This window comes from Ranitomeya variabilis, chromosome 6, assembly GCF_051348905.1.
Source record: "Ranitomeya variabilis isolate aRanVar5 chromosome 6, aRanVar5.hap1, whole genome shotgun sequence".
NCBI lineage: Eukaryota > Metazoa > Chordata > Amphibia > Anura > Dendrobatidae > Ranitomeya > Ranitomeya variabilis.
The window spans coordinates 130,619,844-130,764,022 of record NC_135237.1 but is presented as its reverse complement, the minus strand read 5'-3'; the positions used below and the strand labels follow the sequence as shown (position 1 = coordinate 130,764,022).

The following is a 144,179-nucleotide window of genomic DNA, read 5'->3' as shown; positions in this document are numbered from 1 at the left end:
TCAATGTTTAGGCACATCAAGGGCTCTCTAAATGCAACATGGCGTCCCATCTCAATTCCAGTCAATTTTGCATTGAAAAGTCAAATGGCGCTCCTTCCCTTCCGAGCTCTGCCCTGCGCCCAAACAATGGTTTACACCCACATATGGGGTATCAGCGTACTCAGGACAAATTGCACAACAATTTTTGGGGTCCAATTTCTTCTCTCACCCTTGGGAAAATTAAAAAATTGGGGGTGAAAAGATCATTTTTGTGAAAAAATATGATTTTTTATTTTTACGGCTCTGCATTATAAACTTCTGTAAAGCACTTGTTGGGTCAAAGTGCTCACCACACATCTAGATAAGTTCCTTAGGGGGTCTACTTTCCAAAATGGTGTCACTTGTTAGGGGTTTCAATGTTTAGGCACATCAGGGGCTCTCCAAATGCAACATGGCGTCCCATCTCAATTCCAGTCAATTTTGCATTGAAAAGTCAAATGGCGCTCCTTTGCTTCCAAGCTCTGCCATGCGCCCAAACTGTGGTTTACCCCCACATATGGGGTATCAGCGTACTCAGGACAAATTGTACAACAACTTTTGGGGTCTATTTTCTCCTGTTACCCTTGGTAAAATAAAACAAATTGGAGCTGAAATAAATTTTGTGTGAAAAAAAGTTAAATGTTCATTTTTATTTAAACATTCCAAAAATTCCTGTGAAACACCTGAAGGGTTAATAAACTTCTTGAAAGTGGTTTTGAGTACCTTGAGGGGTGCAGTTTTTAGAATGGTGTCACACTTGGGTATTTTCTATCATATAGACCCGTCAAAATGACTTCAAATGAGATGTGGTCCCTAAAAAAAAATGGTGTTGTAAAAATGAGAAATTGCTGGTCAACTTTTAACCCTTATAACTCCGTCACAAAAAAAAATTTTGGTTCCAAAATTGTGCTGATGTAAAGTAGACATGTGGGAAATGTTATTTATTAAGTATTTTGCGTGACATATGTCTGTGATTTAAGGGCATAAAAATTCAAAGTTGGAAAATTGCGAAATTTTCAAAATTTTCGCCAAATATTCGTTTTTTTCACAAATAAACGCAAGTTATATCGAAGAAATTTTACCACTAACATGAAGTACAATATGTCACGAGAAAACAATGTCAGAATCGCCAAGATCCGTTGAAGCGTTCCAGAGTTATAACCTCATAAAGGGACAGTGGTCAGAATTGTAAAAATTGGCCCGGTCATTAACGTGCAAACCACCCTTGGGGGTGAAGGGGTTAATCTCTGGGTGGTTTTGTGTTCAGCTGCAGACATGGATATTCAGAGTCTGACTTCTAGTGTGGATCATCTTGCTGCAAGGGTGCAAAGCATTCAGGATTTTGTTGTTCATAGCCCTATGTCAGAGCCAAAAATACCTATTCCTGAGTTGTTTTCTGGAGATAGATCTAGGTTTCTGAATTTTAAGAATAATTGTAAATTATTTCTATCTTTGAGACCTCGTTCCTCTGGTGATTCCGCTCAGCAAGTTAAAATTGTTATCTCCTTGTTACGTGGCGACCCTCAAGATTGGGCCTTCTCTCTGGTGCCAGGAGATCCTGCATTGCTGAATGTGGATGCGTTTTTCCTGGCGCTTGGACTGCTTTATGAGGAACCTAATCTTGAGAACCAGGCAGAGAAGGCCTTGCTGGCTCTTTCTCAGGGCCAGGATGAAGCTGAGGTGTATTGTCAAAAATTTCGGAAAGGTCGGTGCTTACTCAATGGAATGAGTGTGCCCTGGCTGCAAATTTCAGAGAAGGTCTTTCTGAAGCCATTAAGAATGTTATGGTGGGGTTCCCCACACCTGCAAGTCTGAATGACTCAATGGCTTTGGCCATTCAGATTGATCGGCGTTTGCGGGAGCGCAAATCTGCGCACCATCTGGCGGTGTTTTCTGAACAGAGACCTGAGTCTATGCAGTGTGACCGAGTTCTGACCAGAATTGAGCGGCAAAATCATAGACGTCAAAATGGGTTGTGCTTTTACTGTGGTGATTCAACTCATGTTATCTCAGCATCCTCTAAGCGCGTTAAAAAAAATCACGGTCAAATTTCAGTATCCTTTGCCATTGTTGTCTGATCTGTTTGCTTGGATTAAGGGGTCCAGTTGGTTCACCAAGATAGATCTTCGTGGTGCGTATAACCTTGTGCGCATTAAGCAGGGGGATGAATGGAAAACAGCATTTAATACGCCCGAAGGCCATTTTGAGTACTTGGTGATGCCTTTTGGACTCTCTAATGCTCCTTCTGTGTTCCAGTCCTTCATGAATGACATCTTCCGAGAATATCTGGATAAATTTATGATTGTGTATCTGGATGACATTTTGGTCTTTTCTGAGGACTGGGAGTCCCATGTCAAGCAGGTCAGGATGGTATTTCAGGTCCTGCGTGCTAATGCCTTATTTGTGAAGGGCTCAAAATGTCTCTTCGGAGTACAGAAGGTTTCCTTTTTGGGTTTTATTTTTTCTCCTTCTACTATTGAGATGGACCCAGTCAAGGTCCAGGCTATTCATGACTGGACTCAGCCTACATCTGTTAAGAGTCTTCAGAAGTTCTTGGGTTTTGCTAATTTTTACCGCCGCTTCATTGCTAATTTTTCTGGCGTGGTTAAACCCTTGATGGATTTGACCAAGAAGGGTTCTGATGTGACTAATTGGTCTCCTGCGGCCGTGGAAGCCTTTCGGGAGCTGAAGCGCCGGTTTTCTTCGGCTCCAGTTTTGTGTCAGCCTGATGTCTCTCTTCCTTTTCAGGTCGAGGTTGATGCTTCTGAGATTGGAGCAGGAGCTGTTTTGTCGCAGAGAAGCTCTGATTGCTCTGTGATGAAGCCTTGTGCTTTCTTTTCAAGAAAGTTTTCGCCTGCCGAGCGAAATTATGATGTTGGTAATGTTGAGGAGAGCCATAAGATCAAATACTTAATTAACCTCAACACATAAGGTAATTGAGAGAAGTAACCCATAACATGTATTGTTTAACCTTACATAAGTTTTCCTCAGACAAAGTAAGACACTTAAGATGGCTGCCATCTCCTATACCAGAGCCATGCGGTCTGGTATCCAAGATGAACAATGAAGACACTGAAGATGGCTGCCATTTCCTGTTTTAGCAGACCATGCGGTCTGGTATCCAAGATGACGCCCACTCTGATGACCTCATGGATCCACCCACAGCGACGCCCACTCTGATGACCTCACGGACCAACCCACCTTGATGACCTCATGGATCCGCCCATGGACTTGCTCATGCCCAACCCACTAACCAATGGAATACATCCGATCACTCCCATTTTAGAGCTAACCGAGCCCCCTTACAGGAGATATATAACATTGTGTTTGACTAATAAACTTCCCTTCTTGGAGCTGAGCCACACATTGATCAAGAAGAGTTACAGCTGACTGTGTCTGGTGTATTTCTTTAGTGCACATGATCAATATCCATTAGGCCAGGAGTAGGCAACTAGAGAATTGAACATTTATATTAATTGTTCAACCCTAATATTTGGCCGCCCAACCTGGGGCCAGCAGAGGAAGAGCCCTGAACCCTGTAAAACCGGCGAGTGGAACGGCTGGATGCACTGAGTACCCCGAACAATGGAGACTGATCACCTCCTTAACAGAACACGGTAAGTCTGCTGATTTTTTATAATCTGTAGTCTTTACCTGTGTCCTTCGGGGTATCCTGTGCAGATTGCCTGACCGTGTCCGGTTTTCTTGGTATCTGTAAGACGGCAGAAAGGGTATCTCCGCTGCTGGTCATTTAATTGCAAGAACCGTCACGTTTTAGTTGCCTACTGCCTGTTACATGTTGTGGAGAGGGGAGATGACAAATAGAAGTGTTTACAGAGGGCTAGAGGCAAGTGATAAAACAGGAAAAACAGGGTATGACTGGTAGTTAAAGAAAAGCATTGTGTTTGGAACAAAGCAGGTTACTAGGAAAGAATAAACAGGTTTGTTTACAGAAAGAAAAGCATGTGGTAGGACGAGAAAAACAGGTTTTGTTTTTAAAGAAGGAAAGAAAGCAAGTGTAGAAAAAAAAAAATAATAATAATTTTTGTCTGTGGTATACGGTTGTCGCCTGTGATAAGATTTTCAGTTCTGTACATGAGGACTAGGACCTGGAGTAATTGACTCGGCCTAGGGGGACCCGGTAAATCTTGGAGCAATTGGCTCAGTTCGGGCATAAGAAATTGTGTAGCGGCTCATTGAAACTTGGAGCAATTGGCTCAGTTTGGGCCAATTAAATTTATAGTTTTTCTTTTTTTGCCCCGTGACATCGAGTAATTGACTCTGCACGGGGACCGGTAAGTTAGGGAGCAATTTGACAAAGTAGGGAATAATTGGTTTGTAAAGTACGGAGCACGGAAGTCAGACAGGGACCACGTGACAAGAAGCAATAGGAACTGGGTACTGCAGACTCAGTTCCCTTTAGAATCTCAGGTTTGAGTAATCTCCCCCGTCTTATTGTTTGTTTGGTGTTTGTTATCTTGATAGATAGATATATATACTGTGTATCTATAGAAAGATGGAGAAAGTAATGCAGTTCTGCCGAATGGGCACTAAGCCAAATTCAGATGGCAAGTTAGACTCATGCACATTAGTGGAAATTGTGTGGAATGCCAGACGGGGGAGGTTACAGCCCCTGGAGTGTAAGCTTGTCTTGAATAAAAGAAAAGGTACCCTAGAAGATAATGGATTGTTGTCTATTGCTAGGGCAGGAGAAAGAGTCTCTGAAAGTCTGTATATAAAAAAAAAAAAAAAAGGAAAAATTGGAAATTGGGTAGAAGAGAAAAGGAATAGAAAGAATAGAGTTTTGAGTTGTGTATTACAAAAATATATCCTGTGAGCGGCCACCACCGTATAATGGTGGCCCAGAGCCATGTGGTAAATGTAATGGTGGCCATTTTGTTAATGGCCAATGTGTTAAATGTGATAGCAGCCAAAATGGTGGCTCAGAGCCATGTGGTAAATGTAATGGTCGCCATTTTGTTAATGGCCAATGTGTTAAATGTGATAGCAGCCAAAATGGTGGCTCAGAGCCATGTGGTAAATGTAATGGTTGCCACTTTGTTAATGGCCAATGTGTTAAATGTGATAGCAGCCAAAATGGTGGCCCAGAGCCAGGTGCTAAATGTAATGGCGGCCATTTTAGTGGTGGTAAATATAATGCTGACGGTGGCCATCTTGGTGGTGGTAAATATAATTCTGACGGCAGCCATTTTGTTGGTGGTAAATACAACTCTGACGGCAGCCATCTTGTGGATGGAAAAGGTGTTAATTCTGACGGCAGCCATGTTGTGGATGGCGAATGTGCTGGTTCTGGTGGTGAATATCTCAGATTAAGGCTACACGCCACATCACCAAATCCTTGTTACCCAGTAATGACCACTAACGGCCAATACTATATTCCTTCGGGAAGTGAACAGGCTTTACCCATGTTTCCTGTCTCAGTCGTTTCCAATGGGGCACCAACCCTTTCCCCTATCACTCCTGTTGTGAATCCAGCAGTCCTCCCACCTGGATCGTCCCCAGCACCTACCCTTTCTACTGTCACTTCCACTGCCAATTTAGCCGCACACCCACATGAGATGCTCCAAGCAGCGGCCTCTCCTCCCAATGCTTCCACAACAGCACTCTCACGCAGCCTACATAACCCTATGCCCAGTACCTCACAGGCTGTCTCGCAGCCAAGCGCACACCTGTATGGGACGGTGGCGACTGTATCAAGGGGGGGGCTCAATGTGGGAGGGGGATACCAATAGCACAGGAAGCACAAAGGGGAGGGAATGTTGGCAACCTATTTTTGAAAAAGAACTTCCTGAGGGACCCTTGTTAGTGGTGGGAAAGGGTGACATAACAACAATGGAGACAGACGCTATTGTTAATGCTGCCAATTCTCGGTTAGAGCACAATGGAGGTGTAGCTAGAGCTATAGTGGAAGCAGGAGGGGCGACTATTCAAGCTGACAGCCAAATCATTGTTGAGTCACGTGGTCAGATAGCTGTTGGGGACATAGCGGTGACTAAAGCTGGCAATCTTCCATGTAGAATGATCATACATGCTGTGACCCCTACTTATGACCCTATTCATCCAGACGTTAGTGCTCAACAACTTCGTGCAGCAATAACTCGCATTTTAGAGTATGCAAATATTAGTGAGCACATTGAGACCTTGACAATTCCCGCCATTGGTGTTGGCATTTTCGGTTTCCCTGTTCATGCATGTACAAGGGAAATTGTTGAAATTATAATAAACAAGTGTAGCCCCCCAAGCATTTGCTGCCTCTCTGAAATCAGGCTAATTAGTAATGAGGACAGGACTGTTAAAGCTTTTAAGACTGCCTGCATCACCTGGAGCCCACACCATGATACTGGAGCTGCCCAAATAGAGGTCCTCATTCCAAGACTGTTACCTCCTCCGGCTCCTCATACACAAGGGACTACATCTGCACTGCCGGTGCCATCTCTACTCCCGCCTCAGGTGCCGCCACCAACAGTGCCGATGCTCATGTCTGAAGAGCCCACCATCTGTGTCAAGTTTACACCCCGGCACGCTGCTACTCTGTTGAACCAAGTTCTAGATCCAGAAAAACAGCCAATGCCTTTCTACAGGAGCATGACGAGGCATGGGACACTGGTGTTGAGTTCTGCCAAGAACCTAAGACAAGGGCCTCAGATGAGTTGGCTGACCTATCAATTATTATTGTTGCCAAAGGTTTCCAGATGCCTCAAAGCTGATGCAGCCATTGTACGATGACCTCAAGACGTCAGCGTTTCCACTATGTACTAAATCCGTGGAAGCTTTCTACGCTCTTAAACAGGCCATACAGTCTGCACCAGCTCTTGGAATCCCAAATTATCAACTACCTTTTTACTTGTTTGTCAGTAAAGTAGCAGGACATGCTTCCGGAGTCCTAGCACAAAAACATGGGGGAAGAACAAGACCAATCGGCTACTACTCTGCCCGCCTGGACTCTGTGTCTCAAGCTTCCCCGACTTGCCTCAGAGCTGTTCATGCTGCACATATGCTTCTGGACAAAACTTCTGATATCATCTGAGGACATCCAGTTCTCTTAATGGCTCCACACGACATAATTGCTTTGTTGGAACCTAAACATCTGTTGGTGCAGCATCATATGAGACTCCAATGTTCGCTCTTGGTTCCGGATAATGTCACTCTTGTCCGCTGCAGCATCTTCAAACTGTCCACGCTGCTTCCTCTTTCCAGGGGGGATGTGGATGATACTGATGCTCTCGGAGAAGATGCCTCTACACACTCAGAGGATCATGACTGTCTCGAACAAATGCATGAAGAAGTAGCCTCCCAGAAAAGCGTGTCTGAAGACCCACTCCCACATGCTGACCTGACGTTCTTCACTGATGGTTCCAGATTTGCAGATGAAACAGGAAGATTCCATACGGGATATGCCGTGGTTACACATGACCAGGTCATCTCAGCTGGATCGCTACCACCGCACATGTCTGCACAAGAAGCGGAACTTAAAGCTTTGACGTTGGCTTGTCAGGAAGCGACGGAGAAGGTGGTCAACATCTACACGGATTCAAGATACGCTTTTGGAGTGGCTCATGACTTCGGCAGTATCTGGGCAGCCAGAGGATACCTAACGTCCAGTGGAACTCCTGTAAAACATGCTGCTATCATACAAGAACTTGTGGTCGCTCTGAATCTACCTTCAGAGGTTGCAGTGATCAAGATCAAAGCTCACGGGAGATTGGATTCTCCAGAAGCAAGGGGGAACTTCTTTGCTGACAAAACAGAAAAAACCTATGCTGTGGATCCATTTAGGAAAGAGAAAGCAGCGATGTACGTGTCACAAGACACTGAAGAAGGGACTAAAGCCTCTCTTATGAGGATTATCCATCTACATCAAGACAAGACATCAGATGATGAAAAGAAGTCATGGCAAGAAGGAGGAACTAAAAAAAGATGAAGATGGAGTCTGGAGGGTGAACACAAAGGTCTACCCCGTAATCTGTACCCTTCAGTGACAGAATGGGCACACGGTATCACCCACAGAGGCAAGAATCAGATGAATGACCTGATTTGGAAGACCTACATGGCACCTGGGATTTCTACTGTCACCCAAAAATATTGCAAGTCCTGCCTTGTGTGTGCAACATGCAATCCAGCACCGCCTCAGAAACATTTGGCTAAACCACTATCCCTTTCAGAGAGTTCAGATCGATCGTATTCAAATGCCAAAAGTAGGGAAGTGCGAGTACGTACTGGTAGTGACTGACATGTTCTCAGGATGGCCCGAAGCCTATCCAGTAACCAACATGACTGCCAGAGTGACTGTTAAGAGACTGATGACTGAAGTAGTCTGCAGATATGGGGTCCCAGAGGTAATTGAGAGTGACCAAGGACCTGCGTTTACTGCAGCACTGACTAAGGAACTATGGACACTGGTGGGAGCTGATTTGGGTTTACATACTCCATATCACCTACATAGCAGTGGGAAAGTAGAAACACTGAATGGCACCTTCAAAAATAAAATACTGAAAGCCAGTTAGGAGGTCAGACTTGGACAGACATTTTGCACGTTGCCTTATACTCAGTCAGAAACACTCCAAGGGGTCCCATTAAACTCACACCATACGAGATTCTTTTTGGGGGGCCTCCAAGATTGGGTCAATATTTTCCACAACAGCTAGCCTTGGGAAGTGATACTCTGGTAAATTCTGTAATTGTTGTTAATTGTTGTTACTAAAGAACTGTCAGTAACACATGTACGAGTTTTATCATCCATTCCAGGTCCAGATTCCAGTGAAGGTACCCATGCTTTCCAACCTGGTGACTACGTGCTTGTAAAGAAGTTCATCAGAAAAGACATTCCTGGAGTCGAGATTTAAGGGTCCCTACCAAGTGCTCCTGACTACTCCTACTTCGGTCAGGATTGCTGAGCGCCTCCTGGATCCATCTCTCACATTATAAACTTGTTAGACAGTTAGGGACAGAGTAGGATCTGACCTGCTTGTCAAAGTCCAGCTACAAAGGGAGGTTTTCCACAAGGGAAAACTTGTCTCAAACTGGTGAAGACTCCAATTCCCCCTCCCGGGCAAGACGGTCGGATCTAGGATGTGTACAACAGGGTTAGTCGCACATGTGTATTTTACTCTAAGTAACCATGGAGATGGGAGATTGGAGAGTAATAGATCCAGCAGGTTGGGAAGTCCCGAGGACACTGGTAACACGCTCCGATATACCTCCTCAGTATACCCATAATTAGTCACACATTCTCTGGTGTCTATAGCATCCATATTGTCATGAAGCCTCTGATGTCATAATAACACTTAACATCGATGGGTTAGGGAACCACGGTGGGATCAAGATAAAAGAAAAGGTTAATAAAGTATTTAGGGGGGACTGTTGAGGAGAGCCATAAGATCAAATACTTAATTAACCTCAACACATAAGGTAATTGAGAGAAGTAACCCATAACATGTATTGTTTAACCTTACATAAGTTTTCCTCAGACAAAGTAAGACACTTAAGATGGCTGCCATCTCCTATACCAGAGCCATGCGGTCTGGTATCCAAGATGAACAATGAAGACACTGAAGATGGCTGCCATTTCCTGTTTTAGCAGACCATGCGGTCTGGTATCCAAGATGACGCCCACTCTGATGACCTCATGGATCCACCCACAGCGACGCCCACTCTGATGACCTCACGGACCAACCCACCTTGATGACCTCATGGATCCGCCCATGGACTTGCTCATGCCCAACCCACTAACCAATGGAATACATCCGATCACTCCCATTTTAGAGCTAACCGAGCCCCCTTACAGGAGATATATAACATTGTGTTTGACTAATAAACTTCCCTTCTTGGAGCTGAGCCACACATTGATCAAGAAGAGTTACAGCTGACTGTGTCTGGTGTATTTCTTTAGTGCACATGATCAATATCCATTAGGCCAGGAGTAGGCAACTAGAGAATTGAACATTTATATTAATTGTTCAACCCTAATAGTAATCGGGAGTTGTTGGCTATGAAGTGGGCATTTGAGGAGTGGCGACATTGGCTTGAGGGAGCTAAGCATCGTTTAGTGGTCTTAACTGATCACAAAAATCTGATTTATCTCGAGTCTGCCAAGCGGCTGAATCCTAGACAGACTCGTTGGTCGTTGTTTTTCTCCCGTTTCGATTTCGTGGTCTCGTACCTGCCTGGTTCGAAGAACGTGAAAGCTGATGCTCTTTCTAGGAGTTTTGTGCCTGACTCTCCGGGAGTTTCAGAGCCGGCTGGTATCCTCAGAGAGGGAGTGATTTTGTCTGCCATTTCCCCAGATTTGCGACGAGTGCTGCAGAAATTTCAGGCAGATAGCCCGGACCGTTGCCCACCAGAGAGACTGTTTGTCCCAGATAGATGGACCAGCAGAGACATTTCCGAGGTTCATTCTTCGGTGTTGGCAGGACATCCTGGGATTTTTGGTACCAGAGATTTGGTGGCTAGGTCCTTCTGGTGGCCTTCCTTGTCGCGGGATGTGCGTTCCTTTGTGCAGTCCTGTGGGATTTGTGCTCGGGCTAAGCCTTGCTGTTCTCGTGCCAGCGGTTTGCTTTTGCCTTTGCCTGTCCCGAAGAGGCCTTGGACGCACATTTCCATGGATTTTATTTCGGATCTTCCAGTCTCTCAGAGAATGTCTGTCATCTGGGTGGTGTGTGATCGTTTTTCCAAAATGGTCCATTTGGTGCCCTTGCCTAAGTTGCCTTCCTCCTCCGATTTGGTTCCTCTATTTTTTCAGAATGTGGTTCGCTTGCACGGCATCCCTGAAAATATTGTGTCTGACAGAGGATCCCAGTTTGTGTCCAGATTTTGGCGGATCTTTTGTGCTAAGATGGGCATTGATTTGTCTTTTTCGTCGGCCTTCCATCCTCAGACGAATGGTCAAACTGAGCGAACTAATCAGACCTTGGAAACTTATTTAAGATGTTTTGTTTCTGCTGATCAGGATGATTGGGTGACTTTTTTGCCATTGGCCGAGTTTGCCCTTAATAATCGGGCTAGTTCTGCTACTTTGGTTTCGCCTTTTTTCTGCAATTCTGGTTTTCATCCTCGTTTTTCCTCGGGTCAGGTTGAGCCTTCTGACTGTCCTGGGGTGGATTCTGTGGTGGATAGGTTGCAGCAGATTTGGAACCATGTGGTGGACAATTTGAAGTTGTCACAGGAGAAGGCTCAGCGCTTTGCCAACCGCCGTCGTGGTGTGGGTCCCCGACTTCTTGTTGGGGATTTGGTATGGCTGTCTTCTCGGTATGTTCCTATGAAGGTTTCCTCTCCTAAATTCAAGCCTCGCTTCATCGGTCCTTATAAGATTTTGGAAATCCTTAAACCGGGGTCATTTCGTTTGGACCTCCCAGCGTCGTTTTCCATTCATAACGTGTTCCATAGGTCTTTGTTGCGGAGGTATGTGGTGCCTGTGGTTCCTTCTGTTGAACCCCCTGCTCCGGTGCTGGTTGAGGGCGAATTGGAGTACGTGGTGGAGAAGATCTTGGATTCTCGTATTTCTAGACGGAGGCTTCAGTATTTGGTTAAGTGGAAGGGCTATGGTCAGGAGGATAATTCCTGGGTTGTCGCCTCTGATGTTCATGCGGCCGATTTGGTTCATGCCTTCCATGTGGCTCATCCTGATCGCCCTGGGGGTTTTGATGAGGGTTCGGTGACCCCTCCTCAAGGGGGGGGTACTGTTGTGAACTCTGTTTTTGGGCTCCCTCTTGTGGTCACAACTGGTACTGTGTGAGTGCTGTCTTTGGGCTCCCTCTGGTGGTTCTTTGTGTCATTCTGCAGGTCTGAGGCAGGATCAGCTGTCTCATTATCTCTTAGCTGGTTTCCTATTTAGTTCACCTGGACTCTCAGTTGTTGCCTGCTGTCAATGTCTTCAGTGCTATTTTGGAGCTCTCCTGCAGTCCTTTGTTATCAGTCTCTTCAAGAGAAGCTAAGTTTTGCTTGGTTCATTTTTTTGACCATCAGTGGTCATATGTTTCTTGGTTTATTTTTGTTTTCTTGTCCAGCTTGCTAATATGTGATTTCCTTGCTTGCTGGTAGCTCTAGTGGGCTGAGTTTCTCCCCTCACACCGTTAGTTGGTGTGGGGGTTCTTGTATTCTCAGCGTGGATATTTAGCATAGGGTTTTTTACTGTCTGCACAGTTCCCTATCTGTCTTCTGCTATCTAGTATTAGCGGGCCTCATTTGCTTAATCTGTTTTCATTTCTACGTTTGTGTTTTCCCCTTACCTCACCGTTATTATTTGTTGGGGGCTTCCTATATCTTTGGGGTGATTTCTCTTGAGGCAAGTGAGGTCTTACTTTCCCTCCAGGAGTAGATAGTTTCTCAGGCTGCGTCGAGACGTCCAGGATTTTAGGCACGTTAACCGGCTTCCTTTAGTGTGTTGGTTAGGATCAGGTTTGCGGTCAGTCCAGTTACCACCTCCCTAGAGCTCGTGTCTATGTTCATAAACTTAGCTAGTCCGTTTTGTGATCCTCAGCCACTAGGATCATAACAGCCATAACTGCATGGAGCATTATATGGGACATCTATGGGGCCATAACTGCATGGAGCATTATATGGAGCATCTATGGGGCCATAACTGCATGGAGCATTATATGTGGCATCTATGGGGCCTGTCATGATTCCCAATGGCAGGGAATTAGTCAACATAACACGGGCAAAAACAGGACGAGCTCTAGGGTGATGGAACCTGAGCTGACCGCGATCCTGAACCTCAACACTCAACTAACAGTAGCCGGGGGACGTTCCTGGGGGGCCCCTAGACGTCTCGCGCCAGCCGGAGATCTAGCTTCCCCTATCAGAAGAATAACAGACCTCACTTGCCTCCAGATATATTCCCACAGAAATAGCAGCCTCCCACATATAATGACGGTGAAATGAGAGGAAGGCACAAACGTAGTTATGAAAACAGACTCAGCAAAATGAGGCCCGCTTAAGCTAGATAGCAGAGGATACAAAAGGTGAACTACGCGGTCAGCTGAAAAACCCTTCAAAATACCATCCTGAAATTACTTGAACTCATGTGCCAACTCATGGTACATGAGTGGTAATTTCAGCCCACTAGAGCAACCAACAGCAGAGAATTACATATCTGCAAGCTGGACTAAAAAACATGAAAGCAATCATGAAACAGGGAAATACAGACTTAGCTTGTCTTGAAGGCCTAGGAGCAGGTAGCAGAGACACACACTGATACATTGATAGCCGGCAAGGGAATGACAGGAAAGCCAGGTTAAATAGGAAACACCCAGCCTCTGATGGACAGGTGGAAACCAGAGAGCGCAACCCACCAAAGTCACCCAGTACCAGTTGTAACCACCAGAGGGAGCCCAAAAACAGAATCCACAACAGTACCCCCCCTTGAGGAGGGGTCACCGAACCCTCACGAGAACCCCCAGGGCGATCAGGATGAGCTCTATGGAAGGCGCGGACCAAATCAGTCGCATGAACATCAGAGGCGACCACCCAGGAATTATCCTCCTGACCATAACCCTTCCACTTAACCAAATACTGGAGTTTACGTCTGGAAACACGAGAATCCAAGATTTTCTCAACAACATACTCCAATTCTCCCTCCACCAGCACCGGAGCAGGAGGCTCAACCGAAGGAACAACGGGCACCTCATACCTCCGCAATAACGACCGATGGAACACATTATGAATAGCAAACGATGCTGGGAGATCCAAACGAAAAGATACAGGGTTAAGAATCTCCAAGATCTTATAAGGACCGATGAACCGAGGCTTAAACTTGGGAGAAGAGACCTTCATAGGGACAAAACGAGAAGACAACCACACCAAGTCCCCAACACGAAGTCGGGGACCCACGCGGCGACGACGATTAGCAAACTGCTGAGCCTTCTCCTGAGACAACTTCAAATTGTCCACCACCTGATTCCAAATCTGATGTAGCCTATCCACCACCACGTCCACTCCAGGACAATCCGAAGGCTCCACCTGACCAGAGGAAAAACGAGGATGAAACCCCGAATTACAAAAGAAAGGAGAAACCAAAGTAGCAGAACTAGCCCGATTATTAAGGGCAAATTCGGCCAGTGGCAAAAAGGCAACCCAGTCATCTTGATCAGCAGAAACAAAACACCTTAAATAAGTTTCCAAGGTCTGATTAGTTCGCTCCGTCTGGCCATTCGTCTGAGGATGGAATGCAGACGAGAAAGACAAATTAATGCCCATCTTAGCACAAAACGTCCGCCAAAATCTAGACACAAACTGGGATCCCCTGTCCGAAACGATATTCTCCGGAATCCCATGCAAACGAACCATGTTCTGAAAAAACAAAGGGACCAACTCAGAGGAGGAAGGCAACTTAGGCAAGGGTACCAAATGAACCATCTTAGAAAAGCGGTCACACACAACCCAGATAACGGACATTTTCTGTGAGACAGGGAGATCTGAAATAAAATCCATGGAAATGTGCGTCCAAGGCCTCTTCGGGATAGGCAAGGATAACAACAACCCACTGGCCCGAGAACAGCAAGGCTTAGCCCGAGCACACACTTCACAAGACTGCACAAAGGTGCGCACATCCCTTGACAAGGAAGGCCACCAAAAAGACCTGGCCACCAAGTCTCTAGTACCAAATATTCCAGGATGACCAGCCAACACAGAAGAATGGACCTCGGAGATGACTCTACTGGTCCAATCATCCGGAACAAACAGTCTTTCTGGTGGACACCGATCAGGTTTATCCGCCTGAAACTCCTGCAATGCACGTCGCAAGTCTGGGGAGACGGCGGACAATATTACCCCATCCCTAAGGATGCCAGTAGGCCCAGAGTCTCCAGGAGAGTCAGGCACAAAACTCCTGGAAAGAGCATCTGCCTTCACATTCTTTGAACCTGGCAGGTATGAAACCACAAAATTGAAACGAGAAAAAAACAGCGACCAACGAGCCTGTCTAGGATTCAGACGCCTGGCAGACTCAAGGTAAATCAGATTTTTGTGATCAGTCAAGACCACCACACGATGTCTAGCACCCTCAAGCCAATGACGCCACTCCTCAAATGCCCACTTCATGGCCAAAAGCTCCCGATTACCCACATCATAATTGCGCCCGGCGGGCGAGAATTTTCTAGAAAAGAACGCACATGGCTTCATCACCGAGCCATCGGAACTTCTCTGTGACAAAACCGCCCCCGCTCCAATCTCGGAAGCATCAACCTCAACCTGAAAAGGAAGTGAAACATCTGGTTGACATAACACAGGAGCAGAAGAAAACCGGCGCTTAAGTTCCTGAAAGGCCTCCACAGCCGCAGGAGACCAATTAGCAACATCAGCACCCTTTTTAGTCAAATCAGTCAAAGGTTTAACAACACTGAAAAAATTAGAAATGAACCGACGATAAAAATTAGCAAAACCCAAGAACTTCTGAAGACTCTTAACAGATGTAGGTTGTGTCCAGTCACAAATCGCCTGAACCTTGACGGGATCCATCTCAATAGTAGAAGGAGAAAAAATGTACCCCAAAAAAGAAATCTTCTGGACTCCGAAGAGACATTTTGAGCCCTTCACAAACAGAGAATTGGCCCGCAGGACTTGAAACACCTTCCTGACCTGTAGAACATGAGACTCCCAGTCATCAGAAAACACCAAAATATCATCCAAATACACAATCATAAACTTATCCAGATATTCACGGAAAATATTGTGCATAAAGGACTGAAAGACTGAAGGAGCATTAGAAAGTCCAAAAGGCATTACCAAATACTCAAAATGGCCCTCAGGCGTATTAAATGCGGTTTTCCACTCATCACCCTGCTTTATCCGCACAAGATTATACGCACCGCGAAGATCTATCTTAGTGAACCACCTAGCCCCCTTAATGCGAGCAAACAAATCAGTCAATAATGGCAATGGATACTGATATTTGACAGTAATCTTATTCAGAAGGCGATAATCTATACCAGGCCTCAGGGAACCATCTTTTTTAGCCACGAAAAAAAAACCTGCTCCCAGAGGGGACGAAGATGGACGAATATGTCCCTTTTCCAAGGACTCCTTAATATAATTCCGCATAGCAGTATGCTCTGGCACTGACAGATTAAATAAACGACCCTTAGGGAACTTACTGCCAGGAATTAATTCTATAGCACAGTCACAATCCCTATGAGGAGGGAGCGAATTGAGCTTAGGCTCCTCAAAAACATCCCGATAGTCAGACAAAAACGTAGGGACCTCAGAAGGAGTAGATGAAGCAATTGAAATCAGAGGTGCATCATCATGAACCCCCTGACATCCCCAGCTTAACACAGACATTGTTTTCCAATCCAGGACTGGATTATGAGTTTGTAACCATGGCAGACCAAGCACTAGTACATCATGTAAATTATACAGTACAAGGAAGCGAATCACCTCCTGATGAACGGGAGTCATGCGCATGGTCACTTGTGTCCAGTACTGCGGTTTATTCATAGCCAATGGTGTAGAGTCAATTCCCTTCAAAGGAATAGGAACTTCCAGAGGCTCCAGACTAAAACCGCAGCGTTTGGCAAATGACCAATCCATAAGACTCAGGGCAGCGCCTGAATCCACATAGGCATCGACGGAAATGGATGACAGTGAACAAATCAGAGTTACAGACAAAATGAACTTAGACTGCAGAGTACTAATGGCAAAAGATTTATCAACCTTTTTTGTGCGTTTAGAGCATGCTGATATAACATGAGCTGAATCACCACAATAAAAACACAATCCATTTTTCCGCCTATAATTTTGCCGTTCACTTCTGGACTGAATTCTATCACATTGCATAGTCTCAGGTGCCTGCTCAGAAGACACCGCCAACTGGTGCACAGGTTTGCGCTCCCGTAAACGCCGATCAATCTGAATGGCCATAGTCATAGACTCATTCAGACCTGTAGGCGCAGGGAACCCCACCATAATATCCTTAATGGCCTCAGAAAGACCATCTCTGAAGTTTGCAGCCAGGGCGCACTCATTCCACTGAGTAAGCACCGACCATTTCCGAAATTTTTGACAATATACTTCCGCTTCATCATGCCCCTGAGAGAGGGCCAATAAAGCCTTTTCAGCCTGAATCTCCAGGTTAGGTTCCTCATAGAGCAATCCCAGTGCCAGAAAAAACGCATCCACACTGAGCAATGCAGGATCCCCTGGTGCCAATGCAAATGCCCAATTCTGAGGGTCGCCCCGCAGGAAAGATATTACAATCTTGACCTGCTGAGCAGGGTCTCCAGAGGAGCGAGATTTCAAAGAAAGAAACAATTTGCAATTGTTCCTGAAATTCAGGAAGGTAGATCTATCTCCAGAAAAAAACTCTGGAATAGGAATTCTAGGTTCAGACATAGGAGTGTGAACAACAAAATCCTGTATATTTTGAACTTTTGCAACAAGATTATTCAGGCTGGAAGCCAAACTCTGGACATCCATGTTAAACAGCTAAGGTCAGAGCCATTCAAGGGTTAAGAGGAGGTAAGAAGCAGCTAGACAGCAATTAAGGGCTAGGCAGCAAAACTCTGAGGGAGAAAAAAAAAAAAAAAAATTTCCCTTCAACACTTCTTTTTCTCCTGCTTCAGCCCAAACAATTAACACTTTGTGGGCCGGCTATACTGTCATGATTCCCAATGGCAGGGAATTAGTCAACATAACACGGGCAAAAACAGGACGAGCTCTAGGGTGATGGAACCTGAGCTGACCGCGATCCTGAACCTCAACACTCAACTAACAGTAGCCGGGGGACAATCCTGGGGGCCCCTAGATGTCTCGCGCCAGCCGGAGATCTAGCTTCCCCTATCAGAAGAATAACAGACCTCACTTGCCTCCAGAGAAATATTCCCACAGAAATAGCAGCCTCCCACATATAATGACGGTGAAATGAGAGGAAGGCACAAACGTAGTTATGAAAACAGATTCAGCAAAATGAGGCCCGCTTAAGCTAGATAGCAGAGGATACAAAAGGTGAACTACGCGGTCAGCTGAAAAACCCTTCAAAATACCATCCTGAAATTACTTGAACTCATGTGCCAACTCATGGTACATGAGTGGTAATTTCAGCCCACTAGAGCAACCAACAGCAGAGAATTACATATCTGCAAGCTGGACTAAAAAACATGAAAGCAATCATGAAACAGGGAAATACAGACTTAGCTTGTCTTGAAGGCCTAGGAGCAGGTAACAGAGACACACACTGATACATTGATAGCCGGCAAGGGAATGACAGGAAAGCCAGGTTAAATAGGAAACACCCAGCCTCTGATGGACAGGTGGAAACCAGAGACCACAACCCACCAAAGTCACCCAGTACCAGTTGTAACCACCAGAGGGAGCCCAAAAACAGAATCCACAACAGGGGCCATAAGTGCATGGAGCATTATATGGGGCATCTATGGGGCCATAACTGCATGGAGCATTATATGGGGCATCTGTGGGGCCATAAAGAACTGCATGGAGCCTTATATGGGGCATCTATGGGGCCATAAAGAAGTGCATGGAGCATTATATGGGGCATCTATGGGGCCATAACTGCATGGAGCATTATATGGGGCATCTATGGGGCCATAACTGCATGGAGCATTATATGGGGCATCTATGGGGCCATAACTGCATGGAGCATTATATGGGGCATCTATGGGGCCATAAAGAACTGCATGGAGCATTATATGGGGCATCTATGGGGCCATAAAGAACTGCATGGAGCATTATATGGGGCATCTATGGGGCCATAAAGAACTGCATGGAGCATTATATGGGGCATCTATGGGGCCATAAAGAACTGCATGGAGCATTATATGGGGCATCTATGGGGCCATAACTGCATGGAGCATTATATGGGGCATCTATGGGGCCATAACTGCAAGGAGCATTATATGGGACATCTATGGGGCCATAACTGCATGGAGCATTATATGGGACATCTGTGGGGCCATAACTGCATGGAGCATTATATGGGGCATCTATGGGGCCATAAAGAACTGCATGGAGCATTATATGGGGCATCTATGGGGCCATAAAGAACTGCATGGAGCATTATATGGGGCATCTATGGGGCCATAAAGAACTGCATGGAGCATTATATGGGGCATCTATGGGGCCATAACTGCATGGAGCATTATATGGGGCATCTATGGGGCCATAACTGCATGGAACATTATATGGGGCATCTATGGGGCCATAACGAACTGCATGGAGCATTATATGGGGCATCTATGGGGCCATAACTGCATGGAGCATTATATGGGGCATCTATGGGGCCATAACTGCATGGAACATTATATGGGGCATCTATGGGGCCATAACGAACTGCATGGAGCATTATATGGGGCATCTATGGGGCCATAACTGCATGGAGCATTATATGGGGCATCTATGGGGCCATAACTGCATGGAGCATTATATGGGACATCTATGGGGCCATAACTGCATGGAGCATTATATGGGACATCTACAGGGCCATAACTGCATGGAGCATTATATGGGGCATCTATGGGCCATAAATAACTGCATGGAGCATTATATGGGGCATCTATGGGGCCATAAAGAACTGCATGGAGCTGCAGCTCCCCAGAGTCCTGGTCGTTGCAGTACTGATGCTCTGCCGCTAAGGGGGGCTATGGTACGTCTGATGGCACTGAAGGAGTTCACCTGACCAGGTATCACAGACACCAATACACTTCACAGTCTGGCCTCCAGGGGGAGCTAAGGGTGCTATGTATTAGGCCACTCCTCACAATCTGGTAAAACTGGGGGTTAGATAGGAAGTTTGAGAGAAGCTGACTGGGTTGGAACCAGGCAACATCCTGTGGCAGAGGGTGTTGCAGGGGAAGATTCAGGGGGGTCCCTGCCAGGGGTGGGATCCTGACAGAGGCCTAGCGAACAGGAAAGAACGTTACGGGACTGCGCCTGCACCTCATCGCGGCGGTACCCCAAGAAAGGACAAGAAGCGAGGTTTATTGTGCTGAGTGAGAAACGAGATCAACGCAACAAGGAGAAACACCAGTAGGAGTCGTGCTGTAAGACGAGGCAACATCCTACTGAGGCGCGTAGCCGGTGGCCGGAAATGCCGAGGAAGTATTGAGCTCCAGGCCTTACTTCAAACCTACGGCAGGACAGTCACTTATAGGCGGGCTGTCTCACTCAAATCACCTAAGAAGACATAGGGGGCAACAGTTGGAGAGGGGCGACACTAGGGTCCCAGAAGAGCTCCGAGCCTACCCGTCATACGGGTGAGTCCTAGCCATATCATCTGGGGGGACGAAGAAGAACATCAAAATCGAGTTGTGAGGGAACTTCAGAAACAGACACAACAGTTGTGGGGACTATCCCGTAAGCACAGCAGGGGAGGACCACAACACACAAGCGCTAGGAGGTAGGCACAGATTTCCACCTGCAAAGGGAACTCTGGAGGTGCCATCGGACCGGCCGGACTCCCGCAGCCCGGTTAACCGTATTCCGGACTGAGGATCCTGAAGCCTTCAGTAAAGAGGTAAAGAGACTGCAACCTGGTGTCCTCGTTTTTTACTGCGACCTGCACCGCACCACAACCTTATCACATTCTCAACTTTCACTGGACGCCCCTCAGCAGGGTCACGGACCGGGCCCAGCCACCGTGACAACCCCAGAAACGAGACGTAGCGGTCCGGTACCGGGTGCCCCTCGGCCCTGCGGCAGTGGGGGCGCTCCAGAGCATTATATGGGGCATCTATGGGGCCATAAAGAACTGCATGGAGCATTATATGGGGCATCTATGGGGCCATAAAGAACTGCATGGAGCATTATATGGGGCATCTATGGGGCCTTAAAGAACTGCATGGATCATTATATGGGGCATCTATGGGGCCATAAAGAACAGCATGGAGCATTATATGGGACATCTATGGGGCCGTAACTGCATGGACCATTATATGGGGCATCTATGGGGCCATAACTGCATGGAGCATTATATGGGGCATCTATGGGGCCATAACTGCACGGAGCATTATATGGGGCATCTATGGGGCCATAACTGCATGGAGCATTATATGGGATATCTATGGGGCCATAACTGCGTGGAGCATTACATGGGGCATCTATGGGGCCATAACTGCATGGAGCATTATACTACGTGGCTGGGCAATATACTACATGGCTGGGCAATATACTACGTGACTGGGCAATATACTACGTGGCTGGGCAATATACAACGTGGACATGCATATACTAGAATACCCGATGCGTTAGAATCGGGCCACCATCTAGTCCTGTATAAACAGGAGTCGTGCTGCCAAGAACAATGGCAGCCTACGCACACCAAAAGAACTATTACAGATTGCTCCGTGTGTATCGTTTAGTGTGATCTGCCTGGGTAAATAGGCTATTAATTTACCTGTGATTTGTAAATATTTACCTATCGATGGTCGTCTAGTGCTGCCTTTTGGTTTGTGTTAGAGATTTTTAAGGTCAAGTTCTTATGATGAGAATTTGGTGTATATTTTTTGCTACATAAAAAAAGCATTGTCTTTTAATTGCAGCAAAGTGATTTGTATTTATAGAATTCTTGTGCCCACTGTGTTTTTTTTATATGCTGGAGTCACACTTGCGAGTGCAATGCGAGAAACTCAATGCAATGAAAAAATGCAAGTTTTCTAGATTAGTTAATCAGTGCAGAAGTGGTGCAGAAAATCTGCAACATCATATACTCATTGTGAAAACTTAGCCTAAGGGCTGTCCCACACGTCCAGATAATTCCGGTACCGGAATAAATCGGTACCGGAGTTATCCGTGTCCGTGTGCCTGGGAACTCATGGAGGCCATACGTGCGGCACACGTGTGCCGCCCGTATGGCGAGTGGGTACCACACGGAGCGTGTGGTACCCACTCTGCATGGTGCTGAAGCTGCGATTCATATCTTCCCTGCAGCAGCGTTTGCTGCAGAGAAAATATGAAGAATAGTGTTTAAAATAAAGATCCATGTGTCCGCCGCCCCCCCACCCCCTGTGCGCCCCCCCACCCCCTGTGCGCCCCCCCGCTGGTCAGAAAATACTTACCCGCTCCCTCGCTGCTTCCTGGTCTGGCCGCGGCTTCTCCTGCATGCGGTCACGTGGGCCCGATCATTTACAGTCATGAATATGTGGCTCCACCTCCCATAGGGGCGGAGCCGACTATTCATGATTGTAAATGATCGGCCCCACGTGACCGCATACAGTAGGAGGCGCGGCCAGACCAGGAAGGAGCGAGGGAGCGGGTAAGTATTTTCTGACCAGCGGGGGGGCGCACAGGGGGTGGGGGGGCGGCGGACACCTAAATCTTTATTTTTAACACTATTCTTCATATTTTCTCTACAGCAAACGCTGCTGCAGGGAAGATATGAATACTGGCTTCAGCACCATGTGGGGGGGACAGCGCTTACTGTAGCGCTGTCTCCTGCACGCACACGGACCCCAGACGGAGAATGTCCGTGTGAGGTCCGTGTTTTACGTGGACCCATTGACTCTATTGGGTCCGTGTAAAACGTGCGCTCCCACGAACACTGACATGTCTCCGTGTTTGGCACACGGAGACACGGTCCGCAAAAAATCAATGACATCTGAACAGATGCATTGATTTTTATGGGTCTACGTGTGTCAGTATCTCCGGTACGTGAGGAAACTGTCACCTCACGTACCGGAGCCACTGACGTGTGAAACCGGCCTAAGGGCATGATGACTGTATTTTTGGTCTGAGGCCATGTGCACACGTTCAGTATTTTTCGCGTTTTTTCCGCGTTTTTTCGCTATAAAAACGTGATAAAAACGCGAAAAAAACGCTTACATATGCCTCCTATTATTTACAGTGTATTCCGCATTTCTTGTGCAAATGTTGCGTTTTTTTCCGCGAAAAAATCACATCACGGAAAAAAAAGCAACATGTTCATTAAATTTGCGGAATTGCGGGGATTCCGCTCAACTAGGAATGCATTGATTTGCTTACTTTCCGCATGTGGCTGTGCCCACCATGCAGGAAGTAAGCAGATCATGTGCGGTTGGTACCCAGGGTGGAGTGGAGGAGACTCTCCTCCACGGACTGGGCACCATATAATTGGTAAAAAAAAAAGAATTAAAATAAAAAATAGTCATATACTCACCTTTGATGGCCCCCGCAGTCTTCCCGCCTCTCAGGTGCACTGCTGCTGCTTCGGTTCCTATAGTTGGAGTGTGTGAAGGACCTGCGATGACGTCGCAGTCTTGTGATTGGTCGCGTGACCGCTCATGTGACCGCTCACGTGACCGCGACGTCATGGAAGGTCCTGCACACACACACCATCTATAGGAACGGACGCCGCTGAGGAGATTGGCTGTCTGCAGGTGAGTATAACCATTTTTTTTATTTTTTTTATTATTTTTAAACATTATATCTTTTACTATTGATGCTGCATAGGCTGCATCTATAGTAAAAAGTTGGTCACACTTGTCAAACACTATGTTTGACAAGTGTGACCAACCTGTCAGTCAGTTTTCCAAGCGATGCTACAGACCGCTTGGAAAACTTTAGCATTCTGCAAGCTAATTTCGCTTGCAAAATGCTACAAAAAATGCAAAAAAAACCAGGGAAAAAACGCAAAAAAAAAATGCGGATTTCTTGCAGAAAATTTCTGGTTTTCTTCAGGAAATTTCTGCAAGAAATCCTGACGTGTGCACATACCCCGAGTGTCTGTGAAAAGAACACACACAGAGTACAGCGCTCGGACCACTGTTATCAATGGGGCAGTGCAGACGAGCAATTTTTTCACTTACCAAATCTGCCAGTGAAACAAAAATCGTAGCCTGCACTAGTTTCTTACATAAATCGGATGAGACTCTCCTATTCAAGTCGATGGGCGTACACAAAAAAATCGGATGCCATACGGAGCTGCAGAATAGCATCTGATTTTTCACGGATTCACAGCTATTCTGTAACAGGAGACTATAAACAGCCTTGAAACTCCCCCAATAACTACTAATGGGACAAGTCAGCATTCACACAAGTGGGAATTAGTATATAATTACCAGGAATTTGCTCTGCACCAACATGAAACACCAAGGAACAATGAGGGACAGGATTCCATGTTTGCAGCAAACAGTTCAAGAGGAATTGTAGTGATTACAATCAGGGATACTGTCAGTTTTCTCCATCAATACTAGCACCCATCTACGATAGGCATTCATTTGCAAATTTTACACTACTGTTTCTTTCTACAATCCTATGGCTGTGTTTGCCAACAATGGTTTATACTGCATGGGAGGCAATGGTTTACAAGAAAAAAATTGAGGTTTGAATAGAATTCACTCCATGTAGGGAGTATAAACTTCAGCTTTCTATTTGCCTCCTCCTGAGCTATTCATAAAACTTTACATTGAGTGATGTTCACACAGAAGTTTTTGATGAGTATTTAGGCTGAATGCCCCCCGATGAGATTTTGGTGCGTTGTTGACACTGCACATTTTCTCTATGTCAAAAATTCAGCATATTATAGTTCCAGAGGATGGGATTTACAGACATCTCATGCCCACTGTTCTTTTTTACTCAGCATAATGTGACCTGCAGTGCGCGTTTCAAATCAGCAACATGCCATTTTCTCTTGGGGGCACGCTGAGTTTTACGTGCGGATTTTTCTCATAGAATTGCAGAATATCTGCAGGTAAAAATTCACATTAATTTTTAGTGCCTTCTCGGAAACGCATCAAAAACGCATGTAATCTTCACAAGACTGTATCAATACAGTGTTGTCTAAAGCTAAATACCAGGAAGTATAAAAAAAGTAGCATTGTTTAAAATATGACACCGAAAAGAGGAAAAAAAACACAGATTCAAAAACGTGATAAAAACCAATGTAAAAAACACATAAAAACGCATGTAAAAAAATGCACTGAAAAACACAAGGAAAAAGGCGAGTGACCTAATTTACTTAATAGGTGCTAAAGTGGTCCAGAAAATCTGCAATAACAAAGATGCACCACAAGCTCATTATAGGAACGCAACCTAAGGCCGGGGTCACACGTAGCGTAGGGAAATACGGTCCGTTTTTTACAGGCGTAATACGCAGAAATGTTCCTTGAACAGTGATCCATATGTCATCCGTAGGCAAGGTGTGGCTGTGTGTTTTGTGCATGTAAACCTCCGTATGTAATCCGTATGGCATCCGTACGGCGAGGATTTCTCGCCGGCTTGCAAAATGGACATAGAATGGACTGACCATGGGCTCAAATATTAGTGAAAACATATATACGGTAAAATGATAAAAAAACAGACAATGTGATTTTCTGGATTTTTTTTTCTCAGTTTGTCTCCCATAGTTGAGGTCTACCTATGATGTAAATTACAGACGCCTCTCATCTTTTTAAGTGGTGGAACTTGCACTATTGCTGACTGACTAAATACTTTTTTGCCCCACTGTATATATATATATGTCAGTAAGACACACATATATATATATTTATTTATATTTCATACAGCGCTAGATAGCTTAAAAGCCAGTAATTCAATTGCCGGCTTTTGCTATCTCCTTAGCAAGCCCGACAGGATATGACACATGGTTTACATACAGTAAACCATTTTATATCCCTTATTTTTTTTACATATTCCTCACTACTAAAGTTAGAAGTGTCTGTGTGTAAAATTTGGGATATCTAGGTGTTAAAATAAAGGAAAATAAAGGAAATAGAACAAAGTCCAGCTCACCATAGTTGACATCCTTGAGGACTCGGAGCACAGAACCGCTGTGTCAAGGTGTGGAGGAATCAGGAAAATGATGAGGAATCCAGCTCAACGAGATAGTGAAAAAACTAATGACTAAGGGTGCTTGGTCACCGGAAATGCGTTGATATCGCATTTTATTCTCTGTAATTGCTGATGTTTTTATCCTCCACTGAATACATTTTTTAAGTGAATAGGTCAATAAGACACCTATCCATTATTAATCCAATAGTAGTAAAGGGTTAATAATACACACACACATTATGAATACAGTATTTTAATGAAATAAATACACACATGGGGTTGTAAAATCTTTATTGTATGCTTAACCCACCTGAAGACCCTCGTTCTGTAAAAGAAAAAAAAGAAAAAAGCAAAAATATACCATACCTTTCCAGGGTGCAGTCATGTCCCACGTTGTAAATCCATCTGAAGTGGTTAAATAATTTTACAACTAGGAGCCTGCAAATGCAGCTGCTGCTCCTGGTTGTAAAAACTGCATTTTTTTTGCTCATTCAAGAGTTAAAATACTGAGTCCAAATGCCCATTTTGCAATGTTTTGCAGAATGTCTTGGGTGCGGATTACATATGCAATTCTTCTACAGTACATGTTTAATAAAGTTAGTTTTAATCTCCAAAAACACTTAAAAAATGTTGCCGAAACATTTTTTGCACTGTTTTTTCACTTTCTAATTGATCTGTAAACTACTTAGGTGCTAGAATGACCATTGACTGTGGCATCTAAAGTGTTAAACAGGGGCAAATACAAAGTGTTAAACAGCCTAGATATGAATTTAAAATAATCTCTGGAGGCAGAGTCTCATGCAGATGTGTGTCCGGCCCATAGATCTCAACAGCTCATTTGCATATAAGAAAAATGTGGAAAAAGAAATCAGACCGGAGATATCAAGGTATCATTTTATTCAGCATCCTATGACCTACATGCCCATATAGAAGGATTAGGAGAGCCGATCCTACTGATAGATTCCCCAGGTCACATGCATATAAAGGTGTGGCCTGCCTTTTCCTTGAGCTGGGCATTAGGCCAGTCTCACATGTCCAGATAATTCCAGTACCGGAGAAATCGGTACTGGAGTTATACGTGTTCGTGTGTCCGTGTGCTCACGAGGCACATCAGTGTGGCACACGTGCGTCAGCCGTGTGCCGCACGTGTGCCGACTGAGGACCACACGGACCATGCAGGAGACAGCGCTACAGTTAAGCGCTGTCCCCTGCTTTTGGTGCTGAAGCTGGCATTCATTCTCCCCAGCAGCATTCGCTGGAGAGAAGGAATGAAAAATCAAGGTTTTTTTTTGTTTAAAATAAAGTTTGGGTTCACCTTCTGCCTCCCACCCCCCGTGCACCCGCCTGCTTGCATTGAAATACTCACCCAGCTCCCACGTTGCTTCCTCTCAGCGCCGCAGCTTGTCCTGTGTGAGCGGTCACGTGGTGCCGCTCATTACAGGGATGAATATGCGTCTCCACCCCTATGGGAGGTTGATGTGTCAATCAGCGGCTTTCTTATTCAGAACCCATGAGCACTTACCTGAACAATTAACCCTGCGTATGGGAGAGTTGCCTGAGATGGCCATCAGCCGAATGATCACCTGAAGCATTTTTGGCCAACAGCCATCTCATGTGTATGGTCAGTCTAAGGCCGACGTCACACTAGCGAGTTTTACGGACGTATGAGCGCATAAACTACGTCCGTAAAATACGCATTACACATGGCCCAATGATTCTCTATGGCCCAGCTCCTATCTGCCGTATATTACGCATCCGTAATATACGGTCTTGTACGGCCGTAGAAAATCGCAGCATGCTGCGTTTGTCACCGTACTGCGCAAAAAAAACGCCAATGAAAGTCTATGGGGACGAGAAAAATACAGATTCCACATGGACCAGCAGTGTGACTTACGAGAAATACGCAGCAGTGATAGTGAAAAGCCAGTAATTCAATTGCCGGCTTTTCATTTCTCCTTCACAAACCCGACATGATATGAGACATGGTTTACATACAGTAAACCATCTCATATCCCCTTTTTTTTGCATATTCCACACTACTAATGTTAGTAGTGTGTATGTGCAAAATTTGGGCACTGTAGCTTGTAAAATAAAGGGTTAAATGGCGGAAAAAATTGGCGTGGGCTCCCGCGCAATTTTCTCTGCCAGAGTGGTAAAGCCAGTGACTGAGGGCAGATATTAATAGCCTAGAGAGGGTCCATGGTTATTGGCCCCCCCTGGCTACAAACATCTGCCCCCAGCCACCCCAGAAAAGGCACATCTGGAAGATGCGCCTATTCTGGCACTTGGCCACTCTCTTCCCACTCCCGTGTAGCGTTGGGATATGGGGTAATGAAGGGTTAATGTCACCTGCTATTGTAAGGTGACATTAAGCCAGATTAATAATGGAGAGGCGTCAATTATGACACCTATCCATTATTAATCCAATAGTACTAAATGGTTAATAAAACACACACGTTATTAAAAAGTATTTTAATGAAATAAACACACAGGTTGTTGTAATATTTTATTGCTCTCTCAATCCACCTGAAGACCCTCGCTCTGAAAAATAATAAACCAACAACATACATACCTTCAGATGATCTGTCACGTCCCACGAAGTAAATCCATCTGAAGGGTTTAAATCATTTTACAGCCAGGAACTGTGCTAAAGCACTCGCTCGTGCCTGTAAACCCCGGGTACTGAAAGGAAAGCTGGGTGATCTGTACTTACCTTGAGTTGCGGTGATGCGCCCTCTGCTGGATGTCCTCATGAACTGGAGCCTTGGAAAAGTTCCCACGCTCGAGTTCATATGAGGACATCCAGCAGAGGGCGCATCACTGCAACTCAAGGTAAGTACAGATCACCCAGCTTTCCTTTCAGTACCCGGGGTTTACAGGCACGAGCAAGTGCTATATACAGAATATATATACACTCACCGGCCACTTTATTAGGTACACCTGTCCAACTTCTTGTTAACACTTAATTTCTAATCAGCCAATCACATGGCGGCAACTCAGTGCATTTAGGCATGTAGACATGGTCAAGACAATCTCCTGCAGTTCAAACCGAGCATCAGTTTGGGGAAGAAAGGTGATTTGAGTGCCTTTGAACGTGGCATGGTTGTTGGTGCCAGAAGGGCTGGTCTGAGTATTTCAGAAACTGCTGATCTACTGGGATTTTCACGCACAACCATCTCTAGGGTTTACAGAGAATGGTCCGAAAAAGAAAAAAAATCCAGTGAGCGGCAGTTCTGTGGGCGGAAATGCCTTGTTGATGCCAGAGGTCAGAGGAGAATGGGCAGACTGGTTCGAGCTGATAGAAAGGCAACAGTGACTCAAATCGCCACCCGTTACAACCAAGGTAGGCCTAAGAGCATCTCTGAACGCACAGTGCGTCGAACTTTGAGGCAGATGGGCTACAGCAGCAGAAGACCACACCGGGTACCACTCCTTTCAGCTAAGAACAGGAAACTGAGGCTACAATTTGTACAAGCTCATCGAAATTGGACAGTAGAAGATTGGAAAAACGTTGCTTGGTCTGATGAGTCTCGATTTCTGCTGCGACATTCGGATGGTAGGGTCAGAATTTGGCGTAAACAACATGAAAGCATGGATCCATCCTGCCTTGTATGGAGCATCTTTGGGATGTGCAGCCGACAAATCTGCGGCAACTGTGTGATGCCATCATGTCAATATGGACCAAAATCTCTGAGGAATGCTTCCAGCACCTTGTTGAATCTATGCCACGAAGAATTGAGGCAGTTCTGAAGGCAAAAGGGGGTCCAACCCATTACTAGCATGGTGTACCTAATAAAGTGGCCGGTGAGTGTATATGTGTCTCAATGACATATATATATATATACTGTATATATGTTTTAACGAACATTTGAGCACATAAATCCATTAGATGTCGGTTTTGCAAGCCTGCGAGAAAATATCGCAGTACGGATGCCATACGGATTACATACGGAGGATGCCATGCGCAAAATACGCTGCTACACCCTGCCTACGGAGGACATACGGATCACTATTTTGGGAACAATTCTCCGTATTACGGCCGTATTACGGCCGTAAAAAACGGACCGTATTGTCTTACGCTGAGTGTGACGCCGGCCTTAGGCTGCCGTCACACTAGCAGTATTTGGTCAGTATTTTACATCAGTATTTGTAAGCCAAAACCAGGAGTGGAACAAATAGAGGAAAAGTATAATAGAAACACGTCACCACTTCTGCATTTATCACCCACTGCTGGTTTTGGCTTACAAATACTGATGTAAAATACTGACCAAATACTGCTAGTGTGACAGCAGCCTTACGAACACTAGTTCACGACAACCATGCAGTGTACATGCCACTTTAGGCTGACCGAACACATAAGATAGCTTTTGACCAAACTTTGCATGTGTTCTTAGTTAGAAAATGTAAGTAAACTAGTTCCAGACACTCCTGATGGGGACTTATCTACTGGGAAACAATAGGATCAGACAATTGAAATTCAACTGCCTGTTCTTTATGTCTCTCAAGATCTTCATTTGAGGGAGTCAAAAGAACCCAAATACACCATGGATGGTCACCTGTTCCAAAATCAATGTTCCAGTATAAATCTAATGTGTCTGACCAGCTTTAGGTCGGGGTCACACTTGCGAGTTCAATGTGTGAAACTCGCACATCAAGTCCCGGCACTGCTGCAAACTCCGGTCCTGTGTTCCGGTGGCAGTGCCGGGACTTGATGCGAGAGACTTGCGTGAGTTTCTCGCATTGAACTCGCAAGTGTTAACACTGGCCTCAGGCTTGTTTCACACATATTTGAGTTTTTGTTTGCACTTCTAAAATCATGCAATTTTTACAATTATCTTTTTGTGTTTGAGCACTTTTTATGCATTTGTCTACTATAGAGAAGCCTCCGGTAAAAAAAAAAAAAAAAAGTTGAAAAAAGCCATGCAGCATTTTTAATAAAATAAATAAAAGTAATTAAACAGGAACCCAAAAACTGCAAAATTGTGGAAAAAATGGCAAAAAAAAGTCTTCTTTTTTGTATAGTGTTGCTTATATTTTCTAAATGCCAACATCAGACCACAGCGCATCTTACTGCAAAAAATGGAAATATAATGTTTTAAAAAAAAAATATTCGCTTCTAAGTAAAAATAGTAAAGTATGTTTTGGTCATGTTCAAGAAGTAATGTTTTCCCCTTATTGTGACATTAGAGCAGCCTCGCTGAGGAATGTGTATATGAGGCAGGCTCGCTCTGCCCACCTACTGTGGAACCAATCTCCCCCTTTGCCTCTTTGTAGATTTGTGGCTACTCCCCTGCTGGGGGTGCGGTTAGCATAGCAGCCCTGCCTGTACTACACAATGCTACATCTGCACCCATTCATTTCCACGCTGCTCACTACATCTCTATCTTACTTCTTTGCTTCTGCTCAAAGCCCTGGGACAATACAGCCTTTTCCTATTGCATCTGACTGAGCTGCAGTGTTCTGTGACTGTCAGGTCCAGACTACTTGTTCCCTGAGCTGGAGAGAGCGGTAAGGATTATTTATAACGTGACTTCTGTACTGCATATATAAGGCTTATACGTGGTTTCACATCGCTCGTTAGTCCATAGCTCTGGGCCTCACTTGTAGTAATAGTCCATGAAATATGACCGATGATGAGCCATCGAATTATAATCCGCGCATTTATTCCACAACGATAACGAGATCATAGATGTTTTACATTATGGGAAAATGGATTGGACTTGAATAAAACCTTGTATGGATTGTTGATCCTATCGATGTGATACTTGCATATCTTTGCCTATCTAGAGTCTTAAGATGGCCATTCAGTAGTGGTTTTAGTAATCGGAAAGACTGTGTCAGTTATCAATTCAAGTGCTCAGGTGTAATCGCTGTCATATTTGAGCCATCAATCAAATGAAAGAACGATACAGATAATGCCATTATTATAATAATAATCTTAATAATATTTATTTTTATATAGCGCCAACATATTCCGCAGCGCTTTACAGACATTATCATCACTGTCCCCAGTGGGGCTCACAATGTAAATTCCCTATCAGTATGTCTTTGGAATGTGGGAGGAAACCGGAGTACCTGGAGGAAACCCACGCAAACACGGAGAGAACATACAAACTCTTTGCAGATGTTGTCCAAGGTGGGATTTGAATCCAGGACTCTAGTGCTGCAAGGCTGCTGTGCTAACCACTGAGCCACCGTGCTGCCCATTATTATAGACACCTTACCAATTTTCACACCTAGTCCCAGATCGATGCAGGGGTCTACCGACACTTTATTAATCAGCACCCTCATCTCAACTAGATGTAACCAGACTGATGGAGAACCTGTCGTTTCTAGAATGTCATCTACCCAAATTTCTAATATATTGCCAGTTTTTTCGCTGTCCTCCTGCGTGATGGACTATTATGGGTTCATTGGATTTCCTTCAAAGTGTCAGTCATTTATTATCCATCATAAAATGCACTGGTCAAAATTTAGAAAATGATTTTCAGGGCTTGTGTACATAATCACACCTTCAGTCCGAGTGCTATCTGTTAAAAAAAAAAAAAATGGATTGAACTCGAACCAATGTTATTCAGTGGGGCAATGCGGATTAATGATTTTTTTTTCACTGAACAAATCTGTGTGTGAAAATAAAAATCACAGTATAGGTCTATGGGAGCAAAAAAAAATAAAATTGGATGCCACAGTGTAGCATACATATTTACGGATACAGGATACACTGCAATTCTGTAACGTAGTAAATGGTTAAAAGCTACTGCAAAAATGCGGATGGCACACTGATGACAAGTGAGAAAAATTTGTCACACTTTTCTTGATGAAACTGAATAATTTTTTATATGCTCGTATGAAGCTGCCCTAACTGTATATGGAAAGCCTAATACACTTTGCATTTAGCCTCTGTAAATATGATGAACCAACAGATCTGTTCCTACTTCCAAGGTATTATTCTTGGACATATGTCGACATTGAATTATACCAGATGAGCTATCACACCATCATTTTATAAAACCGCAGCATGAAGCATATCCCTGATGTCTTAGGGTATGTGTCCACGTTCAGGAAACGCAGCATTTTTGACGCAGCACTGAGCCGCAGCGTCAAAAACGCAGCGTCCAGATGTTACAGCATAGTGGAGGGGATTTAATGAAATCCCGTCTCCACTGTGCATTAAAAAACACATGCGTTTTTCCCGCAAAAACGCACATGCGTTGCGTTTTTTCAGAACGCAGCATGTTGCTACAATGAGCAAAACACGCAGGAACACCGCAGGTGACCTGCCAGTGACCTCAGGTGCATTTTTGGTCAGGATTTTACCTGCATAAAATCCTGACCAAAGCCTGAAGCAAACCTGAACGTGGACACATACCCTAAGGGTATGTTTCCACGGTCAGTAAACGCTGCTTGTTTGACGCTGCAGCGTCAAACAAGCAGCGTCCAGATGTTCCAGCATAGTGGAGGGGATTTTATGAAATCCCGTCTCCACTATGCGTGGAAACCCGCACGCGGCGGCCCTGCGACTCCGGACATGCTGCGCGTCTTTTCAGAACGCAGCATGTCCGTACACCTTGCGGGGACGCAGCGTCCCCGCAAGGCATATCACAGGGCCCTATGGCGAGGGGTGCGATGATCCCGGATGTGTACTGTACACATCCGGCACCATCGCGTCCCATTAAGGGGGCGGGGCTTATCGCCGAGCGGCTTCGCCGCTGCGCCGATACCGGCCCCCAGACGGACCGTGGAGACATAGCCTTAGTTTCTGGTTGGGGAAATGGGAGTTTTCATCACATTGGACTTAGGGTACCGTCACACAGTGGCATTTTTATCGCTACGACGGCACGATTCGTGACGTTCTAGCGATATCGTTACGATCTCGCAGTGTCTGACACGCTACTGCGATCAGACACCCTGCTGAGAATCGTACGTCGTAGCACATCGTTTGAAACTTTCTTTCGTCGCTGGATCTCCCGCTGTCATCGCTGGATCGTTGTGTGTGACAGCGATCCAGCGATGCGTTCGCTGGTAACCAGGGTAAACATCGGGTTACTAAGCGCAGGGCCGCGCTTAGTAACCCGATGTTTACCCTGGTTACCAGCGTAAAAGTAAAAAAAAAAAAACCGTACATACTCACCATCTGATGTCCGTCAGGTCCCTTGCCGTCTGCTTCCTGCTCTGACTGTCTGCCGGCCGGAAAGTGAGAGCAGATCACAGCGGTGACGTCACTGCTGCGCTCTGCTCTCACTGTACGGCTGCACTCAGTCAGAGCAGGAAGCAGACGGCAAGGGACCTGACGGACATCAGATGGTCAGTATGTACGGTTTTTTTTTTTTTACTTTTACGCTGGTAACCACGGTAAACATCGGGTAACTAAGCGCGGCCCTGCGCTTAGTAACCCGATGTTTACCCTGGTTACCAGCGAACCTCGGCATCGTTGGTCGCTGGAGAGCGGTCTGTGTGACAGCTCCCCAGCGACCACACAACGACTTACCAACGATCACGGCCAGGTCGTATCGCAGGTCGTGATCGTTGGTAAATCGTATAGTGAGACGGTACCCTTACTTGGATTCTAATTAACAATTCCACTTCCCTGCTGTGAATTGTTATCTCTCATCAGAATTGTCACAGTTCACTAAAGCTGGAGTCACACTAAACGACTTACCAACGATCACGACCAGCGATACGACCTGGCCGTGATCCTTGGTAAGTCGTTGTGTGGTCGCTGGGGAGCTGTCACACAGACAGCTCTCTCCAGCGACCAACGATCAGGGGAACGACTTCGGCATTGTTGAAACTGTCTTCAACGATGCCGAAGTCCCCCTGCAGCACCCGGGTAACCAGGGTAAACATCGGGTTACTAAGCGCAGGGCCGCGCTTAGTAACCCGATATTTACCCTGGTTACCATTGTAAAAGTAAAAAAAAAATTAGCAGCTGTTAATGCACGCGCTGCTGCCAAGAGCTTCCCTGCACTGAATGTGTCAGCGCCGGCAGTAACAGCGGTGACGTCACCACTGTGCTCTGCTTTACGGTCGGCACTGACACAGTCAGTGCAGGGAAGCTCTCGGCAGCAGCGCGTGCATTAGCAGCGCTCCTGCCGAAAGCAGTTTTAACCCTGTGGACGCCGGGGGACGTGACAGACATCAGAATGTGAGTATGTACTGTTTTTTTTTTTACTTTTACAATGGTAACCAGGGTAAATATCGGGTTACTAAGCCCGGCCCTGCGCTTAGTAACCCGATATTTACCCTGGTTACAAGTGAACACATCGCTGGATCGGCGTCACACGCCGATCCAGCGATGACAGCGGGTGATCAGCGACCAAAAAATGGTTGTGATCATTCCCCAACGACCAACGATCTCCCAGCAGGGGCCTGATCGTTGGTCGCTGTCACACATAACGAGATCGTTAGCGGGATCGTTGCTACGTCACCAAAAGTGTGACGTTGCAACGATATCATTAACGATATCGTTATGTGTGACTCAGCCTTAACATAGCTGCAGATTAGAGAAAGGGATCTGATGCAAACTGATCAGCAGAATCCAACCATTAAGGTGGCCACACGTATTAGACGTATGTTGGCCAAACAATCATTTCCCAACTCCCTCATACACAGAAACACTACAAAGCCCCCCCTCATACACATTAGGCTAATGATGGCAGAACCTAGTCATATTGACTGGTTTGGCCGACAGTTTAAACTGTATGGGACCTCGGTTAATTGACTGTTAGAAGAGTAAAGGATCTTGCATGTCTGATTTCAGACTGCTGATCCTTCTGTTATCTAGCGATAAGACATATCTGGGATGGCGCTGTCATAGAAAACACAAGACCACACCACTGAAAGAGTGCATCTGTGCATGGAAGAACCGGGCCAAGATGGCTGCCTAATGCCTTATGGCAGGCTTCAGAGAGACCCGTTGGCAGAATGTTGTGGCAACGGCTGATCCTTTTGCTTGACAAGGAGATAAGCAACTGAATTCCAATCGCATTATAACCCCCAAGATAATATGTTAGGAGACAGCCAGAAGACCTCAATGCAAGATCAGTGGGGTTGGCCTCACTTATCTGTCTTATGGCCTATATATGGTAAATCTGTCTCCAGTAAGAAGCTGAGATTTCATTATATCCTTCTATTTGACATGACTTCTTTGCTAATACATGGTGTACATGGTCCTAATTCGAATACTCAATTCAGAACTGGGCACCTTTTCACTATGTGCCTTTTATAAAACTGGTTTCATTTTTTGTCCGTGTGAAAAAAACTGAGTTTAATTGGTTAACACCCCAGGGTCCTGGTTGTTACGGTGGCATTGCTTTCCTCATGGGGAGAGTGATGTCACGTTGGAAGCGAAGGAAGATCTTCTTTATCAGGTAACCACAAACATACAAAATGTTCACACTCCAGGCCAGAAGGGGGAGCTCTAAACCCAGTTTAAGGGGAACTTCCCTATATATACATTCAGGACTGGAGGGAAAGTCAGAGAGTGCCAGACAGCAGACTGGAACAGTCTGCCAGAGGCAGGAACTGAGTGCAGTCAAAGATTGTCAGAGAGGAGCTGGTCAAGGAACTTCAGCTTAGGCGGAGCTGGTAAGAAAGGAGTGTAGCTCAGCAGACGTGGGAGTCTGCAGCTCCTGGCAAGCAGAGAAGAGCAGTTGGAAAGACTGGAGGGGCCGTGCAGCCACGAGGGTGCTGCAGCTCCTGGAGAAAGAGAGCATAGGAAGACGAACAGATTTGTAGTGAGCGTGCAGGAGAGCGACACCTGGGGAGGACAGCTGCGATTGGGCTACCTCTCTGTAGAGCGCAGATTCCGGTACCCGGAAGACAGAGGTTGTGTCGGACTCTAGGAGGCACAGCAGAAACCGACAGGACAGTTGGACTACACATAGCCTTTCCGCCCTAATACCCAAGAGACACAGTGGCGCATAGAGCCCGGGTCGTGATAGAGACCCTGTGGAAAGGCTCGAGTCACCTGTCATACGGGTTTGTGTCCCACCTTTAAGGAGGAAAGAGAACTGTGAGGACCTTGATAGGAGCCACAGGCAGTAAGGGACTCCTCCTAAGCGCTGGTAGGAAGGCTTCTAACGCCACCTGGTAAAGGGGACTCTGAACTTGCTTCCAAGCTGGCCAGACCCTGCCTGTACCTGTGTTCTGGTGCCCTGGACTGCGGTTGCCTGAAGCCTTCAGTAAACCAGGTAAAGAGACTGCAAACCTGTGTCCTTCGTTTCTTACCACACCATCCACCATCTTCACCTACACATCGGGAGCCCTGGGGACCCAGCTTCACCTGTGGGAAGTTATACCATCTTAATTGCTATGACATCACCCCAGAGGACCCCTTTAAACAGCGTTGGTCCCCACTGACCGAATACCACAGGTGGCGTCACAAACATTTCTTATTTTACAAACTTTATTCCAAATCCCTTAAAAGACCTTTCCCTTTTACTTGAGTGCCCAGGGCCACAGCCCAGGCCGCTGCCACCGTGATCACCCCTTTAATTGCGACCGGACCCGGTACCGAATACCCCACGGCCCTGGCGGGCGACTCAATTGGATCCTTTTTTTAACATTGAAGTCTATGGTAAATAGATCCGTTAAATAGCCATCTGTTTCTCACCCATTTCAGAAGGATCAATTTTTTGCTTACTGGATCAGTTTCAAATAGATAATTACTTGAAAGTTCACATGTCCAGTAATAGTAATAGTATATGTAAAATATTTATTTTTATATCTCCAGTAAGCAAAAAACAGATATTTTTCAAATGAGAGAAAAACGGATGGCTAATTAACGGAACCATTTTCCATAAACTTAAATGTCAAAAATTACGGATCCAGTTGAAATCAGTTTTTTTTTCAGGTGGACAAAGTTGTGTCAAAGTCAGTTGTGTCTACGCAACTTTTTTTGTCAATGGGTTGCTGCTGGATTTATTCTAAAGGATGATTACTGGACATGTGAATTTAGCCTTAAAAGGGTATACTCAAGTTTGAAAGTTACCCCCTATTGATAAGCTGAGCCTATGTGCAGACGTTGCGGATTTTGCTGCAGATCTGCAGCGGATTTGACGCTGCGGATCTGCAGCTGTTTTCCATGCGTTGTACAGTACCATGTAAACATATGGAAAACAAAATCCGCAGTGCCCATGCTGCGGGAAAAAACGCGCGGAAACGCAGCGTTGTTTTTTCCTCAGCATGTCAATTCTTTGTGTGGAATCTGCAGCGGTTTACACCTGCTCCTCAATAGGAATCTGCAGGTGTAAAACCGCAGGTGGAATCCGCACAAAAACCGCTGTAAATTCGTGGTTTACCTGCGGATTTTGCAAAAAACAGTGCAGAAAAATCCGCACACCAATCCGTAACGTGTGCACATAGCCTAAGAAATAACTTCTTAATAGCTGGGGGTCTGATCACTGGGACCCCCACCGATCCCAATTACCAGAACTCTGAAAAGCCCCGTATGACTAGTGCAGGGATTGATCATACGCTCTGCCACTCCGTTCATTCTTAATGAGACCACCGGAGATAGCCAAGCACTTAACTCTGCTGGTCTTTTGCACTCCCATAATAGGGACTGGAGCATCAGTGCACATAATCAACCTCTGCTCCATTCTTGGTATCAGTCTGGTCCCAGAGATCAGACCTCCAGTGATTGGGGAGTTATTTCCTATTTGTCAGGTGATTGCCAGCCTGTTTTCACTAACCTGTTATCGATAAACAAGCATTCCCAGAAATGGTTGTTGCCAATGTAAATGCACCTTATCAGCAGATGCGGGGATTCAGTCTCGTATTATCATTATGCTAAAAATCATTCATTTCCCATAAGTAATGCCAGTGTCTCACTATGGTTGTACAACGGCTTTCGTTACAGATGAGTCTTTGACTTGGACAAACCACATTAAAGGGAACCTGTCAGCAGTTCTGGTTGATTTAAAATACGGCCACTCCCTTTCAGGGCTTATCTACAGCATTCTATTAGGTTGTATATAATCCCCCCCCCCCCCCCCGATCCGACCTGCAAGAAGAGAAAAGTAACTTTTATTATGCTCACCTGCAGGGCGGTCCGGTCCGGTGGGTGTCGCAAGTCTTGGTCCAGTGCCTCCCATTTTCTTGTGATGCCTCCCTTCTGTTTGCTTCACAGGCTCCCCGGCATCGCGCTCCGGCGCAGGCGTACTTATCTGTCCTGTTGAGGGCAGAGCAAAGTACTGCAGTGCGTAGGCACTGGGCCTGTCTGACCTTTCCGGCGCCTGCGCACTGCAGTACTTTGTGCTGCCATCAAAAGGGCAGATAATACACCTGCACAGGAGCGCGATGCCGGGGAGCCATGAAGCAAGCAGGAGGGCGGCATCACAAGAAGATGGGAGGTGGCGGACCAAGACCTGCGACACCCATCAGACCGGGCCGCCCTGAGTGAGTATAATAAAACTTATTTTTCTTCTCTTGTAGGTTCGATCGGGGGCTTATCTACAGCATTATAGAATGCTGTAGATAAGCCCTGAAAGGCGATGTCCGTAGCTCGTATCAGCCAAACTTGGTGACAGGTTCCCTATAAGTTCAAGTACCAGATTCCCTATACAAAATATAGTAGAGGGTGATAGAGGTGCAATTTAAAACATGCAAAAAAAATATGAATGAATGTACATCTCAGTCTTAATAGCCAAAAAGAAACAATCCAAGAGGCTACGACTCCTTCAGCAACTTAGCCTTCTTTTACACTTACCGTGTTTTTTGCAGCCTGTTATTGCGGGCCTTTTTTGCAGGCTGTATTGCCGCAATTTTCACGGTCTGCCGCAATAATGGACTGCAAAAAACTTGCTGATCGATATTTATCTTGTTTCCAATACTGTGGCAAAAGTATTGGGGAAAATAAAACGGCGTTCCGCAAAAAACAGAAGTCAAGGTGCACCGCAACAACAAGCTTCTGTTGTTTTTGCAGCCCCATTGATTTTCAATGGGGCCCTGACCGTAAGTAAATACTCCCTCACGGCCATAAGGCGCTCCGTGGAATTATTGCGGCCCGTTTTTGCGGCCCCATAGAAATCTATTGGGGACGCAAAACCACAGTAAGTGTAAAAGAAGCCTAAGGCACTATTGGATAACTGAGCCCAGAGATTCAGTAATTACATGTGTACTCTGACAGCAAACTATCTGGGGTTCAAGTCCAAAGGGTGGTCTTTCTAGCAATTGGCCACTGTGCATATCTGCACTCTGAAATAAAAATCTGTCAGTCACGGAATGAGAACATACACTGGACTTAAAGCTGTATTCTCATATCCAAGATCCTATCCCAATATCTAGTAGGTGCAATAATAATAATAATATTAGTAAATACCTCCAGTTAGAAATATAGTATAGTTTTTCTGATTCAATATGTCGCTTACCCCATGTGCAGAGCATTGCAGGTATTCATGGTTATGACCATTAGCAACTAGCCAACTGTCACTTCATCAGTGGTTGTAACCATGGTTACCTAAGGTCCTGCAATGCCTGCACATGAGGAAAGAGACATGGTGAATCAGAAAAACTATACTACATTTCTAACTGGAGATATTTGCTAATATTATTATTATTACACCTACCACATATTGGGATAGGATCTTGTAGATGAGAATATCCCTTTAAAAAAATATGGTCCGAAAAAAGGTGGCACTCACCATCCAATTAAAACAGTCCTGAAATTAATCCATAAATATATATACTCGCTGAACTAAATGATTACCCAAGTATTGATAGTATTTTATTTTCAACTCATTCAAGGGCCTTTTGATAAACAACACAGCCTACTTCTTCTGCACCACCACACTGTTCTCCTCGTTCACACGTTATTTGGTCAGTATTTTTACCTCAGTATTTGTAAGTTAAAACTTGGAGTAAAACAATCAGAGGAAAAGTATATTAGAAACACGTCACCATTTCTGTAATTTTCTCCCACTCGTGGTTTTGGCTTATAAATACTGGAGTAAAATACTGACCAAATACTGCTAGTGTGAATGTGGCCTTATACACAGCCACCACCTGTAGCGCCTCACTCTTCTCTATACACAGCCTCATACTGCAGCAGCACCTCACTTCTTTTATTTTCCCCTCACTCCTCTCATTTTCCCCTCACTCCTCTTATTTTCCCCTCTTACACCTGTCATTTTCCGATCAGTCCACTATTTTCCTCTTGCTCCACTATTTTCCCCTCGATCCAGGGCCGGACTGGCCATTTGGCAATTCTGGCAAATGCCAGAAGGGCCTGTCTGGTTGTGGGCTACCTTGTCTGCTACATTGTTAACAGAATCAGTCTGCTCAACTTACCCATACTTGTTAAGAGTTGCGACGAAGCATAAAGTTGCTGACTCCGTCACTCACCCCAGCAGGACATTATATTATCTATATATCATTAGATATATTGGTCTTGTAGTAAATCTTGCTTTCCTCCTTCCGGGGTAATATTAGTATTATATCCCATCTGGTGCTTGGTGACAGTGACAGCATGGGCCTGTGTAATTTCAAATGCCAGGGCTGAATTTCAGTCCCAGTCCGTACCTGCCTCGATCCACTATTTTTCCCTCACTCCTCTCATTTTCACCTCACTCCTGTCTTCCCCTCACACGTGAACAGCAACTTCCTGTTATGAGCACAGCGGTGTAATCCATGTAATCCCTTGACGTCATGCCTCATAGGAGCATCTCCATTCTAGACACGACGGAGCTGGATGTGGTCTGTGCTTGCCATGCACAGATACTCTGAAGGCGGCGGTCCTGATTGTAGCTTGCAGCAGCTGGGACGATATATCTATATTGGATTTATCTGTTTGGTGTGCACCCATATTCCTACAGTTGTCCGGTGTTCAGCTAACACACAGGTAGATTTTCAATCACAGCTGTGATAATCACAGAAGTGCCCGTAGTACACTCCTTATCACAAACACATCCCTTTAAGGAAAACTTATCAGAAATTTATACCCCAAATAATGGCATGTCTGTAAAAATGTTTTTATAGTGAACCTGTCAGCAGGATTTTGCTAAGTAAACTACAAGTGCTGTCATGTTGCTGCTGTTATACTGATTAAAAAGATACGTGGAGTGAAGAAATCCGTCTTGTGGTTCTTGTGTAATCGGTGTTAGAAGTTTTCAGTTAATGAACTGCCCGTACTCCGGGGCGGGACTGTAGGGATAGTCTTATCTTCCTGCTATAGGCCAGAGAAACCAAGGAGAGACCAGCACAAAGTTTGCCCCAAAACACAAACATGTTCCTCATCAGAGAGAGACAGACTGTTTGTGCTTCGAGGCGGCCAGTGGGCAGGTCTGTCCTTGGTTTCTCTGGCCTAGAGCAGGAAGATAAGACTCTGCCTACAGTCCCACCCCAGAGAACAGACACATCATTAACTGAAAACTTCTAATACTGATTGCACAAGAACCACAAGACATATTTCTTCACCCCAGGTATCATTTTAATCCGCAACAGCATGAAAATGTCTGTAGTTTACATTCAAGTGAACCTGTCAGCAGGAAAAGTAAATTCTCACCTTTCTTGTAGAAATCCATTTTACCATTTTAGAGAAATCCATAGATGAAGTTGTATGCTAATGAGTTACAAGTGCAGTGGTTGGCCCTGCACCAACAGTTCTTCTGCCTCTCTCCCTATTCTACACCAACTGCCTGCCTCCTGTCTCCGAGTGATACTTAAATAATTATAGATGATAAAGTGTTGGATAGCTTGTGTGTGGGTCACTGATTTAGAAAGCACAGTTTGGTAACCCAAATAAAGCAAATGAAAAATGACAGATTAGGCTTCTTTCACACTTCCGTCGGCAGTGTCCCGTCATAATGCGTCGGGAAGACGTGCCGACGGAAGTCAATAAAATAGTGATACAACGGAGGCATCCAGTGTTAAGACGGATGCGTCAGCTGAGCTTTTTCAGTGCAGCTATGGGAATTGGCATTCTGGGGACGAGAGAGAGAGAGAAAGATTTTTTTTTTTCCCCTGCCTTGAAAATCTTTCCGGGCATGCTCAGAGGGAAAAAAATGTGATACGTCGCTGGATTCCTGTGTGCGACGGTCAGCGACGGATCCTGCGTCCATAGGCTTCCATTATAGCCGACGATGGACAGTGCAGGACCCGTCGCTGACCGATTTTCCGACGTGCAGAAAAAAACGTTCCTATGAACATTTTCTCTCCACGACGGACCGCTATTTTCCGACGGATCCAGTGCACGACGGATGAAACGGATGGCCATCCGTCACAATCCGTCGCTAATACAAGTGTATGGGAAAATGCAGGATCCTGCAAATTTTTTTGCAGGATCCTGCATTTTCAAAAATCGACGGATTTCGATGTGAGACAAAAGACGGAAGTGTGAAAGAAGCCTTAGGGTGCTTTCACACTAGCGTCGTACGACGCACGTCGCAATGCGTCGTTTTGGAGAAAAAACGCATCCTGCAAAGTTGCCCGCAGGACGCGTTTTTCTCCATAGACTTGCATTAGCGACGCATTCCCACATGTCGCATCCGTCGTGCGATGGATGCGTCGTGTTTTGGCGGACCGTCGGCACAAAAAAAGTTACATGTAACTTTTTTTGTGCGTCGTGTCCGCTATTTCCGACCGCGCATGCGCGGCCGGAACTCCGCCCCCTCCTCCCCGGACATTAAAATGGGGCAGTGGATGCGTTGTAAAACTGCATCCGCTGCCCCCGTTGTGCTTTTTTTTCACAGCATGCGTCGGTACGTCGGCACGACGCATTGCGTCGTGCGTCGTACGATGCTAGTGTGAAAGTAGCCTAAAGGTACCGTTACACTAAGTGACTTACCAACGATCACGACCAGCGATCGTGATCATTGGTAAGTCGTTGTGTGGTCGCTGGGGAGCTGTCACACAGACAGCTCTCTCCAGCGACCAACGATCAGGGGAAAGACTTCGGCATCGTTGAAACTGTCTTCAACGATGCCGAAGTCCCTTGCAGCACCCGGGTAACCAGGGTAAACATCGGGTTACTAAGTGCAGGGCCGCGCTTAGTAACCCGATATTTACCCTGGTTACCATTGTAAAAGTAAAAAAAAAACACTACATACTCACCTTCTGATGTCTGTCACGTCCCCCGGCGTCCACGCGCTGCTGCAGAGAGCTTTACCTGCACTGAATGTGTCAGCGGCGCCGGCAGTAACAGCGGTGACGTCACCGCTGTGCTCTGCTTTACGGCTGACGCTCACACAGTCAGTGCAGGGAAAGCTCCCTGCAGCAGCGCGTGGACGCCGGGGGACGTGACAGACATCAGAAGGTGAGTATGTAGTGTTTTTTGTTTACTTTTACAATGGTAACCAGGGTAAATATCGGGTTACTACGCGCGGCCCTGCGCTTAGTAACCCGATGTTTACCCTGGTTACAAGTGAACACATCGCTGGATCGGTGTCACACACGCTGATCCAGCGATGACAGCGGGTGATCCAGCGACGAAATAAAGTTCTGGACTTCTAGCTCCGACCAGCGATATCACAGCGGGATCCAGATCGCTGCTGCGTGTCAAACACAACGAGATCGCTATCCAGGACGCTGCAACGTCACTGCAAAGTCACGGATCATTGTCGTTCTCGTTGAGTGTGACGGTACCTTTAGCTGACTGCAAAATGCCAACGTGAGGTCCAAGTGGTATGAACCTTACTTGTGTAGGGGCTTCTAGAAAGCATAATTTTCCTGGATTATCTTAATATTTTTAATGATTATGTCAACATTAAACCATATTTATTTGAAAATAAATGAAAAGCCTCCAATGTTAAATGGTGCTTGACACTTTGGAGAACACTAATAAATAAAGACGGATATGCTAAGGATAATCCTAGACTCCAACACTAAATCTTGTTTGTTCTATTGTGTTTTCACACTTCCTTTACTTCGTGTGAAACTGTACTTTTGTACATTTTACCTTATGTTCTTGTGGATGATGATCATCATTATCATAAAAAAAAAATATTGCTATTTATCCATGTTCCAGGGGGAGTCCTGGCCAACTACAGTATATCTCTCTGGCAGCAGGAACCTGGCAGTATTGTAATGATGGCTCTGTGCCTGCACTGATAAAAGAATGTGTGGTTGACAATCTTATGCTATACTGGCGGGCATCTATGTGCGCCTGTGTTGCCACTTATGTACTTGTGCATGACCAGTTCACTTATTGAAGTACTATGCATACTCTACGCGATATTTGTGCTATGGTTGTCAGTGTATTATACCGTAGCACAAATAAAGACTTGCCATTGTCATATACACATTAGTAACCCCTTCTTCACCCTTCAGCCTCTTTCACCTTCCTGACCAGACCAAAATTTTACAATTCTGTCCAACGTCACTTTATGTGGTAATAACTCTGAAACACTTAAACATATGCCAGTGATTCTGAGCTATTTTTTCATTAAATATTATACTTCATGTTAGTGGTAAATTTTGGTTGATAAGATTAGCAATTTTCAAACTTTGAATTTTCATGCCCTTAAAGGGAACCTGTCAGATCCCCCATGCCCTCCAACACAGCATCATTCACCTATGTATGGGAAAATTCCCTGTCTAACCGGCCCTGCATAATGTTATTGAGTGAAAAACAAGGTATAAAAAAAGTCATTTATAATGTCCCAGTTTCTTATGCTTATCAGTGTAATTTGCCCCTAACTATTCAGCTCTCTTTCCATGTTATCACGCCAATGTGGGCATGATAATATAATTTGCACGAGCAGCGTCATAATTTGCCCCGCTAATATGAAGCAAACAGGTAGAACAAGTTTAACATTTCTATTACTTGTATGCCCATATTAATAGGTCTTAATAAGTCATAGGACAACATCTGCAAGGAGTTTGTATTTTCTCCCCGTGTTTGCGTGGGTTTCCTCCGGGTACTCCGGTTTCCTCCCACGCTATAAAGACATACTGATAAGGAATTTAGATTGTGAGCCCCAATGGGGACAGTGTCAATAATGCCTGTAAAGTGCTGTGGAATTAATGGCGCTATATAAGTGAGAAATATAAGTGAGAAAAATAAATAAATATACATCTCGGTGGATGACAGATTCCCTTTCATAATAGGGACATCTCTGGTGTCCAGTGTTTCCATCTGCTTCATTATAGAGAACTTCATTCTGGTAATTCAGTCTGAATCATGTATTTCAGAGATTTACACAGAAACCCCAGTGTAAGCGCTCAGCGTAGAGTGCAGGATAAATGTACACCGAGCTTTACTGCGATTTTTGGGAGGCAGAATAAACAAATCAACAGCAGGTCAAGAATTAGTTTTATTTATTCCTTACACCATTCCAAGTGATAATATAAGTGATTAGACGACTTTATTCTTAGGGTCTGTGCAATTACAGCGATATCAGATTTATATCAGGTTTTTATGTTTGGCTGCTGTCTCACACTGAAAGACGCTTTTTTTGCACATCACCATATTTTGAGAGCTATAATTTTTCTATATTTCTGCCAACAGTCATGTGATGGCTTGTTTTTTGTGTAGCAAGTTGACATTTTTATCGATGCCATTTTCTTTTGGAACATCTACAAGGCTCTTTGTAGAAAGGGATGCCTCCTGGACTCCCAAAAGAGTAGATAAATCTCCCAGGCGCTGCTGAATCATAAAGAAAAGCAGCTCTTCTGGAAGTTTTCCTGAGTGTGGCATTGGAATGCTTGACATTTAGAAGAAGCCATAGTATCCAGGTACAAATTTAGGGGTTGAAAATGGGGCCTTGGAATGACCATTTAAGGAAGGCATAATCATGAAGAAATTTTGACAATGTCTCACGTACACCAGGGGATTTGACTCTTCTGAAAGTTGTCAAGTTTGATTTTAGTTAGAAAAGATTTGTGACTCTTTTCTTACAGAACATACGGCCAAATAAAAAACGTAGAGGTCTCTTTAATTCCGAGTTAAAAGGTAATTTAATATTAAAGAATAGTATATCTGAGAAAGGCAACGGTGTAGACATATGTGTCTACACATATTATATAAGGTGTCAATGATGTCACTTTCTCTTCTCATTATCATGTCACCATAAGTGAAATTTCCTCTAGTTAAATTCAGTACAGACAGATATTGGCAACTACGCAAACTTTCTATTCAATTATGAACTGGGTGGGTGGAAAAGTTTAAAAACACATCAACCATCATATAAAAAAACCAAGGTAAATGACTTGTATTATACAGCTTGTGGCAGCATGTCTAAGTTTTCTGGAATTTTCCTACGCATGAGAAAATATAGTGAAATATACCGTATATTAATGTGAGGAATAAAAAATGTATTCTTTATTAGTGAGTACACATAGTATATCTCCACATGGAAGCTTGAAAGATGTTTATTGTTATCCCCATCTACTCTGCAAATTACAGCCTTGAAGATCTCTCCTGATAAAGATTTTTAAATGGTCATGTCCCCCGTGCCCTCCAATCCAGCACCATTCACCTATGTATGATTAAACTCCCTCTCTATCCAGTCCTGTATAACATAATTCAGTTACATAAATGCTTTAGAAAAAGCATATATAACCTCCGTTTTCCCTAATTAGGGCTTTGACTTAGTCGATGGGGTGTTAGTGCCATAGACTAGTCAGCCCTCTTTCCATGTTATCACGTCCCATGTTATCATGTTGCCGCTCATGCAAATTATGTTATCACGCCCACAGGGGAATGATAAAATAGAAAGAGGACTGACTAGTCTGGGGAACTAACGCCCCATCGTCTACTCCAACCCCTCAATAGGATAGGAGAAGCGGAGGTTATAAAATGTTTAACTGAATTATGTTTTATAGGACTGGCTAGGGACAGGGCCGGCGTCAGCACCCGGCGCACCAAGACAAGTGCCGGGGCTCTGAGCAGATTGGGGACACCAGCACGTTATGGTGGCCCGGTGCCAGTACTGACACGAGCGAGTGGGCCCCCATACACTTGATCTGGGCCCCAACACTTGCAATACTTACCTCGACGCTCCACCGCTGCGGCATCTTCCGCGTCTTCTGACTGTGACGTTTAAGTCAGAGGGTGAAATGACATAACATCTGTGCACCCTCTGCCTGAACAGGCACAGTGCAGAGAGCGACACGGTGGAGTGAGGAGAGTCTGGAGCAGAGCAGCGGCCAGTGAGCAGAGGTATTTCTCTTTTCTTTTCTTTTCTTTTTTTATGGTTGAAGCAAAATATAGGGCCCATCATACATTGGAGCATCATATATGGGGCCATCATACACTGGAGCATCATATATGGGGCCCATCTTACACTGGAGCATCATATATGAAGCCCATCATACACTGAAGCATCATATATGGGGCCCATCATACCCTACAGCATCATATATGGGGCCCATCATACACTGGAGCATCATATATGGGGCCCATCAAACACTGAAGCATCATATATGGGGCCCATCATATACGGAGCATCATATATGTTGTGAATTCTGTTTGTGGGCTCCCCCGGTGGTGTTTTATGGTAGTGCCACTTATTTGCCTTCTTCTATCCTTGATCACCTGTTGACACCCATTAGGGGAGTTTCCTATTTAAGGCTGCTTGGCTGCTGGTCTGATGCCGGCCAACAATGTATCAGTAGCATTCTGTTGCATTCTCCTGCCTCAAGATCCTGTTCAGCTAAGTTGAATTTTGTTTCTAGTTTATTCTATTTTTGTCCAGCTATTTGCAATGTGACTCTCTGTAGCTGGAAGCTCTCGTGGACTGGAATTGCCACTCCAGTGGCATGAGTTGTCACTGGAGTTTTAAAGTAATTTCAGGATGGTGTTTTTGAGTAGTGTTTTGAAGTTGACCGTGAAGTGACTCTTTCCTGTACTTCTGCTATCTAGTAAGCGGACCTCACTGTGCTAAATCTGCTGTTCATCCTACGTATGTCTTTTCCTCTTGACTCACCGTCAATATCTGTGGGGGGCTGCTATCTCCTTTTGGGGTTCATCTCTGGAGGTAAGGCAGGCCTGTATATTCCTCTGATAGGGGTAGTTAGATCTCCGGCTGGCGCGTGGTGTCTAGGGCATCGTAGGAAACACTCCCCGGCTACTTCCAGTGTCGTGTCAGGTTCAGGTCACGGTCACTTTAGTTCCCATCACCCGAGAGCTAGTCCGTTGTTATTTTGATTTCCCTGCCATTGGGAAAATCATAACACATATGGAGCCCATTATATATGGAGCATCCTATGGAGCTCATTGTATATGGAACATCATATGGGGCCCATTATATATGGAGCATTTTATGGAACCTATTCTTTATGGAGCATTATATGTGGCCATTCAGTATGGCTCAAAATATGGGGCCCATCATATACTGTATGGAGCCTTATATGGGACTCATTATAATGGGGCCCATGCAATACTGTATGGAGCATTATATGGGGACCATTACATATGGAGCAATATATGGGGCCCATCTTATACTGCATGGAACATTATATGGGACCCATTATGTATGGAGCAATATATGGGGCTCCTTCTTTATGGAACAATATATGGGGCCCATTATACAGTATGGAGCACTATATGGGGCTCATTATACAGTATGGAGCAATATATGGGGCCTATTATATACTGTATGGGGCAATATATGGAGCTCATCCTATATGGAGCAAAATATGTGGCTTATTATACTGTATGAATCATTTTATGTGGCCCATTAATTTGTATCGTGCAATATATGTGGCTCATTATACTGTGTGGAGCATTATTTGGGGCTCATTATTCTGTGTGGAGCAATATATGGGGCTCATTATTTGATATGGAGCACTATGTGGTGCCCATAATACTGTATGGAGGACTATACTGTCTGGTTGCTGACCTATTGTAGAATTTACAATAGATATCACTCATGTAATGTAAGAAGTAACTGATTTTTTTTGGCATTGTACTATACCTATTTTTCCATGCCGTATCTGTGCATCATGAATTGTGGTATGTGTTAAAAGGGCCCACGAAAACCTGGAGCCGGCCCTTGTTAAGGAGACAGTTTAATCACTCATAGCTTAATGCTGCTGGATTAGAGAGTATGGGGGACCTGACAGGTTCCCTTCAAATACAACCTGAATATGCAAATTTTCTCTTCAAAGCAGAAGAGAATTAGAACTCTAGTGTCAATTATTGCAAGCAGCGATCCTAAAAGTCAATATCAACTCTCTAACGAGCCTTGTGATGAGCTGACTTATTGACTCCAATATTTCACCTGGATGTCCACCTCTTGGCTTTTGAATGGAAGGATAGACTTTATTTTGTATTCTTCAAGCTGTCATGACACTCACATGTTGCAGTTTGGCAATTTTCTTGGCCAAGAGACCGTTATTGATGATCTGGATGATGCTGTTTCTCTTTTCTTGGGAAATCTTCATATCTGCTCCTGGATTCGGACCAGTGACCTTTTGCTTGGGAATCAACCTAATAACACACTGAGCTATTAGGTAATGTGAGAACAGATTGTAATTTGTAGGAAGAAAAAGATTTTTTGACCACCAGGGGAAAAACAATAACAATGCAGTGATATGACAAGAATCTGCATAACTAATCATAAGCTAACTAGTTGCATGTCTATAAAATGATGATAGTCTCACTTTAGAAGCTGTAGTGGATGGTAAGATATTCAGCCGGAAAGTCAAACGTTCAAAACATTGTTACCTTTTTGTTCGTCAGTGTAAGTCTCCTCACTCTGACATGCCAGGCTTGGCTTTTTACTCTCCACAAGGAGTAACGTTACCCTTTAGGCTATGTTCACACGGTGCGTTTTTTGGTGCGGATCCGGAGCGGAATTTCAGCTGCGGATCCGCATCCGTTTTCCATGTAGGTTACAGTACAATGTAACCCAATGGAAAACAAAATCCGCTGTGCCGACGATCCTTTTTTCCCCAGGAAAATCCGCGCGGATTTGCCTGCGGAAAAAAGAAGTACCATGTCAATTCTTTCTCCGGATTCCGCTGCGGGTTTCCAGCAGCACCAATAGGAAACTGCATTTGGAAACCCGCAGTGGAATCCGCAGAAGAAAAAGGATCAAAATCCGCAGCTAAAATCAGCGCTGAATTTTAGCTGCGGATTTTCAAAACAGGACAGGAAAAAAAACTGATGAAAAAACTGAACGTGTGAACGTAGCCTAAGGCTGCCGTCACACTAGCAGTATTTGGTCAGTATTTTACATAAGTATTTGTAAGCCAAAACCAGGAGTTGGTGATAAATGCAGAAGTGGTGAATATGTTTCTATTATACTTTTCCTCTAATTGTTCCACTCCTGGTTTTGGCTTACAAATACTGATGTAAAATACTGACCAAATACTGCTAGTGTGACGGCAGCCTAGACCTAAATGCAACCTGAAAACCTACCTTTTCAGACTATCTTGCAAGCTGCAATATCCCTGTCTCCACTATACAAATGTATAAATAGCTGCTAACCTTTTCGATTTTTTTCCCTTTATCTTGTAGATTGTACACTATCGGCGTTTAACCCTAGGATACCCATTATGGGAAGTGATGGTATAGCGTTAGGATATGTCAGCGTATTATCATCACTAGAAGTCTTAATACCAGCATCTCACCTGTTCCTAAGAATAACGCTTTCCTCCTCCTCCCTTCACAATGACCTTAGCACACACTCTTTATTTGCTTCAATACAATAGATAGGGTCTGAGTCAGTTGATTGCTACTAATGTATAGTTAAATTTCCTGAAAAAAAAAAAAAAACAGGAATCAGTAGTCTAAAATATCCACAGGAGCCAGTGTGAAAATTGCAAGACTTCTATTAACCCCTTCACCCCCGGAGCTTTTTCCGTTTTTCCGTTTTCGTTTTTCGCTCCCCTCCTTCCCAGAGCCATAACTTTTTTATTTTTCCGTCAATTTGGCCGTGTGAGGGCTTATTTTTTGCGGGACGAGTTGTACTTTTGAACGACATCATTGGTTTTAGCATGTCGTGTACTAGAAAACGGGAAAAAAATTCCAAGTGCAGTGAAATTGCAAAAAAAGTGCAATCCCACACTTGTTTTTTGCTTGGCTTTTTTGCTAGGTTCACTAAATGCTAAAACTGACCTGCCATTATGATTCTCCAGGTCACTACGAGTTCATAAACACCTAACATGACTAGGTTATTTTTCACCTAAGTGGTGAAAAAAAATTCCAAACTTTGCAAAAAACAAAACAAAACAAAATTGCGCCATTTTCCGATACTCGTAGCGTCTCCATTTTTCGTGATCTGGGGTCAGGTGAGGGCTTATTTTTTGCGTGCCGAGCTGGCGTTTTTAATGATAGCATTTTGGTGTAGATACGTTCTTTTGATCGCCCGTTATTGCATTTTAATGCAATGTCGTGGCGACCAAAAAAACGTAAATCTGGCGTTTCGAATTTTTTTCTCATTACGCCATTTAGCGATCAGGTTAATGCTTTTTTTTTATTGATAGATCGGGCGATTCTGAACACGGCGATACCAAATATGTGTAGGTTGGGTTTTTTTTTTATTGATTTATTTTGATTGGGGCGAAAGGGGGGTGATTTAAACTTTTATATTTTTTTTATTTTTTTCACATTTTTAAAAACTTTTTTTTTTTACTTTTGCCATGCTTCTATAGCCTCCATGGGAGGCTAGAAGCAGGCACAGCCCGATCGGCTCTGCTATGCAGCAGTGATCATAAGATCGCTGCTACACAGCAGATTTGCAGGTGTGCTGTGAGCGCCGACCACAGGGGGGCGCTCACAGCCACCGGCGATCAGTAACCATAGAGGTCTCCAGGACCTCTATGGTTACCTTCCTGACTCATCGCCGACCCCCGATCATGTGACGGGGGTCGGCGATGCGCTCATATCCGGCCGCACGGCCGGATGCGGTAGTTAAATGCCGCTGTCTGCGTTTGACAGCGGCATTTAACTAGTTAATAGCGGCGGGTGATCGCGATTTCACCCGCCGCTATTGCGCGCACATGTCAGCTGTAAAAAACAGCTGACATGTCGCGACTTTGATGTGCGCTCACCGCCGGAGCGCACATCAAAGCGGGGGTCCCGACATGTGACGTACTATACCGTCACATGTCGGGAAGGGGTTAAAAAAACACACAAATTGTGATATGAAAAAGACCTGGCAAAAATAATTTAAAAAATTACAATTAGCATTAAACACTGATATAAACAGTAGGTTATTTTCTAATAATTCTAGATATTGATGCTACCAGCGTCAGACTGTAGTGCTAAAGGCCCACCAGTGACTGATTCTGGGGTCCCATTGTTCACCGACATGGAATATTTTCGGACTCTTTTGTACAAATTTGCCTATGTTTCTATAAAATTATAAAGTGGGCAGTATTTTTAAATGAATGATGAGATGCTGCTATTATCCGTATGTGTTGCTTCAAAGGGAATCTGTCAGTGGGATCAAGGGTATGTAGGTCAGAAAGTTGAATAAAATTAAACCTTGAAATCTGGGATCTCATGTATTATTCCAGAGAAATCCACATTTTTCTGGCTTTTCACATATGCACATATGCATCTTCCTCATTTATTTTAACCCCTTAATGACAGCCAATACGTCTTTTAACTGACCTGACATATAAGGCTACTTTCACACTAGCGTCGGGAACAACCCGTCGCTGCGCGTCGGGCCGACGTTCCCGACGCTAGTGTGGTCTCCGCCGCACAACGGGGGCAGCGGATGCATATTTCCCACGCATCCGCTGCCCCATTGTGATGTGCGGGGAAGTGCGGGGAGGTGGGGGCGGAGTTCCGACTGCGCATGCGCGGTCGGAAAAAGCGGACCGTCGGGAGCAAAAAACGTTACATGTAACGTTTTTTTCTCCCGACGGACCGCTACCATACGCCCAAACGCCGCCAAACGCATTCACCGTTTGGAAATGCGTCGCAAATGCGTCGCAAATGCGTCGCTAATGTTACTCTATGACGAAACAACGTATCCAGCAAAAACTTTTGCTGGATGCGGCGTTTCGCAAAAACGACGCATTTGCGACGTATTGCAGTTAACGCTAGTGTGAAACTAGCCTTAGAGAATAGCCTCCCCATACGGCCGGAGACACACTGGTGCGAGAGACGGCCGAGTCTCGCTGGTTAAAAGCAAGCTGTGGCGCCTGCATTCCGGAGCGGAGCGTGCGGCTCCATGTATTGCTATGGAGCCGCACGCTCCGCTCCGGAGTGCAGGTGCCACAGCTTGCTTTTAACCAGCGAGACTCGGCCGTCTCTCGCACCAGTGTGTCTCCGGCCTAAAGGTAACAATCCAGCAGCTGTCGGTTTTACACTATAGCTGACAACTTTCTGCATTAGCCACGATCAGTGTTTGTACCATCCAACTCTGTTTAACCCCTTAGATGCTGCTGTAAATAGTGACTACATCATTATAAATGGCTAACAGAGTGTGAGAGCTTCCACTTTATCCAAATTGGTGCCCTCAGATCATGATTGTGTGGTCCTGATGTTTGCCATGGCAATTCACAACCAAATAGTGTCCTAAGAATCTAACGGCAGTAGTAATCTGTTCAGAAGTTAGAAGCATTCAGGTGGTAAAAATTCACATTTTAATTTCTGTCTTACCACTTTGCATTAATTCCTGTAAAGCACCTGAAGGGTTAATAAACTACCTGACAGCAGTTTTCAATATGTCAGGGGGTGCTGTTTTTAAAAAGGTATAACGTTTGGTGGGTTCCCAATATATGAGACCCCTAAAGTCACTTCAAACATGGATAAGTCCCTAAAAAATAAATTTAGTAAATTTCCTTGAAAAAATGAAAAATTGCTGCTACATTTTTAACCCCTTAAGCCCCGAGGGTGGTTTGCACGTTAATGACCAGGCCAATTTTTACAATTCTGACCACTGTCCCTTTATGAGGTTATAACTCTGGAACGCTTCAACGGATCTTGGCGATTCTGACATTGTTTTCTCGTGACATATTGTACTTCATGTTAGTGGTAAAATTTGTTCGATATAACTTGCGTTTATTTGTGAAAAAAAACGAATATTTGGCGAAAATTTGGAAAATTTCGCAATTTTCCAACTTTGAATTTTTATGCCCTTAAATCACAGACATATGTCACACAAAATACTTAATAAATAACATTTTCCACATGTCTACTTTACATCAGCACAATTTTGGAACCAACATTTTTTTTTGTGACGGAGTTATAAGGGTTAAAAGTTGACCAGCAATTTCTCATTTTTACAACACCATTTTTTTTTAGGGACCACATCTCATTTGAAGTCATTTTGACGGGTCTATATGATAGAAAATACCCAAGTGTGACACCATTCTAAAAACTGCACCCCTCAAGGTACTCAAAACCACTTTCAAGAAATTTATTAACCCTTCAGGTGTTTCACAGGAATTTTTGGAATGTTTAAATAAAAATGAACATTTAACTTTTTTTCACACAAAATTTATTTCAGCTCCAATTTGTTTTATTTTACCAAGGGTAACAGGAGAAAATAGACCCCAAAAGTTGTTGTACAATTTGTCCTGAGTACGCTGATACCCCATATGTGGGGGTAAACCACAGTTTGGGCGCATGGCAGAGCTTGGAAGCAAAGGAGCGCCATTTGACTTTTCAATGCAAAATTGACTGGAATTGAGATGGGACGCCATGTTGCATTTGGAGAGCCCCTGATGTGCCTAAACATTGAAACCCCTAACAAGTGACACCATTTTGGAAAGTAGACCCCCTAAGGAACTTATCTAGATGTGTGGTGAGCACTTTGACCCAACAAGTGCTTTACAGAAGTTTATAATGCAAAGCCGTAAAAATAAAAAATCATATTTTTTCACAAAAATGATCTTTTCACCCCCAATTTTTTATTTTCCCAAGGGTGAGAGAAGAAATTGGACCCCAAAAATTGTTGTGCAATTTGTCCTGAGTACGCTGATACCCCATATGTGGGTGTAAACCATTGTTTGGGCGCAGGGCAGAGCTCGGAAGGGAAGGAGCGCCATTTGACTTTTCAATGCAAAATTGACTGGAATTGAGATGGGACGCCATGTTGCATTTAGAGAGCCCTTGATGTGCCTAAACATTGAAACCCCTAACAAGTGACACCATTTTGGAAAGTAGACCCCCTAAGGAACTTATCTAGATGTGTGGTGAGCACTTTGACCCAACAAGTGCTTTACAGAAGTTTATAATGCAGAGCCGTAAAAATAAAAAATCATATTTTTTCACAAAAATGATCTTTTCACCCCCAATTTTTTATTTTCCCAAGGGTAAGAGAAGAAATTGGACCCCAAAAATTGTTGTGCAATTTGTCCTGAGTACACTGATACCCCATATGTGGGTGTAAACCATTGTTTGGGCGCAGGGCAGAGCTCAGAAGGGAAGGAGCGCCATTTGACTTTTCAATGCAAAATTGACTGGAATTGAGATGGGACGCCATGTTGCGTTTGGAGAGCCCCTAATGTGCCTAAACATTGAAACCCCCCACGAGTGACACCATTTTGGAAAGTAGACCCCTTAAGGAACTTATCTAGATGTGTGTTGAGCACTTTGACCCAACAAGTGCTTCACAGAAGTTTATAATGCAGAGCCGTAAAAATAAAAAATCATATTTTTTCACAAAAATGATCTTTTCACCCCCATTTTTTTATTTCCCCAAGGGTAAGAGAAGAAATTAGACCACAAAAGTTGTTGTACAATTTGTCCTGAGTACGCTGATACCCAATATGTGGGTGTAAACCATTGTTTGGGTGCATAGCAGAGCTCAGAAGGGAAGAAGCGCTATTTTACTTTTCAATGCAAAATTGACTGGAATTAAGATGGGATGCCATGTTGCGTTTGGAGAGCCCCTGATGTGCCTAAACATTAAACCCCCCCACAAGTGACACCATTTTGGAAAGTAGACCCCCTAAGGAACTTATCTAGATGTGTTTTGAGAGCTTTGAACCCCCAAGTGTTTCACTACAGTTTATAACGCAGAGCCGTGAAAATAAAAATATTTTTTTTTTTCACAAAAATGATTTTTTAGCCCCCAAGTTTTGTATTTTCACAAGGGTATCAGGATAAATTGGACCCCAAAAGTTGTTGTCCAATTTGTCTGGAGTACGCTGATACCCCATTTGTGGGGGGGGACCACTGTTTGGGCGCATGACAGAGCTCGGAAGTGAAGGAGCGCCATTTGGAATGCAGACTTAAATGGATTGGTCTGCAGGCGTCACGTTGCATTTGCAGAGCCCCTGATGTACCCAAACAGTACAAACCCCCCACAAGTGACCCCATATTGGAAACTAGACCCCCCAAGGAACTTATCTAGATGTGTTGTGAGAACTTTGAACCCCCAAGTGTTTCACTACAGTTTATAACGCAGAGCCGTGAAAATAATATTTTTTTTTTTTCACAAAAATGAAATTTAGCCCCCAGTTTTGTATTTTCACAAGGGTATCAGGATAAATTGGACCCTAAAAGTTGTTGTCCAATTTGTCCTGAGTACGCTGATACCCCCTATGTGGGGGGGAACCACTGTTTGGGCGCATGACAGAGCTCGGAAGGGAAGGAGCGCCATTTGGAATGCAGACTTAAATGGATTGGTCTGCAGGCATCACGTTGCATTTGCAGAGCCCCTGATGTACCCAAACAGTACAAACCCCCCACAAGTGACCCCATATTGGAAACTAGACCCCCCAAGGAACTTATCTAGATGTGTTGTGAGAACTTTGAACCCCCAAGTGTTTCACTACAGTTTATAACGCAGAGCCGTGAAAATATTATTATTTTTTTTTTTCACAAAAATGAAATTTAGCCCCCAGTTTTGTATTTTCACAAGGGTATCAGGATAAATTGGACCCTAAAAGTTGTTGTCCAATTTGTCCTGAGTACGCTGATACCCCCTATGTGGGGGGGAACCACTGTTTGGGCGCATGACAGAGCTCGGAAGGGAAGGAGCGCCATTTGGAATGCAGACTTAAATGGATTGGTCTGCAGGCGTCACGTTGCATTTGCAGAGCCCCTGATGTACCCAAACAGTACAAACCCCCCACAAGTGACCCCATATTGGAAAGTAGACCTCCCAAGGAACTTATCTAGATGTGTTGTGAGAACTTTGAACCCCCAAGTGTTTCACTACAGTTTACAACGCAGAGCCGTGAAAATAAAACATATTTTTTTTCCCACAAAAATGATTTTTAGCCCCCCAAATTTTTATTTTCCCAAGGATAACAAGAGAACTTGGACCCCAGAAGTTGTTGTTCAATTTGTCCCTAGTACGCTGATACCCCATATGTTGGGGTAAACCCCTTTTTGGACGCACGGGAGAGCTCGGAAGGGAAGGAGCACTGTTTTACTTTTTCAACGCAGAATTGGCTGGAATTGAGATTGGACGCCATGTCGCGTTTGGAGAGCCCCTGATGTGCCTGAACAGTGGAAGCTCCCCAATTCTACCTGAAACCCTACCCCTAACCTCACCCCTAACCGTTTACTGAACATTTTCTGACAGTCATAAGTGCCACGTATATAAGTGCCACGTATTTAAGAGCCACGTATTTAAGTGCCACGTATTTCAGTGCCACGTATTTCAGTGCCACGTATTTCAGTGCCACGTATTTCAGTGCCACGTATTTCAGTGCCACGTATTTCAGGCACTGAAAAATACGTGGCACGTAAATACTTCAGTGCCACGATATTTCAGTGCCACGATATTTCAGTGCCACGAATTTCAGTGCCACGAATTTCAGTGCCACGTATTTCAGGCACTGAAAAATACGTGGCACGTAAATACGTGGCACGTAAATACGTGGCACGTAAATACGTGGCACTGAAATACGTGGCACTGAAATACGTGGCACTGAAATACGTGGCACTGAAATACGTGGCACTGAAATACGTGGCACTGAAATACGTGGCACTTATATACGTGGCCACTGAAATATCGTGGCACTTATATACGTATATACGTATATAAACGTATATTTCAGTGCCACGTATTTCAGTGCCACGTATTTCAGGTTAGGGGTAGGGTTAGGGGTAGGGTTAGGGTTTTTTGTTTTTTTCTTGTTTTCTTGTGTTTTTCTATAAAAACGCATGCGTTTTACCGCGTTTACATGCATTTTTTCACACATGCGTTTTTTTTAAAAAACGCATGCAGATAAAAACGCAAGTGTGAAACCAGACTAAAAGACGCTTTTTATAGCAAAAAAGTTTTTGCGTCTCCACATTTTGAGACCTATAATTTTTCCACATTTTGGTCCACAGAGTCATGTGAGGTCTTGTTTTTTGCGGGACGAGTTGACGTTTTTATTGGTAACATTTTCGGACACGTGACAGTTTTTGATCGCTTTTTATTCCGATTTTTGTGAGGCAGAAAGACCAAAAACCAGCTATTCATGAATTTCTTTTGGGGGAGGCGTTTATACCGTTCCGCGTTTGGTAAAATTGATAAAGCAGTTTTATTCTTCGGGTCAGTACGATTACAGCGATACCTCATTTATATCATTTTTTTATGTTTTGACGCTTTTATACGATAAAAACTATTTTATAGAAAAAATAATTATTTTGGCATCGCTTTATTCTGAGGACTATAACTTTTTAATTTTTTTGCTGATGATGCTGTATGGCGGCTCGTTTTTTGCGGGACAAGATGACGTTTTCAGTGGTACCATGGTTATTTATATCCGTCTTTTTGATCGCGTGTTATTCCACTTTTTGTTCGGCGGTATGGTAATAAAGCGTTGTTTTTTGCCTCGTTTTTTTTTTTTTTTTCTTACGGTGTTTACTGAAGGGGTTAACTAGTGGGCCAGTTTTATAGGTTGGGTCGTTACGGACGCGGCGATACTAAATATGTGTACTTTTATTGTTTTTGTTTGTTTTTTTTAGATAAAGAAATGTATTTATGGGAATAATATTTTTTTTTTTATTATTATTTATTTAGGAATTTTTTTTTTTTTTTTTACACATGTGGAAATTTTTTTTTTTACTTTTTTACTTTGTCCCAGGGGGGGGACATCACAGATCGCAGATCTGATAGTGTGCACAGCACTCTATCAGATCCGCGATCATACTTTCATCGGAGCAGGCTGCAGCTTTCATCTGCAGCCTGCTCCGACCCGGAAGTGCTCCCTGCAGGACCCGGATACAGCCCCTCGGCCATTTTGGATCCGGGGCCTGCAGGGAGAAGACGTTCGGTACGAGGTGAGTACATCACCTTGTACCGATCGTCTCAGGGAAGCCCGCAGGGAGCCCCCTCCCTGCGCGATGCTTCCCTGTACCGCCGGTACACCGCGATCATGTTTGATCGCGGTGTGCCGGGGGTTAATGTGCCGGGGGCGGTCCGTGACCGCTCCTGGCACATAGTGCTGGATGTCAGCTGCGATATGCAGCCGACACCCGGCCGCGATCGGCCGCGCTCCCCCCGTGAGCGCGGCCGATCGCGTATGACGTACTATCCCGTCACCGGGAATTAAGGCCCACCCCACCTCGACGGGATAGTACGTCATACGGGCTTAAGGGGTTAAACTTGCTAAAATGCTAACAAAATAAAATAACATTTTACAAATGATGCTGATGTAAAGCCGACATGTGGGAAATGTTATTTATTAATGGTTTGCTGTGGTATGACTATCTGGATTAGGCCGGGTATACACTTAACGTATAAAAAAACGGTCCGTTTTTCACGGCCGAGAATCGCACAAATGTTTCAAAAACAGTGATCCGTGTGCAGTGCGAGGATGCGATTTCCTCGCATCAAATGATCCGTGTGACATCCGTGTGACATCCGTATGGCATCCGTATGCCGAGATTTTCTCGCAGGCTTGCAAAACCGACATCTAATGGATTTATGTGCTCAAATGTTCGGGAAAACATATATACAGTATATACCGTATATATATATATATATATATATATATATATATATATATATATATATGTCATTGAGACACATATATATATATTCTGTATTTATATTTCATTCAGCGCGATATCTGTGAAAAGTCGGTAATTCAATTGCCGGCTTTTCATTTCTCCTGCACAAACCCGACATGATATGAGACATGGTTTTCATACAGTAAACCATCTCATATCCCCTTTTTTTTGAATATTCCACACTACTAATGTTAGTAGTGTGTATGTGCAAAATTTCAGCACTGTAGCTGCTAAAATAAAGGGTTAAATGGCGGAAAAAATTGGCGTGGGCTCCCGCGCAATTTTCTCCGCCAGAATGGTAAAGCCAGTGACTGACGGCAGATATTAATAGCCAGGAGAGGGTCCATGGTTATTGGCCCCCCCGTGGCTAAAAACATCTGCCCCCAGCCACCCCAGAAAAGGCACATCTGGAAGATGCGCCTATTCTGGCACTTGGCCACTCTCTTCCCACTCCCTGTAGCGGTGGGCTATGGGGTAATGAAGGGTTAATGCCACCTTGCTATTGTAAGGTGACATTAAGCCAGATTAATAATGGAGAGGCGTCAATTATGACACCTATCCATTATTAATCCAATTGTTTGAAAGGGTTAAAAAACACACACACACATGATTAAAAAGTATTTTAATGAAATAAACACAGCGGTTGTTTTAATATTTTATTGCTCTCTCATTCCATTTTCAGACCCTCGCTTGGCAAAACAATAAACACACAAGATACATACCCTCTCTGATGAACTGTCACGTCCCACGAAGTAATCCATCTGAAGGGGTTAACTAATATTACAGGCACCAGCTGCGATAAACCACTCGCTCGTGCCTGTAATCCCCCGGGTGCTGAAAGGAAAGCAGTGATCTATACTTACATTCAGTCGCGGTGAGGCGCCCTCTGGTGGATGTCCTCATATGACCTGGAGCGTGGGAAAAAGTTCCCAGGCTGCAGTTCATGAGAACATCCAGCAGGGGCGCATCACCGCGACTGAATGTAAGTATAGATCACTGCTTTCCTTTCAGCACCCGGGGGATTACAGGCACGAGCGAGTGGTTTATCGCAGCTGGTGCCTGTAATATTAGTTAACCCCTTCAGATGGATTACTTCGTGGGACGTGACAGTTCATCAGAGAGGGTATGTATCTTGTGTGTTTATTGTTTTGCCAAGCGAGGGTCTGAAAATGGAATGAGAGAGCAATAAAATATTAAAACAACCGCTGTGTTTATTTCATTAAAATACTTTTTAATCATGTGTGTGTGTGTTTTTTAACCCTTTCAAACAATTGGATTAATAATGGATAGGTGACATAATTGACGCCTCTCCATTATTAATCTGGCTTAATGTCACCTTACAATAGCAAGGTGGCATTAACCCTTCATTACCCCATATCCCACCGCTACAGGGAGTGGGAAGAGAGTGGCCAAGTGCCAGAATAGGCGCATCTTCCAGATGTGCCTTTTCTGGGGTGGCTGGGGGCAGATGTTTTTAGCCACGGGGGGGCCAATAACCATGGACCCTCTCCTGGCTATTAATATCTGCCCTCAGTCACTGGCTTTACCATTCTGGCGGAGAAAATTGCGCGGGAGCCCACGCCAATTTTTTCCGCCATTTAACCCTTTATTTTAGCAGCTACAGTGCTGAAATTTTGCACATACACACTACTAACATTAGTAGTGTGGAATATGCAAAAAAAATGGGGATATGAGATGGTTTACTGTATGTAAACCATGTCTCATATCCTGTCGGGTTTGTGAAGGAGAAATGAGAAGCCGGCAATTGAATTACCGGCTTTTCTATAGAACACCGCTGCGTATTTCTCGCAAGTCACACTGCAGGTCCGTGTGTAATCCGATTTTTTCTCGCACCCATAGACTTTCATTGGCGAGTCTCGGCCGAGATACGCTGACAATCGCAGCCTGCTGCGAGTTCCCTCGGATCCGAAATACGGTGGAGAAAATATCGGATGATGGGAGCTGCACCATAGATTAACATTGGGCCGAGTGCTATGCGATTTTTTATCGCATAGCACTCGTCCGTATTACGGTCTAGTGTGACCCCGGCCTTAAAGGGATAATCATTCAAATTTTGAAAATTGCTAATTTTTTATTTTTTTCTCAAATTTTTGATATTTTTTATAAATAAACACAAAACATATTGACCTAAATTTACCATTATCATAAAGTATAATGTGCCACGAAAAAACAGTCTCAAAATCACTGGGATTTGTTGAAGTGTTGCAGAGTTATTACCACATAAAGTGGCACTGGTCAGATTTCAAAAATTTGGCTCCGTCACTAAGGGGTTAAATTAAAGGGAAAGTTCCCAGAGTGATGTGTAATGGCCACTCTCTGCTCTCCTGATCTCACTGCAGAGCTGTGTGTGATTATACAACCTCTGGCAAAAATTATGGAATCACCGGCCTTGGAGGATGTTCATTCAGTTGTTTAATTTTGCAGACATGGCACAAAACTAAAGTCATTTCAAATGGCATCTTTCTGGCTTTAAGAAACACTAAAAGAAATCAAGAACAAAAAATGTGGTAGTCAGTAATGGTTACTTTCTTTAACCAAGCATAGGGAAAAAATTATGGAATCACTCAATTCTGAGGAAAAAATTATGGAATCATGACATATGAAGAACACAGAGATTGTTGTCACAAAGAGTACACAAGAACTTGCCAGAAACTCCTCAAGCTCTATAATGTTGCTGTAGGCCTCTTGGCCTGTTTGTTAGACAATACCCACAGTCTAACTGCGGCAAAACATGTAGCCGCGGGGACTCAAACATAGAATTCGAGCACCCCGAGATCCTCGAATAACACCCGAGCATGCTCGGACAACATATTAGCATATTAGAGCACGCTCACTACTGGACGTCCAGTCCTAAGTAATATCCTTTTTGTGCCAAATTTAAGCCACTTATTGATGTCCATCTTCAGAGTGTTCCATGGTATATACCATGGTGAGAGATGATCTTGTGGCAATAAATGGGGCAATGTCATTTAAAAATAAAAGTACAGAAAGAAAATGAGACATTATTATAAGCTTTTTGAATAGGACCTGTGCACAATATATATGGGAATAAACACCTTAGAAATTGGAGAAAACTACTAGGTGTAAATAGAGCTGTAAGGGTGTAATGATTGACAAAAAGAAAGCATTTAGAGAGCAAAAGCCGGAGGGTAGTGACGAGACATTAAATAGAGTGAAATAAATTGTTTAAAAAAGCAAACAAACATGCATGCATTACAATAAAAGAGGCATAGATGCTTCTATACAAGTCACTAGTATGGCCACACTTAGGCCGGGTTCACATTTGCATTCGGGGGCTTTGCGGAGGGCTGCATATGTCCTCCGTTAAGCCCCGCCTACTTCCGCATACTTCTGCATGCGTCCTGCATACCTATCTTTAACATTGGGTACGCAGGACATGTGGATGTATGCGGATGAGTCGTTTTGACACGCTCACCGTCCGCACAAAACGCAACTTGTGGCGTTCCTGTGCGGACGGTGGGCACATCAAAACAACGCATCCGCATGTCCTGCGTACCCAATGTTAAAGATAGGCACGCAGGATGCATGCGGAAGTAGGTGGGGCTTAACGGAGGACGTACGCAGTCCTCCGCAAAGCCCCAGAACGCAAATGTGAACTTAGCCTTAGAATGGCCCTGACTTTAGTCTCCAGCATATAAGAGGGATATGGCTGAACTAGAGCGGGTGAGGGAAGAGCGACCGAGGTTATCAAACTTGGGCTTTTACAGTTTGCAAAAACGAAAGCTTAGGGGCAATCTTATTGTAGTGTACAAATATATGGGAGGACAGTACAGAGATTTGTATGATGATCTCTTTAGACCTGCAATGATGACAAAGACAAGAGTTATCCTCTACAGCTAAAGGAAGGAAGGTTTGGTCTTTATCACAGATGGTTATTCTTTACTGTAAGAGCAGAGAGAGTTCTACAGTCTCTCTGCTCTGCTACATGATGTTGCAACAGTCGGATTCACTAAAAAAGTTCAAGGAGGTTCTGAATAACTTGATAAATACAATATTACAGGTTACAGTCACCAGATCTGAACCCAATCGAGATGGTTTGGGGTAAGCTGGACCGCAGAGTGAAGGCAAAAGGGCCAACAAGTGCTAAGCATCTCTGGGAACTCCTTCAAGATTGTTGAAAGACTATTCCTAGTGACTACCTCTTGAAGCTCATCAAGACAATGCCAAGAGTGTGCAAAGCAGCCATCAAAGCAAAAGGTGGCTACTTTGAAGAACCTAGAATATAAGATATAATTTCAGTTGTTTCACACTTTTTTATATAATTCCACATGTGTTAATTCATAGTTTTGATGCCTTCAGTGTGAATGTACAATTTTCATAGACATGAAAATACAGAAAAATCTTTAAATGAGAAGGTGTGTCCAAACTTTTGGTCTGTACTGTATATGTCAGTGACAAATACAATTATTACAGTGTTTGTGCAGCTTACTGAACATGGTTTAATTATTAAAAGATTATTTTTCTTAAAAAAATGGTGTGGGCTCTCGCATAATTTTCGTAACCAGCAGAGGGAAAGACGATGGCTGGGGGCAGATATTTATAGCCTGGGAAGGGGGTAATACTCATGGAGCTTCCCAGGGTATTAATATCAGCTCACAGCTGTATACTTAGCCCTTACTGGCTATTAAAATGAGGGACCCCAAAAAAATGATGTAGGGTCCCCCTAATTAATTATCAGCAAAGGCTATGTAGACAGCTATGGGCTGATACTAATAGCCTAGGAAGGGGCCATAGATACTGCCCCCTTCCCCCGGCTAAAAACATTAGTTTTCAGCCACCCCAGAAAAGGCGCATCTATAAGATGTGCCAATTCTGGCACTTAGCCTTGCTCTTCTCGCTTGCCCTGTAGCGGTGCCCAGTGGGGTAATAGTTGGGGGGGTTTGATGTCACCCTTGTATTGTCAGGTGACATCAAGCCCTGGGGTTAGTAATGGAGAGGTGTCTATAAGAAGCCCCCATTACTAACCCCATAGTCATATTGTTTAAAAACACAAGATTTAAAAAGAGAAAGAACCGAGCGCACCACCATAATAATAATTATAAGGAAGTAGAGGTGCAAGATCAGTGGTAAATGCTATATGACCAACAAAGAAAAAGCACCACTGCAATTATGCACACCACAAGAAAATAATATATATCATATATAGACAAATGTATAGAAGAAAGAGGTTTTTATTGGCACACCACACAATATATTAAAACATACTTAAAAGCAAAAAAACAAGAGACCCAGTCCACTTGAAACAATATACATATTCTCAAGCCCAATGTACATTATAGCACCTGAACAATCAACTTTAAACCTACTGGCTCATGGGGCTAGTGTGCAGCCTTTCTGACAGAATCATAACCCAACACATGAACCCCCCAGATAAGGGAAATCCAGGGTAAGGGTCCCTGAAAAAGCTATGACCAATATACAGGAAGCCATCCCTATAGCAGGGCAAAATAGCCCATAAGACCAGAAAAGCTTAAGGGGTTAGGTTACCCAATGTTCAGCGTCTAAAGGGGAACAAGTCACCATGCACTGGAGTTAAGTGGACAAAAGAATGTGGCCCCAAGCGTATCGCCCTAGCCGATAGGGCTTCATCAGGGGAAGTATCAATGAGCACGCCAACCTCTGTTTAAATATAGCAGGGGTCAGCTGATGGAAGCTGTAGATCTATCAACTGACACCAGTGACCGGAGATAAACTTTATACCTCCGATCACATCTGAGCACTCATGCTGTCTTTTCACAGCGTGGGAACCACGGCTCTCTGGCCAGCAGGGATGGTTTCACCGCCAATCAGAAGCTGTGTTTGCCGCTCTGTCATGCATATGACAGCGTGTCAAACACTGTATTGTCAGGGTTCGGGTCCCCTGTTTAGTGTCTCTGCTGGATGACAAGCTGTATGGACGCAGCATGCAACCATGCAGCCTGCCATCTAGGTGCAGCAGAACTGACTGAGGTCGCATCCGTCTGTCCTTGACTTTTCAGCAGCAAATACACTGCAAAAAAAGCCAACCTGCATATTTGCAACATTTTTTCACCATTCAAGTCAGTGAGAGAAAAACGCTGAAAGAAGTGACACGCTCCATGAAAAAAAAAAATGCAGCAAAGCACAAAATCCTGATGACAAAAAAACCAATGTGTGTGCATGAAATTTCTGAAATTTCATAGGCTTTGCTGGTACTGTAAAAAGCAGCAGAAAATTAGCATTAAAAAACAGCAAAACAGCAAAAACGCCCTGTGTGAACTTACCCTTACAATTTAAAACATATAATAATGCAGGGTGATTCACTCGCTACTTTACCCGGAAAAATACAAAAGTATGTACAGTCCAAATTTCAGGACGGTCGACCATCTCTTTTAGAAGTTTCAGCAATTTTTCCAGGTATATAAACGAGTGACTCACCCTTTATGTGACTTGGCACAATAAAGGCCAAAGTGTGAGAAATGATCACATTACATAAGAATTAAAAGGCGCTCCTTTAGCAAATTTACACATATAGTCCTTATAAGAAAAACAAACTTAAAAAATGGAGAGTGATTAATCTACAGGTGATACTACTGCCCAGTGACATGATTCACACTCACTTTCATATCATCACTTATTTCTCCTTTGCTTATTTTTAGTATTAATGATAAGGTTTGCAAGTTCTAGCCAAGCACAATAAGCCTTGATTCCAGGAATAGCTTTGGCAGGAATTCACTCACAAAATTCTCTTAAAAGAAGGTTATGACCTTGAGTAAAATTATCATAAAATGTTATTTCAGATCATACCAATGATGTTTGTGATCATATAATAAACTATTGTTGCTTCAGATTATTGTGGTATTTTGACACTAAAGGGGTTGTTTGGGCATACAGTATTAACCCTTTTACGACCTTGAACATATAGGTACGGTATGTCATAGGTCTTTTTTTCACACTTTGAATTTTTTTTTTCACCATTTAAATGAAAAAATCTATACATGCTTGGTATCTGCGTACTTGTAACAACTTGGAGAATCCTAATGGCTTTGGGGGTGCCAGTTGCTGGACCTCCACTGACCTAGATCATCAATACCGTATGCATGAACAACCCCTTTAAAGTGTATTTCAGTCTAAAATATGCTTTACCTAGCCAACGAATACTGACAAATATTGGACTGCAGCAGGTCTGACTGATACAATCCTCCTGCTGCATGACCAGTTGTGCAGAATTTATGCATATTCTGGTACATGGCATATAATGTCATTATTTTGAAAGTCGATAGATTTTTCTTTCTTTTATTCTGTATGCATTACCCAAGAATGAGCATTCTGCTTGTTTGTCGGGTGATTGCTCTGGCATTTTTATACAGTCCAGCAAACCGACAATCGAGAAGGAGCATTCTTACAGACTCTTGTTCCCTAAAGGTATGTGTCCACAGTCAGTAAACGCTGTGGATTGGATGCTGCGTACAGCTTCAGCGTCCAATCCGCAGCGGCCAGATGTTACAGCATAGTGGAGGGGAATTTATGAAATCCCATCTCCACTATGTGTGCAGGGACGCCTCCGGCAGACCTGCGTATATGCACATGTGGCGCGTCTTTCCAGACTGCAGCATGTCAATTTATCTTGCGGAGACGCTCAGTCTCCGCAAGATAAATATCACATTCCAATGTATAGGATGCGGTGATTCAAACACATGTGGAATCACCGCGCGTACAAAAGCCGGCAGCGCTTTGGACGGAGGGGACGTGCTGCTCCCAAAGAGCTGCAAATACTGAACATGGAAACATGCCCTAAATGCAACTTATTCATATGACATGGAGATATGGACACGTTTAGTATCTGCAGAAGATTTTTTTTCTGCAACAACCAGAATGTTGGCAGGAAAAATGGTGTAAAGTACACACTTTTGGCTGTGTCTGGTCCCAAGTGCCGGCGGCAGTGCCGGGATTTAATGTGAGAGACTCACGCGAGTTTCTCGTATTGCACTCGCAAGTGTGACACTAGCCTCCTACCATTAGTCATCTTGTTACCATTACAGACATGATGATAATTGATAACACCTCACCTCATGAATATCACATATTCATAATAGGCAGTAATTGCAGCTCTTCTTCACTACGTAATGACCTATGCACACACTATAGAAATATATAGCAGTATGCCAGACTCGTTGACATCTTTAGGAGAGTTTTCTATTGATGGCTACTGTTAATGTGGCTTTGTCAAACGTTTCTGTAAATGTTCAGTGAACACGGATGCATGTCATGTCCAATATACATAATGTACAACCAAGAGCCGTGTCTCATTGGAATATCCTATTCTTGCAGGAGCTGGGATGCCTTCTAAGGTGAAGATTCCTCTCATTATTTCCATTTTGTTTCTCTTGATCAGCGTATCTGTTATCATTGCAATTGCTTACGTTCAGATTCACCAAGAACGGTCACTTTCTCCTGGTTTAAAGGTACATATTATATGGAAATACATAATATCGCCTTATTCTTCTCAGTTTATTTTGGTCTGAATCAGTTTTATTTCAAAATAAATTTGATTTGTTTTTGTGTTCCTAAAAAAAAAAAAATTGTCGAGCAATGAATAATGAAATATGTTTCAAAATAAATCATCATTTACATATTTGGACATTTTTTGAAGATTCTTGTTTGAAGAAGACCTGTCACCTCTCCTTATAGAAATACCATGAGTACATTTATAAATATTTTACATAACTGTATTATTTATGAAATAACAGTCCTGTGGCATCTATTTTAGAAATCTAATTTGTGCAGTTCCACTTTTATTCCTGCAAAATTATGTATAAATTGACAACTGGGTGTTGCCCTTCACAATCTGACATTGTGCAATCAGTGTGGACATTGTCACTTTAAAGGAACATACCCCACTGACAATGGTATTCTACCCCATAAAAAGTGAGCAGTTATGTTTAGATTCTAAATTACATTTACAAAGATTATTCCAGCTATCTAAATTGTAATCCGTAATTGTTCTTTATGCAGATATCTAACCCACAATACATTATTAGCAGGTATTTTATAAATAAAAATAAAATGGGAAACTGCTGCTTAGATTACTATTAAAGGGAATCTGTCACCAGGTTTTTTCTATCTCATCTGAGAGCAGTATGATGTAGGAAAAGAGACCCTGATTTCAACGATGTATCACTTAGTTTGTTAGGTGCAGCAATTTTTACACAAAGTTCTTAGATGAGGCTTGTAGCAGAGCTCAGAAAGCTGCCTCCACCTACACCACAGCTCTCTATGTACACTGTCTATTGACAATAAGCTGCTAATAAGTGGAGGGGGCGTGGTGGGACCAGGGCACATTAAGCATCAATCCTGGTGATGATCTCCTGATGATAAAACGTTCATTGTATGTAAACAATAGCACACGGCCTAATAAGCGACACATCACTAAAATGTGTCTCAACCCCTACATTATGCTGTCCTCAGATTACATAGTAAAAACTTGCTGACAGATTCCCTTTAATCCTCAGTGTGAAAGCTGTCATGACACAGCTGTCGGGTGACCAGGGGCTCCTCCCTTGTCTCTAACACTAGGGGGCGCCCTAGCTCGCCCTACTCCCCGGGACACTTCTGAAGGTGAAGATGCTGGGGCCTCCACCCTTGCCTTATCTCCTGAGTTAACCCTCCATCTGTTCTTTACCCCCACCCAGGGAAGAGGGGTGCTACTATGCACCATAGTACATCTACACAACAACAAAGGCAACACAAACAAGGGTTAACAGAAAACTCCTGGCATACAAAATATTCACTCACATATAACAGAGGAATGCACCAGGGCATGGAAGATGGGAAATAAATCAAAATAGAGAAGGATAGGGAATTACCACACATACAAACTGAGCAACAGTCACTGATAAGTCCTCCAACTCTCCTCATATGAACTCCTCTCCCTCCGTTAGCCATGCAGCAAATGCTAGCTCTGACAATGGTTTGTAATACAGCCCAGATGATAAAAGGGGAAAGGAGTGGCTAACCGAGCTCAGCTGTGAACACAGGGATTTCCAACATGGCCAATTAACCCCTGTTCTGCCAGAAGAAATAAACACATTTAAAATGAAGGAGAAGTGCTTCTTCTCAGTGCCGGAATAGGAGCAATCAGAAGCTGCGGTCTTCTGGCTCTACACTGTCACGGTAACCCTGTGACATCAATTAAGTTTCCCTTAATGTTACGCCGGCAACTCGCACACCTCCTAAGTGCCACCCTACTTACTGCGTGTTTCGCTCTGCTCCACCCTGTACCTGACCATCACTTGGAGATGCTTGATGCCTCTCTTCCAGCTCTGGTGTTGTAGGCCATAGAGAGGCATGCCTGTATTCTTCAGGAATTTGTATCCACTCAGTCCTGCAGATATCGGCGTCCCAACCTATCACCTGCCAGCAGATATTTTCTTTGACTACACCCTCCATTCCTTGCCTGAACTTTGGTTCCTGTTTCTGTCTGTCTCCAAGATTCAGTTAGGCTATGTTCATACGTTGCTTTTTTGCTGCTTTTTTTTCTTCCCCAAAAACTTGATCTCTTGGCAGAAAGAAAAGGTGCAGACAAAAGCAGATTTTGCGGGCTTTTTTGCTGCTTTTCTTGCTGTTTTTTTTTTTTTTTTGAATCCCAAAGTTTAGCTTTGCTTCCACCATACAAGCATGAACCATGCAAGGTTTTAGGCCACCAATGCAAGACATATGTGACACCACGAAACATTTTGAGAGAAAAAAAAGAGCAAATTGATCAAATTATTTAGTGGAAATAGATTTTTATGTCTGAAAAAATAGTGACTATTCTGAACAAAAAAGTTCATGAAAAAAATCCACAATCACAAATGTAAAAACAGCAGGAGGAGTTGAATTGGTCTGGAATATTTTATGGAAGACATTGGCAGAGCATTTTGTAGGGTGGACACTGTTTACTTTCACACATTTGTAGGTCCATTGAGTTGGTCAGGTATTGTTCAATTTCACACATTGTTCAGGAGATGTTTAGTTTTACACATTGGTCACTGAATTGCTCAGGCAATTGTTTACTTTAACACATCACTAATTGAATTACATTGTACTACATTACGTTTGTACTAATCCCTACTGCCATTGTCAGGTGAGGAGACCAAGATATTTTGGTTTAACTTGAGAAAATCACAAAAATAAATATGTTTCGCATCATGCTGTACCTGCTTTTTTACTTATAACGCAGCAAAAACTGACGGCAACATTTTTTGCTGTGTTTCTGCTACTTTTTTGTTTTACGCATTGCTTTATATGGGTGAAAATGAAAAAGCTGCAAAAACGCTGAAAGCATTGACATGCTGCAGTTTTATAAAAGCAGCCGTTTTCCAATTCAGTCAAGAAAAAAGCAAAAACGTGTGCATGAGATTTCTGAAATCTCATAGCTTTTGCTGCTACTGTAAAAAGTAGCTTTTAATTGGCATTTAAAAAAAAGCTGAAAAACGCAGCAAAAATGCAGTGTGTGAACTTAGCCTTAGTGTGTTTTCTCATCTTTTCTTCCCTGCTTCTGACCCAGCTCATTTACCCGTTTTGCCTGACCTCTCCACTCCTAACCTTGACTTTGTTTAGTGATCCTTTGCTGCCTGCCCCAACCTCAGACCATCTGACCACACATTGTCTCACCCACCTGTACTCCATATCCGAGTCTCCGGAGCTCTGGTTAGCTGCTGCAGTACAGGGGACTGCCCTGGAGTGGTACCTGATGTCTACCAGCAGCTCAGCCTATCCTCACCATCTGAGGATCTGGTGAATACCAGGTAGACACTTAGTCACGCCCCTCCACGATTAGCCTTGCCCATGGTGCAGTAGATCCACACTCACTAGCGTTACACTTAAAGGGAACCTGTCACCTGAATTTGGTGGGACCTTTTTTCGGTTCGATGGGCGGTGTTTTGGGGTGTTTTATTCACCCCTTCCTTTCCCGCTGGCTGCATGCTGTCCTCCATAGAACAAGCCTGTGCAAGGCAATCTTGCCTTGCGCACGCGCAGTATGCTTTGCCCAACTGCGGGCAAAGCCGAAAAGCATTGCCTTGTGCAGGCGTGTTCTACGGAGGACAGCGAATCAACTTCAAGCCAATATTGCGGCCAGCGTGCAGCCAGCGGGAAAGGAAGGGGTGAATAAAACACCCGAAAACACCGCCCATCGGACAGAAAAAAGGTCCCACCAAATTCAGGTGACAGGTTCCCTTTAAATTGGTATAGGACTCTTTTATTTCTACTACCCGTCTTCCATACTGGATTATTAGTAGTACAAGAATGTATTGCCCATTGCTTATATAACACTAACATATCACATAATGCTGAACAGAGATTGTCACCTGTGATATTCATTCTTTGCCCCATGGGGCTCACAATATCGATTCCCTAAATATGTGAAACACACACTATGGACAATCCCAATACATTTTGAAAAGTGGACAACCTAGAAAAATATATACAAAACAGCGAGACCTCAATGTACATGTGACATTGCGTCATAGAAACACCGGACCCCAGAGCTAACCAGGCTACAGGCATCATCAATACTGCAGTCCTTTCCATTGCAGTTTCTTGATGTCTTTCTGCCTAAAAATACAATGGCTGTAATCTGTAGGATTGTAGAACGCACGGAAATATTTACCCGTCATTCATCTCTACATGGGCAGGGCCTTTATTTGTGGATGCTTATATACATTTGGAAAACAAACCACAAAAATGCTGTAAAACTTTTGTTTATACAGTGTTTAGAAAGTTGATATTCGAGCAGTCATAGTAACGGGTACTCCCAAAATGAAATGTTTGGATTATTATTACATCATCCAATCACACTGATTTTCTAAATATTGTTTTCATCCAAGATGAAGTTTGGTGAATATAGCAACATAACAGATCGTGACTTGTTTCTTTTCCCATAACATTTGTTCTATTTGAATCCATGTCAGCTTTTAAAAGTCACACAGAAGTCTGAAAAACATTTTAGTGTGACATTATGCTGTAATAATACATTATTTGCAGGGACACAGTTCATAAAAACTGAAATCCATTGGTCCAGGAAGTAGCAACAATGCTTCAGAATAATTTATGTCTGTTGTTGCCAATTGGAAGTGCTCTATAAATATGGCTGTATGCAGCTAGTATTAAAGGTTTATACATTACTTGCTAAAATGAGGCCCAAGTGGTGTTACAATAGCAGAAAACAAATCTATACTCACCAGGTGTCCTGTCTTGATGTTACAATTAGAGATGAGCGAATATGTTCGGAAAACGATTGGCAAACATAAATTCAGCACGAATACGGTACATTCGGATTCATGATCGGTAAAATCGAAAAAAGTTGGTAACATTCGTTAAAAGATAGAATAAAAGCCGGTAATTCATGTGCTGCGTTCAGTAAAATCACAGCATGACATGTTAGAATAGTGTAGATAGAATATATATATATATATATATATATATATATACACTCACCGGCCACTTTATTAGGTACACCTGTCCAACTTCTTGTTAACACTTAATTTCTAATCAGCCAATCACATGGCGGCAACTCAGTGCATTTAGGCATGTAGACATGGTCAAGACAATCTCCTGCAGTTGAAACCGAGCATCAGTATGGGGAAGAAAGGTGATTTGAGTGCCTTTGAACGTGGCATGGTTGTTGGTGCCAGAAGGGCTGGTCTGAGTATTTCAGAAACTGCTGATCTACTGGGATTTTCACGCACAACCATCTCTAGGGTTTACAGAGAATGGTCCGAAAAAGAAAAAAAATCCAGTGAGCGGCAGTTCTGTGGGCGGAAATGCCTTGTTGATGCCAGAGGTCAGAGGAGAATGGGCAGACTGGTTCGAGCTGATAGAAAGGCAACAGTGACTCAAATCGCCACCCGTTACAACCAAGGTAGGCCTAAGAGCATCTCTGAACGCACAGTGCGTCGAACTTTGAGGCAGATGGGCTACAGCAGCAGAAGACCACACCGGGTACCACTCCTTTCAGCTAAGAACAGGAAACTGAGGCTACAATTTGTACAAGCTCATCGAAATTGGACAGTAGAAGATTGGAAAAACGTTGCTTGGTCTGATGAGTCTCGATTTCTGCTGCGACATTCGGATGGTAGGGTCAGAATTTGGCGTAAACAACATGAAAGCATGGATCCATCCTGCCTTGTATGGAGCATCTTTGGGATGTGCAGCCGACAAATCTGCGGCAACTGTGTGATGCCATCATGTCAATATGGACCAAAATCTCTGAGGAATGCTTCCAGCACCTTGTTGAATCTATGCCACGAAGAATTGAGGCAGTTCTGAAGGCAAAAGGGGGTCCAACCCGTTACTAGCATGGTGTACCTAATAAAGTGGCCCGTGAGTGTATATATATATATCTCTATATAGTCACTGAATCAGAAAACAGCTGACCGCACCATCCAATTTCAAGCTTTGTGAACACACCGGCTGTCAGCAGATGCTGGCCAGCTGATCTCGGGTGCCGAGCCCAGAAGACACACTGTTGTAAATCATTAGAAGGAAGAAGTGGCAGCACTCACCGATCTTCAAAGCAGATGAAACTTTATTGCATTAAAATCTTCACGGCTCGGGGGTGCATATACAAAGGAGTGTACAAGCTCAAACGACGGCCGTTTCGCGCTGCTTGAGCGCTTCAACGGGTTTGTGAATGGACGGATGTGACGCCAGAAGGAGTTTATGCAGTAAGCACCCCTCCTCCCAGATCCACTCAGCCCAATCACTGGTACGTAATACTAAAAACAACTAAAAACAATTCATAACAATTCAATGAGTAAACGCTGTATTGAACTTATGTATAGCGTATATTAAACCTGGTATTTAAAGCATTATGAATATAAGCAGTAGCGTTATATATCCCTGAGTCAAATAATTAACAGACATCTGTTCAACTATATCCAACCATGCTTACTCTAATGGCATTTGGTGACTATCTCAAACAAACTATTACAATCCCCTTTAGATATATATATAAAACCAGCATCACTAACATACGTTCGAAACCTTGCAACATAGGCACAATTTTTTAGAAAAACCGGCAGTACATTTATATTAGTGTATTACACGGAGGGAATACAGACGATACCAATCACAAAAATATTGCCATGTCTACCTTATCATTTAAGCCTGCTGGCCCCATGGCTCCTGTTTGCATTATCCATCTTGCTTCCCTTCTCAGTAACAAATTATGGAGGTCACCTCCTCTTCTAGATGGTACTACTCTTTCTATACCAGCGAATGTCATCACCCTGGGGTTCCCACCATGTGCTTCACTTCACGCATATGGCTGATTAACCTTGGGACACCCTTGCCAGATGTTATGGATTTGAAATGTTCCCTAATGTTTCATTGGGAATATTAGGGAACCCATGAAACCACATTGGTACCATGTCCCTAAGATACATAAGGCGACCATAGACCCACCGGGCCGACCCATCATGTCTGGGGTCGGGTCCCTCACAGAACCACTCTCTAAGTATATTGATTGGTTATTGCGACCATTATTGACAAGCATTCCCTCAAACACAAAAGACACTAATTCTTTTTTGATGTATATTAAACAATTTGTTTGGCAACCTGGATTTATGTTGGCCTCAGTGGATGTAGTCAACCTGTATACGCGCATTCCCCAGAGAGAGGGAGTGGAGTCTATACGCCAGATTTTGAATACTACAAATAGGGATCGGAATTTTATTGATTTCATCTATGATGGCCTTATGTTTATTTTGACACACAATGCCTTTACTTTTATGGACCTCTGGTACATACAGATCATCGGAACTGCCATGGGGACTCCGGCAGCTTGTACATTTGCTAACCTATTTTTAGGTCATTTTGAGGAGGTATATATTTATTCAGCGAAATAATGTGTTCCTCAAACATATCAAACTGTACCTCAGATATGTCGATGACATGTTCTTTGTGTGGGATGGACCCGAGGAGAGCTTTGCCCAATTTGTGACCCATCTCAACACTAACACTATGGGAATGCCATTCACGTCTAATTTTGGGGGTACACATCTAGATTTTTTGGACGTGTCTCTACAAATTAAAGAAGGAGAATTATGCACCTCCTTATATCGAAAACCGGTGGCCACTAATTCAGTTATGCATTATAACAGTTATCACCCATACCATACGAAATGCTCGTTACCCTATAGCCAGCTCCTTAGAACACGCAGAGCCAATAACACACGAGGGGTTTGATCAACAATCACGTGAGTTAAGTCACAGGCTGAAGGATAGAGGGTACCCGGACAAGGTTTGGCAAGAAGCAGTGAGTAAAATGAGTGAAAGTAGTACTAATATTACCCAAGGTACATGAAATGCAAAAGATAAACGGTTTACATTTTGGCTTTCAGTATGGTCCCATGGATAAACACATAAGAGCAGCCATTAGGAAAAATTGGCACCTTTTGGGCAAAGATAAAGATTTAACTGGCGTGGTGGCCAGGGGCCCATTAATCTCAAATAGACGTAGTGTTAGGATACGGGACATTCTGGTACGCAATCGTATTACGAATGATAAGACAAACAATTGGCTTGAGTCGAGTACCCCTAAGGGGAATTACCGTTGCGGACATTGCACATATTGCCAGTACCACATAACGGATAAGATTTTGAACATAGGACCTATCACACATAAAGTGACTCAATTAATATCCTGTAAAACCAATTATGTTGTATATGTGGTCTTCTGCCCATGTGGGCGGTACTACATAGGGAAAACAATTAGACACATGTATATACGTTTTAGGGAACATTTCAAATCCATAACATCTGGCAAGGGTGTCCCAAGGTTAATCAGCCATATGCGTGAAGTGAAGCACATGGGGGGAACCCCAGGGTGATGACATTCGCTGGTATAGAAAGAGTAGTACCATCTAGAAGAGGAGGTGACCTCCATAATTTGTTACTGAGTAGGGAAGCAAGATGGATAATGCAAACAGGAGCCATGGGGCCAGCAGGCTTAAATGATAAGGTAGACATGGCAATATTTTTGTGATTGGTATCATCTGTATTCCCTCCGTGTAATACACTAATATAAATGTACTGCCGGTTTTTCAAAAAAATTGTGCCTATGTTGCAAGGTTTCGACCGTTGTAATAGTTCGTTTGAGATAGTCACCAAATGCCATTAGAGTAAGCATGGTTGGATATAGTTGAACAGATGTCTGTTAATTATTTGACTCAGGGATATATAACGTTATTTCTTATATTCATAATGCTTTAACCCCTTTCTGACAGTGGACGTACTATCCCGTCGAGGTGGGGTGGGCCCGTATGACCACCGACGGGAGCGCGGCCGATCGCGGCCGGGTGTCAGCTGACTATCGCAGCTGACATCCGGCACTATGTGCCAGGAGCGGTCACGGACCGCCCCCGGCACATTAACCCCCGGCACACCGCGATCAAACATGATCGCAGTGTACCGGCGGTACAGGGAAGCATCGCGCAGGGAGGGGGCTCCCTGCGGGCTTCCCTGAGACCCCCGGAGCAACGCGATGTGATCGCGTTGCTCCGAGGGTCTCTTACCTCATCTCCCTTGCAGTCCCCGGATCCAAAATGGCCGCAGCATCCGGGTCCTGCAGGGAGGGAGGTGGCTTACCGAGTGCCTGCTCAGAGCAAGAGCTTGGTTAGCCTGCAGCACTGTAAGTCAGATCGCCGATCTGACAGAGTGCTGTGCAAACTGTCAGATCAGCAATCTGTGATGTCCCCCCTGGGACAAAGTAAAAAAAAAATTTCCACATGTGTAAAAAAAAAAAAAAAAAATCCTAAATAAAGAAAAAAAAAATATATATATATATATTATTCCCATAAATATATTTCTTTATCTAAATAATAAAAAAAACACTAAAAGTACAAATATTTAGTATCGCCGCGTCCGTAACGACCCAACCTATAAAACTGTTTCACTAGTTAACTGTTGTGAACTCTATTTTTAGGCTCCCTCTAGTGGTCACAAGCGGTACTGTGTAGTGTTGTCTTCTGCAGGTTGGCTGCATCAGCTGGTTCGTTATCCTTGGTTCATTTCCTATTTAACTCACCTGGATACTCAGTTCCTTGCCTGCTATCAATGTATTCAGTGCTCTTCAGATTCCTTGTGATTACCTTGCTCCCAGCCTCTCCAAGACAAGCTAAGTTTTTGTCCGTTCATTTTTTGATTATCAGCATTCATCATGTTTCTTGTCCAGCTTGCTAAGATGTGATCTCCTCGCTTGCTGGTTGCTCTAGGGGACTGAGTTTCTCCCCCCACACCGTTAGTTGGTGCGGGGGTTCTTGAAATCTCAGTGTGGATATTTTGGTAGGGTTTTTTACTGACCGCACAGACCCCTTACTATTTTCTGCTATCTAGTATTAGTGGGCCTCATTTGCTGAATCTGTTTTCACCCCTGTGTATGTGCCTTCCTCTTACCTCACCGTTATTATTTGTTGGGGGCTTCTATATCTTTGGGGATTATTTCTCTGGAGGCAAGAGAGGTCTTTCTTTCTCTCTAGGGGTAGTTAGTTCCTCAGGCTGGCTCGAGACGTCTAGGATTTTTTAGGCACGTTCACCGGCTACTTCTAGTGTGTTTGGATAGGTTCAGATTTGCGGTCAGTCCAGTTTGCCACCTCCCTAGAGCTTGTCCTATGTTTGTTACTTAGCTGGAGTAATTCGTGATCCTCAACCAATAAGGATCATAACAGGGGAGCCAGTGAAGGGATTGACAGAGGGGAGAGGCCGGAGAATAGTGGGGGGACAGGTGGATTAGTCGGGCAGCAGAGTTTAGAATAGATTGGAGGGGTGCGAGAGTGTTTGAGGGGAGGCCACAGAGCAGGAGGTTGCAGTAGTCAAGGCGAGAGATGATGAGGGCATGGACTAGGGTTTTTGCAGATTCTTGGTTGAGGAATGAACGGATTCGTGAAATATTTTTGAGTTGAAGTCGGCAGGAAGTGGAAAGGGCTTGGATATGTGGTTTGAAGGAGAGATCAGCGTCAAGGATAACCCCGAGGCAGCGAGCTTGTGGGACTGGGGAGAGTGGGCAGCTATTTACTGTAATGGATAGGTTCGTTGGGGTGGATTCTGTGGTGGATTGCAGCAGATTTGGAACCATGTGGTGGACAATTTGAGGTTGTCACAGGAGAAGGCTCAGCGCTTTGCCAACCGCCGCCGCGGTGTGGGTCCCCGACTTCGTGTTGGGGATTTGGTGTGGCTGTCTTCTCGGTATGTTCCTATGAAGGTCTCCTCTCCTAAATTCAAGCCTCGCTTCATCGGTCCTTATAAGATCTTGGAAATCCTTAACCCGGTGTCTTTTCGTTTGGATCTCCCAGCATCGTTTGCCATTCATATTGTGTTCCATAGGTCTTTGTTGCGGAGGTATGTGGTACCTGTGGTTCCTTCTGTTGAGCCTCCTGCTCCGGTGCTGGTCGAGGGCGAATTGGAGTACGTGGTGGAGAAGATTTTGGATTCTCGTATCTCTAGACGGAGGCTTCAGTATTTGGTGAAGTGGAAGGGCTATGGTCAGGAGGATAATTCCTGGGTTGTCGCCTCTGATGTTCATGCGGCCGATTTGGTTTGTGCCTTCCACGCGGCTCACCCTGATCGCCCTGGGGGTCTTGATGAGGGTTCGGTGACCCCTCCTCAAGGAGGGGTACTGTTGTGAACTCTATTTTTAGGCTCCCTCTAGTGGTCACAAGCGGTACTGTGTAGTGTTGTCTTCTGCAGGTTGGCTGCATCAGCTGGTTCGTTATCCTTGGTTCATTTCCTATTTAACTCACCTGGATACTCAGTTCTTTGCCTGCTATCAATGTATTCAGTGCTCTTCAGATTCCTTGTGATTACCTTGCTCCCAGCCTCTCCAAGACAAGCTAAGTTTTTGTCCGTTCATTTTTTGATTATCAGCATTCATCATGTTTCTTGTCCAGCTTGCTAAGATGTGATCTCCTCGCTTGCTGGTTGCTCTAGGGGACTGAGTTTCTCCCCCCACACCGTTAGTTGGTGCGGGGGTTCTTGAAATCTCAGTGTGGATATTTTGTTAGGGTTTTTTACTGACCGCACAGACCCCTTACTATTTTCTGCTATCTAGTATTAGTGGGCCTCATTTGCTGAATCTGCTTTCACCCCTGTGTATGTGCCTTCCTCTTACCTCACCGTTATTATTTGTTGGGGGCTTCTATATCTTTGGGGATTATTTCTCTGGAGGCAAGAGAGGTCTTTCTTTCTCTCTAGGGGTAGTTAGTTCCTCAGGCTGGCTTGAGACGTCTAGGATTTTTTAGGCACGTTCACCGGCTACTTCTAGTGTGTTTGGATAGGTTCAGATTTGCGGTCAGTCCAGTTTGCCACCTCCCTAGAGCTTGTCCTATGTTTGTTACTTAGCTGGAGTAATTCATGATCCTCAACCACTAAGGATCATAACAGTTAACCCCTTCAGTGAACACCGTAGGGAAAAAAAAAGAGGCAAAAAACAACGCTTTATTATCATACCGGCGAACAAAAAGTGGAATAACACGCAATCAAAAAGACGGATATAAATAACCATGGTACCGCTGAAAACATCATCTTATCCCGCAAAAAACGAGCCACCATACAGCGTCATCAAAGAAAAAAGAAAAAAGTTATAGTCCTCAGAATAAAGCGATGCCAAAATAATTATTTATTCTATAAAATAGTTTTTATCGTATAAAAGCGCCAAAACATAAAAAAATAATATAAATGAGGTATCGCTGTAATCGTACTGACCCGAAGAATAAAACTGCTTTATCAATTTTACTAAACGTGGAACGGTATAAACGCCTCCCCCAAAAGAAATTCATGAATAGCTGTTTTTTTGTCATTCTGCCTCACAAAATTCGGAATAAAAGGCGATCAAAAACTGTCACATGTCCAAAAATGTTACCAATAAAAACGTCAACTCGTCCCGCAAACAACAAGACCTCACATATATGGAAAAATTATAGGTCTCAAAATGTGGAGACGCAAAAACTTTTTTGCTATAAAAAGCGTCTTTTAGTGTGTGATGGCTGCCAATCATAAACATCCGCTATAAAAAATGCTATAAAAGTAAATCAAACTCCCCTTCATCACCCCCTTAGTTAGGGAAAAATAATAAAATTAAAAAAATGTATTTATTTCCATTTTCGGGTTAGGGCTAGGGTTAGGGCTAAGGTTAGGGCTAGGGTTAGGGTTGGGGCTAGGGTTGGAGCTAAAGTTAGGGTTAGGGTTTGGATTACATTTATGGTTGGGATTAGGGTTTGGATTAGAGTTAGGGGTGTGTCAGGGTTAGGGGTGTGGTTAGGGTTACCATTGGGATTAGGGTTAGGGGTGCGTTTGGATTAGGGTTTCAGTTAGAATTGGCAGGTTTCCACTGTTTAGGCACATCAGGGGCTCTCCAAACGCGACATGGCGTCCGATCTCAATTCCAGCCAATTCTGCTTTGAAAAAGTAAAACAGTGCTCCTTCCCTTCCGAGCTTTCCTGTGCGCCCAAACAGGGGTTTACCCCAAAATATGGGGCATCAGCGTACTCGGGACAAATTGGACAACAACTTTTGGGGTCCAAGTCCTCTTGTTACCCTTGGGAAAATATAAATTTGGGGGGCTAAAAATCATTTTTGTGGGAAAAAAAAGATTTTTTTATTTAAACGGCTCTGCGTTGTAAACTGTAGTGAAACACTTGGGGATTCAAAGTTCTCACAACACATCTAGATAAGTTCCTTGGGAGGTCTAGTTTCCAATATGGGGTCACTTTTGGGGGTTTCTACTGTTTGGGTACATCAGGGGCTCTGCAAATGCAACGTGACGCCTGCAGACCAATCCATCTAAGTCTGCATTCCAAATGGCGCTCCTTCCCTTCCGAGCTCTGCCATGCGCCCAAACAGTGGTTCCCTCCCACATATGGAGTATCAGCATACTCAGGACAAATTGGACAACAACTTTTGGGGTCCAATTTCTCCTGTTACCCTTGGAAAAATACAAAACTGGGGGCTAAAATATAATTTTTGTGGAAAAAAATATTTTTTATTTTCACGGCTCTGCGATATAAACCGTAGTGAAACACTTGGGGTTCAAAGTTCTCACAACACATCTAGATAAGTTCCTTGGGAGGTCTAGTTTCCAATATGGGGTCACTTGTGGGGGGTTTCTACTGTTTGGGTGCATCAGGGGCTCTGCAAATGCAACGTGACACCTGCAAACCAATCCATCTAAGTCTGCATTCCAAATGGCGCTCCTTCCCTCCCGAGCTCTGCCATGCGCCCAAACAGTGGTTCCCCCCCACATATGGGGTATCAGCGTACTCAGGATAAATTGGACAACAACTTTTGGGGTCCAATTTATTCTGTTACCCTTGTGAAAATACAAAACTGGGGGCTAAAAAATCATTTTTGTGAAAAAAAAAAAAAGAATTTTTATTTTCACGGCTCTGCGTTATAAACTGTAGTGAAACACTTGGGGGATCAAAGCTCTCAAAACACATCTAGATAAGTTCCTTAGGGGGTCTACTTTCCAAAATAGTGTCACTTGTGGGGGGTTTCAGTGTTTAGGCACATCAGGGGCTCTCCAAACGCGACATGGTGTCCCATCTCAATTCCAGTCAATTTTGCATTGAAAAGTCAAATGGCACTCCTTCCCTTCCGAGCTCTGCTGTGCGCCCAAACAGTGGTTTACCCCCACATATGGGGTATCAGCGTACTCAGGACAAATTGCACAACAACTTTTGGGGTCCAATTTCTTCTCTTACCCTTGGGAAAAAAAAATTGGGGGTGAAAAGATAATTTTTGTGAAAAAATATGATTTTTTATTTTTACGGCTCTGCATTATAAACTTCTGTGAAGCACTTGGTGTGTCAAAGTGCTCACCACACATTTAGATAAGTTCCTTAGGGCGTCTACTTTCCAAAATGGTGTCACTTGTGGGGGGTTTCAATGTTTAGGCACATCAGGGGCTCTCCAAACGCAACATGGCGTTCCATCTCAATTCCAGTCAATTTTGCATTGAAAAGTCAAATGGCGCTCCTTCCCTTCCGAGCTCTGCCATGCGCCCAAACAGTGGTTTACCCCCACATATGGGGTATCAGCGTACTCAGCACAAATTGTACAACAACGTTTGGGGTCCATTTTCTCCTGTTACCCTTGGTAAAATAAAACAAATTGGAGCTGAAATACATTTTGTGTAAAAAAAAAAAAAGTTAAATGTTAATTTTTATTTAAACATTCCAAAAATTCCTGTGAAACACCTGAAGAGTTAATAAACTTCTTGAATGTGGTTTTGAGCACCTTGTGGGGTGCAGTTTTTATAATGGTGTCACACTTGGTTATTTTCTATCATATAGACCCCTCAAAATGACTTCAAATGAGATGTGGTCCCTAAAAAAAAAATGGTGTTGTAAAAGTGAGAAATTGCTGGTCAACTTTTAACCCTTATAACTCCCTAACAAAAAAAAAATTGGTTCCTAAATTGTGCTGATGTAAAGTAGACATGTGGGAAATGTTACCTATTAAGTATTTTCTGTGACAACTCTGTGATTTAAGGGCATAAAAATTCAAAGTTGTAAAATTGTGAAATTTTTGCCAAATTTCTGTTTTTTTCACAAATAAACGCAAGTTATATCGAAGAAATTTTACCACGATCATGAAGTACAATATGTCACGAGAAAACAGTGTCAGAATCGCCAAGATCCGTTGAAGCGTTCCAGAGTTATAACCTCATAAAGGGACAGTGGTCAGAATTGTAAAAATTGGCCCGGTCATTAACGTGCAAACCACCCTTGGGGGTATAGGGGTTAAATACCAGGTTTAATATACGCTATACATAAGTTCAATACAGCGTTTACTCATTGAATTGTTATGAATTGTTTTTAGTATTACGTACCAGTGATTGGGCTGAGTGGATCTGGGAGGAGGGGTGCTTACTGCATAAACTCCTTCTGGTGTCACGGCCGTCCATTCACAAACTCTTTGAAGCGCTCAAGCAACGCGAAACGGCCGTCATTTGAGCTTGTACACTCCTTTATATATGCACCCCCGAGCCGTGAAGATTTTAATGCAATAAAGATTCATCTGCTTTGAAGATCGGTGAGTATATATATATATATATATATATATATATATATATATATATATTATATATACTAGATGGAGGCCCGATTGCTATCGCATCAGGAGGGCAGTGATGTCACGATGGGGGCAGGCTTTGCAGCGTTGAGAATCTCCTTTGCTGCTTTCCTCTCATTGTCATTGGGGAACTTTTTAGGAGGAACCATGTTGGCATTGATATTTGCTTTTTAAAGGGGTTTTCCCACTAACAACAGTTAATTTTACAAATTGTCTGTGTCTGACAATCTCCACATGAAATACCACAGCTCCTGGGCAGGGGAGGAAGCAAAAGACAATACTGACATTACAGTAGGAGATCGCAGAGGATACATTTTGTGAGGTAAAATATTGTTTAAAAACAGTCAGTGAAAGATATTACCCGACAAAATAAATCCTCTGTGTTCCCCTGCTGTAATGTCAGTATTGTGTTTTGCTTCCTCCCCTGCCCAGGAGATGTGGCATGTTCGGTACATGGTCAGACACAGACAATTTTTAAAATGAACTTTCGTTCGTGGGAAAACCTTTTTAATGTGACCGGCTTGCTCTACCTGTAGACATGTCGAGCATCTGCCGCCGGGATCAGCCGAATGATTCACTGCGCCTGTGTGGAATTCGTGCAGGCGCAGTAAATGAGACCACCGCCATCTTTTTGCAGACAGATAACGGCAGTCACATTCAAACTGCGCATGCGCTCCTCCTGTACAAAGATGCCGGCGGTCAGTGAATCATTCGGCTGATCCCGGTGGCGGCGTGTTCGCGATTGTGTTCAGCTGGTGTTATCGCGCAAGAGGCTGCGTATGGCGTATACAGTGTGTGTGTGTGTGTGTGTGTTCGCTGTGTACGGCGTATACAGTGTGTGTGTGTGTGAGTGTGTGTGTTTGTGTGTGTGTGCAGCACCCCAGGGTCCTGGTCATTGCAGTAACGTCGTTCTTCCACCAGGGGGAGTGATGTTACGTCTGAAGGCAATAAAGGAGATCTTCTTACCAGGTATCACAAACCACACAACACACTTCACACTGTAGCCCACCAGGAGGAGCTATGCTCCTATCTACTAGGGCACTCCTCACAATTAGGTAAAACTGGTGGTCTGGATAGGAAGTTAGGCAGAAGCTGACTGGGCTTCACCCAGGCAGCACCTGTCAGGCAGACAGAGAGGGAAGGAGGAACATCTAAGAGCTGCAGACAGAGTGGGTCCCTGACAGGGGTGGGATCTTGTCAGAGGCCTAGACAGAAGGCCACGGAGCTGCACCTGCCCGACATGAAAGAAAGAGACATTAGAAGAGAATTGTATTGCGGAGGGTGAGAAACGAAGTCATAGCAAAAGGAGAGGAAACCAGAAGGAGTTCTGCCCTGCAAAAGGCTGCCTCATTTCTGAGGCGCATGATCCGGTAGCTGGAACACCGAGGGAGTATCGTCTCCAAGCTTCGCTCCAGAGACCGGCAGGACAGCTAATTCCATATTAGTTGCCCGACCCATACCCAGGAGGCACGGTGGCAACTTGTGGGGCCGGGGCGTGCTAGAGTCCCTGTAAAAAGCCTCAGGCCACCAGTCATACGGGTTTGTCCTATCCATTCCATCAGGGGGACAGAGAGAAAGAGAAATAACATCTAGAACACCAACATCAGTTGTGAGGACCTTACCGAGATGCTCAGCAGGGAGGTACTACAACACCCAGGCACTAGAGGAAGGCTACTGATTTCCACCTGGATAAGGGGACTCTGGATTTGCCTTCCGACCGGCGGGACCCTGCCTACCCTGTGGTCTGTACCCTGGACTGTGGATGCTGAAGCCTTCAGTAAAAAGGTAAAGAGACTGCAACCTTGTGTCCTCGTTCTTCACTGCGCCTCACAACATCCACCATCTACACCTCTGGGAAGCCCTGGGGATACATTTCTTCTGTGGGAAGGTACACCATCTAGCTGCCATAACATCACCCCAGCGGACTCCTTAAAGCAGCATCGGTTACCCTGACCGAATACCACAGGTGGCGTCACGAACATTATCCCTTTAAAGACCTTTCCCCCATTTACAATGGACGTCCCTAGGGCCACAGACCGGGTCAGCCAACGTGACATCCCCCTTGAGAACCGAAGGGCCCGGTACCGAGTACCCCACTGCCCTATGGGGGTGCTCCATGTGTGTGTGGTGCGATGGGTTCCGCTGGTGGTAGGTACCGCACAAGAGGCTGGTACCACTAGCAGTTGCCATATTGAGACACCCATCACTTGGGTGTCCCAATATGGAAGTCGGTGAACTTCCGCCGCTTGGAATTCTAGGATCTGGACACATCTGGATGGAACAGGATGTGAAGACATTACAAGGTAAGTATATATTACTAGATATATAATAAATATATATATATATATATATATATATATATATATATATATATATACAGTATATTGTCAGTGACACATATATATGAAGCCAAAAGTGGAACAGCACAACAAAATACAAAATGGGTGCAACAAGTCTTCTCAGCAATGCATCCAATACTTGTCCAAGTCCATAATATGAAAAAAGGAAGGCAGCACTCCAAATTTTGCTCATTGTGAGCCGAAACGTTGCCACGCCATGTTGGTTTGCAATAAGTCCACCTATTTGGAAATTTGGAGTGCTGCCTTCCTTTTTTCATATTATATATGTATAGATACAAATATTATATATATATGTGTATGTGTATATATATATATATATATATATATATATATATATATATATATATATATATATATATATATAATGATAGAGTTCACTGGGAGAATTTCACTGCGGTGAATTTCAACTGTGGTGAAATCGCCTCTGCACAGTGCGGCTTTCTCCTGTGATAGCGGGGATTTCACCGAGGGCACCGCAGTTCAGCCAGGCTGGGAACGCAGCCTCAGTGACGTCACCGCTAGTCAGAGACGGCTGAGTTCAGTCACCAGTGGTTCTCAGCCTGGATGGTCACATCTTGGCACTGTCCAGGTTGAAAACTATTTCACTCCCAGACATGGATTATGGCGTGGGACAGAACGACAGACAGGTATGGTATATTGTTGTTTTATTATTTTTGTTTTATTACAGGAGAACGAGGGCTTCAGTGGAATTAGGCGAGGTTGTAAGTATGGTTTAATTAAGATTATTGTGTCATTTTTTAAATTAAAGGACTTTATTCTTGGTGTGTGTGTTTTTATACAATGTGACTATGGGGTTAGTAATGGGGGCATCTTATTGATGTCTCTCCATTACTAACCTTGGGGCTTGATGTCACCTGACAATACAAAGGTGACATCAACCCTACAAATATGAACCTCACTTGCCACTGCTACAGGGCAAGTGGGAAGAGCCGAGCAAAGCGCCAAAATTGGCGCATCTAATAGATGTGCCTTTTCTGGGCAGTTGCGGGCTGCTATTTTTAGGCTGGGGGGGGCAAATATCCATGGCCCCTTATCAGCCTGAGAATACCTGCCCCCATCTGTTTGCTTTAGCAAGGTTGGTTGTCAAAAATGGGGGACCCCACGCCATTTATTTTTTAATTATTTATTTAAATAATTAAAAATACGCCTTGGGGATCCCTATATTCTTGATGGCCAACCTTGATGAAGCTGACAGCTGAGGGTTGCAACCCCCAGCAATGAGTTTTGCCTGGCTGGTTATCAAAAATACAGGGGAACCCACGCAGGTTTTTTTTTTTTATTATTATTTATTTACAGCGCAGGAGCGGTTGATGAATATTCCCATCCACCGCTCATGCTCTCACTGTTATTAGCGGCAGCAAGTGTCAGCTGATGGGAGCTGTAGTCCCATCAGCTGACCCCAGTGACCGGAGGTAAACTTTATACCTCCGATCACAGCTAAGCGTTCACACAGTCTTCTGACCGCTCTCTGACCACAAATTCTCTTTCACGCTCACAAATCCTCGCCCACCCCAGCACACTCCTACTTACAATTCAGTCAGAAATCTACAAGCCATTATCCCTCATACACTTTCAGACTCCTTACACTCATCACTGTCCCTAATCTCCTCTTTTTCCTGTCCTGATCTTGCTGTACACCACTACAATGACACTCTCAGAAGCACCCTGGACCAAGTAGCGCCCCTCACCCTCAGAACCTCCAAACACAGAGTGAAACAGCCCTGGTTCACATTGCAAACTCGATTCCTCCAGTGATGCTCTAGGTGTGCTGAACGCTTATGAAGGAAAATTCGCACACCCAAAGACTTCATCCACTTCATATTTATGTTAAAAACCTATAACTCTGCCCTTCACCTCGCCAAACCGACCTACTACACCACCCTGATCTCCTCACTATCCAACAACCCCAAGAAACTTGTTGACATCTTTCACTCCCTCCTCAGGCCAAAAGCACAAACCCCCTATCACAGACATTTGTGCTGATGACTTGGCCTCCCACTTTATAGAGAAAATAGATAACATCTGTCAGGAAATCCGCTCCCAACCACCAAGTTCAGTGACTCCCATCCCTCCCTGCATTTCCCCTGGCTCACTCTCCACATTTGGTCCCATCACAGAAGAAGTCTCCAGGCTCCTCTCTTCTTCTTGTCCAACTACATACACTACTGACCACATTCCCTCTCATCTCCTCCAGTCTCTCTCTCCAGTCATCACAACTTACCTAACTACAATCTTTAATCCCTCCCTCCCCTCAGGCATTTTCCCATCCTCCTTCAAACACTCTTATCATTACTCCATTATTAAAGAAACCCTCTCTCGATCCATCCTGCACAAATAACTGCAGACCCGCCTCCAATCTCCCCTTCATCTCTAAACTCTTGGAGCACCTAGTCTACTCCCTTACCCGTTACCTCACCACTCACTCCCTCCTAGACCCTTCACAGTCCAGCTTGAGCTCCCTACATTCAACAGAAACCGCACTCAAAGTGACCAATGTCTGTAATAATTATAGGGGATAACTCGGCAGACTCTTTGCGTGGAACAAGACAACTACAGGACACAGTTTTATAAGTGGTAAAGTCTATATTATCACTATTATTATGATTCAAACAGGTGCAGAGAGAAACTCAAGTCCACAACACTTGGTGTAAATATTAAACGCAGCTTAGCAGTCTATAGGAAACTTCAGAGGAAAATGCAATCACGCAGAAAGTCTATGAAGCACAATTATTCTTGAGGATACTTGACACGAATAAGTCCTTGTTTTAGTCCAAACACAGATAGATATGCTTATAAAGCAGTTCAAATAATATCTTAGCTCAACCATGGAGGCCTGGGTAGTAGTCTCAGGTTTTTGCAGAGCAGCAGCAGCTTACATGTCCAGCAAATGCAGATGGAAGTAAACACGAGCAGCAGATGAAGGAGGATTACTGGAAACTGGTGTATGCAGCAGGAACTCAGAGCAGAGTAGCAGGATTACCACACAGGTTCACAGGAGCAGGTATATAGCCAGGGAGTCACCAGGGTCAGGAGCTGGATGCAAGGCAGAATACTCTAGCACAGACTGAAGGCTGGGGTGGAGTTTTATAGCAGGAAGACACCGTGCACATGAGACCAAAGACGCCATCTTGGAAAAGGGCAGTAATGCACAAAAGGTAATAAAAAATGTTCAGAGTCCTGACAATGTCCTTCTGACAGCAAAATGTAATGGTGACCACTCTCTGCTCATTCTTCTGGACTTTTCTGCAGCTTTCAACACTGTTGACCACCATCTCCTACTCTCTAGGCTCTAGTCACTAGGCATTAAGGACACTGCTCTCTCCTGGTTCTCTTCCTACCTTTCTGATCGCTCCTTCAGTGTTTTGTTTGCTGGCTCAACTTCATCTCCTCTTCCTCTCGCTGTCGGGGTCCCTCAGGGCTCAGTCCTTGACCCCCTTCTCTTCTCTCTCTACACGGCCCAAATTGGACAGACCATCAGCAGATTTGGCTTTCAGTACCATCTTTACACTGATGACACACAACTATACACGTCATACCCTGAGCTTACTCCCTATATACTACAGAACGCTAGTGATTGTCTGTCCGCAGTCTCCAAAATCATGTCCGGTCTCTATCTGAAACTCAGCCTCTCCAAAACTGAACAATGTCTGTTCGCGCCATCTACCAACCTCCCTAAATCTAACATTTCCCTCTCTGTGGGTGGCACCATAATAACACCCCAGTAGCAGGTGTGCTGTCTGGGTGTTATTTTTGACTCCGATCTCTCCTTCACATCCCATATACAATCTCTTGCCCACAAAGCTCTCCACAGTGCGGCACTCCCTTACATCTCCTCCCTCATTTGTCTATCGGCCTAACCGACCACTGCGCTCTGCAAACGAGTTTCGACTAACTAATCCGTACCTCCCACTCCAAGACTTCTCCTGTGCTGCACCAATCCTCTGGAATGCTCTACCCCAAGATATTAGGACCATTCACAATTTGCATAGTTTTAGGCGCTCCCTCAAAACACATTTGTTCAGAGCGGCCTATCATGTTCCCTAATCAAAGTCATTTTAGGTTTGTGTGTGTGTAGCCCATTAATTACTTCCATCTATCCCACATCCCCTGAAGAAGGCTGGACCATCATTGTAAATACATCATTGCAAATACACATCTGTTCTTTGTATCTCCCCCACCTCAATGTAGATTGTAAGCTCTCACGAGCAGCGTCGTCTTATTTTGCTTTAATTATTGTATTGTTAACATTGTTACTTATGACTGTTGTGTTTGAAACTGTTAAACTGTAAAGTGCTGCGGAATATGTTGGCGCTATATAAATAAAGATTATTATTACCTCAAAAGAAAGGAGAGTACCGGAGGGTGGCAGTGGGATTTGGGTAAAGGAGCAGTTATCTGACAGGATAGAACCAACTCCTCCGCCATGGTTGCTGCTGGGATGGGGGATGTGGGAAAAGTGGAATCCATCATACGAAAGTGCAGCTCGAGAAGCTGTGTTAGAGGGGGTGAGCCAGATTTTTGGTGATGGCAAGAAAGGAAAGTTTGTTAGTAATGAAAAGATCATAGATGTATGAAAGTTTGTTACAGACACAGCGAACATTCCATAGAGCTCCTGTTAGGGGGACTGGGGAGACAGGGACTGGCTGAATATAGTATAGGTTAAAAAGGTTGTGGAAATTTGTGATAGAGTGTTGATGAGAGGTTGAAATGACTGTGGGGATGTGGTGAGGAGGGCCAAGATTTGGAGAATGAGTCAGTGAGAAGCAGCAGATAAAGTGTTAATAGATGGGAGCAGGAGAGGGCATTGGGTGGCTGATGGTGTTTGGAGACAGAGGATTGTATGTTGAGGAACAGTTTTGAGGAGGAGATGAAATAGATGGGGAGGGTGGAGGGAGAGATAACCAGGTCCTTACTAGGTGTGGGGATTAGGGGGTTAGTAGGAAGTGGAGCACTACAGGTGTAATAATAAAAAAGCAAGATTTATTTTACTGTCACTGTATAAAGTTACCTTCAGTTCTCTTCTGGTTCAATTCTGGTCTAATTCGGGGCAGCACACTTAAGTGATACACTTATGTGATGCACGGGGCAGACTACGTCATGCAGACATACTGCTCGCAATATATTTGCCCTAACAAATGTATTCAGGTGTGAAACATGGGGAAGAGGCCTGAACTCCTCTTCTTCATCAGTTAGTCAAGCTGAGCCAGATGTAGGATATTGTATTCAGAGTAAACAAATGGGTCATAAAGGAAAGTGGGGAGGGGGAGCAACATACCATGGGTGAGTAGCAAAGACAAAATAATATAATTGTTTATAAAAGCTGGATTGACATGACAAGAATCTGCATAACTAATCATATGCTAAATAGTTGCAATTCAAATTTATATATCAGGTAGCCAAGACGATTGTCTATAACATGATGGTAGTCTTACATTCAAAGCAGTAGTGGATGGTGAGATTTGGAGCCTGAAAGTCAAAAGTTCAAAATATGGTTACCTTTTTGCTCATCATTGTATATACACATAGAACACACACTTGTATATACACATAACACATTAACACAGCAGGTACACATAACTTAATTTATGGACATCTGTGGTTTGATTTCTTTGCTTGTGTAAATTGGATGGAGTGTTACCAACATCTGGTCAGAATTTCATGTCAACTGCACCTTTAGAAATGGTCAACCGCACGGTGTCCCCTTTTGAAACTGGCAGCTAACTTCAGCGTGCAATTGACGGGCATGATGTCACCTCCATGCCCCCCCGGTCACATGCGTGCCAATGTCAGCTGCTGGCCTTTGATTAGCTGGCAGTGTGTATTGTGGCACATGGACCTGATGGGTCTGTGTGCTGCAATACATTTCAGCTGAATGTGCATCTCAGGACGCACATCCAGCTGACGCATTTGCTGGCGGCAGCAGGCCTCTCACCCACCGTACCCAGTCGCAGCAGTGACTGCTACAAGCCTCTTATGTTAACATTAAAATCATCATTTGACAGTTTCACATTGCACTCTATGAAAAGGGATGTGCTGCCAAGAATGAAGAGACTGTATGTAAGCCAAAGATAGCATTAACAATTATAATAATTGGCATTTATTTCAGGTGTAAGGGGGTGGCAGGTCCCCTCAGTTGCACCCTCCTCTCCTTCCGTATGACCCCCCATATTCATATGTTATATGTTTATTATGGCAATGTGCTTTTGTGATATTATGCTCTGTACGGTCATATGATACACCTGTATTGTATGGTATTGTGATGTTCCCCTTTTAATAACTACATAGTTAGGGACAGCAACAGTTAATATTGTGGGCTGGCCCAGCATCAGAAAGGCTGAACTTGCAGCCACCAGGGGAGAGGAAGCTGTTGCTTCCTTAAAACTGCCCGGATACATTGGACAGGGCAGACGTGTATGACAGACGGGGCACTGCCAGACCCCCGGGACGGGATAGGTCTGTTGCCCCAAATTCTAAGGACATCAAGGACTCTAAGGACTCCAGGGACTCAGAAGGGGTCATGAAGACTACAGGACTAATGACTGCAACACAGGCCCCAGGACTCTGGAAGGACCCCCACTGAAGGGGTCTCGGGTGCCCAGATTCCAGCATGTGGACTACGGCAGGTCTTCGGGGGCTGCAGCTGCTGTGGGTGCGGCTGTAGAGAGTGCAGGGAGAGATCAGGAAATCCAGTGTTGTACTTGTGCCCTTCTTTCATCATTGTTCAAATAAAGTTACTTTTCCCTGTTGGACAATGGCCGCCTTCCTGATTCTTATTCGTCTGGATCACTGTGACCAGAGGAGAAGGTAATTTGTGGGTAAAGAACTGTGTTGGTTCCGTCTGTCTATGTGCTAGAGACCAGGGGTGCTCACTGATAGTGTGCCCAGTGGACTCTGCTGGTGAACTGTGCCTTTAAATAGCTCAACCACAACTACCCCCCCGGTCGCCCTTGTTACACAGGCATAAAATCTGCCCCTGTAAAGGAATATGTATAGAACATGTCTCACCTGCCACATTTAAATACTACTTAAAATGATGCAGACAGACATTTCTCTTGGTAGCAACTCAGCATGAGTGACTCCGGGACATTTTTCATTTAAAAAAAAATGCTTGATATCTCATTGTACATTTGGCTAATACCATAAAGTCAACAAGTTGATTAAGACTCTTGTAATCCATCATATGCTCGTTAATAATATAGTGCCCATGTCCAGCATTACGTAATCCATTATTAGCAGCTGGCCTCGGACAAAGTCATACATAATAGTTCAGAAAAAGCGAAATAATAATTTTTGGTTTCATGTACCTCATAAAAAGATCAAACTGAACTGTACATAATAAATTATTAATTATGACCCATTCACATAATCATCAAATGTGTCTGTTCTGTGTGTACAGTATGGCATAGTGCTGGATGCTGGATCTTCTAGAACCACAGTATATGTGTATCAATGGCCTGCAGAAAAAGAGAACAATACTGGAGTAGTAAGCCAGACCTTCAAATGCAACGTTAATGGTAAGAAAGTAATTATATTCTCAATTTCTAAATTGCTTATATTATATAACGAGAATTTAAAGTCCCAGGGAGATTTACATTAATCAAATGAAATTGGCTAAAACTAACCGACTCAAAATTGGCTTTGTAATACTTGTCCTTGAAGGCAGAACAGTCTGCTCAGTATGCCATCCAGTTGGCAAATTACATATTAGCAGAGGAAATTCTTAAGAATTTTATTTAAAATCTTCTGCATTAAAGTATGTGTGTGGGGGGTGAAGTGGGATAATACCAAATACGCAGTAGACCTACCAAAACTTGAACAGATTTAAATTTAAAAGGGTTGTTCACTTCTGGAAAACCCTTTATTAATGGCCCCATGGTGCTACATAAATAAAAAAAATTATACTCACCTTCCAGACTAACACCACTCCTCTACTCCTAAGGGCTCTTTTACACGTCCATGTCTCTGGTACGTGTGGTGACAGTTTTCATACGTACCGGAGACACTTACACATGTAGACCCATTCAAATGAATGGGTCTGTGCACATGTCAGTGTGTTTCCATGGACCGTGTGTCTATGGGCAAAACACGCTGACATGTCAGTTTTTTACCGGCAATACGTTCCGCACAGGAGCACACAGATGACACACTGGGATGTCATTCGTGTGACACATCCCGGCGCCTGAGAATCAGTGGTACAGTAAGCACTGTTCCCCGACGCCAGGTGCTAAAGACAGCTTTCATCATTTTCCTCTGCTCTGCCGGCAATCAGCACGAGCAGGAGAGAATGATGAGAGTTATATTCTAGTGATAACAATGACAGCGGGCAGCAGCTGATGGGACTAAAACTCCCATCATCCTACACCTACTGCCGCTAATAACAGTGACAGCAGGAATGGCTGATGGGTGTATTCATCATCCGCTGCCTGGGCTATAAATAAATAAAAAATCAGGCATGAGTTCTCATGTATTTTCTATAACCAGCCAGACAAATGTGACAGCTGGGGGCTGTCGGCTTCAGGAAGGCAGGTTATCAAGAATAGAGAGGTCCCCACATTGTTTTTTTAAATGATTTAAATAGTTTAAAAAAACAGCGTGGAGTCCCCCACATTTTTGACAACCAGCCTTTCTAAAGCTGACAGCTGGGGGCTGGTATTCTCAGGCTGGTAAAGGGTCCTCTTTCCACTGAATCCCTCGTCTCCAGTAATAAAGCAAAAATAAAAAACAATATCCCACACTTGGCCGTCGTTCAGTCTGGCAGGCGGTTAGTCGATCTTCATGTGGGATGTTAGAATATAGGGATTCCACATCCATGGTGGCTAAAATGGTACCCTTGGGGAGGGGACCAATTGTAGATAGCTGTTTCAAAAGGTCCATGGTGTCTTATAAATAGCTAGCTGTTTTTCTTACCAGGAGTGTAAGAGCATTCTCTACCCATCCTCAGATTTTTTTTCAGTGAGTGTTCCCACCCATGAGATGATGGGCCTCCCTGGGTTGCCTGGCTTATGAATCTTGGGAAGCATATAGAAAATTCCTATCCTAGGACTCTCAGGTTTAAAGTCCAAAAGGTTTGTGGAATGTTAACACAGACATCAGATGACCCCTTTCATCTCACTTATATTTTGGAGTTGGGTCATCATCCAGCTAGATGAAGTACTGTCAGTCTGTCAGTTGCCTGTGTTCTTCTTTAATGTAATCCATTGTATTGAGAAGGACTATGGCTCCACCTTTATCCACAGGATTAATAGTGATCATCTTGTTGTTCTTCAGGCTGTGAATTGCCCTTCTTTCCTGCACACTGATGTAAGATTTTTCCTTTCTCTGTTTATTCAATATTGTGGTCCGTACCAAATGTCTAAATGAGTCAATATATTGGTCCAAAGTGCTGTTGCAGTCAGGAGGAAGTATAAAGTCTGATTTTTTCTTATTCTCTAGTCTTGTCTGACTTGTGTTTGGCTGCATAGAAGCCCCAGTCTCCTGAAGAAGACAGGAGACTGGGGCTTCTATGGAAAGAAAAGCACACTGTGTACTATATTAGTGGGTTTGTGAGATGATAAATAAATAAGACAGCTGACTGTAACCCTGTAAGTCTGACAGCTTTGCTTCATGCTGTTGTGCTGGGGGGGTTCTTGATAGGTGCTTGAATGCAATCCTGCTTTCAGCCGAGGTTTGTGGAGTTATTTTAGCTGTTGTCTATGAGGTATGTCTGCAGTGTATGTCTGCAGGCCCCCTAAAGAAGGAAGGTCCGAAACGCGGGGCGGACGCGCTGGGCACTGGACCATACCCATCACCCCTTTAATTTGCCGGTAAATATCAGGAACTATTATCAATGCCATTACCATGCCGGGATGTGGGTCAAATATGGGATCACTCCATTACTGGCTATTGTTTGTAGTGTCTCACTATTAGTGAGGTCTTAAGGCCCCGTCTCACACAGCGACGCTGCAGCGATACAAACAACGATGCTGATCGCTGCAGCGTCGCTGTGTGGTCGCTGTGTGGTCGCTGGGGAGCTGTCACACAGACAGCTCTCTCCAGCGACCAACGATCAGGGGAACGACTTCGGCATCGTTGAAACTGTCTTCAACGATGCCGAAGTCCCCCTGCAGCACCCGGGTAACCAGGGTAAACATCGGGTTACTAAGCGCAGGGCCGCGCATAATAACCCGATGTTGACGGTGACGGTGACGGTGACGTCACTGCTGTGCTCTCACTTTACGGTGGATCAGTCAGAGCAGGAAGCAGACGCCAAGGGACCTGACGGGCAACAGAAGGTGAGTATGTACTGTTTGTTTTTTTTTACATTTACGCTGGTAACCAGGGTAAACATCGGGTTACTAAGCGCGGCCCTGCGCTTAGTAACCCGATGTTTACCCTGGTTACCAGTGAAGACATCGCTGGATCGGTGTCACACACACCGATTCAGCGATGTCAGCGGGACCTCAACGACCAAAAAAGGTCCAGGCCATTCTGACACGACCAGCGATCTCGCAGCAGGGGCCTGGTCGCTGGTACGTGTCACACATAGCGAGATCGCTACTGAGGTCGCTGTTGCGTCACAAAACTTGTGACTCAGCAGCGATCTCACTAGCGATCTCGCTATGTGAGACGGGGCCTTAACTTTGGTTGTAACATGACTCCCCTTAGGTAGTATGATTAATGGCTAGAGATAAAACTATATCAATAGGATTTTGGCATTATGAGTGGGGATGTATATAGGACGATATACTATTTTTTTGCATCTGAATGACTTGTGATATCCCTATTGTATGGTACCAGGCCCTGGCGTGGCCATTTTTCTGTTTTCATGTATGTGATCAATTGTGTGTAACTATGTTTTTCCGTACCCTCTTATACATTGTATTTTAATAACAAAGCTTTGTATTTTTCTATATTTACTATAAGACCTAAGCATCATCTTTTTGTAGTATTTATATTATGTCTGCAGTGTTGTATAACAATGCTGCATTTTCTGTTGTACGTTTGTGGGAAGTATACTCCTTAAAGTTTGTATTTCCATTTGGACCTTTTTCTTGATGCTGTAGAAAACATGTAAGTGTTCCAAATAGGATTCTTTAAACTTAGTCCTTTGGGTATTACATTTTCCTTCTCGCAGCTGGTTAAAAAGAAGATGTCACCGTCCAGTTGTGCCTGTTTTTTCAGAAGATCTTTTAGTTGCATAAGTGTGCGGTACATTCTGGAATCCTCCATTTAGTTAAAAGAAAAAAACACTTTACCAAAACTTTTTTTCTTAACTTTTTTTTACATACTTCTGTGAATACAGCTTTAAGCTCTGGTCACATCTCATTCAAGGCATGTGTACAGAACAGAATTTATATACAATTGAATATATCTGCTATTATTTCTCATTAGAAAAAATAGTTTATTAATTTAGGAGTAAAAGGGAGGTTGGAGATCAATACAGTTCCTAAACTAAAGCTTACCTGCCAAATATATCCCAAAATGACATTCTTTTTGCATATAGTTGACTCTATGGATGTTTATGGCGATGTCGGCATACAGTAACTTTTGAAAACAAAGGCTAAAACAGCATCAACTATAACATCAACTATATATTTTTGCTAATTACAGCCATATACTAAAACATACCTTTTTTCCCAATCTATAGAAGTATAGAAATTAAACTTAGGTAGGAAAAAAGGATCATCCCTGCGCTGCCGCAAGAAGAATTCCAAAAATTGTAGAGGTTTCAACGTGGTTTATTCTACGCGTTTCAGGGTTCAGGTGGCCCCTTCATCAGGACATACCACAAATATTGTATATATTGTATATTGGTACAATACTTGTGGTATTTCGTTTGTGTCTTTGCAGACTTCATCAGAACTGATTGCCACCTGTAATGTTCTTATGTTTTGCCTAAGATAGCTCTATGTATTAATGCGTTAAGCATCAAAATGTTAACAAGCTTTTGGATTGGTAATAAATTGTGTTTCATCTGCTACAAAATCTGAGTGCCAAGTTTATATACTTATCTGTCTACGGGTTGAAACCCTAGCTGGGCACCTCACCATCTTAGCAGGAGTCTCCTATATCTCTCCTAGTATACTTGTTTTCTGTACATGATTATTGGATCAACCATCTTGAAAGAGCACCTATCATTTGCAAAGAAACCTAATACACACCTGCAGATATGGCATTAATCTTGGGTAAATAAACTGCTGCCCCTGGCCACCTTACTGAAAGCGCAGCAACAGGGATCGAATGAACTTATATCCTCCAGAGAACGCTGGCTTGAGTCCTAGAGGTGTGTATGCAGCGGATATATTCATCGCTCACTATACTGTGAGTGGTGGCCTGAATTCACACCCCATCATTTTGATTGACAGCTCGCTTTGCATCGCATCTGTGCAAATTGACCTCATATCTGCTGGTAAATTGCATTTTTTGACTATGGCAGGTTCGTTTTAAAGAGTCTGTCAAGACAGAATGCTTGTTCAAATCAAATACAGGCGCTCGGTGCACCCTTCGCGTGGCCAAACATTTAAGTGCACCTTCTCACCTACTCTTTTCCCTCTATCTTCACCCCTCATCTTTAATAGACAAATCTGGCTTTAATGAGTCAGGAAAGGGTAGAGATAGAGGCAAAATAAGTAGGTAGGAGGATGTTTGGCCAAGACAAGGGTGCACCGAGCACCGGTACTTGCTTTGAATAGTCATTCTGGGCTGACAGGGTATCTTTAAATGGCAGTTAATAAAATTCAGACATAAGCTATACAGCTGCCACATGTAGTCTGGGGAGCACAAGGACTGCTGTGTAGGGAGGAGGAGAAGCTTAGCTGCGACCATCACCTATTGTGAATGGTGTTTCATTGTAGTCAGAGTGAAAACTGCAAAATTTAAGAATTTTATTTTATTTAGATGTGATGACTTGAAAAATAAAATCATACAAATTCTTAAATATGTTTGGCATAAAAACTTTATGATACATATTCTGATAACATCTTCCTATTAATAATTCTCCAAATTAGAAGACCATGTACTTACAAATATACATCTGCATGTAATTCAAGAAAGTTCTAAATAGTTTGATTTGTTATTGAAGGACTTGGGATTTCCAGCTATGCCAGCGAGCCTGAAAAAGCTGCTAAGAACATCGACAACTGTATGAAGAAAGTTATAAGTGTCATTCCATTTAATCAGCAGAACAGCACCCCTGTATATTTGGGAGCCACAGCAGGGATGAGACTTCTCAGGTAAGTGACTTATTAAGAAATGTGTCAGATTTTACACCATTACATTACAAGACACAGTTTCGTGCCAATGAGCACCATGAAAATGATGTCCCTCAGTGGGAATCTTGGAGACTATTTTTGGATGTATGTGATTACATGCCACTCATTCAATACATGGATGAGATGTGTGAATATGCCTATGATTCTCTATACAAAAATTGTGAATACTCTGCCTTATCCGTTATTTAAATATTACAAAATCTAAACCGTAAAATCACTTTAAAGAGCATTGCCTATAACAGTGCCTACTATAAAGGGGAATACTAGGGCGCACATGTGTATTAAGGCTGATATTGAAGATCCACTTTCCATGTTCTTATTGTTTTTTTCCTTTAAACTACTTAGGTTGAAAAATGAAAGTGCTGCTCAAGGAGTCCTTTTCAGTATTGAGAACTACTTCCAAACCCAGCCATTTGATTTTAGAGGAGCTCACATCATTACAGGTCAGGAAGAAGGGATTTACGGATGGATTACAGTCAACTATTTAATGGGAAATTTCTTAGAGGTGTGTGAAAAAAATGCATGCTTTCTATTCCACCTTTAAGCCTGGTAGGTCATATATCTCATAATCAATAATCATAATTTGTCCAGTTTATACAGGTCTGCATGATAAGCAGTCACCATTATCAGAAAAGTAGTTCAAGGTAACATGTTGTTCAAGGGGTTTCAAGATATATGGGAGTCGTAATAGGCGGACAAATCATGGCTTCTGAAATGATTGCCCTCTTTAATGGCTGATGGTGTAGGAGCATGTGACCAACTTATGTCCATCAGCGTCTTCCAATTGAAAAACCTTTCATGTGTGAAGCAGGGGACACTTCACAAAGAAAGAGAACCTGTACATTTTTTTTATATCACGAGTGCTGCAAAATCATGTCCTCAACATATTTACAAAAATAAAGTAGACAATCAGTTTAAGGAAGAGTGAGGTGGTTGCATGTTTAACCCCTTTACCACCCAAGGGGGTTTGCACATTAATAACGAGGCCAATTTTTACAATTCTAACCAGTGTCATTTTATGAGGTAATATCTCTGTAAAGCTTTTAAAGGATCCCACTGATTCTGAGAATGTTTGTTTTTTTCATGACATATTGTACTTCATGATAGGGGTAAAATAAATTCAATATTATTTGTGTTTATTCGTGAAAAAATGGAAATTTGGGAAAAAATTTAAACATTTTGCAATTTTCAAACATTGAATTCTTATGCCCTTAAATCAGAGAGATGTCACACAAAATAGTTAATAAATAACATTTCTCACATATCTTCTTTACATTTGTACAATTTTTGAAACAATATGTTTTTTCTTAGGACGTTTATAAGGGTTAAAAGTTGATCAGCGATTTCTCCTTTTTCCAACAAAATTTTCAAAACCATTTTTTTAGGGACCACATCACATTTGAAGTCACTTTAGGGTATTTTCTATCATATAGACCCCTCAAAGTGACACCATTCTAAAAATTACACCCCTCAAAGTGCTTAAAACCACATTCAAAAAGTTTATTAACCCTTCAGGTGCTTCATAGGAATTTTTGGAATGTGGAAAAAAATGAACATTTAACTTTTTTTCACAAAATTTACTTTAGACCCAATTTTTTTTATTTTCATAAGGGTAATAGGAAAAAATGGATTAAAAAATTTGTTGTGCAATTTCTCCTGAGCATCCTTATACCGTACATGTGGGGGAAAACCACTGTTCGGGTGCACGGCAGAGCTCAAAAGAGAATTAGCGCCAGTTGACTTTTTGAATGCGCAATTTGCTGGAACAAATAGTGGATGCCATGTCACATTTAGAGAGCCCTTAATGTGCCTAAACAGTGGAAACCATCCCCAAGTGACCCCATTTTGGAAACTAGACCTCTCAGTGAATGTATTTAGATGTGTGATGAGCACCTTGAACCCAGAGGTGCTTCACAGAAGTTTATGTATTGTCGAGCCGTTAAAATAATAAAAAAAAAAATCACATTTTCCCCACAAAAATGTTATTTTAACCCCAAACTTTGCATTTTCATAAGGGTAACAGGAGATTTTGCACAACAAAATGTAAGGAGCAATTTCTCCTGTTACCCTTATGGAAATGCAAATTGGGGCTAAAATAACATTTTTGTACTGAAAATGTCATTTTTTTATTTTTTTATTTTCACGGCTCAACGTCATAAACTTCTGCGAAGCACCTAGGGTTCAAGGTGCTAACCACACATCTAAATACATTTCCTGAGGGGTCTCCAATCAATGGGAAAGAGGGGCTGTCATCCCTCTGTCTTTTCTCTAAATGCTACGATAGAGTTCGATAGCAGCATTCAGGGGGTTGAGGTGCATTACTGCTCCTGGCACTGAGTCTCGGGTGTCAGCTGTCAGAATCAGTGTGCTCGCAAAATCACTGGGACGTATCCATACGTCAAAGGTCAATAAGGCAAAGGTCACTGGGACGTATGGATACATCTCAGGTTGAAAACGGGTTAAAGGGAATCTTTAACCTTTTCTCACCTTTCAAACTGCTAAGACTCTTACTGTCGCTCTTATTCATTCCCATCTGGACTACTGCAACTCTCTTCTGATTGGTCTCCCTCTTACCAAACCTTCTCCTCTCCAATCTATCTTGAATGCAGCAGCCAGGGTCATATTTCTGTCCAGCCGCTTCACCGATGCCTCCATCTTGTGCCAGTCATTACACTGGCTACCCATTCGCTACAGGGTCCAGTATAAACTCATCTCTCTCACCCACAAAGCCCTCCACAGTTCTGCACCGCCTTATATCTCCTCTCTTATCTCTGTCTATCGCCCTACATGTGCCCTCCGTTCTACAAATGACCTAAGACTAACATCCCCCATAATCCGAACCTCGCACCTCCGTCTCCAAGACTTCTCTCGTGCTGCGCCAGCTCTCTGGAATGCACTTCCCCAGACGATCAGACTGATACCTAGCCCCGACCTATTCAAGCGCACTTTAAAAACCCATCTCTTCAAACAAGCCTACCACATCAACTACTCAGTAAACTAACTTTGCCCTGTTCCCTCCTTCCAAATATTATTCTGAATCTGCCCCCTACTATTCATCTGTCTCCACACCCTCCATGCACATGATAACTGCACTTGATACTTGACTATTGCACTTAAACACACGGGCTGATGATCGGATCATGCAGCTTTATATGAAAATCCCTATTTATTATAATTGCCAGACCTGAAATAACAAGCACTTTTCACCTATTGTGTCCCCCCCATTTCCTTGTAGATTGTAAGCTTGTGAGCAGGGACCTCACTCCTAATGTCACTGTTTAAATTGTGTTAACTTGTATTGAATTTGTCTGTACATGTCCCCGCTTAATTGTAAAGTGCTGCGGAATATGTTGGCGCTATATAAATAAAAATTATTATTATTATTATTAATCTGTCAATAGGTTTTTATTAACCCATCTGAGAGCAGTATGATGTAGGGGCAAAGACCACAATTCCAGAGATGTATCACTTACTGGGTTGCTTTCTACAGTTTTGATAAAATCACTGATTTATCTGCTGGGATCTGGGATCCCATACTGCGCTGGCAGTATGGGAACGCTATTAAACCTGCTGATTAACCCCATATCTGCAGCTTAATAGCATTTTTTAACTCCTCACTCGTCTGCTGATTTTGACTCTGGTTCTGAACCCGGTAATTCTCCTGACCTTGTCATTGACTGCTGATTTTGGTTCTTTCTCCCTGGTTTATCCCTTGGTTTAACTTGACTGACTTAGGGTATGTGCACACGTAGAATGGTCCACTGCGGATTTTTCCGCAGTGGATTTGATAAATCCGCAGGGCATAAACACTGCGTTTTTCCTGCGGATTTATCACAGTTTTTGTGCGGATTCCACTGCGGTTTTACACCTGCGGTTTTCTATTATGGAGCAGGTGTAAAACCGCTGCGGATTCCGCAGAAAGAATTGACATGCTGCGGAATGTAATCCACTGCGTTTCCGCGTGTTTTTTTCCGCAGCATGTGCACAGCGTTTTCGGTTTCCCATAGGTTTACATTGTACTGTAAACTCATGGGAAACTGCTGCGGACCCGCAGCTGCGGATCCGCAGCAAAATCCTCACCGTGTGCACATAGCCTTACAGTATATATATATATATATATATATATATATATATATATATAATTTTTTTTATTTTTTTATTTTTTTTTCCAATTATACTACCTGTCACCCTGCTTGTTTAATATATAACTGGCATTTAATTCCACCAGCCAGCCGCTACTCTGTGGACACATCCCAGTGGCTTTGACAGCAAAGGCCAGATCCTTGTATAGAGGTGTAAGTGTGGCTAGTGTAAAGACTGCCTCTGGAAGCCTTATTGAGAGTTGCCATAGTCCACAAATAGCCCCTATAACAGAGAATCAAAAGAAAAAAAAGATGACTAAGAGATTGCCTTTTTTCCACTGTTTTCCAGCTGCTACATAAAGTGACAGGGATTTATTTTTTGACAATAATTGCTTCTTCACCATATCGCTAGTTTTGGAGGATTATTAAAATAATGATGACCTCATTTTCTTGTAATAGGCTTGTACATTCACACAAATTTCATGAAACATTCCTGAAGCTATAAGTCATACTGCTTAAGACAAATCCTGTTAGAATGATTTCGTGTCAGCTTTGCTACAATTTATTTCAAGAGCATGTCGTCTTGACTGAAACAATATTTGTGTTGTCCTGCCTGTTAAATAAGGGGAACCTATAACCAGAAAAAACGCTATCAACCTGCAGATATGGGGTTAATCGGAAGGTTAATACCAATACTAACCTGCCTAGCACCCGCACTTGCCATAGCGTTGTGGGGAGAAAAGGAACTTTATTCCCCCGGTTTCAGTTCCTGTTTCCATCATGGGGGCAGAGCTGGTTCAGTCTACATTTTGAGTATACAGAGCGGCGGCTGTAACCGCTCCCCCGGTTCTGACTGACACTGGTTAATGGCATTTTTTTCTGCTGACAGGTTCCCTTTAAGATGACCAAATTTGGTTGAAACTGCCTATTAGAGGAGCAACTGTGGATCATCTTATATGTTTGTACTTCTCACAATTCTACAGCGCATGTAGGAAGGAGGAAAAGGATAAGTTGGATTTCAACATGTTAATGGGGAAGATAGAATTAAGAGAGTCACCTCAGGCACAGATGCCTTCTCATCTTCTAATTAAAATAAACATGGATGCCCTGCCAAGTTGAGTGTGAATGCTTACAGCAGTATGATTCACAATTTTAACAACAGTTTCTCTACTTAAGTGACAAAGATATAAATGTACTGTACTTGCATTGTGTTGTGACATGGAAAATTAATCCTTCTCCTAGAAATTAATGTGGAATTTAATAAATATTATTTTATGTAAAAGAAACAATCTCATAACATAAATACAGAACCAGAACAAAGCTCAGAACAAAAGTACAAAATAACCAAACTCATAGCATACAGACAGCACCACTAACAATCTCATAACATAAATGCAGAATGAGAGCCAAGCTCATACTGCAAATATGAACAATGCACCAGAACCAAACTATTACCATAAATCCAGCAGCAGAGCCGAACTTGTAACATAAATTCAGCTCCAGATCTAAGCTCATACTGTAGTATAAACACAGTATCAGAACCATGCCCATTACATAAATTTAGCACCAAAACCGGGGACATACCATAATTAAAGTGCAACAATTAAATTGATAACATAATGCTTGAGAGATTTCCAGGCACTGGGGTTCAAATATACTAGGACTTGATAAGGACATAATAAACATAAAATACCACGAGACACCAAACAAAAAAATCAAAGGCAACAAAAAGAACAACAATTGGTCTCTCAATGTCAACTGTTTAACAATAGTTACCCACTACAAAATACATGAGATAAAATATAAACTTAGTTTGCTAAAAAGATAACAAGTAGGGGACAGGGAGCCAACTAAGGCCCTCTTGTACCCTGCAGAGTTGCCAATATCTTGAGTTGTGCTACAGCTCTGGACTATAATTCTTTTGAGTGCTACTCTAGACTAAAATACAAGATTTATTCCAGAATTTTTCTATTAAAACTGGTCAGGTGAATGCATATTTAAATGTTACAGTAAGTACAATGGAACAGATGAAATTGAAATGATATTTTGTGATTATATTGGCTAAAAAAATATTTCCCACCTCATCATTCTATGTTTCCATTGAGACGTCTTTGATCTCCACAATACAGAAAATATATTGGAAGTGAACTCCTATTAAATCTCAGTTGGCAAAGACTGAAAAGACTGTAAAGACAACTGCCAAAGCTACTGTATGATCGCTTCTAGAATCCCCTGCAGAGGAGATGTAGTATTCTCCACCGGCACAGTGTCTCCAAACTTACGTAGAATGGAAAACTGGTCCTACAATATGTACTAGTACCTGAAAAATCCACATATAACGTAGAGTAAAATTGTATGAGAATGTTATCTAGAATGTGGATGCAATATGCTTTTTCTTTACCCTTAGAAAAACATTTGGAACACTTGGATACGTCCAGATGGAGTGGAGACAACTGGAGCTCTGGATTTGGGTGGTGCCTCTACACAGATCTCATTCCTTCCAGAGAAGTCAGAGCAAAATCCTAATAGCACATTGGAAGTGACACTGTATGGCTACAAGTACAATGTGTACACTCACAGCTTCCAGTGCTATGGAAGGGATGAATCAGAGAAACGACTACTGGCATCATTAGCTAAGGTATTAGAAACATGGCTTGTATAAAATCGTAATTATGTGTGCTAACAATTATGCTAAAGGGGAACTTTAGGCTCATATGAACATCATCACAGCAGCTCAGATCGTAGTCCACCTTCTTATCTATGGGCCAAGCATTGTAGCAAATAGTAGTTTGCCTGTGCACAGCCAATGGTCTTCCTAAAGGTCACAATTACTCCAAATACGGTATACACAATCCACCAGAACCAAACTAATACCATAAATCCAGCAGCAAACTTGTAACATAAATACAGCTCCAGATCTAAGCTCATACTGTAGTACAGCAGTTGGACAGAATGAACATGTAGAAACCATCACCTGGGAAATCTTTTGTTAATTCTAATGTACAATCTTTTCCAAAAAGGAAGCAAATTAAAAAAACAGAGAATCTTGAGAAAAAACAACTTTATTTTGATGAATGCTGACTTTGGTCCTGTGACGTGGGTCCATAACGGATCACTGAGGATCTGTAAATTAAGGACCATCTTCTGCATAGCAGTGGGCCTCTGCAACGAATGTAGCTTCCATGTATATTACAAACAGTTCCAATTTACCAGTCCTATTAATGTGCGATACATGGGCTCAGTAATTTGGTTTTAACAGTTTTTAGAATATTTAATGCAAATTAAAATTGCCACTTGAAAAGCTCTTTAATGGTGTTTTCTGTAATAATGGAATAAACGTCTGATTTTATGGAGGTCTGACCTTCCAAACAAGCATTGCCCCATGCAGGGTGCTCATAGTTTGCCAAACATGCACATCACACTCTGCATTACATTCACTAGTCTATGGGAATTATGAAATAGATATTTTCACATCTAGCAGAGAGTGGTAGTTATAGTTCATACATAACACTCCTATCTTCTTCTGCCATCTACACTAGTGGACAAAATTGTGGATACACTTTCAAATTTTTTTCATTTTTTAAAGGTTTTAGCATGCAATCATACAAAGTGTTTATAACAATAATGCCACAAGTAGTCTAAGGTAGATTAGAACACCACTACATAGAAAAAAGGTTACCATAATACAAAATATCTCATTATTTCTATAAGAACAGCGGAATGGCAGAATCAAAATATCATGTCCTAATATCTTAATTTCATGCTATCCCTATGTGTTCTTTCTTTAGTAGCATGTAGAGTATCCTTTAGCATCGATAACAGCTTTGCATCTCCTTAGCATTGATTCAACAAGACTTCTCAGGTTCTCTGTGGCTATAACATGGTACCAAGAACTGACAACATGACAACAGCTGCAATCAATACACTCTGGAAGACAGTCTTCCTTTGGCTTTCTCAGAACATAACGCACTCCGTCACTACCAAAAATTGATATTCTCGTTTCTTCGCTCCAGATTACTTTCTTCCAATCTTCAGTTGTCCAGCTAAAATGTTCTTTGGCCCAGGAAATTCTCTTACTTCTCTGTTTAAGATTTCGGAATGGCTTTTTCCTTGTTGTATATGCTTTCAGACCGGCATCAAGTAATCGGCCATGTACTGTTCTATCCGACACCGAAACTTCTCCATCGTGCAAGAGCTGGTTGAGTTCCTTGGCTGATTCTCTTCTGTTTTGCAAGGCTAACCTAACAATTCTTCTGTCTGTTTTTGGAATTGTTGCCTTTTTCCTTCCTCTTCCACTCCGCCACCCATTTTCCTAGCAACTTCTCGGAAACTGTATCCCTCCTTCCTAAAAACCATAGCCATAGCTCTCTTTTTTGGAGACCAATCAGACCTCTTTGTGGCTGGCATGATTAAAATCTAAAAAAAAAAAACCAATCATTCAGAAGGTTGTGAGCTCAAAATAGACATGTATAATTATTCGGTTAAAAAATTAAATGTAAATATTAATAAAATACAAGAAATACAAATTCTCAATAGTTTGTAAAGAAATTAACCCCTTAACCCCCAAGGGTGGTTTGCACGTTAGTGACGGGGCCAATTTTTACAATTCTGACCACTGTCCCTTTATGAGGTTATAACTCTGGAACGCTTCAACGGATCCTGATGATTCTGACATTGTTTCCTCGTGACATATTGTACTTCATGATAGTGGCAACATTTCGTTGATTTCACCTGTGTATATTTGTGAAAAAAAAGAAAATTTGGCAAAAATTTTGAAAATATCGCAATTTTCCAACTTTGAATTTTTATGCCCTTAAATTACAGAGATATGTCACACAAAATACTTAATAATTAACATTTCCCACATGTCTACTTTACATCAGCACAATTTTGGAACAAAATGTTTTTTTGTTAGGGAGTTATAAGGGTTAAAAGTTGACCAGCAATTTCTCATTTTTACAACACCATTTTTTTAGGGACCACATCACATTTGAAGTCATTTTGAGGAGTCTATATGATAGAAAATAACCAAGTGTGACACCATTCTAAAAACTGCACCCCTCAAGGTGCTCAAAACCACATTCAAGAAGTTTATTAACCCTTCAGGTGTTTCACAGGAATTTTTGGAATGTTTTTTAAAAAAAAAAGAACATTTAACTTTTTTTCACAAAAAATTTACTTTAGCTCCAATTTGTTTTATTTTACCAAGGGTAACAGGAGAAAATGGACCCCCTAAAGTTGTTGTACAATTTGTCCTGAGCACGCCGATACCCCATATGTGGGGGTAAACCACTGTTTGGGCGCATGGCAGAGCTCGGAAGGGAAGATGCGCCGCTTGACTTTTCAATGCAAAATTGACTGGAATTGAGATGGGATGCCATGTTGCGTTTGGAGAGTCCCTGAAGTGCTTAAACATTGAAACCCCCCACAAGTAACACCATTTTGGAATGTAAACCCCCTAAGGAACTTATCTAGATGTGTGGTGAGCACTTTGACCCACCAAGTGCTTCACAGAAGTTTATAATGCAGAGCCGTAAAAATAAAAAATCATATTTTTTCACAAAAATGATCTGTACGCCCCCAATTTTTTATTTTCCCAAGGGTAAGAGAAGAAATTGGACACCAAAATTTGTTGTGAAATTTGTCCTGAGTATGCTGATACCCCATATGTGGGGGTAAACCACTGTTTGGGCGCATGGCAGAGCTCGGAAGGGAAGGAGCGCCATTTGACTTTTCAATGCAAAATTGACTGGAATTGAGATGGGAAGCCATGTTGCGTTTGGAGAGCCCCTGATGTGCCTAAACATTGAAACTCCCCACAAGTGACACCATTTTGGAAAGAAGACCCCCTAAGGAACTTATCTAGATGTGTTGTGAGAGCTTTGATCCCCCAAGTGTTTCACTACAGTTTATAACGCAGAGCCGTGAAAATAAAAATTATTGTTTTTCACAAAAAATATTTTTTAGCCCCCAGTTTTGTATTTTCTCAATGGTCGCAGGAGAAATTGGACCTCAAAAGTTGTTGTCCAATTTGTCCTGAGTATGCTGATACCCCATATGTGGGGGGAACCACCGTTTGGGCGCATGGCAGAGCTCGGAAGGGAAGGAGTGCCGTTTGGAATGCAGACTTAGATGGAATGGTCTGCAGGCATCATATTGAGCTTGCAGAGCACCTAATGTACCTAAACAGTAGAAACCCCCCACAAGTGACCCCATATTGGAAACTAGACCCCCAAGGAACTTATCTAGATGTGTTGTGAGAACTTTGAACCCCCAAGTGTTTCACTACAGTTTATAACGCAGAGCCGTGAAAATAAAAAATAATTTTTTCCCACAAAAATGTTTTTTTAGCCCCCCAATTTTTATTTTCCCAAGGGCAACAAGAGAAATTGGACCCCTAAAGTTGTTGTCCAATTTGTCCTAAGTACGCTGATACCCCATATGTTAGGGTAAACCCCTGCTTTGGCGCACGGGAGAGCTCGGAAGGGAAGGAGCACTGTTTTACTTTTTCAATGCAGAATTGGCTGGAATTGAGATTGGATGCCATGTCGCGTTTGGAGAGTCGCTGATGTGCCTAAACAGCGGAAACCCCCCAATTCTAACTGAAACCCTAACCCACACACACCCCTAACCCTTATCCCAACTCTACCCATAACCCTAAAATGCCCCTAAGCCTAACCTCAACACACCCCTAACCCCAACAGACCCCTAACCCTAATCCCAACCCTAACCACACCCCTAACTCCAACACACCCCTAACCCTAATCTCAACTATAACCCTAACCATACCCCTAAGCCTGACACACCCCTAACCCTAATCCCAACCGTAAATGTAATCCAAACCCTAACTTTAGCCGCAATCCTAACCCTAGCCCTAACCCAAACCCTATCCCCAACCCTAGCCCTAGCCCAAACCCTATCCCCAACCCTAGCCCCAACCCTAATTGTAATGGGAAAATGGAAATAAATACATTTTTTTTATTTTATTATTTTTTCCCTAACTAAGGGGGTGATGAAGGGGGGTTTGATTTACTTTTATAGTAGGTTTTTTAGTGGATTTTTGTGATTCGCAGCTGTCACACACTAAAAGACGCTTTTTATTGCAAAAAATAGTTTTTGCGTCTCCACATTTTGAGAGCTATAATTTTTCAGTATTTTGGTCCACAGTCATGTGAGGTCTTGTTTTTTGTGGGACGAGTTGACGTTTTTATTGGTACCATTTTCGGGCATGTGACATTTTTTGATCGCTTCTTATTCCAATTTTTGTGAGGTAGAATGAACAAAAACCAGCTATTCATGAATTTCTTTTTTTGGGGGGCGTTTATACCGTTCCACGTTTGGTAAAATTGATAAAGCAGTTTTATTCTTCAGGTCAGTACGATTACAGCAATACCTCGTTTACATAATTTTTTTATGTTTTGGCGCTTTTATACGATAAAAGCTATTTTATAGAAAAAATAATTATTTTTGCATCGCTTTATTCTGAGGATTATAACTTTTTTATTTTTTCGCTGATGATGCTGTATGGTGGGACGTTTTTTGCGGGACAAGATGATGTTTTCAGCGGTACCATGGTTATTTATATTTGTCTTTTTGATCGCGTGTTATTCCACTTTTTGTTCGGCGGTATGATAATAAAGCATTGTTTTTTGCCTCGTTTTTTTTTACGGTGATCACTGAAGGGGTTAACTAGTGGGACAGTTTTATAGGTCGGGTCGTTACGGACGCGGCGATACTATATATGTGTACCTTTATTGTTTTTTTTTTTGTTTGTTTTTTTTTAGACAAAGAAATGTATTTATGGGAACAATATATTTTTTTTTCTTTATTTAGGAATTTTTAATTTATTTTCTTTACATGTGTGAATTTTTTTTATTTTTTACTTTATAACATTGCCCTGGGGGGGGGGGGTATCGGGGCATCATGTTATTGGGTCAGGTCGCTGATTTGCAGAGCACTGTGTCAGATCAGCGATCTGACAGGCACTGCAGGGACGATTGCAAGCACTTGCTCTGAGTGGGCGCCTTGCAAGCCACCTCCCTGCAGGACCCGGAAGCAGCCACGTGGCCATATTGGATCCGGGGCCTGCAGGGAGGAGGAGGTAGGAGACCTTCGGAGCAATGCGATCACATCGCGTTGCTCCGAGGGTCTCAGGGAAGCACGCAGGGAGCCCCCTCCCTGCGCGATGCTTCCCTATACCGCCGGAACACTGTGATCATCTTTGATCGCAGTGTGCCAGGAGAGGTCCGTGACCGCTCCTGGCACATAGTGCCGGATGTCAGCTGTGATAGTCAGCTGACACCCGTCCGCGATCGGCCGCGCTCCCCCCGTGTGCGCGGCCGATCGCATATGATGTACTATCCCGTCACTGGGAATTAAGTCCCAGGTCACCTTGACGGGATAGTACGTCATATGGGATTAAGGGGTTAAAGCCTGTAGGACCTGTACTGAAAGGAACAAGTGACGATTGTAGCTTTAAAAAATTATTTTAAATTTAATACCGACATAAAGAACATAACTAAATATTTATGAATTTTACTCACAGAGAACGAAGTTCAGTATTTGTCAAAATTATAAAAACTATCGACAAAATATCAAAACAAGGCTCCCGATATCTTTAACAGATTGCGTGCCTGGACTATAAATATAATTACGTAATCAAGCAGGTAAGATCGCCCAAAGTTCCAGAAACCTCGAAAATTATTAAAAACTTCAAGTGTATCCACAATTTTGGCCACTAGTGTATAGCTATATTCTCATCCGTGAGGGTCGAAGGATCTGATCCACACCCATGAGGCATTCATTTTTACACGGTCTAATATTAATACCATAAGGGTTCTCTGTTTGTTTCATGCAAAGACCTCTCCTCAGTATGATTCATTAACTGTACAAACATTTCTGCAGGATAATTAGGACACTGGGGGAAGTAACTAAAAACAAGGATTTTTTACAACTTCCTCTGAATTTGTTGCATTTCCATATCAGAGGAAATATATAACACTAGAGGAACAGGCTGAGTCATTCGTTACGTTACCCCGAAAAATTGCTGTAACTTCTAAAAGAGACTGTCCACCGTACTGAAATTTGGACTGTACATAATTTGGTTCATGAGAAGTGAGAGTGCAATGGACGGGAAACATCCTCTCGCTGACTTGTCACCTGCCGATCGTCTACACCATGTGACTTGCTGCACACCCAAGGCCGGACTGGGACTAAAATTCAGCCCTGGGATTTGAATTTACACAGGCCCACTTGTCACATGGTGACTGTATAATATCTTTGTACACTTGTAGGCAGGGCCGGTTTTAGGCAAAGTGGGGCCCTAGGCAAAGTTTATAATGGGGCCCCAAATGCTAACATACTGCACATCACACAAAAGCATTTCGGTTGTATTTACATGCGCTGATCTCAGGCCGCTAAATGAGTTTGATCGACAATACTGAAGTTGTTCAACGCTTGTTTCCCGGCCTCTTTCCACCAGCTGAGGAATAATGATGGGACAGAACGATCACTAATAGATTACTAACAGATCACCATACAGTATCATGTTATCAGCAGCACATCTACAGTTTACACCGGCAATGTGCTGCTGAGAACAATGATTTTTGTTCCAGCAAAAACAATCTGAATATGCAGCATTTTACTTGATTAGTAAAATACACCCCATAGTCCTCCATATATTATAATGTGCACCACAGTCCTCCATATAGTATAATACACTCCCTATAGTCCTCCATATATTAAAATACACTGCTCAGTCCTCCATATAGCATAATACACTCCTTATAGTGCGCCATATAGTATAATGCCCCGCCATAGTCATCCATGTAGTACAATTCACTTCCCATAGTATAATGCACCCCATAGTTCTTCATATATTATAACGTATTCCCCATAGTCCTCGATACAGTTTAATGCAGCCCCCATATAGTATAATGCAGCCACCACCCCACAGAGTATAATGCAGCCACCCCAAAGAGTATAATGTAACCCCCCATAGAAAATAATGCAGCCCCCCTCATAGTTTAATGCAGCCCCCTCAGAGTATGATGCAATCACCCCTCATAGAATATAAATATAATACAGCCCCCCATAGAATATAATGTAGCCCCGAATAGAATATAATACAGCCCACATCCTCATAGAATATAATGCAGCCCCATCAAAGAGTATGATGCAATCATCCCTCATAAAATCTAATACAGTCCCCCATAGAATATAATACAGCCCACCTCCCCATAATATTTAATGTAGCCCCCCATAGAATATAATATACCCCCACAATAATATATAACACAGCCACATAGTATATAACACGGACTCGCCCATAGACTATAATATACCCCCCATAGTATATAGCAAAGCCTGCATAGTATATAGCACATCCAGCATAGTATATAGCACAACCCGCATAGTATAGAGCACAACCCACATAGTATATAGCACAGCCTGCATAATATAGCACAGCCCACGTAGTATACAGCACAGCCCACAGAGTAGTATACAGCCCACACAGTAGTATATGGAGCGCCCCCACACCGCCGCAGGGCCGAGGGGTACCCGGTACCGGGCCTCTGAGTCTCAGTCCTGGAGTGGTCACGGTGGCTAGACCCGGTCCGTGGCCCTGTCTATCAGTGGGGGACGTCCGGTGCAATAAGTGGTGATAATGGTGCGGTTGTGGGGTGCAGGTCGCGGTAAATAATGAGGACACCAGGTTGTAGTCTCTTTACCTCTTTACTGAAGGTTTTAGAGTCCTCAGTCCAGAGCGCTGTTAACAGGGTTGTCAGAGACCGGCCGGTCCAAAGGCACATCAGGAGTTCTCTTTACAGGTGGGGATCAGTGTCTACCTTCTAGCGCTGGGTGTTGTAGTCCTTCCCTGCTGAGCTCCCGGGATAGTCCTCACAACTGGTTCTGTCTTTCTCTAATGTTCGTTCTCTCCGTCCTCCAGGTGATATGGTAGGACGCACCCGTATGACGGGGTAGGCCTGGAGTTCTTCCGGGACCCTACAGTCGCCCCTCTCCCACAGCTGCCTCCGTTGTCTGCTTAGGTGTTAAGTGAGACAGCCAACCTGTAATTGGCTGTCCGGCCGTGGTTTGCAGTGTACTTAAAGTCTCTTACTTGCTCGGCGTTCCGGCCACCGACTGTTTGCGCCTCAGAAGGATGTTGCCTCAGTCTAGCAGCACGACTCCTTCTGGTCCCAATTCCTCTTTACTGTATTCCCGTTGGTCACTGGTTAGTCCTGCTCTGAGGAGTCTGCCAGGATCCCATCCCTGACAGGTCCTCTCGCTAGCTCTTCCCAGCTACTTCTCCCTGTCTTCCTGTCCAACCCCCAGTTTTACCAGAATGTGAGGAGTGGCCTAGTAGATAGAACCACCCCCCCTGGTGGCCGGAGTGTGAAGTGTAGTGAGGTGTTACCTGGTCAGAGAGACTCCGTTAGTGCAATCAGACGTACCATAGCTCCCCATAGTGGCTGATCCACAGTACTGCAACGACCAGGACTCTGGGGTGCTGCACTCCCCCCCGGTTAAATCCAGTACTCCGGGACTGGGAAAACAAGAACAATAACACATGTTAACAGAAAACACACAAATTTTTGAAATAGCATAACAATTGAACATAACAGTGCTTCCCTTTACGGGAGGTGAGGATTCTTGAACGTTGCAAAAGTTAGGTCATGCACAGTTTATGACTCTCAGTTCAGTGGTTGAAACAGCGGGGACCCCGGGTAAACAAAGGGGTCCCCTTGTGAAAGTTTTTGAGCAATTCACCGTCCATTACTCTATTGTCCATTTAAAACCTGTAACAAAAGACATACACAAAAACATTCTTAACTAAAGAGCAGCCCTTATTAATACCTCCAAGTTTTGTAGCGGAGGGGAGTTTGATTTTGAGTGCTGCGTGTGGACCTTCGCAGCGCAGGGGTTGCTATTGGCCTAACGGGGCCCGCTATGCTTGCTACCGCTGGTGTAGTGCACTGTCTTCTAGCTACACTTCTAGTGAGTCGGGGTAGCACTGGCAGGTTGGGGTTCTCAGAGCTGCTGCTATCAACAGTGGGTACAGCAGATTCACTGACAGCAGAGGGAGGATTTACCGGTTCAACGGTTGGCATGGCATCATCAAGTAAGGCTTGTTGAGGTAGCGGGGCAGGATGATCTGGTGCCACCACTGTTTCTGGCGGGTCCGGCTGTTGAAACATTAGAACAGGCACCACGATGGCTTGATTTATCTGAGTCCAGGACTGGGGAAAGTCACCAAGGACGGTATGGAACACCTTCTCCTTTTCTTCCGGCGGGGAGATCTTCGGGACCGTCTCTCTCTCTTTCAACTTATCGGGGCAGACCTTAAGGTGATCCCTGGATACCGCTGTTGAGGTCTCCCCTTGGTCCTTGCTGATGAGGCAGACCTTTGTGTTGTCGAAATCGGACGGCAGGATGGTATACAGTTCCGCTTCCCATTGGTCATCGAGTTTATGTAACCTCCTCTTTCGTTTAAGTACTTGCTCACCAGGTGATAGAGGAATCGCAGGAGCGTGTTGGTTGTAGTCCCTTTCTTGTTTTTGCCTAGCCTGGGCGAGGCTCCTCTCTACACACCCCTGTACTTCGCGGTATCTTCGCTGCCTTTCTGTATCCCAATCTGCCTCCGGCAGGGTATCTTCGGGTACTAGGACCCCCATATCCAGATCAACGGGTAACCGACTAGATCTTCCTCGCATCAGGTACGCTGGAGTACAGTTGGTGGAACTTACTGGGATGTGGTTGTACATATCCACCAAGTCAGGCAACTTTATCGGCCACAGGCTCCGTTCTTCCACAGGCAAGGTCTTCAATAAATCGATTACCACCTGGTTCATCTTCTCGCACATCCCGTTGGTCTGAGGGTGGTACGGTGTGGTTCTGATCTTCTTACACCCGTACAGTTGGCAGAATTCCTGGAACACTTCTGCTTCAAAGGCAGGTCCCTGGTCGGTCAGTACCTTCTCTGGGTAGCCATGGGGCCTACAAAAGTGCTGCTGGAAGGCCCTGGCGGCAGTCCTGGCCGTTAGATCTTTAACAGGCACAACCACCAAAAACCTGGAGTAGTGGTCCACGATGGTAAGGGCGTAGATATAGCCCGACCGGCTAGGTGTCAGCTTCACATGATCCAGCGCGACCAGTTCAAGCGGCCGTTTGGTGATGATAGGCCGCAGGGGAGCCCGTTGACTGTCACGGTCCTTTCTGCGCAGACTACATGGACCACACTCCCGACACCACTTCTCAATGGTTCTCTTCATGCCAATCCAATAGAACCTCCCTCGGAGCAGCTTCTCCAGCTTCCTCCATCCGAAGTGTCCGGCCCCATCATGGTAGGCTCCCAGAACCATGGGCGCATCTCGCCTTGGCACCACTATCTGCCACACCAATTCATGAGTACGTGGGTCGATGCTCCTCCTGCACAGCTTGCCATCATGGATAAACAGTTTGCTTCTCCCCTTCCACAGCTGTTGGGTTTCTTGTGGATCATCTGGGCCAGGGTGCAACCCAGCCTGCGTCAAGAGCTCCTTCACCTGACGGACCGCGGGGTCACTATCCTGGGTTTCTGCCCATCCGTGGTGGGGCAGGGGATTCAGCGTGGCATCCGGTGGGTTCTTATGCCTGTTCTTCACATGGTGAGAGTTCTGAGTGGCTTTGGGGCGATGGAAGGCAGGCAGCTCCACCTCTTCAAGTGCCTCCGGGTCTTCTCCCACTTCTGGTAAATTGGGCATTCGGGACAGGGCATCGGCATTGGCATTCTGGTGTCCTGCCCGATATTTGATGGTGAAATCATAGTTGGACAGCCGGGCCATCCACCGCTGTTCCAAAGCCCCGAGTTTGGCAGTATCCAGATGCGTTAGTGGATTGTTGTCCATGAAAACTGTGAATTTCGCGGAGGCCAGGTAGTGCTTGAACCTCTCCGTCACTGCCCAGACAAGGGCAAGGAATTCCAGCTTGAAGGAACTGTAGTTGTCAGGGTTCCTTTCCGTGGGACGGAGTTTCCTGCTGGCGTAAGCGATCACTCTTTCTTTGCCTTTCTGGACTTGAGACAGCACGGCTCCTAGTCCCACATTACTGGCATCTGTGTACAGCACAAACGGTTGGTCGTATTCGGGGTAAGCCAGTACCTCTTCTCCCGTCAGCGCCGACTTCAAGCAGGTGAAGGATTCCTTCAGCTCCCCGTTCCAGTCAAAGGGGGTGTTCCTCCCCTTGGTCTTCTTTGGTTGGCCCACCAACAGGTTTTGCAAGGGTGCGGCCTTCTTGGTGAAGTCTTTAATGAACCTCCGGTAATAGCCTACCAGCCCGAGGAACTGCCGGACTTCGTGGAGGTCACTGGGCTTTGGCCAGTCCTTGATCACTGTGACCTTGTCGGGGTCTGGGGCCACTCCTTCAGCGCTCACCACATGGCCCAGGTACTGCACTTTAGGTTTCAGCAGATGACACTTGGACGGTTTCACCTTTAGGCCGAAGTTGGACAAGGCTTCAAACACCTCGGCCAGGTGCTTCAGATGGTCTTCGTAGGTCTTAGAGAAGACTATGATGTCATCCAGATACAGCAGCACAGTTTCAAAGTTCATGTGTCCCAGGCAGCACTCCATCATCCTCTGGAACGTCCCGGGAGCATTGCACAATCCGAAGGGCATGTAGTTGAACTCGCAGAGACCCATTGGTGTTGTGAAGGCCGTCTTCTCTTTGTCCGCCTCCGCTACAGGAACCTGCCAGTACCCACTGGTGAGATCTAAGGTAGAGAAGTAGTTAGCAGATTTTAAAGCAGCCAGGGACTCCTCTATCCTGGGCAGTGGGTATGCGTCCTTATGTGTAATGCGATTCAACTGCCTGTAATCCACACACATCCTCATTGTACCATCTTTCTTTTTAACAAGGACTAACGGAGCTGCCCAGGGGCTACAGCTGTCTCTCACCACCCCAGCCTCCTTCATTTCCCGCAACATGTCCTTGGCACACTGGTAATGAGCTGGGGGTACAGGGCGATATCTCTCTTTTATGGGTCGGTGATCTCCCGTGGGGATGTGATGTTGGATCCCTTTCACCTGCCCAAAATCTAAGGGGTGTTTGCTGAATACCTGCTCGTACTCGTGTACCACCCTGTAAGCTCCCTGTATTTGATGAGATGGGGTAGAGTCAGTGCCCACATGCAATTCCCGACACCAGTCTTTCGAGTGCTCTGCAGAACCTTTGTTCTCCGCCACGTTTGACGGGACCAAGGGTTCAGGTGTCTGTATTACACTATTATTGACAGTGAACAGTTTGGCGAGCGTGGTATACTTGGTTAGGTGGACCTCTTCCTCCCCACAATTGAGGACACATATGGGCACTCTCCCCTGACGGACGTCGACCACCCCCCGGGCTGTCAGAACAGTAGGCCTATTGTCTGAATATACGGGTTCTACCAAGGCCTGGTAGTCCTTACCCCTGAGACCTATGGCTGCTCGACACCATATTAACATTTCGCTCTTGGGGGGTATCGCGATGGGGTTTGAATCACTCACAGTGACACGACCAATCTCACCAGCAGTCAGCTCTACCTGCTGTCTCTGCATCAGAGCCCTGATTTCCTTCTGCAGGGCGCGTTGCTCACTGTGGCCAGCGGTTTCTGCCACCTGTTGCAACAAAACAATCACTTCTGCAAGACAATTTTCTATAACATTAGTACCAAGAGTCATCATGGGATTACATTCTCGACGATCAATATCAACAATCACAATCCCTTGGGCTTTCAATTCCACCCGCCCCACTTTGATGGTGACCTCCTTATACCCCACTTGTGGCAACGGCTGACCATTACTAGCTATTATGGTGAAATCATCGTCAGGGCCACGAGTAATATCAGCGTCCTCCCAGTACCGTTTGTAGAGCACGTAAGGTATAGTCGTCACCTGAGAACCGGTGTCCAGCAAAGCATTCAAGGGGATTCCATCAATCACTACAGGGAGAACTGGTCGTCCTCCAATATACTTGGTTCTCCAATGCTGCGGGCCTGACCATCCTACTCCTGGGGGTTGGCCCTTTGCCCCAGGGGTTGCTCGTTTAAAGGACAGTACCTTGCAAGATGGCCCACCTGGTGACATCGGCGGCAGATGGGTCGTCCGTCCTGATGGAAGCGATCGCTGTCCCGGCCTCTGGTCGGTGGGGTCCTCTTCTGTCGCGTCCAGGGAACATCCTCTGGTCCGGAGGCTAGCTGGATCTTTTCTTTGGGGGCCTCCTGTAGGGACTGCACCGTCCAGGCTAGGGCAGCAACGCTCCTGGTCAGCTCCCGCATCTGAAGACGGAGTCCTGCAGGGGAGTCGTCCTCGAAGCTCTGGGCTTCGACCTCCGCGGCAACTGGGGTATCCGATGCCACCTCCTGGTGGTATGTGATAGCGGGGCGCCTGGGTGGTATTGCACGGCTGGGCTGTCGCTCCTGCAATGCCTGGATAGCTTTACCTTTAAACTGCGCAAAAGTCAAGTCTGGATTTTGCATGGCCAGGAAGTGCAATTGGCCCCGCTGGTGACTGCACAGGAGCCCCTCAATGAACCGCTCCTTCAGAAGTTTATCCTCATCCTGCATGCTGCCGGAGTCACTCTGCTTAATGGCCCGCATCGCCTCCTGGAGATTAAGGGCATAGTCCCGTAAGCTATCCTGTGGCCTTTGTTTGCATCCATAAAAAGTCAGTTTAATTTCTGTAGCAGTGCGAGTATCAAAGGTGGCTTTAAGCTTGGCAAAAATCTGTTGTGCAGTTCCTTTATCCTCAGCGGGCCAGGATTTCAATTCTCTCAGAGCCGCCCCAAAGAGTTGGCCGGTTATCATATGGACCTTCTGAGGCTCGGTTAGGGGATAGAACTCGAGCATGCTGCAGAGCCCCTCTTTAAAGTCAGTGAATGTATGCGACTCCCCAGAGTATCGTGGGAGCCAGGCCGCTCCGGGCAGGTAGGGCATAGAGAAGGGCATTATGGCTTTTGCGTTAGCGGCAGTGTCCGACTGGCTGACGGGGGCAGCGGGTTCTGCGGCAACCGGTGGTGGTATTAGGGCCGCGGCTTCGCCCGCTGCGGGGACCGGAGCTGCCCCTGCGTCCGCGGCTGCGACCGCCACCTCCTCTCCTCCCGACTCGGACATGGCTGTCCCTTCCTCCCACTAACCTGCTGGAGGTCGGAGTTCCTCTTCCGGGATTGGCGCTTTACCGCGCTTTCCGTTCCGCGCTTCTTTTGGCTGGTTCCGCCCACGTAGCTAAGGCTCCTCCCTCAATAAAGTCCTCCCTCCCTCCTTTCAATAAAGTACAGTTCGAGCACAATAATTCACAGTTCCAAGGCACACATGACCTGATTCTTCAGGCTTAAGTAGATCCTGTTCGTGACGCCAAAATGGAGCGCCCCCACACCGCCGCAGGGCCGAGGGGTACCCGGTACCGGGCCTCTGAGTCTCAGTCCTGGAGTGGTCACGGTGGCTAGACCCGGTCCGTGGCCCTGTCTATCAGTGGGGGACGTCCGGTGCAATAAGTGGTGATAATGGTGCGGTTGTGGGGTGCAGGTCGCGGTAAATAATGAGGACACCAGGTTGTAGTCTCTTTACCTCTTTACTGAAGGTTTTAGAGTCCTCAGTCCAGAGCGCTGTTAACAGGGTTGTCAGAGACCGGCCGGTCCAAAGGCACATCAGGAGTTCTCTTTACAGGTGGGGATCAGTGTCTACCTTCTAGCGCTGGGTGTTGTAGTCCTTCCCTGCTGAGCTCCCGGGATAGTCCTCACAACTGGTTCTGTCTTTCTCTAATGTTCGTTCTCTCCGTCCTCCAGGTGATATGGTAGGACGCACCCGTATGACGGGGTAGGCCTGGAGTTCTTCCGGGACCCTAGAGTCGCCCCTCTCCCACAGCTGCCTCCGTTGTCTGCTTAGGTGTTAAGTGAGACAGCCAACCTGTAATTGGCTGTCCAGCCGTGGTTTGCAGTGTACTTAAAGTCTCTTACTTGCTCGGCGTTCCGGCCACCGACTGTTTGCGCCTCAGAAGGATGTTGCCTCAGTCTAGCAGCACGACTCCTTCTGGTCCCAATTCCTCTTTACTGTATTCCCGTTGGTCACTGGTTAGTCCTGCTCTGAGGAGTCTGCCAGGATCCCATCCCTGACAGGTCCTCTCGCTAGCTCTTCCCAGCTACTTCTCCCTGTCTTCCTGTCCAACCCCCAGTTTTACCAGAATGTGAGGAGTGGCCTAGTAGATAGAACCACCCCCCCTGGTGGCCGGAGTGTGATGTGTAGTGAGGTGTTACCTGGTCAGAGAGACTCCGTTAGTGCAATCAGACGTACCATAGCTCCCCATAGTGGCGGAGCCACAGTACTGCAACGACCAGGACTCTGGGGTGCTGCATATACAGCACACACAGCCCACACAGTAGTATACAGCCCACACAGTAGTATACAGCACACAGCCCACGCAGTAGTATACAGCACACACAGTAGTATACAGCACACACAGCCCACGTAGTATACAGCCCACACAGTAGTATACAGCCCACACATCCCACGTAGTAGTATACAGCCCATGTAGTAGTATACAGCACACACAGCCCACGTAGTAGTATACAGCCCACACAGTAGTATACAGCACACACAGCCCACGTACTAGTATACAGCCCACACATTAGTATACAGCCCACGTAGTAGTATACAACACACAGCCCATGTAGTAGTATACAGCCCACACAGTAGTATACAGCACACATAGTAGTATTTAGCACACACAGCCCACGTAGTAGTATACAGCTCACACAGTAGTATACAGCACATACAGCCCACGTAGTAGTATACAGCCCACACAGTAGTATACAGCCAACACAGCCCACGTAGTAGTATACAGCCCACACAGTAGTATACAGCACACACAGCCCACGTAGTAGTAAACAGCCCACACAGTGGTATACAGCCCACACAGCCCACATAGTAGTATACAGCACACACAGCCCACGTAGTAGTATACAGCCCACACAGTAGTATACAGTCCACACAGCACACGTAGTAGTATACAGCCCACACAGTAGTTTACAGCCCACGTAGTAGTATACAGCACACAGTAGTATACAGCCCACAGCCCACGAAATAGTATACAGCACACACAGCCCACGTAGTAGTATACAGCACAGCCCCCCCCCCCCCCCCCCGAGAATGGCCCCAGTCCAGTTAAAAAAACAACAAACTCTTCATCTCACCTCGTGCCCGCGTTGCTCGCTGCTCCAGTCTCGGCGGCTGCAGCTTCACTGCCTGGCACACAGCAGGTGCGCGATGATATGACGTCATCGCGCACCCGCAGTGTCAGCACGAGGCAGAGCGGGGAATGATGGGAGAGGGAGCGTCGTCAGGCGCTCTTTCCTTCATCATTGCATTTAACTGTACTGGCGTCATAGACGCCGTTATAGTTGAATGCGGCGGGGGGGCGAGTCGGCGCTGGTGCCGCTGACAATGGCACAGTGTGCAGCGGCCCACTACTGGCACCGGCCCTTCTGGCATAGCCATGTTCGCTCATACAGAGTCACTGTACTGATTTAACACCGCTGGATTGTTTCCTTTGGGGCCATTTGTACAGTAACAAGCTACGAACATTACAGGCACTCCGAGAGAACATACAGCGAGAAACACACTCAACAATATGGAACGGAGCATGCAGGCATGCTTGGATGCGAACGGTGGACATTTTCAACACCTGCTTTAAAACATCAGTTTGTTTTGAACCAAGGTTATGTACAGTCCAAATTTCAGAATGATAGATCATCTCGTTTAGAATTTTTCCGGGTAAAGTAGCAAGTGATTCACCCTGCAGTATTGTATCATAACTGGAAGAATATCACAGCATGGGTCCCAAATTATTGGACATGTATGACTTTTGTATAGTTTAATCTGAACTATACTTCTCTTTTTTCTATCATATTTAGAGCTCACATGGGAAATCTGTAGAGAATCCATGCTATCCTCAGAATTACATGGTGAATTTAACAATGAATCACATATTTGGAAGCCTGTGTTCTGCATCTTTTCAACCAGCAAATTACAACCCAGAGCAACTCATAAGTTTTAGGGGCACAGGAGAGCCAGTTCAATGTATGGAGAGAGTAGCTACGCTGTTTGATTTTGCTGCATGCCATGGGAAGCAAGACTGCTCATTTGATGGTGTTTACCAGCCCAAGGTGAAGGGAGGATTTTCGGTAAGCCGGTCACAGACCGTAGTAATGTGCATTTTATCACCTATTAGTCGGTGCTAATGTTAATGTTAAATGTTAGGCTAGGTTCACATTGCGTTTACAGCAGCCCGTTCAACACATGCGTTAATGGGCTGCTATTAAGGCAAGTGTCGATATGTCATATCGCTAGCGCAGATAGAGCTAGCAGATGCTCTATCTGCACTAGCAGTGACGGACCCGGAAACGTTGCAGCCCGCGTCCCAGGGTCCGTCACTCAATGAAAGCACATCGCTAGCGCACGCCCATTAGGCGCTTGCGCTAGCGATGCGCCCAAAATAGGGGGTAATGGCCGCGTTAACGGACTGCATTACACCACGTTATGCCGCGGTGTAACGCAGTCTGTCTAACGGACTGCCACAACGTTATGTGAACCTGGCCTTAATGCTGATCCTACTAGAATTATGCAGCAAGAGATCATCTCAACAGGTCTGCAATGCAGTCTGTTCTTTTGTCTTAGCTGCTGAATACCAGGGGTGGACATAACATTATTGCAACAGTGGCCCAAGAGGTAAGAGGGCCACTTCCACTTGCAAAGGTGGAATTATGCATTAGGATGAGTTATTGGACTGCAACGGGCTCATATTGTTCTTGCACAGGGGCCCTCTACTGCCTGCGTTATTACAGTATACCATGGTTATATACATTTAGGACTATATTTTTAATGTATTTACAGATTTTCTTTGTGTTCCAGGCATTTTCTGGTTTTTATTACACGGCTAACGCTTTAAATCTGACTGGAAATTTCCAATTACCAGATTTCAAAACAAGTATGTCTTCTTTCTGTAGTCAAGAATGGAGCAAGGTTTGTAGAATATTCTTTATTATAGTAGGATAAAAGAAAATAAAGAAGGGCTAGAAGCTATACCCATTTACAAACATCACTCTTTTCCGCCCATAATATCCAAGAAAAGAATACTAGAGCAAATATTAAGGGATTTTCTGATCTTAGAACATTGATAGCCTATCCTTAACGCCGGACATCAATACCAGACTAGTAGTGGTCCGACCAACAGTACCCTAACTGATAAGGAGGGCTGTAGTGCTCTCCCAAGCACTGTATCCCCCTTCATTGATTAATGGCCCTATACTTTTATTAGGGCCTGTGTTTAGAATCACAGCCCCGAGTAGCTTAGTCCCATTGAAGTGAATCCAAATGTAATGTGAGGCACAGCCATCTGAAAAAGTGTCTGGTAAAAAATGAATGAGACACATTGCTGACTGAGGTAGCAGTGCATTTTCAATCATTTGATCAGAAGGGGTGCCAAGAGTTGGACCACCACCAATCTGACTTTCTTCATTCATTTAGAAGGACTGGAGGATAACTTTAATATTTTTTACGGTGTAATAGTGTTTTGTGCAACAGTTTTTGGTAGGTGTTGGGAAAAGTAAGCTGCAAAGTAAGAATGCTTTAAAAAAAAAATAGAAGTGTTAATATTTTGCTTTTAGCAATTTCCAAAATCCTCAGTGACTACCGCTGACGTCACTGAGAATGCGCAGACTCACAGCCTAACCTGAGGTGAACTCAGCAGCGTGGGAAAAGGTTCAAAAACTTTCCCATGATACAGAGTTCAGGCAGCTTTTCATTTATTAGACAGTGGTTTACAGCAAGCATTAGCACAGCTCCCTGTTGTAAACTATTTAACCCCTTGAGATGGATTGCAGCGTGGGACTTGACTGTACAGTGGACAGTTATGGGATATTGTTGCTTTTTTATTTTTTATTTTTTTTACAGAAGAACAAGGGCTTCGCTTGGATTGAGAGTGTAGTAAAGATGGAAAACCTGTGTGTTTAATTATTAATTATTTCATTAAAAGACTATATTCTTAATGTGTGTGGTTTTTTTTAACCCTTTCATGCTATTAAATTAATAATGGATAGGTGTCTTATTGACACCTCTCCATTATTAACCAGGCTTAATGTCACCTTACAATAGCAAGGTGACATTAACGCCTTGTTACCCCATATGCCACCACTACAGGGCAATGGGAAGAGAGAGGCTAAGTGCCAGATTTTCTGTTTTTAGCAGGGGGTTGGGGGGGCAATAACAATTGTCCCTTTCTAGGCTATTAATATCTGCCCTCAGTCACTGGCTTTCCCACTCTGGCAAAGAAAATTGCGCGGGAGCCCACACAATTTTTTTCCCCTGAAGAAATTTGTTAATTTAACACCTATATCTCCAAAATTTAACACATATAGTACTACGATTATTAGTCAGGGACATATATAAATCTAACTGATATGCAAAGGTTTACCGTATATAAACCATGTGTCATATCCTGTCGGCTTCTGCAATGATATTTCAGAAGCCGACAATTGAATTATCAGCTATTCTGCTATCTATCTCTCTAAGAAATATAAATATATATACAGTATATGTGTGTGTCAATGAGATATATACAGTATATATATATATATTATATATTATATATATAGTTTTTCTCACACCCATAGACTTTCATTGGCGAGTCTCGGCCGATATACGGTGCAAATCGCAGCATGCTGCGATTTCACTCGCACGTATAATACGGCCGAGAAAAAAATGGATGATGGGAGCTGCCCCATAGATTAACATTGGTCCGAGTGCTATGCGATTTTTTTTATAGCATAGCACTCGTCCGTATTATACGCTAGTGTGACTCCAGCCTTACGAGGTACATACGTGCAACTTATAATTATTATAATGTGCACATAAAGAACCATAGTAAAAGGTAAAGCTTCATTAGAAATCATCAACATACAAGTATTTAAAATATTAATTAAAATATGGGAGACCACTAGATGGCATCACAGCAAAAGCATGTGGCCGAGGTACGAAAAAAGTACAATTGTTATTGAAATAGAATTAACAGGCAAAACAGACAGCTTGGGATACATATTGACAAATATAGTACGAGACTGCAGTCATACAGTATATAGCAAGTGCGACATGTTAACAAACTAAATAGAAAACTGCAGCCATACATAAATATATTACATTATCTACCTAAAAAAAGGTATGAAGTGACTAAGAAGTAAATAAAAGAATTCTTTATTGAAACAAATTTTAAAATCATTAAAAAGACAGGAAAAAGATGGAAAAGCTGGACCTCCAAAAAATCAGGGAATGGTACAATCTGATGGAAAGTATACAATTTATCTGCATTTAGACCAGTGTTTTCCTGAAAAATATATATATATGAGCCTGCTAGATAGGATTGACCTTGTTAGAAACTACAAACTCATATTAGCATCCTCTTTTCTGCAGCCCTTTTCAGAGAAAGTCTAAACATAAGTATAATCACATAACAACAGGTAGTGAAAAAATATTAATGTAATATCTGATCAGCAGCAGCCCACTAGATGGAATAGTGAGTAATTATATATGTTAGCAAATACTTGACATTAGGGATAAACTGTGGTGACGTGAATGGAATTCCACTATCAGCTATTCCACTTTCAGCTATTCCTAAAACGTCCACTAGAGGGCAAGCACATGCTAATTAAGTCGAAGGAACAATATAAGTAACTAGATGGTGGCCCGATTCTAACGCATCGGGTATTCTAGAATATGCATGTCTACGTAGTATATTACCCAGCCACGTAGTATATTGCCCAGCCAAGTAGTATATTGCCCAGCCAAGTAGTATATTGCCAAGTCACGTAGTATATTGCCAAGTCACGTAGTATATTGCCCAGCGACGTAGTATATTGCCCAGCGACGTAGTATATTGTTCAGCGCCGTAGTATATTGCCCAATTACGTAGTATATTGCCCAGCGACATAGTATATTGCCCAGTTATGTAGTATATTGCCCAGTGACGTAGTATACAGCACAGAGCCACGTAGTATATTGCACAGCGAAGTAGTATACAGCACAGAGCCACGTAGTATATTGCTCAGTCACATAGTATATTGGCCAGCCATGTTTGTCACAGGTTAAAAAATAAAAAAATAAACATATACTCACCTTTCCGAGGGCCCCTTGTAGTCCACGGCAGCTTCCGGTCCCAGGGTTGGTCTGAGCGCAGGACCTGTGATGACGTTGCGGTCACATGACCGTGATGTCATGGCAGGTCCTTCTGCCATACCATCTTTGCCACCGCAACCTGCAATGGAAGATGGCGGGCGGCGCGAGCAGCTCAGCGGACTACAGAGGGTGAGTATAGCAGGTTTTTTTTTTTATCTATTATTTTTAACATTACATTTTGTACTATTGATGCCGCATAGGCAGCGTCAATAGTACAAAGTTGGGGACACACAGGGTTAATAGCGGCGGTAACGGAGTGCGTTACCCGCGGCATAACGCGGTCCGTTACCGCCGGCATTAACCCTGTGTGAGCGGTGACCGGAGGGGTGTATGCGGGCGCCGGGCAGTGAGTGCGGGGAGTAAGGAGCGGCCATTTTTTTCCGGACTGTGCGCGTCGCTGATTGGTCGCGGCAGCCATGACAGGCAGCTGGCGAGACCAATCAGCGAACGAATAACCGCGACAGACAGACAGAAGGACAGACAGACGGAAGTACCCTTAGACAATTGTATAGTAGATGACTTTTTGAAGAAATTAAGACTATAAAAGGAATCTGGTCAAAGAAATGTTTGTTTACCTGAGGTTAGATGCTGGAATATAGTGCAGTGTTGAGGGAAGATTGTATCAAACCCTGCACCCGACGAGCGCCGTTTTGCTATTCAGCTTTTTCACAAAAGAACACTGCACTATATTCCAGCATCTAACCTCAGGTAAACAAACATTTCTTTGACCAGATTCCTTTTATAGTCCTATCGCTAGCAGCAAAAAGAAAAATGGATTCAATTTTTATTTTTTTAAAAAGTTGCATAACTTACAAACATAAATCTAGAAAAGTGTCAGAGCCGCATTGTACATTGGACGTTCTATCATTTATTTTACTTATCCCCGAAACACACTAGACCCCATTCATTATCCATTAAGACTGGCATTTGGCAGAGCAGCCTTAATAAAGGCGCCGCTGCAGTAACATACGTCTAATGAGTATCACGCTACTTACTGAAGTAAGCACACCTTACAACTGCCATGTGTCTCCACCACAAAAGTTACTCCAGTCAGGGACTCACCGGAAAGGTTACTCCAGTGAGGGACTCACCGGAAAGGTTACTCCAGTGAGGGACTCACTGGAAAGGTTACTCCAGTCAGGGACTCGCTGGAAAGGTTACTCCAGTCAGGGACTCGCTGGAAAGGTTACTCCAGTCAGGGACTCGGCAGAAAGGTTACCCCAGTCAGGGACTCGGCAGAAAGGTTACTCCAGTCAGGGACTCACCGGAAAGGTTACTCCAGTCAGAGACTCACCAGAAAGGTTACTCCAGTCAGAGACTCACCAGAAAGGTTACCCCAGTCAGGGACTCACCGGAAAGGTTACTCCAGTCAGGGACTCACCGGAAAGGTTACTCCAGTCAGAGACTCACCAGAAAGGTTACTCCAGTCAGAGACTCACCAGAAAGGTTACCCCAGTCAGAGACTCACCAGAAAGGTTACCCCAGTCAGGGACTCACCGGAAAGGTTACCCCAGTCAGGGACTCACCGGAAAGGTTACTCCAGTCAGAGACTCACCAGAAAGGTTACTCCAGTCAGAGACTCACCAGAAAGGTTACCCCAGTCAGGGACTCACTGGAAAGGTTACTCCAGTCAGGGACTCGCTGGAAAGGTTACTCCAGTCAGGGACTCGCTGGAAAGGTTACTCCAGTCAGGGACTCGGCAGAAAGGTTACCCCAGTCAGGGACTCACCGGAAAGGTTACTCCAGTCAGGGACTCACCGGAAAGGTTACCCCAGTCAGGGACTCACCGGAAAGGTTACTCCAGTCAGAGACTCACCAGAAAGGTTACTCCAGTCAGAGACTCACCAGAAAGGTTACCCCAGTCAGGGACTCACCGGAAAGGTTACTCCAGTCAGGGACTCACCGGAAAGGTTACCCCAGTCAGGGACTCACCGGAAAGGTTACTTCAGTCAGGGACTCACCGGAAAGGTTACTCCAGTCAGAGACTCACCAGAAAGGTTACTCCAGTCAGGGACTCACCGGAAAGGTTACTCCAGTCAGGGACTCAACGGAAAGGTTACTCCAGTTAGGGACTCTCTGGAAAGGTTACTCCAGTCAGGGACTCGGCGGAAAGGTTACTCCAGTCAGGGACTTGCTGGAAAGGTTACTCCAGTCAGAGACTCACCGGAAAGGTTACTCCAGTGAGGGACTCACCGGAAAGGTTACTCCAGTCAGGGACTCGCTGGAAAGGTTACTCCAGTCAGGGACTCGGCGGAAAGGTTACCCCAGTCAGGGACTCACCGGAAAGGTTACTCCAGTCAGGGACTCACCGGAAAGGTTACTCGAGTCAAGGACTCACCGGAAAGGTTACTCCAGTCAGGGACTCACCGGAAAGGTTACTCCAGTCAGGGACTCACCGGAAAGGTTACTCTCGTTAGGGACTGGAGTACATTTCTGGTATAATTATACTAAAGTGGCATACATTTTGATGAATTTGCTGGGTGGGCTACGCCATGTCTTGCTCCCACATTACCCACTTTGGCGGTGCTGGCCAGGACTGGCTTAAAAATTTCAAAAGTAGCAAAAATGTTTTCATAATTTCCAATTTCACAATTTTTTTTTACATTTCAGGGTGTTTTACATCAGGATTCTGGCATTAACACCTAGATGAATCGGTCGAATGCTACCAAGAGCACAATTTCTATGATGAACAGATAATATAGCTAGATCATGCACCGTTACTTTACATGACCTATATAGTATACGTGTATCTTCAGTACTATAGTCTGGCATTTCTGTCTTTTTCCCTCCAGCTTCCACACATCCTATCGAAATTTGATGAAACTTATGCAAGATCCTATTGTTTTTCGGCTAATTACATCTATCATCTATTAGTTCATGGATATAAATTTGACAGTGAATCTTGGCCTCATATACTGTTTCAGAAGGAGGTAAAAAAAATATTGTTTGAGTGAGTTTAATTAGAAAGTGTCAACACATTGTGATGGTTGTCTCCCTACATAACAATATTTTCTGATCTTCATAGTGGGCCTCATTTATCAAAACCATATTAAAAAAGTGTCTTTGTTTCCCATAGCAACCAATCACTGTTCGCTTTAATATAACTACAACAGTTTAAAGGGAATCCATCACCCATTTTTTGCGATATGATGTAACAATGTCATTAAATTTAGTGCCACATAAGCATTATAGCATTACTTTTGATACCCCCTGACTTCCCACCTTTGATAACTAAATACCGTTTTTATCTCTCCTGCGGTGTACGTAAATCTCCTCGGTCCGGTCCGATGGGCGGGGCTTATTCTCCTTCTCTCCCCCCTCCTCGGCTTGCTGTACGTAATGTGATCTGTGAGTATCACAGATCTCGTAGAGTTGCCGCACGTGCGCATCGAAATGGCCTCTCGCGCATGCGCAGTATGATCTACATTTCTCCATTCAGGCCTAGGTAGTTAGTGAGCACAAAAGCTGGTGACGTTCCCTTTAAGAAATGAAAGTAGGTCACTGGATGCTATGGGTAACCATGCCACCTTTTTTCGACAGTTTTGATAAATGAGGCCCAAACTGTCTCTATAAGGGTACATTCACACAGTTTGTTTTTTAGATATATTTGGAGAGGAGTCTGCTCTAAAAGACGGCTGAAAAAAATCACTGAGAAAACAATTGAAAGACTTTCTATTCATTTCAATTGTAAAACCCCCTTGGCTGCTTATACGTGCAGGCTTTTACGCATCTTTAATCTCTTTAGGTTTCCAAAACGCAAATCTGTTAGAAGTGAGTCGACCATTCTTTGAATTTTCAAAATGTATATAAAAGATGTGGGCTCAGGACAATCATTCTTCCATTCTAATGATTGATGGGACTACTGGCCATCAGACATTTATGGATAGTTGTATGGGAAAACACCTTTAAAGGGGCTGTCCGGTCAAAACCGATACGTCTGCAGACACTCTGTGTGACTGCAGACTTATGAACCCCCCAGCGCATGCACTGTGCACTGGGGGGATTCTTCAGGTCCAGACCCTGGACCAGCGGGTATGTATCTGTTACACATACTCCCGGCCAGTGGGTGTGGTCTCGCTCTCCATACACCAGCCAATGGGCGCATCCAACTAGAGGCTGAGGCCTTGCTGCTTACAAGTGCATGGAGAGTGACTGGCCAGGGGTATGTATAACTCATACCTACCCTCCAGTCCTGGGTCTGGAATCGGCAAATCCCCGCAGCGCTCAGGGCATACGCTGGGGGGAAATTTATAAGTCGGACTTAATGGTTTTGACCGGACAACCCCTTTAAACCATAGCTTTTTGCTTAGATTCGCCACATGCCACATGGTGTGCCTCATCATTTGACATTTTTCCCCTGCATTAAAACTGCAGGATTTGGTCTTCAGATGCTGAGAAGCAACTGTCAGTTAATGTAGGAAATCTAATGGAGACGCTATGAAAGGGTTCAACACCATTACACAATCACAATACCACGCCAGTGCCCCAATATCTGGTGTAATCCTATTACAAGACCAGATATCTTACTTACTGCCATCACCAAACATCTATTGGCTTTGTAATAGCAGCCACCACGTTTCAGAGAAAATATACTTTGAAAAGCCGTTCGGGGACTATGCATTTTGGGTGACTGGTCAGAGGTCCGTTTATCCTCCTTGACTGACAGGTTCCTCTCCCCATATGCACTGGCGTAGCTAGAGCTTTTGCCGCCCGGGGCTGTTTACGAGTTTGGCGCCCCCCCCCCCATTGCCGTCACTCAACGCCGGGCACCGCCCCCACAGCACTGTTTACCCATGAAATCCAGTGCCTGCGCTGTGTATCGGTGTTTGGTGCAGGCGCAGAGAGCTCTAGCCGTCTGACGTCACAGCCAGGCTTGCAGACTGCGCCTGTGCGGCCACCCACCTTGGTAATCCCAGCCCCGCAGTGTGTTATGCATTATGCAGAGTGCGGGGCTGGGATTCACAAGCAGGGTGGCCGCACAGGCGCAGTGTCCAGCATGTTGCCCCCAGTCTGTCTCCAGCATGTTGCCCCCAGTCTGTCTCCAGCATGTTGCCCCCAGTCTGTCTCCAGCATGTTGCCCCCAGTCTGTCTCCAGCAATCTGCCCCCAGTCTGTCTCCAGCAATCTGCCCCCAGTCTGTCTCCAGCATGTTGCCCCCAGTCTGTCTCCAGCATATTGCCCCAAGTCTGTCTGAGTCAGACATAAAGGAAAAAAAAAAAAAAGTAAAATCCTCACCTCTCCCGTTCCCAGCACAGGTCCCGTGCACTCAGCGTCTCTCCGGCTCTGCAACGCTCAGGACAGAGAGGCTGAGCGCGCAGTGATGACGTCATCGCACCCTCTGCCCTGAGACGTCGCAGAGTCAGAGGGCGCCGAAGACGCTGCAGCTGCCGCAGGAACCAGGAGAGGTGAGTATTAGAAGGGGGGGGCCCAATGCCAACGCTCAGAGGCGTAGCTAGGGTTTCAGCTTAGGGGGGCAAAAAATCTGAGTGGGCCCCTAACCAGGTACCCCTGACTACAGCGACGTGGTGCAACCTAATTGTGAGCCTGGGGGAACATCAGCAGATGACCGCACTGTGACTGAAAATAAATCTATATACAAAACCGAACAATGATATTACTATATGAGGACCATATATTGGTAGATACCAGTCGTGCAGACCATATAAGAGATCGCAGCACAGTTATAGACAATAATTTACAGAGGACATTCTTTCTGATGGAGTCATTCATTTTTCTCATCTTTTCCATCTGGCCCAGACCGACATGACATCTTCTCCACCCAGGACTCGTCTGCAGATATTATGAGGACACATTAGACTTCTCACATTTCCAGCCCCGTCCCCATCTATCCCCAACCTGCACAAACTCCTCATTCTGCTGATACCCCAATACTGAGCCGCTGCTTCCATATGTGTCCTACAGCACCTGCAGTATGGTACAATAATGGTGCCGCCCCACATAGTAATGCCACCACTGTGTCCCTTACATAGTAATAATGACTCATTTGTGCTCTCTAGATGATAAAATTCACCCCTAGAAAACATTAATGCCCTGTGCTAGTGCCCTTCACATTTTGTCCCTAAAAAGTAATAATACCACATATGAAATTTTGATGGTCTCAGTACTCTGAGTGCCCCTATAGCAATGTTTAAGTGCCCACTTAACATTTAATTATGTCCCCTAAGTAGCCTCCATGAACAGCTTGACTATACACAGTATGGTGGGCCCACAGCTTTCCTATACACAGTACAATGCCCCCACAGCTCCCCAATACACAATATGATGATCCCACAGCTCCCCTATACACAGTATGATGTCCCCACTGCTCCCCTATACACAGTATGATGTCCCCACTGCTCCCCTATACACAGTATGATATCAGCACTGCCCCCTATACACAGTATGATGAACCCACAGCTCCCTTATACACAGTATGATTGGCCCACAGCTCCCGTACATACAGTATGATGTCCAATAGAGCTCCCTTATACATAGAATGATGTTCCCATTGGTCCCTCAAAACACAGTATAATAGTTAATAGTGTCCTGACACTGTCGCCTGCACTGAAAGTCACACTGCCAGGAGGAAATTAACTTTATTCCTCACTGCAGCCAGGGGGGCGGCGCCGGCATGGTTTCAGTCACCGCTCTGTGTATAGAGCGCAGCAGCTGTAACTGCACCTCTTAGGCTATGTGCACACGTTGTGGATTCCATTGTGGATTTTTCCATGCAGATCCTGCAAGATCCGCAGGTAAAATGCCCTGCGTTTTACCTGCGGATTTACTGCGGATTTTGTGCAGTTTTTGTACGGATTTCACCTGTGGTTTTACACCTGCGGATTCCTATTAAGGAATAGGTGTAAAACATTGTGGAATCCGCACAGAGAATTGACATGCTGCGGAAAATATAACGCAGCATTTCCACGTGGAATTTTCCGCAGCATGGGCACTGCGGATTTGGTTTTCCATAGGTTTACATGGTACTGTACAACACATGGAAAACTGCTGCAGATCCGCAGCCAAATCCGCAATGCGTGCACATACCCTTACTTCGACTGACAGCCAGCTCAGCAGCCTCTACCACCCAGTAGTTGCGCACTGATGCCCCTATAAATAATAATGCTTCTTAAGTGCCCACTTGACATTTAATAATGTCCCCTGAGTCCCCCCATGTACAGTGATAGTGGCCCCAGCATCACAGAGGTTAGCAGGCGGTCAAGTGACGACTTTTTCGGCTTCTCTCAATTCTCTTCTATTGAAAGAAACCAAACCTTTCTAGTCGACACAAGCACATAGTAAACATGTGGTCGCATGACCGCCTGATGACGCCAGTGATATTGGGGCTCATGGCAGCAGGAGCTCCGTGTCATGATTTGGCAGTCTGCTTATTATTAAATTATTAAAGCACCACTCTATCAGGGGTTTTTTTTCACTGCTGGAGGTGCTTTAAGCACAAGTCCCCTGCCCCGGCCATATACTCATCTTCCGCCATATTGACCGCTTTTTGGCATCGCTCCAGTCCCGCAGCTCCATCTTGTAAGCACAGCTTCTGATTGGCCAGAAGTTAGAAGCTGCATCACAAGCGCTCAATGTAAGTCTATGAGGGCCAGGAAGAGGCAAGAAAGAGGCCAGAACGAGGCTCTCATAGACTCACATTGATACCGTACCGCTCCATGAAACGCTAGGGCAGCGGACAGGTCACAAACTGCAGGAGACGAACCCAAACGGTGCGGTGGCGAAAACTGATAAAAACGCCGGAAGGTGAGTATCAGACAGTTGGTCTTAGATTGAGACTATGTGCCCACGTTGCAGATTTGTGTGAGGATTTTTCCACGCAGATTTTGAAAAATCCGCATGTAAAACGCACTGCGTTTTACAAGCGGATTTCCAGCATTTTTTGTGCGGATTTCCCCTGCGGTGTTACACCTACGGATTCCTATTAAGTAACAGGTGTAAAACGCTGCGGAATCCGCACAAAGAACTGACATGCTGCGGAAAATACAGTGCAGCGTTTCCGTGTGGTATTTTCCACAGCATGTGCACTGTGAATTTTGTTTTCTATAGGTTTACATGGTAGAGTCAAATCCGCAACGTGTGCATACCCTTAAAGTGCCACTCCAGAGGTGAAATAAAAAAAATGCTGGAATGATGCTTTAAGGGTATGTGCACACGCTGTGGATTTCGCTGCGGAACTGCAACGCTTCCGCAGCTGCGGGTCTGCAGCGGTTTCCCATAAGTTTACAGTACAATGTAAACCTATGGGAAACGAAATCCGCAGGGCACATGCTGCGGAAAAAAACACGCGGAAACACAGCGGTTTATATTCCACAGCATGTCAATTCTTTGTGCGGATTCCGCTGCGGGTTTACACCTGCTCCAATAGAAAACTGCAGGTGTATACCCGCAGCAGAAACCGCGATAAATCCGCAGTAAAAACCGCAGCGTGTGCACATGCCCTAAATGTGATGCAGCTCATGGCTTACCCAGCTGGTAAGTATAATAAGCCCCCTACCTCCCCATCCCAGAGAACAACTATTACATGTGATGGAGTGCATATAATCTCATAACAAAACCGTATAATAATCAGCCCCCCAGTGCCGTCGCCCTTCACCCACCTCAGCCCTCACAATACCCTTATCTTCTCACATTCACCTCCTCAGTGCCCTGTCCCCCTCCCCCACAACACCCCCATCCTTTCACATTCACCCCCCAGTGCCCTGTCCCCCTCCCCCACAACACCCCCATTATTTCAGATTCACCCCCCAGTGCCCTGTCCCCCTCCCCCACAACACCCCATCCTCTCACATTTACCCCCCAGTGACTATGACATGCATATCAATCTAATGTATCTTATCCCCACTTACCGATGAAGTTTGCAGCAGGACCAGGAAGTATCTGAGTGAGTGATATGGAGGTGGGCACTAGGACCCAGCGTGCCTGCCCTGGGCCAATTCCAGCACAGGGAGAGGGAGGGAAGAAACCTGCAGCCTGGAGAAGCTCCTGAGGTCGGTCAGCACAATCATACAGTTCAGGAGGGACGAGCGTGCAGAATCGCCGTCTGACAGGGAAGCAGGCATTTTGCTGCGCTCCTCCTGTATTGTGCCTCATCACGGAAGTGGCAGTGCCGGCTCCCAGTCGGCCCCTTCATGTGGCAGGGCCCGGGGAGAAGGCCCCCTCTGCCCCCCCAGTAGCTAAGCTACTGCCAACGCCGGTATGGCGGCCCTGGTCCTGGCGGCGGCGTCAGCGCCGCCCGAAGATTTAAAGGGCCCGCGTCTCAAATTTTTTTTTTTTCTTCCTCCTCTCTGGGTCGGAGCCGCCCCCGGCATTGTGCCGCCCGGGGCGGCCCGCACCCCCCTTCCTACGCCACTGCCCATATGTGTATAGGGAGGGACCTGTCATTTATGGGGACCAGGGCAGGAAGAATCCGCCAGGGATCTGCCTCGGAATAGTCAGTCTAATGCATAGTACCAGGCGAGCTTTACAAAGTATGTCTTCTCTGGAATGCCACATAAGAAAACATACACGGCTACAGTAACACAGCTGAACTCTGATCTATGCTGTCTGTAGTTCGGCCAGGATGAATCAGGTGACAATGATAAGGTAATCTTGGGCTTCCGCTAATATTTTCTCAGGGATTCAGCTGACTGTATTTTTATTCTGATATTTTGTTTTCTGTTTTTGATTGACAGGTTGGCAATAGCAGCATTGCATGGTCCCTGGGTTACATGCTAAATCTCACCAACATGATCCCTGCAGAAAGACCGCTGATTCTTCTCCCCATGAGGCCTACTGTGTTTGCTGGACTTCTCTTCTTGTTTGCAGCAATATCATTACTTTGTCTCATACTCCTTGTAGTTCTAATGGTGCGGGCTTGCTAGACCTAATCTTCAACATTTAGCGTAAAATCTAAAGCAAGGACTTATGTTCATCCAAGGTTTATCCAAGGAAGCATAAACATTTTCCTGTCAAGGAGCAAAATTCTTAATACAAATTTTTGTACAGTATTAAAAGAAATGTAAAAATGTACAATGTGCCAGGGCTGAACCTCATATCACATGGATGTACCTCAGGGATAGGAGAGCGGACAATGCTCTTGGGCATTTCTTCTATAATGCCAAGATGGGAAACGGTATAAAGCAAGCCATCGACTGTGTTTTATATGAATGGATATTAGCTTATTATTTCAGAAACAGTGGTCAATGATGGATATATAGATGTATAGATGTCTTATTCAAGTCTAGTGACTATTTAAAGTTTCTTATATTATTTCAATTTTATGTAGAAACTTTTCTCATACATCACTAATTGCATACATTGTGAATAGTTCATACATAAGTGGAAAAGCAGAATCCTGCTCCATCTGTTCAAGGGGGTTGCTCTCAAAAAACCGTCACATCATCCTTTCTGCTAGGTGTCCTCTCTCAGGACCTGTCTCAGATCGATGACTCAGTATCTTAGTCACTTCTGCTCCGGATCACGCTATCCCTTACCTTTGGTCTCCTCTCACTTTACGGACACCCCAAAATGCAGTACTTCTCGCTATGGACCTTAGATCCTCTTTCTATGAACTCCAAGCTCTATCTAACTTCCTAACAGGAAATTGCCCCTTTTCCTTTAGCTCAGCACATCCCACTCTGGGCTAGTCCAAAACCTAAATTCTAACTGTCCCTACGGTCAAACTGCATACATTATCAATATCACTAATACCTTTAGCGCATATCACAACTCACACTATACAGTACATCACAGTTCACTTTACATCACACTTCATATTGATAACATTAAACTTGCTTTGCTTTCAATCTCTGACAGCGGCATTTAACAAGATTGCACCAAAAGCACATCCCTAGCCCCACCCATTTGGGGTCTGCAGAAGACCCCTGTGTTTTCAAAAAAGATGATGAGTTTTAGAACACATGTTTAGGTTCTTTTTTTATCTAAGTGGTGAAAAAAAATTACCAACTTTGTTAAAAAAAAATAAAAATGGAGCCATCTTCCAATACTTGTAGCATCTCCATTTTTCGTGATCTCGGGTTGGGTGAGGGCTTATTTGTTGCGTGCCGAGCTGCCGTTTTTAAGGATACCATTTTTGTGCAGATACAATCTTTTGATCGCCCGTTATTGCATTTTAATGCAGTGTCGCGGCGACCAAAAAGAACGTAATTCTGGCATTTTGAATTTTTTTATCGCTACACCGTTTTATCTAAGTGGTGAAAAAAAATTTACTGATCAGGTTACACCCTTTTTTTATATTGCTAGATTGGGCGATTTGCCTCTATATAGCAGAATTACTCACTTGCTATGAACGCCAACCACTGGGTGGCGCTCACAGCAAGCTACAACTAACAACCATAGAGGTCTTCAGGAGACCTCTGGTTGTCATGCCAACGCATCGGTGACCTGTGATCACGAGACGCGGGTCACCGGTGGGCAAATTTCTGGCACGATTGTCAGAAGCGCTTGTTAACTGCCGCTGTCAGCGTTTAACAGCGGCATTTAACTGGTTAATAGCCATCGATGGATGGTTATTCCATCTGCGGCTATTGCGGGTACATGACAGCTGTTCAAAACAGCTGACATGTGCCGAGAAAGATGTGGGCTCACCGCTGGAGCCCACATCAAAGGGAGAGTGTCCGACATTGGCGTAAATGTGCACCCGATGTCGGAAAGGGGTTAAAATCACCCCATACAAAATAAAACAATTTAAAAAGTTCATATATTTGGTATAACTGCTTTCACAAACACCCGATCTATCAAAATATAAAAAAGAATTAATCCGATCGGTAAACAGTGTAAAAAGAAAAAATAAGCGAGAATTACTTTTTTTGGTTGTTGCAACATTTCAATAAACTGCAATAACAGGTGATCAAAACATCATATCTGCCCCAAAATGGTATCAATAAAAAAAAAGCCAGCTCGGCAAGCAAAAAATAAGCCCTCATCCAGCCCCAGATCCTGAAAAATGGCGATGCTACGTGTCTCTGAAAACAGCACCATTTGTTTATTTTCTTACAAACTTTGGATTTTTTTTACCACTTAAATAAAAAAGAACCTATACATGTTTGGTATCTGTGAACTCATAACAACCTGGATCATAATGGCAGGTCAGTTTTAAAATTTCGTGTGCAGGGTAAAAAAAAAAAATTGTGAAATTGCACTTTTTTTTGCAATTTTACTGTTATTGGAATTTTTTTCCTCTTTTCCAGTCCAATATGTAGTAACATCGATGGTGTTGTTCAAAATTACAACTCGTCCCATAAAAAACAAGCCCTCACATGGCCATATTGACTGAAAAATTAAAAAGTTATGGAAGTCGGGGAGCAAAAAACAAAAATGGAAAAAACGAAAATCCCAAGGTCGGGAAGGGGTTAATGTTGGTGATGTCTCTTTCCGGCTGTGCTAGATCCATGGCATGATGAACTCCATTGACTATGAAGAGCTTGATCAGATATTTATCATGGTGTCTGTTGTGACACTCCTGGGTCCTGGTTGTCACAGTGGCATTGCTTTCCTCACAGGGAGAGTGATGTCACACTTGGAAGCGAGGGAGGATCTTCTCTATCAGGTATACACAAGAATACAACATGTTCACGCTCCAGGCCAGAAGGGGGAGCTCTGATCCAGCTTGTGGATGGCTCCCCTATATATATATATATAATCTGGTCTGGAGGGTAAGTGATTTAGTTCCTGTCAGGGAATGCCAGAAGGGAGCATGTCAAGGAACATCAGCTTAGGCGGAGTTGGTACGAGAAGAGTGCAGCTGAGCAGACGTGGGAGTCTGCAGCTCCTGGCAGACAGTGAAGAGAGATAAAGGACTGAGGGCCGTGCAGCCACGAGAAAGAGCTGCAGCTCCTGGACAGAGATAACACAGAAAGACGAACAGATTTGTAGTGAGCGTGCAGGAGAGTGAAGTGACAACTGGGGAGGACAGCTGCGATTGGGCTACCTCCCTGCAAAGTGCAGATACCAGTAGCCGGAAGACCGAGGTTGTGAGGGACTCCAAGACTTACAGCAGAAACCGGCAGGACAGCTGGACTACAGGTAGCCTGTCTGCCCTAATACCCAGGAGACACAGTGAAGCATAGAGCCCAGGTCATGATAGAGACCTTGTAAAAAGGCTCGTGCCACCTGTCATACGGGTTAGTGTCCCACTTTTATGGAGGACAGAGAGAACTGTGAGGACTTTAACAAGCTTAACAAGCCATAGGCAGTAAGGGACTACACCACCGCGCTAGTAGGAAGGCTTTCAACTCCACCTGGTAAAGTGGACTCTGAACTCACTTCCAGGCCAGCCAGACCCAGACTGTACCTGTGATCTGGTGCCCTGTACGGCGGTTGCCTGAAGCCTTCAGTAAGCCAGGTAAAGAGATTGCAAACCTGTGTCCTCAGTTCTTTATTGCACCACTCACCATCTTCACCTAGACACCTGGAGCCCTGGGGACCCAACTTCACCCGTGGCAAGTTATACCATCTTAGACATCACCCTTTAAAGGGCCACTGTCACCCCCTCCAGCCGTTATAAACTAAAAGAGCCACCTTGTGCAGCAGTACTGCTGCATTCTAACCAGCGTTTGTAATGAGGCAGCCGCAAATAACAATGCTGGAAGGCGGGGGAGCTGGGGGAGCGTCCGAGATGGGGGAGCGCCTGAACAGCGCAGTGCGCATGCCCAGGAATGCCAGCCCCTGAAGAGAAGAGTGACGGCAGTTGGGAGATTCATAGAAGAGGCTTCAGACCGCCTCCAGGTACAAAGTCAGGTATTTGTGGCAAACTTTAAAACGCTTTATTGAGGGATTAATTGAATCAAAAACTAAAAGAGCCACCTTGTTAGAATGCAGCATTACTGCTGCACAAGGTGGCTCTTTTAGTTTATAACGGCTGGAGGGGGTGACAGTGGCCCTTTAAGCAGCGTCGGTCCCCACTGACCGAATACCACAGGTGGCGTCACGAACACAAACTTTATTCCAAACCCCTTTAAGGACATTCCCTTTAACATGGGCGCCCAGGGCCACGGACCGGGTTACCGCCATCGTGACATCCCCCTTTAAGTACTGGACCCAGTACAGAGTATCCACAGGCCCTGGCGGACGACTCACTGTCATTTCACTGGAAAAAAATATGATGGTATCTGTGACTCAAACTTTGAACAGACTCTAATGCTGAGAGGCTGGTGGAATTCTTCTTTTCTAATTGGTGAAAACAGTAAAACAGCTCAGAAAACAATGCCAGATACAAGTTGTGAAGACTATGGCTGAGGTATAGTGATAATTCATCTGTGATCCAGCAATACAATTTTATGTGTACATCACACATACAGGAATAGCCATTTATTGGAGGGACATTCTCCAATAAAAAGAGAAGTAGTGCTCTTTTGTCTTTTTTGTTCTGTGGCCTTTGGAAAATAAAGTGTACCATAATTGACTACTATAAGCAACAAGACTACTTTTCTTTTGTAGTAGTTGTAATACTTTTTTTTTGCAATTTTAAATTGTCCTCTGGAATACTAACATTGATGGTCTATCCTTACTACAGACCAGCAATGTTTGATTATTGGGAGGTCAGTCACCAACACCGGCAGTGATTATCACATGGAGGAACAGTAGTTACGGGCTGCTCTATCTGTGCTGTAACTTGTCCCATACATCAACTGCAATAACAAGCACATCTGTTCATAGGAACAAGTCACTCATTCTAGAACATTTCTTTAAAATTCTACACAATGTACCAACTATTCAAGCACTGTCTACCCCATAGACAAAGAGTTAAAAGGAATGGCCGATCATGCGTGTACCCTGCTGCTCTATTATCTATCTATGAGAGTGATGATAATAGCTGAGCTTTATGGATTATATTTGTCAGTGACATTGATTTTGAATAGTGCGCCAAGGCACAGTTGTGGTCGTCTGCTCTGCACCTTTCAACATCTCCTGGCTGCAGTCGTGTGATCAGAAGAGAATGAACCAGGGACTGGTGTGATCCTGGAGCTTTATACTTTTACAATGCATTAACTGTCATTGATCTGAAGTCAACACTGCTATCACTATATTTGCATAGAGAGAACATTGTCCAGGGCCTGTAAAAGAAAGAATAAATTAATAATAAACATTATAATTATTATACTTACCTGTCCAGCGACGCATCCTCCCATCCCGCTGTATCCCGGCCACATCTGCTTCTGTGGCCACTCATTACCTTCCGGCGGTATTCACTGCACTCTGCAGTCTTCGGCTTTTCCCGGCAGTGTTCGTGCGGTGACGTCACAGCACAAACACTGCCGGAAACAGCCGAAGACTGCTGAGTGCAGTGAATACCGCCGGAAGGTAATCAGCGGCCCCAGAAGCAGATGCGGCCGGGAGACACCAGGACGGGAGGACGAGTCGCTGGACAGGTAAGTATAATTATAATGTTTATTATTAATTTTATTCTTTCTTTTACAGCCTCCCCCGCCCCGTCCGATCCCATATCTTTAAAGTCCAAGTTCGGGGTTCGAACTTCATGTTTGCGTCATCTCCGGCCCCGAACTCAAACTTTACAAAAAAACTAGGGCGAACCCGCCGATCCCGATAATCGGGGGTTCGCCCATCATTAAAAATA

At 44.2% G+C, this 144,179-nt stretch overlaps 1 protein-coding gene across 2 annotated transcripts; it reads left to right on the top strand.

Annotated features, from left to right (window-relative positions):
• The first annotated feature begins 31,038 nt into the window (after positions 1 to 31,038).
• Positions 31,039 to 142,099, top strand: ENTPD3 (ectonucleoside triphosphate diphosphohydrolase 3). 2 transcript variants are annotated; one of them, XM_077268997.1, is made up of 10 exons: positions 31,039 to 31,236; positions 68,864 to 68,997; positions 94,421 to 94,538; positions 100,085 to 100,235; positions 100,620 to 100,779; positions 106,764 to 106,994; positions 124,277 to 124,546; positions 125,274 to 125,384; positions 131,381 to 131,518; positions 138,277 to 142,099. In XM_077268997.1, exons 2-10 carry the CDS (start codon positions 68,872 to 68,874, stop codon positions 138,463 to 138,465), a joined length of 1,494 nt encoding a protein of 497 aa, XP_077125112.1. In that variant the 5' UTR covers positions 31,039 to 31,236; positions 68,864 to 68,871; the 3' UTR covers positions 138,466 to 142,099. The 2 variants fall into 2 exon arrangements, with proteins under 2 accessions (XP_077125112.1, XP_077125111.1); XM_077268996.1 differs by lacking the exon at positions 31,039 to 31,236 and adding an exon at positions 64,652 to 64,771.
• The last annotated feature ends 2,080 nt before the right edge of the window (positions 142,100 to 144,179 follow it).

Bases quoted from the DNA above. Each gene is read 5' to 3' on its own strand.
- ENTPD3 (XM_077268996.1), top strand. From the start codon at position 64,735: ATGCCAAGAGTGTGCAAAGCAGCCATCAAAGCAAAAG. The intron at 64,772-68,863 runs GTGGCTACTTTG...CTATTCTTGCAG, and splicing joins AGCAGCCATCAAAGCAAAAG to GAGCTGGGATGCCTTCTAAG. The intron at 124,547-125,273 runs GTAAGCCGGTCA...TTTGTGTTCCAG, and splicing joins AGGTGAAGGGAGGATTTTCG to GCATTTTCTGGTTTTTATTA.